At 38.8% G+C, this 134,378-nt stretch overlaps 6 protein-coding genes, 3 long non-coding RNA genes and 7 other non-coding genes across 31 annotated transcripts; 4 read left to right on the top strand and 12 right to left on the bottom strand.

Annotated features, from left to right (window-relative positions):
• The first annotated feature begins 3,366 nt into the window (after nt 1-3,366).
• LOC148869222 (putative sulfate transporter 3.4) lies at nt 3,367-8,946 on the top strand. The gene is made up of 13 exons (XM_088973000.1): nt 3,367-3,749; nt 3,877-3,925; nt 4,019-4,226; nt 4,776-4,947; nt 5,054-5,119; nt 5,261-5,374; nt 5,483-5,599; nt 5,829-5,955; nt 6,087-6,373; nt 7,643-7,833; nt 8,063-8,148; nt 8,340-8,416; nt 8,518-8,946. The coding sequence occupies exons 1-13, from the start codon at nt 3,369-3,371 to the stop codon at nt 8,659-8,661; spliced, it is 2,019 nt and encodes a 672-aa protein (XP_088829126.1). The 5' UTR covers nt 3,367-3,368; the 3' UTR covers nt 8,662-8,946.
• A 944-nt stretch (nt 8,947-9,890) lies between these two features.
• LOC148869221 (uncharacterized) lies at nt 9,891-30,490 on the bottom strand. Of its 2 annotated transcripts, XM_088973005.1 has the most exons (5): nt 30,352-30,490; nt 29,777-30,233; nt 29,248-29,676; nt 23,800-24,026; nt 9,891-10,758 (listed from the first exon to the last, which is right to left on the bottom strand). In XM_088973005.1, the coding sequence occupies exons 3-5, from the start codon at nt 29,469-29,471 to the stop codon at nt 10,751-10,753; spliced, it is 459 nt and encodes a 152-aa protein (XP_088829131.1). In that variant the 5' UTR covers nt 29,472-29,676; nt 29,777-30,233; nt 30,352-30,490; the 3' UTR covers nt 9,891-10,750. The 2 variants fall into 2 exon arrangements, with proteins under 2 accessions (XP_088829131.1, XP_088829130.1); XM_088973004.1 differs by lacking the exon at nt 9,891-10,758 and adding an exon at nt 22,997-23,184 and having other exon boundaries at nt 29,248-30,233.
• A 9,263-nt stretch (nt 30,491-39,753) lies between these two features.
• TRNAN-GUU (transfer RNA asparagine (anticodon GUU)) lies at nt 39,754-39,829 on the bottom strand. Its single transcript has one exon. It is a non-coding gene; the product is annotated as a tRNA-Asn (tRNA).
• A 69-nt stretch (nt 39,830-39,898) lies between these two features.
• TRNAN-GUU (transfer RNA asparagine (anticodon GUU)) lies at nt 39,899-39,972 on the bottom strand. Its single transcript has one exon. It is a non-coding gene; the product is annotated as a tRNA-Asn (tRNA).
• A 70-nt stretch (nt 39,973-40,042) lies between these two features.
• TRNAS-GCU (transfer RNA serine (anticodon GCU)) lies at nt 40,043-40,116 on the bottom strand. Its single transcript has one exon. It is a non-coding gene; the product is annotated as a tRNA-Ser (tRNA).
• Nucleotides 40,117-40,184: 68 nt separating this feature from the next.
• TRNAN-GUU (transfer RNA asparagine (anticodon GUU)) lies at nt 40,185-40,258 on the bottom strand. Its single transcript has one exon. It is a non-coding gene; the product is annotated as a tRNA-Asn (tRNA).
• Nucleotides 40,259-40,327: 69 nt separating this feature from the next.
• Nucleotides 40,328-40,401, bottom strand: TRNAN-GUU (transfer RNA asparagine (anticodon GUU)). The gene has a single exon. It is a non-coding gene; the product is annotated as a tRNA-Asn (tRNA).
• Nucleotides 40,402-40,470: 69 nt separating this feature from the next.
• TRNAN-GUU (transfer RNA asparagine (anticodon GUU)) lies at nt 40,471-40,544 on the bottom strand. The gene has a single exon. It is a non-coding gene; the product is annotated as a tRNA-Asn (tRNA).
• A 69-nt stretch (nt 40,545-40,613) lies between these two features.
• On the bottom strand, nt 40,614-40,687 carry TRNAN-GUU (transfer RNA asparagine (anticodon GUU)). The gene has a single exon. It is a non-coding gene; the product is annotated as a tRNA-Asn (tRNA).
• Nucleotides 40,688-41,942: 1,255 nt separating this feature from the next.
• Nucleotides 41,943-62,700, bottom strand: LOC148869213 (MAR-binding filament-like protein 1-1). 4 transcript variants are annotated; one of them, XM_088973547.1, is made up of 7 exons: nt 60,404-60,906; nt 47,169-60,347; nt 45,953-46,315; nt 45,439-45,512; nt 44,255-44,319; nt 44,012-44,152; nt 41,943-43,839 (listed from the first exon to the last, which is right to left on the bottom strand). In XM_088973547.1, the coding sequence occupies exons 4-7, from the start codon at nt 45,506-45,508 to the stop codon at nt 42,121-42,123; spliced, it is 1,995 nt and encodes a 664-aa protein (XP_088829673.1). In that variant the 5' UTR covers nt 45,509-45,512; nt 45,953-46,315; nt 47,169-60,347; nt 60,404-60,906; the 3' UTR covers nt 41,943-42,120. The 4 variants fall into 4 exon arrangements, with proteins under 4 accessions (XP_088829673.1, XP_088829672.1, XP_088829674.1 ...); XM_088973546.1 differs by having other exon boundaries at nt 47,169-60,906; XM_088973548.1 differs by having other exon boundaries at nt 45,953-46,135; nt 47,169-60,906.
• Nucleotides 62,701-67,299: 4,599 nt separating this feature from the next.
• Nucleotides 67,300-69,699, top strand: LOC148869212 (uncharacterized). The gene is made up of 2 exons (XR_016107360.1): nt 67,300-69,286; nt 69,381-69,699. It is a non-coding gene; the product is annotated as an uncharacterized LOC148869212 (long non-coding RNA).
• Nucleotides 69,032-74,638, bottom strand: LOC148869211 (FCS-Like Zinc finger 10-like). Of its 9 annotated transcripts, none has more exons than XR_016107356.1 (4): nt 74,354-74,638; nt 72,190-73,339; nt 71,866-72,082; nt 69,032-69,433 (listed from the first exon to the last, which is right to left on the bottom strand). XR_016107356.1 is itself a non-coding variant. In XM_088970445.1 (3 exons), exons 2-3 carry the CDS (start codon nt 73,317-73,319, stop codon nt 71,926-71,928), a joined length of 1,287 nt encoding a protein of 428 aa, XP_088826571.1. In that variant the 5' UTR covers nt 73,320-73,339; nt 74,354-74,638; the 3' UTR covers nt 71,525-71,925. The 9 variants fall into 9 exon arrangements, 3 of the variants coding, with proteins under 3 accessions (XP_088826571.1, XP_088826569.1, XP_088826572.1); XR_016107359.1 differs by having other exon boundaries at nt 74,250-74,567; XR_016107354.1 differs by lacking the exon at nt 74,354-74,638 and adding an exon at nt 74,134-74,273.
• A 5,171-nt stretch (nt 74,639-79,809) lies between these two features.
• On the top strand, nt 79,810-80,912 carry LOC148869210 (uncharacterized). Its single transcript, XR_016107938.1, has 2 exons — nt 79,810-80,129; nt 80,245-80,912. It is a non-coding gene; the product is annotated as an uncharacterized LOC148869210 (long non-coding RNA).
• Nucleotides 80,913-90,422: 9,510 nt separating this feature from the next.
• LOC148869209 (uncharacterized) lies at nt 90,423-101,620 on the bottom strand. Of its 2 annotated transcripts, none has more exons than XR_016107004.1 (5): nt 101,488-101,620; nt 98,255-98,430; nt 98,066-98,120; nt 93,248-93,467; nt 90,423-90,687 (listed from the first exon to the last, which is right to left on the bottom strand). It is a non-coding gene; the product is annotated as an uncharacterized LOC148869209 (long non-coding RNA). The 2 variants fall into 2 exon arrangements; XR_016107005.1 differs by having other exon boundaries at nt 98,255-98,354; nt 101,488-101,598.
• Nucleotides 101,621-102,736: 1,116 nt separating this feature from the next.
• On the bottom strand, nt 102,737-103,375 carry LOC148869208 (putative mediator of RNA polymerase II transcription subunit 26a). The gene has a single exon (XM_088969902.1). The coding sequence runs from the start codon at nt 103,373-103,375 to the stop codon at nt 102,737-102,739; it is 639 nt and encodes a 212-aa protein (XP_088826028.1).
• Nucleotides 103,376-121,142: 17,767 nt separating this feature from the next.
• On the top strand, nt 121,143-130,042 carry LOC148869207 (Alcohol dehydrogenase transcription factor Myb/SANT-like family protein). Of its 3 annotated transcripts, none has more exons than XM_088972996.1 (3): nt 121,143-121,529; nt 121,618-123,113; nt 129,675-130,042. In XM_088972996.1, exon 2 carries the CDS (start codon nt 121,928-121,930, stop codon nt 123,110-123,112), a length of 1,185 nt encoding a protein of 394 aa, XP_088829122.1. In that variant the 5' UTR covers nt 121,143-121,529; nt 121,618-121,927; the 3' UTR covers nt 123,113; nt 129,675-130,042. The 3 variants fall into 3 exon arrangements, with proteins under 3 accessions (XP_088829122.1, XP_088829120.1, XP_088829121.1); XM_088972994.1 differs by having other exon boundaries at nt 129,672-130,042; XM_088972995.1 differs by having other exon boundaries at nt 129,623-130,042.
• Nucleotides 130,043-134,378: the final 4,336 nt, after the last annotated feature.

Raw genomic sequence — 134,378 nt, 5'->3', positions numbered from 1 at the left:
AAATAATTACAAAATAAAAAATTACTTTAAATATTAAAAATGTTATTTTATTAATAAAATATTAAAAATTAAAAATTAAAAAATTATTAATTTAAAATATAAAATTTAAAAAGAAAAAAAAAAATATGTAGAAGAAATGTATTGTATCAACCAGTCACATCCACGGGATATATGTGTGTCCGATATTTTAGGATGTGGGCAGGGACAATCCACCATATAGTGTAAACTGGTCCCGTCCACAACCAACTAAATGGGAAATTCACCCCGAGATGTGAACCAAAATGGTTCATCCACGAGATGAACATTTTATCAAACACCGCATAAAGGGATGTTTGGTGGGAGCTCAGAAGTATCTATTTGCTTGTTCTGATTTTTAAATTTATCACATCAGTCATCTGCTGATTCCCCAAATCGTGTGAAAAATCTCATTTGGAAATACCAGTTCCTCAAAAGTCGGTAATAGAATTGATTAGTCCTGATTATTGATTTTGGATCTCATTTCTACCAAACATTTTTTCTTCTTTTCTCTCTTTTTTTTTTTTTAATTCTTTTTAAGAAATCAACTCCCCAAATATCCAAACCCTTCAAAATTCTGGTTTAAGGAAATAATTTGGACCTTCTAAATCAACTATTAGTTTAGGGCCCGTTTCAAAGGGCTGAACTGACGATTCAGCGGCTAAGCTGATTCAGCCTTTGAAGTGCTGCAGATAAGCTATTCAAAGAGGCCGGAGCAGCAGTCCTTTAAATGACTGAGTTTTTAAGACTTTTCAGCAAACATAGCTTATAAATTGCCTGTGTGGGTCCCACCCTGGAAAGCTAGAAGCTGCGCTTGAGCCTCCCAAATGAGCACTTAAAGCTTTCCATTTGTTACTGGCAGCCATTTATGCACAAATCATTTAAAAATAAATTGTAAGTTCTCTTCCAAATATAATTTTTAGTTGTTAGAGAGCTTTAAGGAATGTTTTTTTTTTTGGATTTTGAAGGGGGGGGGGGTGAAGTCGGCCAATGTGATTTTGGTTTTCATTCATTAAGAATTTCATGTTTTTTTTTCATCTTCATATAGGGATCAGGAAAAGTTTATTTTTCCAATTACAGTTATCCAGGAAATTGATGCCCATCTCTTAGATGGGTAAATAACTTTCCCGACAAAAATACTCCTTTTAATAATGAATTTTTATGACTAAAATGGTCATTGCCTTATTTACCCGGGAAATAAAAAAACATGAGTAAATACTTTTTTCAGGTAAGTGTTCTCAGAAAAAGCTTACCCAAATAATTGTATTTACTGAGATAAGTAACTTACCGAAAAATGAATGGAACCTTAATAGTATATCCAATCTCAGATATGATCATAATTGGATGATTCATTTGTGAGAAACTGTGCAGATGCAGGGTTCCGTCTCTGTTACTCCTCTATTAAGTATTAGCCTATTACTAGAGACCTTTAACATGTTTAACCTAAAAGATTAAACTGTTAGATGAGGTTACTGAATAGATTTTTATTCTCTAACATGCCCCTCACGTAAAAGCTCATAAGGTTTGAAGTATGGGAAAAATATTGAACACCGAACCACTTTGATTGAATAGGATCTGATACCATCTCAACGAATTATTTAGCCTAAAAGAGTTAAGTTATTAGGTGAATTCCCTGAATTATTTTTTATTAATTTGGCTCTCTAAAAATTTTGCCAAGCATTGTTATAAGCTTTCCGGATGCACCCCACCTCTCAAAGCCAAAACCCACACAAAATTGCTGCCACAGCTCATGACATGTTGAATATATTGAACCATAACCCATATACCAAACTAAATCCAATTCAGGAGATCTCCTCTCTCTGATCAATAATCTACTTGCATTTAACCATCAATGAAGTAGCCAACTGATTATTTCCAGAGGAACGTAAGGCAACCTTCTAGTGTCATTTTTGGAGCATTTGACCCACCCAAATGTCACCATCTCCAGCATTGCTTGGACGGTCCAAACTGGTTCATTCACTTGCACCAATTCTGAGTCTGAAATTTCATCCTCTTTTTAAAAAGGCTAAAAAGACTTACTTTTTAGTTCTTTTCTGATATCTGATACATATTATTTTATATGAAATGTAAAGAGCATTTCAAACTTGTGCATGAAACTTCCTTGCAGACTATAAATTTAGTGTATAAACTATTGCCGTATACAATCTCTACGCATATTTGTATCCTCCTATCCGGAACAATCTACACCCAAGTCCAACAACTGCCCGATCCAGATGTGGAGGTTGTATATCCACATATATCCAGCCGAGGTTAAAAGTATGGCTTTCAAAATTGGATCGGATTAGACGGTCAGATTAGAAAAATTGGGAATTGGTCACATGATCTGTTCTGTAACATTCCAAAATCATTTTTGTCAAAAACTATTAATTTGTTCAGCAAATTATTGATTCAGATCATCTAACTGTTGATTTAGATAACAGTTTTTTATCATTTTTGTTTTTTATTATTTATTATTTTTCTGTTAGAATGGACTATCCGTTTGGACTGGACAGTCAGACTGTTTGACCCAAGAACTGGTCTCCAAAATAATTCCCTATCCAATCCGATTTTAAAAATCTTGGTTTAAAGTATTAATATAGAGCGTATCTTATGCTATATTTTGTTTAACAAACACACTCCTTCCGGCATATCGAGATATATAACTTGAACCTTTACCCAGGTACCCATCTAAAGGATCCATACCCATGCAGCTCCTATCTGGTTCTAAATATAGACCGGAATAACACCTACTGGATCCAACATGAATCGCAGCAACCCCAACCCGGCCAATTGAACCAAGAGGCCCCACCGAACCCGATCTCCATACCGTCCCACATATAGTAAATCTGTATTCAAATAAGCATATAAACGTGAATATGCAGGGTTGGGTCAGTGCGGAGTTATCTCTTGACCCGATCCATAAAGAATTGGGAAACAAGCTGCTTAAAAATAAAATAGAATTAAAAAAAAAAAGTAGGATGATCAGAGGGTTGTTATCCTTCCATCCAGACAGCTCCAAACAAAAAGAACTTTCAATTCAAAGAATGATTTGCCAAAATGTAGGACCCATTCTACTGGCACGTGCTTCCATCCTGTATATCTATGTCGTTTACAAAAGGTCTAAAAGTATTCACGGGAGGTAGTAGATTATAGAATACTATTATAGTCGAGTAATAGGGAATCACAGAGTGTTTTACCGGGCCCACCCAATTTTTGTGTTGTCGTTCTACACTTCTACCCTGTTATTCCTACATTCTTAACCCCAAACTCAATTTCTCCTTACACGATAAGAAGCCAAACAAATCTTCAAAATCTCTTTCTCCCCTTCTCTATAAATATTGAACCATGCTGTAATGTTTCTTCAACGCTCTGGTGGTGGATTTGCAGCTGCAGAGATGGGAATAAACTCCAACAGAGTGGAAGACTTCTCAGCTGGTGCATGCCATGAAACCACCGTGAAAATCACAGCAGAATCTTTACCACCTCTGGAGATACATGAAGTGTGCTTACCACCCAACAAAACCACTTTCCAGACACTCAAACACAGACTCTCTGAGATTTTCTTCCCAGACGACCCACTTCACAGATTCAAAAACCAGTCACCATCTGTCAAGCTAGTCTTAGGTCTTCAGTATTTCTTCCCCATATTTCAGTGGGGGACTAACTACAGTCTCAGACTTATCAAGTCCGACATTATCTCTGGGCTCACCATTGCAAGTTTGGCAATCCCACAGGTAGACATCTAGCCAATGCTAAATCATTTTCTCACTGGGTTCTCTCATATAATATTTAATGAAATTATTGAGCTTGTCTGAAACCTTACAGATTTAATCTAATATAGTTTTCTTTCTTGTAATGCAGGGAATTAGTTATGCAAAGCTTGCAAATTTGCCACCCATAATTGGACTCTGTGAGTTCTGTTCTTCTTTTCCCTTAGTCAAACTGGTTTTATTGTGGGTAATCACTCTTATTTTCAAATTTTCTGAACTTGGCTTCTTTTCAGATTCAAGCTTTGTGCCACCACTAATATATGCAGTCCTTGGGAGTTCTAGACACCTTGCGGTTGGCCCAGTCTCAATAGCATCCCTGGTCATGGGCTCAATGCTAGGAGAGTCAGTCTCCCACACTGAGGATAAAATTCTCTATCTTAAATTGGCTTTCACTGCAACCTTCTTTGCTGGCCTGTTTCAGGCGTCTCTGGGATTACTAAGGTATGAACTCTGCAAATTTCTAGGAACAAGAAGCCCACAATGTCTGTCTATGCTTGGTCTTCCTTTCAATTTTACCTTCACACAACAATCATGAACCACCTAACCATCAATTATGGTGTCTTCTGTTTTATCAGTACTTTTCTTAGGGACAAATCCATTTCTGATAGTAGTTATTCCATAGCTTTCCAACCTTGTTGACCTTGCCTGCTTATATGTATTCAGTGGACCGGGTTCAGTGGTAAACCCACCTGGGCCGACCTGATTGGATCGGGTTTGGATCAGTCTTAAGTGGGTTTTGGGTTGGGATCATGTTAAGTAGCTAAGCCACACAGAACCCACCTGTTGGCATAGTGACATTGACAAATGTGCCAACTTGGGGGGAGGGGGGTGTTCAGTAACCCTGTTCCAACTGTTGAATACTAAGATCACAGAATGAGATTAAATGACCTTAAGTTCCACTGTTTGTATTTATTCTGCCTCTTGTTTTCGCATAACATATAGAAAAAATAAATGAAATACCAAAGAGTTGACTGGATGGATTGTTTACAGGTTAGGATTCATAATTGATTTTCTCTCAAAGGCAACTCTACTTGGGTTCATGGCTGGAGCAGCAGTTATTGTATCTCTGCAACAGCTGAAAGGGTTGTTTGGGATTGTGCACTTCACCAGCAAGATGCAAATCATTCCTGTCATGTCCTCTGTTTTTTATCACAGAGAAGAGGCAAGAAACTGAACTAAGAAAAAGCTTTATTTGTAAATAATATATATACTTCACAGAAAAAAGACAGGAATTCCTGATGAGATGAATCCACCAATTTTATGTACAGTGGTCCTGGCAAACTATTGTAATGGGCCTGAGTTTCCTGATCTTTCTACTAACAACAAGGCATGTTGTAAGTGGTTACTATATGACATCTGAACCGAGAAAGTTTATTGGATTTCATTTTTTTCCGGATATTTATTCTCACTTGCTTGATTTTCCTCTGTTTTTAACATAGATGTTCTTTTTCTTATACTTTTTGGATTAATTACAGAGCATAAGAAAACCAAAGCTTTTCTGGGTTTCGGCAGCAGCTCCATTAACATCTGTCATTCTATCAACCATTCTAGTCTTTGCTTTCAAAGCTCACGTTCATGGCATCTCAACAGTAAGAAAATTTATACTCCTTGCAGTTTTCCTTTTCTTTATGGCACCATATTATTGCAGAGAAATTATATGGCAGACTCTCAATTCTTTCTCCTTTTTTGTCAAACAGATTGGACACTTGCAGAAGGGTCTAAACCCACCTTCTGCAAATATGTTATATTTGCAGGGTCCTTACTTGGGTCTTGCCATCAAAACAGGCATCATAACTGGGATTTTGTCTCTCACTGTGAGTGATTCTAAACCAGCACTTAAAATACTACCATCATCTACTGATTCAAGCATTGCTAAATTCTCAGATGTTGAGATTGTAATCTTGGGGCCTGATTTTTCTGTTCCATGAAATCCCACTGATTGGGTTGCCTAGATCAATTAGAAAATGCATCATTTCAACTTTATTCCTTCAATTTTTTAAGTCACAGTAGAACTAAACCATTTACCTTTCACTTATTCTATAGGAGGGAATTGCAGTAGGAAGGACATTTGCTTCACTAAGAAATTATCAAGTTGATGGGAACAAAGAAATGATGGCAATTGGGTTGATGAACATAGCTGGTTCTTGCTCTTCCTGCTTTGTTACTTCAGGTGAGATCACATCTCAACTTTCTGTTTCCCTCTTATCTTCTATCAAATCAAACCAAACACAGCCTTAAATGACCCCATTTCTAAGTTCTAATCTACATGATCCGACCCGTTTTTTGTTGCCGGGTTGTTAGGATCCTTTTCTCGATCCGCCGTTAACTACAACGCCGGGGCACAGACGGCAGTTTCGAACATAATAATGGCGGCAACTGTGCTGGTGACGCTTCTGTTTCTCATGCCACTGTTTACATATACTCCCAGCGTGGTGTTGGGGGCGATTATCATAACGGCCGTGATCGGGCTGATCGACTACCGGGCGGCCTACCGGCTGTGGAAGGTGGATCGGCTCGACTTCTTCGCTTGTATGTGTGCCTTTTTTGGTGTTCTCTTCATCTCTGTGCAGATAGGCCTTGCCATCGCTGTAAGCTTCTTTCTCTTCTTTCAGCCACCCTTATCTTCAATATGCACCCGTGAAACTAGCAGGCAATATAGGGTGTCAATAGATTGGGTCGGGTCTATTTAGATGATCCAACCTGTAATATGTGGGAAAGGAACAAACAATAGGGTACTAAAGGCTAGGGGTGGCCACGAGCCGAGTTCTTTAGGAGCTTATTCGAGTTTAGCTCGTGAAAGCTTCGGTTCAGCTCGGTTTCAATTAAGCTTGAATTCAATTTATAAGTTCATTTATTAATCGAGTCGAATTCAAATAACTACATGCATATAATAATAATAATTATTATTATTATTATTACAATAATAATTATTATTATTATCATCATTATTATTATTATATATAATATTTTTATTTTTATATATAATAATTAATTATTATAATTCTTAATTTCTAAATATCAAATAAAAATATTTTTATATATAATTTTTAATTTTTATAAAATATTTTTCTCATGTTGAGCTTGAGTCGAGATAAGCTTGAATTTACGAGCTTTTGACTCGAGTTGAGCTTGAGCTCAAGGTTCTAGCTCGAGCCTCGTACTGCCTTGGCGAGCCGAACTCGGCTCAAATCCACCCCTACTAAAGGCCCCCTTCATATTCACTTACCCAAGCTTGAATAAGTGTTTCCTTGGCAAAAGTTGCCCAAATAAGATCGGTGTCAACGTTCTTATGCAATTTACCCAAATAAAGAAAGAGAAGGGAGGGGATTAGTGTTATGATGTGTACATAAACAATTTATCCACCTTCCAAGAGGATATTAATTACTTGAGAATCATGGTCAATTATTCATTCAACCGACTTGCCCTCACGAGATACCAGCAAATGAACTGAGATTAAGTACTACTATAGTAGCCTAGTAGGGGTACAAGTTGAACAGGCTGTATTAGGGGTGCAAATTGATCAGATCATGATCTGGTCCGATTAGATGTATAGTTGTGGAATTCTGATTGATTGAAATTGAGCCAGACTTATATTGACAAAAAATCCAAGATCAGTCCGTGTAAAATTGCAAGGTTAATCGATTTGGTCTCCCCTTGAAGCACCCCTAACAAGTAGAGTTAGGAATCGGTTACCGGGTGAAGGACATATTTGATCCATGGCCCGTTAAGGACATGATGCCGGATTGATCCAGTAATTTAGAAAGTTATTTTAAAGAATATTTTGGTGTTTATAACTTAGAGAAATAAGATGGTTATAGTACGGAGTTGGATTCCTGATTAATTGGCCGGAATTTCAGGTCGGAGTGTCGATATTCAAGATACTATTACACGTGACGAGGCCGAACACGGTGGTTTTAGGGAATATTCCGGGCACTGAGATTTACCAAAATCTCCGCTGTTACAGGGAGGCTTTGAGGGTTCCCTCGTTTCTTATACTTGGAATTGAGTCCCCCATCTTTTTTGCAAATTCCACCTACCTCCAAGAAAGGTTTGTCTCATTCTCTCATTCTCTGTCTTGTATTCTCCTTTCAGTATATCAACATTACAGACCACAACAACGGTCTGCCAGCGTCTCCCCTATAGTTTGGTTTGGCACATTTAGTTAGTCCATCAGATGATCATTCAATCAGAACAGTTCTCATCCACGTGTCTTTCGGATCCATTACTTGGTGGGTCCATTTTGTTTCTTCATCTTCATGATATCATTGTTGTTGCAGGATATTAAGATGGGTCCGGGAGGAGGAAAACAGGATACAAGAAAACAAAGAGAGTACACTAAAATGCATAATTTTGGATATGACCGGTTAGTTAGTTGAATATATGCAACTCTTGTCCTACCTTGTCTGTAGGGCGAAGAATTCAGGAGTTGCATAGACTCCTTTATTTAACATTCCTCAATTTATTCAATTCTCTGTCTAGTAAAATGAAAAAACTGTAAGAGCTTACAGGTAAACCCAGCTAAACTCAACCATTTTGAATGTTTTCACTTTTCAGCGGTAACAGCCATAGACACCAGCGGCATTGAAGCAATAAATGAACTTCGAAAGACACTGAAGAAACGATCACTTCAAGTAAGCAGGGCCCTACCCATCTCTGGAAAGACTGAATCTCCGGCGAATTTCCGATAGGCGTTTTACTGATTGACATTGTTTTTATTTGATTTCTCTTGCAGCTTGTATTGGCAAATCCTGTTGGAGATGTGATGGAAAAGCTGCACCGCTCAAAAACATTGCAGTCCTTTGAATTGAACGGGCTCTACCTATCAGTTGGAGAAGCCGTTGCCGACATCTCGTCACTGTTTAAGGCTCAGCCATGAGCTTCTTTCTTTAGATTGATCAGTACGATCTCACCATGTTATAACAGAGTAAAATAAAAGAATCCAGTGTACTAAGAGAACACTTGATTCCTCGCCGGTGTAGGTTGAGAATGAGAGCTCTTCTAAGAAGAGTTTTTTTTTTTTTTTTGAAGAGAGAGAGATGTATTTTAGTTAATAAACCAAGATGACTTGTATGTCTGCACGGCGATCTCTTTCAACAAGAGGTTTTGAGGTTAGCTTTGGTACGTTAATTCCCTGATCAAAGCATGTTGATGTTTTGAGATTCATGTTTCTTTGGAGCGGATCAGTCAGATTTAATACCCCTCAAAACATACACTGTTTAATTGGCATGGATCATTTGATTTGATTTCATGGACTCGTCAAATTTGGATTGGAAATGGAGTTCCATCTTTAATTGTAATTTTCTAGAGCTAAATCTTAAGAAAAATAGCAAACAGATTGGATGCACAGTCTTTTCCAACATCCTGACCCGATCTGCAGTTGCTAGAGTTCGAGAGATACAAAGCCATCCAACACTCTCCAATCCATACCCATTGGACAAGCATAGAAGAACCTTAGACATATGTTGGGGGCCAATTCATTTAGTTCAAGGGAATAGGGTCTGGAATCAAAATTGGAAGGGCCCCAACCATTTGACTGGACAGAATAGGATTCCAATTCCAACCTTCCCATTTGAGAGAAAGACCATTCCAGCCAAGTTCAGCTTCGGTCAGTAGAAGCCTGTGCTCACACCATTTGAACAGCCTTGCATCCAGAATATCTCCCTATGAAATAAAGCACACAAGTACAGAGATATTCCCAATGTAGGCTGTTCAAACAGGGGTTGCACTGACGGAAGCCAAACTCATTCCCGCCTCTCCCATTGGAAATGAGAACCTCATTCCAATCGGCCAAAAAGAAAAAAAAAAAAAAACCCTCTTTACCCAACATCAACTTATAGAATCCAATTACAACCCCTATCTTAACCAAACAGGCAGGGGAATAGGCAATTCTGACCATGAACTAAACAGACCTGAGTTTCTTTGTGAAAATGGGATTCCATTTTGTTCTCACTTTGGATTAACAAGAAAAACCGTGATACAGTGAACACCTCAGTTTTCTGTCCAGTCTGGCAACATTGCCGTCCATATACATAAACCACATCATGCGGAGAAACACCAAAACCTTTACCGTGGAAGTTCGGGGTTCACAGATCAATCCAGAAAGCATGAGAAAAAAATGTTCACTCATTATCGTATAAAGCCCATTTTCACCAAGGAATATGAGCGAAAGTCCAATTCTGCATGTAAATGAATATGAGCCAATGCTCTTAACATCAATTCTGCTCTTCCTCCTTCCATCCTTGAGAAAAATAAACTAAATCTGAAACACAGTAAGATGAAGGGGAAAAAAACAATATGCCCTATCAAAAACAGTAACCATTGTACATGAGGGATTTCCCCCAAAAATCAGAAGTAACCAACCTTTTGAGGCAGGACTAGTTTCCAATCTTGAACTCCTCAAATGCGAGCACAGTTAATGTTTCCTCTCACCATTACCACTTTACCAGCAAAGAGAAGTGGAACCTACAGTTGATCCAAAAGGCTTCAAAAAGTTCTTTCTTTAAGGCCCCATTTGCTTTTCGGTAAGTTACTTACCCGGGTAAATGCAGTACCTGGGTAAGTTTTTCTTGGGAAACACTTACCTGTATTTACCCATGTTCTTTTATTTCCCAAGTAAAAAAGGAAATGACCATTTTAGCCATAAAAACCCATTATTAAATGGGGCACTTTTGTCTCATTCAAGTGTTGGAATCTTTCCCCCCAGGTGGGAAAGTTATTTACCTACCTAAGAGATTCCCTGGTCCCCACATTAATCTGAAAAAAGAGCATGGGATTCTTGGTATGCCATTGACCAACTTTCCCCCCTCTCAAAATCCAAAAAAAGAACACACCCTAAGATACATTACGAGTTTGGCATTTCATGAGCCTTATCCAAACACTCCGCCAAAGCAACGAAGAAGCTTTTATCATTCATCCGCAACAGAGTCTGGTACATATCCCCTTGCCTGTGGAGTTTCTCTTGTCAGTCAAACATCTGCATGGAAGAGTTCTCAAATTAATAATGCAGATATTGCAACCACAGAGGTAGTGGTCAAGTAATTGTCAAAGCAACAAAACTTACCAAGCCATGGACACTCGTATACATGTAACATTTTTCTGGTTGAGTTACTTGTGCAATATGCACAACTTTTCCTTTTCACGACCAAGAGAAACACTCTAAAGAGTATGTTTCTTACTTGTCATTTTTAGCAAGCTTTTTACATGCAATACTAGATGGACCTCTGTTTCATATGGAATACAACAGATTGACTAGATAAATCAAGCAACACTGTCAGATCAGCCTATTTTTTGGCTCTTGATTGGTTTTATGTGTCCCTCCCTTGGTTTGTGAGGTTATCCCCTTGTGTCGTGCTAGGGTTGCTAACCAAATGGGCCATGGTTCCTTGTGCTATCCCTAGGGGCATTTGAAAAAGAACCCTAGTGGTGCTAGTGCAGAACCTGAGGCAAGGTCACGACACTGGCACAAACTTCAATGGAATGTTTTTTGGCAACTCCAATGCAATGTTGTAACTCAAGTTGTAGAACTTGCAAAAACTAAATAGTGCTTTAATGGTGGTTTACACAAAAGGAAGGAATGTAACAAGCAAGAAAGATAATGAGAGGGAAGGGATAAGGAGATAACTAACAGAGTAACAGAGCTCTACTTCTAGGTTCCAATCCTCTTATTAGAGTGTCACTAGACAAAAGAAGAGGAAGGTGAAGTCTTGCCACTGGGAGAAAAGTTCACTTTTCAACCAATAACAATGTCCTAGAGCTAAAATCTCAAAATATTCATTTACTAAATAGGAAAAACTAGAGTACAATGCTTTTTATAGAAGGCTAGAGTTGTCTTGCACAGGACCAAAACAATTTATATTCAAGCATCTAGAATATTCGCCCACTGGCATGTGCTTGATACAAGCCATGCAATGGGTATCCAAATGGGACTGAGTAAAATGAACTAGGCTGTGGGTCATAGGCCAAAACTATTGGACTGGTAAACAAAGAGGATTCACTATAATCTTGGGCACAATGTCATTAATAAAACCATGTGGGAATGGGCCTAAGTCCAAATAGGTAAGGCCCACTAGTGCTGCATCATACAGAATCTTCAAAGAAAAAGAAAGAAACTTTCCCCTTTGTGAGCAAGTTAGTAGAGGGTGGTAAACCATAGACGATTGTTTTCTATTGTCTTTAGCAAACAGAGAGGTCTAGCAGAAAAGTGTTCTATGTAACTAGAGTTTCTATAAAAGCAGTCAAATGAACTGCTACGACTGCATCTAAAGAAACAGTGACCCATGGGTTCACTAAAAAGACTGATATCTTTCACAACTTCCATTTAAAACCAAATTTTTACAGACCAATGATTTGAAAAAGTTTTGAAGAACAGTAAAGAAAACCGAGGCTCCTGTTACTCGGTGATTAAAAAACCAGATGAAATTATCCTAACATGCTAGACTGAGAAAGAGACAAGAAATGTGAGAGGGGGAGTTATAACTAAGAGAGTTCCAAGTGGCTTGAGTGAAGAATCTGCAAGGGTTAATAACTGAAACACCTAGTAAATGATAAAAAACTTTTGTCATCGCATTACAGAGGTACTGAACATGACTGACTTATGGGTGGATATCACAAAAAGAATACAGTCATAGAACTTAAGCAGGAATTTTTTTTTTTTGATAAATAACTTAAGCAGGATTTCATGCATTATGGGAACACATTAACATCCTCAAACCAACACACTCCTTCAGGAGAAATCCAAGTCCAGGAATGAAAGAAAGATGAAATGTGATGGAGCGCAATCCGGACGGTCTTAGCTGTCAATGATTTCGCCTCTGACTGGAGCGACGGGGAGCCTGAAAACGGAGAAGATGAGGGAACTCCGGGGGAACCCGGTGAGATAGCTCCGAAGCTCAAGTTAGTATTCTCTCAAAGGCAAAGTAAAGACCACATGGCGCAAAGTTCACATACCTTGTTGGGGGTAGGGGGCCTTCTATAACCACTTCGTGCACTCGCTCCGAAGCCCTTGTCAAGTCGGGTATGATTACCCTTGCTTCTGTCAGTTCGGGTGTCATCCTTTCTGCTGGGGCAGAACCGTCACTGCATTTTGTCAGAACCGTCTCTGTAACTGGAGATGGCGGTGTCAGGAGGCGGTGGCAGGTGGCCGTTTGGAGTGCGGCCATCAAGCGTCAGATCCCAAGTCAGTCAGGTGCGCCGCCCTTGGGTATGGACTTCCTCGGTGTCAGGCATGGTACGGTTTGTTTGGTTTTGGTGTCCTGAGGGCGATGTGGTGGAGTGGTGAGCGAGGCGAAGTCTTGAGTTCAGAGGTATGTCCTGTATTACTATAGGGTAGGCCAGTTCGGCGAGGTGTGTCCCGAATTGCTATAAGGCAGGCCAGTTCGGCGATGTGTGTTCCGAACTGCTATAAGGCAGGCCAGTTCGGCGAGGTGTGTCCCGAACTTCTATAAGGCAGGCCAGTTCGGCGAGGTATGTCCCGAACTGTTACATGCGGGCCAGTTCGGATTACTGTCTGGTTTGGGGCCGAAGGGTGAGTTTGGGCTCCTAGTAGGGAGTTCGGACCGCTGGTAGGGGAGTTCGGTCAGCCGGTTTCTCCCCTTGGTGCTCGCGCCTTAGGCGTGCTTTTGTGTCGAGCTGTTGCTTTTGCCACGTGTTGCATAATTGTGAGGTCGAGCCAAATCTTCCTTCATTTATTGCCCCCCACTCCTCGTGCCAAGGGTCTTGCCCTGGCGCGGGGAGTCTGCGAAGTGGTAGGTGGATTTGTCTCGTTCTTCGAATCTTGACAGCGCAAGATGCTTTTCCAGGGTTCTTCGGTTTTCTGGAGCGTCCGAAAAAAGGTGGGAGACGTGCCTACTGCTTATGAATGTTGACGGGCGTGGCAGCGTGCGTTTATTTTAAATTTCAAAAAATCACGCCGTTGGGACGTGACATCGGGTCTTTTAATTTTGAAAAAGGCACGCCACTGTCGTTTGAGGGGACGTGCGCTGGCAGTTTTGTCAGTTGCAGAGAGACGTGTGCGGCGCAATGTCAGTTTCAGAAAGACGAGCGTCGGCGCGTCGTCGGTTTTCAAAAAGACGTGCACTGATGTTTCGTTCATTTCGAAGAGACGTGCGCCAATCACGTCTCGATCTCAGGGGACGTGCGGTCAGCGTGAATGCGAGCCGTCGGATTGGCTTTGATCTGCACTGTTGGTTCTTGGTTACTGTAGCTATAAATAGTAGGGGACCCCAGTCGATTTGTCACTTTTGCGGTTTGCTTCTTGAGCTCGCGTCTAGGCCTTTCAGTTCACGTCTAGGCTTGTTACTTCGCCTTCAAGGCTTTTGGCTTGTTCCAGTTTCCGGAGCCTTCAAAACTTTCGGGTGAGTACCTTCCTAAATCCACATTTTCTCCTCGATGTCTATCTTTGATAGCTCAGACGATTCTTCAAGTAGGACTGATGTAGGTTCTACGAATCGAGCCGTATCCCCAAATTGTCTTAGTGATCCTGAGGCGGAACTTGAGGATGACCTTGAACCCGTAGGCCGAGCCGCTTCGGGCAGTTTGGCATCTACCTCTCGTCGAGGTCGGATGCTAGACAGGTTTGGTCCTTTGACTATGACGCCCGAGGGGCTCCAATCTCTACTTATCTCTTACAATCTTCCTGGTGGGTATACCTATTTCATTCCTTCGGGTAGCTTTCCTTAGGAACACGGTCCTGATGAGATCGTGATTTTTCGAGAGCAACTCGCTATGGGGCTGCGACTGCCTTTCCACCCCCTTCTCGTCGAGGTCATAAACCACTTCGGCGTTACCATTGGCCAGCTTCATCCGAACTCTATTCGGAATCTGGTGGGGACAGTCTCCCTTTTTTGCGAACAAAACTTCCCTTTAGACTTGGAGATATTCTCCTCTATATTAATGCTCAAAAAACAAGCGGGTTCTCTTCCCGGGGGAAGACAGGCGTATTACCTGTCTCCTCGCCCGGGTTTCAAGCTTCTGCACGGACTTCCTAACAAGGTAACGGCGTGCAAGCGGGATTACTTTGGGGTGCGAAGTGCACAAGGGTGGCCTTTTCAGACTGGGTGGGGGGAGGCCGCTCCTGATTCTGGTGTCACTCTCGATAAAGAGACGGTGAAGGGCCTCCGGCAATGGGCACAGCAAGGTTTAAAGTGCCATCAGTACTTAACAGAGGCCAAGCTTATTGCGGCCGGCCTGAGTTCGGGTAGGTTTCTCAGCTCAGGTTTCTTGTTTGCTTCATTCTTTCGTTTTTTCAGATGCCGAACTCTTTTCTGCAGGTGTGATGGACGCAGAGAGGACTCGTGGGGGGCGCCTGTTCCAAGGCATGAAGAGGAGGAAGCGGGTCGCCAAGCGAACTCGTACCGAGCTGCCCCAGGATGAGGAGCCTCAGGTTCCAGGCCACTCGTCGGAGGATCTGCCCGGGGAGCCCGAGGTGGCTCCTTCGATGCATGAAGCTGTCGGGGCGCCATACGCTGAGACCACTCACACGGGTGCTCCCGCCTACTCTAATGCCCCTGTTTACTCTGAGTCCGCTCATACGCGGGTTGGGCCCTCGGGTTTGGGAGCTCAAGGGGAGTTCAGGAAAGTGTTGTCGAACTATGCTCTTCAGAAGAGTAGGGAGGCTACTTTCCCTGAGGAAATCGCGGCGTGGACCTATCTTCCCTTGAATCAGGTCGCCTGCCGTGCCGTAACTCATGCTATGGTGGTAAGTCAGATTTCGTCTGCCTTCTTTATTTTCTATCCTTCTTGCTGTTGTCGCTCATTTGTTTCTTTTGGTAGGTGAACTCTTCTATTCACGCTTTAGCGGCCCAGGTGGAGAGGAGCTCGCGACAAGCGCGAGCTGCTGAGGCGGTCGTTCATGCTGCCGAAGAGGCTTTTCGTGCGGCCGAGGCGAATACCCAAGCTGCTGAGGCGGCCGCTCATGCTGCCGAAGAGGCTACTTGCGTTGCTATGGCCAGGCAGGCGATGTCTCAGCGAGATGCCGAGGCCATGGGGGTAGTCGTGAAGCATATGGCGGACCTGAGGTTGGAGCTGCAGCATCAGGTCGAATACCTTCAAGAGGACATTAGGGAGAAGACGCAGATTTTTTCCCAAGGTATTGAAGATGCCAAGAAGAAGGCCGTTGAAGACTACATTGCCTCGCCGCGTTTTGACGACCTGATGGTGGATTCTTACAGAAGGGGATTCAAACTGAGCCAATGGATGATCCGGAACACGTATCCCGACCTCGACGTTAGTGCCATACCACTTCGCGTATAACTCAGGAAATGGCCAATGCTGCCGATGGCGAGCCGGGTTCTGAGGGCGAGGCAAGGCCTTCGGGTGTCATTGAAGTGCCTTCTGATGGGGAAGAAGTGGCTCCGGGCTTGTAATTTTTTTTTTGTACTCTTCCTTTTCTTGCAATGAAATAGACAATCTTTTTGGTTAAGTGTTCTTTTTTCCGAACTGATAACATGCCCAATCTGTTTCTTACCCGAGTCATTGTACTCACGCGACCTGTTTCAGTGTTTAATACTTGGTCTCTGCTCCGCTTTATTCTTTTGATTGATATTTTGTCGAGCTGATAATATGCCCGACTTTTCTTTGCTCGCTTATGCCGAGGTTCCTCTTGTTGGCTCTGCATCTTGGCCCTAAGGCTCTTGTAGCGATTTCGTCCACTTCGCTTGGCGGTTTATATGTAGTATCGCCTTAAGTTAACAATGTTCCACGCTCGGGGTACTTGTTTGCCTTCCAAGGTTTCGAGCTCATATGCCCCCCCCCCCCCCGTGTGCTCTCTTTACTTTATAGGGCCCTTCCCAATTTGGTCCAAGTTTGCTCACGCCGGGTTCAGGCACCATAATCTTACGGAGAACCAGGTCACTGACTCGGAAGCTTTGCTGCTTTACTCTGGCGTTGTAGTACCGAGCTACCTGTTGCTGGTAGGCCGATGTCCGGATGTGCGCCAGGTCTCTTACCTCGTCCAGTAGGTCAAGGTTGGTACGTAACTCATCTCCGTTAGTCTGACCGTCATATGTTTCTAGTTGCAATGTTGGTACTTCGATTTCCACCGGGATTACTGCTTCATTGTCGTAGGTGATGTTGAAAGGGGTTTCTCCCATGGCGGTTTTTTCTGTAGTTCGGTGAGCCCATAAAACATTTGGTAGCTCTTCCGCCCACAACCCCTTAGCTCGATCTAGATGTGCTTTCAGTCCACGCAAGATGGCTCTATTCATTACTTCTGTTTGATCGTTTGCCTGCGAGTGCGCGACCGATGTGAAGTTCTGCCGAATCCCCATATTCTGGCACCACTCTTGGAACTTGATATCCTCGAACTGCTTGCCGTTGTCGGAGATCAGTACCCGAGGTAACCCGAAGCGACATATTATGTTCTTCCAAAAGAAGTTCTGTATGTTTCGGGCAGTAACTGTTGCCAGAGGTTCGGCTTCTATCCACTTTGTGAAGTAATCTACTGCCACCACTAGGAATTTTCTCCCACCTGTTGCTGGCGGGAATGGCCCCAATAGGTCGATGCCCCATTGTGCAAAGGGCCATGGGCTGGCGAGGTATTTGAGGTCGGAAGCAGGCTGATGGTGGATGTTGGCGTGCTTCTGACACTTGTTGCATTTTCTGACGAGCTCGACGGCTTCTGCCTTCATCGTTGGCCAGTAGTATCCTTGTCGAAGTGCTTTTTGGGCGAGTGCTCTGCCCCCCAGGTGTCCACAACACAGACCTTCACGAGTGTCGCGGAGTACGAGCTCGGCTTTGACAAGTCGCAGGCAACGCAAGTAGGAGAGCGTGTAGGACCGTCGGTACAACCGTTCGTCAATTATGACATATTTGGCTGCCTGGCGCTGCACCCTCTTGGCCGCATTGCGGTCTGCAGGGAGGGTTCCATCTAGCAAGAAGCTCGCGAGTGGGTCAATCCAACTCGGCTCCGCTTCAAAGACGGGAGCGACCTCCTCTGCCCCACCGAGAATGCTAGGCCGAGGTAAGTCCTATATATACACGGTTCTCATGGTGTTGTGACTCGTGCTGGCTAACCGGGACAAAGCGTCGGCCTCAGTGTTCTCTGACCTCGGGATTTGCCTGATGAAGTGTGACTGGAAGTTGAGCAGGGCCTCTTTTACTTTCGCTAAGTATGCGATCATGGAGAGCTCGCGTGCTTCGTACTCGCCCGTGACCTGGTTGACCACGAGCTGGGAATCGCTGCAGATAACTATGTGCTTTGCTCTTACCTTTTGCGCTAGTTTCAGTCCGGCTATCAGTGCTTCGTATTCTGCCTCGTTGTTAGATGCCGCAAACTCAAAGCGTAGTGCGTATTCCAATTTTGTGCCACCCGGGCCGCATAAGACTATTCCAGCCCTGCTGCCTTGCTGGTTCGAGGAACCATCTACGTGAAGGATCCAAGGCTCCTCATCCCAGTTCGCGCTTGGCCTGACCAAGAGAGATGCCACTGGTTGCTACTTCACGGGGTTCAGACTCTATTGGCTTGGGAGCTTCGGGTTCGCCCGAACTGGGGACCTCGGGCTCAACCTGTTGAGGGGCTTCAAGGCTAAAAGTGCACCCGGCGATAAAATCTGCTAAGGCTTGAGCCTTAATTGCGGTCCGTGGTTTGTACTGGAGATCGTACTCGCTGAGTTCGATGGCCCACTTCGTCAGCCGACCGGAGACCTCGGGCTTCAACAAGACTTGTCTTAGGGGTTTGTCGGTTAAGATGACGACGGTGTGAGCTTGGAAGTACGGGCGGAGTTTTCGAGCTGAAATCACTAGTGCGTACGCTATTTTTTCTATCTACGGGTATCTCGTCTCTGCTCCCTGCAGAATTTTACTAACGTAATAGACGAGCCACTGGACCCGATCTACTTCCTTTATTAGTACCGAACTGACCACCTCGTCGCTCGCTGAGAGGTACAGTTCTAAGACCTCGCCCTCCTCGGGTCTGGCTAAGGTTGGCATAGTGGCGAGGTAGGTTTTTAGCTCGTCGAACGCGAGCTGGAAATCTCGGGTCCATTCGAACCCTTTGCCTTTGATTGCCTTAAAGAAAGGCAGACAGCGGTCAGCCGATTTGGACATGAAGCGGCTCAGAGCGGCTATGCGACCTTTTAGCCTTTGAACTTCTTTTACTTTCCGGGGTGGTCTCATATCAAGGATGGCCTTTATTTTGTCCGGGTTGGCCTCAATACCGAGCCGGTTGACAATGTACCCTATAAACTTACCCGAGGTAACACCGAAGACACACTTGTTTGGGTTTAGTCTCATTCTATATTGACGTAGAATTTGGAAGACAGAATCCAAGTCTTTTATTAGCTCCTGCGAGAACTGTGTTTTGACGACCATGTCATCTACATAACATTCTATTTTCGTGTCGATTAAGGGCCGAAAAAGCTTATTTACAAGTCTTTGGAAGGTCGCCCCAGCATTCTTTAGCCCGAAGGGCATGACTTTGTAACAGTACAGGCCGAACTCGGTAATGAAGCTGGTTTTTTCTTCGTCGGACTGGTCCATCTTGATTTGGTTGTAGCCTGAGTATGCGTCCAGGAAGCTTAGCAGCTCATGTCCTGAGGTCGCGTCCACTAGGCGGTCAATTCGGGGTAGGGGGAAGTAGTCTTTTGGGCAAGCTCAGTTCAGATCGGTGTAGTCGACGCACATGCGCCACTTGCCGTTAGCTTTTTTCACCAGCACTGGGTTGGCTACCCAGCTCGAGTAATGAACTTCCCTTATGAAGTCCGCTGCGAGGAGCTTTTCGACTTCTTCGTTGACCGCCCTCCAGCGCTCCGGGGCTAAGTTGCGTTTCTTCTGTCTAATGGGTCTGACTACAGGGTCAGTGTTAAGTTTGTGAGTTATAAGGCCAGGGTCAATACTGGGCATATCCGTCGCGGACCATGCAAAAATATCTAAATCTTGAAGTAAGAAACTCACCAGTTCGGTTCGCAGAGGCTCCTTAACGGAAGCACCGATCTGTAGCGTTCGCGCCGGATCTGTAGCCGAGGTCGGAACTACGACTGTTTCCTCAGTGGGCGATGCTCGTTCCTCACCCTACTCCGCAGGCCACTCTAGTTCAAGGTTGTCGGCTGCCTTGGTTTTTCCCTTTAGGGCGGCAACAAATCATTTGCGGAACTCAATCTGGTCGCCCCGCGCTACCCCCACACCGAAGTTCGTGGGGAACTTCATTGCAAGATAATAGGTGGAGACCATTGCACGCAGAATGTGCGTAATTGGCCGCCCTACTATGGCGTTGTATGGGGAGGGGGTCGCAACCACCAGAAAATCGTGGTCGAGTCTTACCGCGCACGGCCACGTGCCGACTTCCACAGGTACTGTTATCTTCCCCAGGGGCCTGACTTCCTCTCCGCTGAAGACCACTAGAGGAGTGTGTGTAGGCTTCAACTCGCTTTTCTGCAACTGTAATTGGTCGAACGCCGATTTGAATAGGATGTCCGCCGAACTGCCTGAGTCCATAAGTACGCGTCGGACTTCGAAGTCGCTGATCCTTAGTTTTATGACGAGCGCGTCGTCATGGGGATAGTGAACACCTCGCACGTCGTCTTCTGTAAAAAAGATCGGTTCTTCTGTCTTTGGCCTCTTGGGAGGGTTCTGCTCCTCTTGGGCTGCCTCACGAACTGACGTCCGTGCTGCTGCCGAAGTGCAACCTGCCACCACCGAACCGCCCACTATCAAGTGGATGGTTCCCCGAACTGGCCTCTCTTCTGGGGGAGGTCGCTGCAAGGCTTCGATCGGTCTGCTGCTTGACTCGGGGTCATCTTTCCCGTGTTCCCCTTGCCGACCTGCTTTATTACTATTGTCATTATGTACAAAATTTCTCAAGTACTCGCGACGGATGAGTCCCTCTATCTTGTCGCGGAGATTATTACATTGCTCGGTACTATGACCGTGATCTTTATGAAAACTACAATATAGATTTTTGTTCCTTTCGTTTGGGTTGCTCTTTAGGCGGGGTGGCCACTTTATGTAGGGGGCGTCCTTGATCGTCATCAAGATCTTGGTCCGCCTTGTGTTCAATGGCGTGTAATCCGTCCGAACTGCTAAGGGAGCTCAGGACGGCTAGCTTGGCTTCGCCTCTCGGGTCTAGCTTCTTCTGTCGTCTGGGTTGGAGGGCCCGCCTTCTCCTTTTCTTTTTTCAACCCCGCCTTCGGTTCTTTGGTTGATCTCTTCCTCTGTTCTCATGAACTTGTCTGCAAGCTTGAGGAAGTCGGCCACGGTTGCTGGTTGGCTAGCCACCATGTGCCATTTGAATTCTTTGTGCGTTACCCCTCTTTTGGCCGTTGCGAGCTGAACTGCGGGGTCTAACCGTGGGATCTGCAAGCATGCTTCATTGAACCGCTTGATGTAGCTCCGGATGGGTTCTCCTTCTCTTTGGATTACCCCGAAGATACTTTCCTCGGTTCTGGGGCACCGTTTACTGGTAACAAAGTGTGCGGTGAAGATCTGCACGAACTGGGCCCAGCTTCTTATTGACCCAGAAGCTAGGTTCCGGTACCAGGTGCGGACCACCCCCCTGAAGGTGGTGGTGAAGGCCACGCACATGCATGACTCGCTGGCCCTAGCGAGGTGCATTTGTGACTGTAATGCGTCGATGTGGTCGTTGGGGTCAAAGGACCCATCATACTTGTCCAGAGATGGAAGTTTGAAGTCTCTGGGCAAGGGGACTGCCAGAAGTTCTGTTGAAAGGGGGGAAGGAACTGAGAGAATTGGGACGGTTTTTACCTTGCTCGAGCTCGTCTCTTCCTTGCCTCTGAGCTCGGGTAGGACACGGGTAGCAGTTCGGTGACTTCGTCGACGCCTTCTTTGAGTGGGCCTGGTGTTGGCGCTACTGGCCTCCGTGTTGCCGAACTCGATGGGCCCGGACTGCTGGCTTGCTGCTAGGGCGCTGAACCGGTTCTCCGTGAGTGGGAACTCGAGCTTGGAGCGCCGAGGTGACTTTGTGGGCGAGGTTCCTAACCCACCTGCGAGCTGCGAGGCGGGGGCAATTTTTCTTTGCTTTCGGCCTGGGGACGAGGCCTGGCTATTAGGGGGGGTTCTGGGGTTGGGAAGCTTCTCCTCGGTGAAGTCGTCCACTTTGAGGGGAGGCCTTAACCGGCTTCGAAACAGGGTGCCGGGGGGGAGCAGTGACTGGTTTAAGGGTAGCTGAGGGAACTACTGCTGATAATGGTATTGGGAGAGGTGGTGCAGTACCTGGTGTTGCTGGAGTTGGTGCTGCTGGAATTGTTGCATTTGGACTTGCATTGCCCGCATGCATTGCATTAGATCATCCAGCTGGTTCTGGCGGGTTGCCAGTGGGACAGCAATTGATTCAGCGAAGTTCGTTTCAATAGGGAGTGGAAGAGGGATGTTCAACGAAGGAGGGTTCAGGGGCGCCACTGCTTGTGGTACATTCAAACTGGGGATCCCATCCACTGAAAGAGGGATGGTGAACTGCCCAATGCACACCGCTGGAACATGGAGTTGCTCTCCGGTGGTGGTTGTTTATGTTCCACGTCTGGTACTGTTGGAGGAGGCCATGGGTGTTGGAGTTTTTGAAAGAAGGGTAGGTAAGAGAGATTTAGAGGGAGTGCAATCCGGCCGGTCTTAGCTGTCAATGATTTCGCCTCTGACTAGAGCGACGGGGAGCCTGAAAACGGAGAAGATGAGGGAACTCCGGGTAAACCCGATGAGATAGCTCCGAAGCTCAAGTTAGTATTCTCTCAAAGGCAAAGTAAAGACCACATGGCACAAAGTTCACATACCTTGTTGGGGGTAGGGGGCCTTTTATAACCACTTCACGCACTCGCTCCGAAGCCCTTGTCGGGTCGGGTATGATTACCCTTGCTTCTGTCAATTCGGGTGTCGTCCTTTCTACTGGGTCAGAACCGTCTCTGTAACTGGAGATGGCGGTGTCAGGAGGCGGTGGCAGGTGGTTGTTTGGAGTGCGGCCGTCAAACGTCAGATCCCAAGTTAGTCAGGTGCGCCGCCCTTGGGTACGGGCTTCCTCGGTGTCAGGCATGGTACGGTTTGTTTGGTTTTGGTGTCCTGAGGGCGATGTGGTGGAGTGGTGAGCGAGGCGAAGTCTTGAGTTCGGAGGTATGTCCTGTATTACTATAGGGTAGGCCAGTTCGGCGAGGTGTGTCCCGAACTGCTATAAGGCAGGCCAGTTCGGCGATGTGTGTTCCGAACTGCTATAAGGCAGGCCAATTCGGCGAGGTGTGTCCCGAACTTCTATAAGGCAGGCCAGTTCGGCGAGGTATGTCCCGAACTGTTACATGCGGGCCAGTTCGGATTACTGTCTGGTTTGGGGCCGAAGGGTGAGTTCGAGCTCCTAGTAGGGAGTTCGGACCGCTGGTGGGGGAGTTCGGTTAGCCGGTTTCTCCCCTTGGTGCTCGCGCCTTAGGCGTGCTTTTGTACCAAGCTGTTGCCTTTGCCACGTGTTGCGTAACTGTGAGGTCGGGCCAAATCTTCCTTCATCAAAATGCATGATATACAAATAGAAATAGTGATCCTACCACAAAGGAGAGTTAATGTTCATTCTAACATGCCAAAAGGCATATGAAGTTTGTGACTATTCTAAATGCTATGAGTTCAAGTATAAGCAGCAAAGAGCAAAGTTATCCGTTAATGGGGCACAAAGAAGAAATTAGCACCAGAGCAACGTGAATGTGATAACATTCAAAGGCATATGAAGTTTGTGACTATTCTAAATGCATGATATACAAATAGAAATAGTGATCCTACTGCAAAGGAGAGTTAATGTTCATTCTAACATGCCATAAGGCATATGAAGTTTGTGACTATTCTAAATGCTACGAGTTCAAGTATCAAAGTTATCAGTTAATGGGGCACAAAGAAGAAATTAGCACCTGAGCAATGTGAATGTGATAACATTCAAAGATAAAAAAAGTATCTAAGATGAGTCAGAAAATGTGGTTAGTTTAGTTATTAAATACATGAAAATATTCCTGTTCCTGAACAATAAGAAAAGTGCAGTATGGATCTTCCGGAGACATTCAGTGCATGTACATGGTCAATAAGGAAAAGAAAATCCATGACTTACTTGATCGATATCGTGTAATAGGGATTTCTCGCAGCTCACGTCTTATGCACAACCACTCACCAAGCAAAGCCATCACTGCAAGACCAGTACCATTAACAACCCACCATGTAATTGAGGATGGCCACCCTCCATAAATGATGCACATAAAGAGATGTATAATGTAGATAGTGGCTGAAAAATCTAAGCACTTTTTAGCTCTCTCAATCAGATAAAGGATATAACAAGCCCTGCTCAGACAACCAAACATGCAAGTTTAGCAATTAGGCAGTCTTAATACAGGAAAAGAACATTAACAAACAATGACAACTAAGAAACAAAAGACAGAGGCAGAGTTCCCTACAACATAATGTCATGGAAAAGAAATTTCTATTTCTAATAAGATAGCTAGCTTCACAAGAAGAGATATTGTATGTTTCAATTTTTAGTGACAAATCTGAGCAGGACTTTGTGTCACCATGCCAAGCAACAAGTAGATTTTAATTAACCTTTTACTAAAAAGCATGATAACTTGAACTTGAGTTCAAAAACTAGGTGAACCTTAGTGCCAAGTTGTGCAAGTAAAACATAGAAAACAATGACGACCATAACAGAGCTTTGTAAAAAGAAAGCATTGACCAAGGTTAGCTGCTTTATAGTTATCACCAATTAACTTGGACATGAAGTTCTTCAATAACAAAGTAACAGATTTCTCTGATTGATAAAGGTCATACAATATAAGAAGAAAATAACAACTGTTTAATTTCCAAGACTTGGTTTTTTCTTCATTTCTTAGAGGAGGTTTTTTTTTTTTTTGTAAACTGAACAGAGGCATATTAGAAGTACTATAATTTAACCCTAAAATTAAAGCGCACCAAATATAGCTTAGTTTCTTTTCTTATTGATAGTAAAGAAAACATTTTATAAAGAAAAAAAAAACAAAGAAGGATACAACAAAGAAGAGATAAGCAGCTTATTTTCTGCAATGGCAAGCATTTTTTTCTTATCTGGGATATCTAGCAATGAAATCCCATAAATATGGGCCCAGATACATGGTTGACTCAAAGCATTAAGCAATTCAACCCCCCCCCCCTTCTGTCTATCTCTCTATGCAAAAGTTGGGATCTTGTCTTGTATTTCCATCCCTTATTAATAAAATCTCCTTGATCATCATTAATGCTATGCCAAAATGAATTAGAAACTTCAGTGCATACTTCCCTTTCTAACTTCTTTTGAAATTTCTTCAATATCCATCCTTAATTTAGGTTCTTCTAAAGATCATGCAATTCTTTCTAACTGAATTATTTGTTAGAACGATATGAGCAATTTAGAAAGGGAAGCTATAATTCTGAATATGTTAGCAAATGGAATTTTTTTTAGCAAATAAGCTCCTAGGGATTCTCAGATGGAAGTATCTCTGGATAACTCTTGGATACCTCCTTGCATAGAAAGAGAAATTGGGATAAAAATGGTGGGATAAATTTGATCTTTCGGAAGTTTTCTACAAAGTGTGTGTGTGTGTGTGTGTGTGCATACGATTTGTTCCTAACCAAATGTTACGAACCCAAAATTGAACTTTTTCTCTGATCTGCATGAATTAAGAATACAATATCCATGTGTATGCATATTATGTTATAATTTATAAATCCTGTACAAGCAGTGTCACAATATTCTGTTCTACTCTCAAGGCATTTCCCCCAATTGGTACCTTCTAAAAGAGAGAAGACCCACAAATTGTAGTACCTTTCTCCTATGCGTTACACAAACTGAATGTGCTCATAGATTTCCATGATACGTCAGTCTGGAAGGACTTCTCTTCAATCATGACTAGTGAAGTTAAAGATCTCTAGTTTTGTAATCCTTTTTATATGACCTCCATAAAAAAGAAAATCCCTTTTAACCATTTTATGGACTATGAGTAACTGCAATGTCCTTTGTTTTAACTGAGTCCTGGGGCTTTCTACTTGTTTCTTTTTCATACTTATACTTAATATTATTGTAGAGAGCACTGATGTGGGCCCCACTCTGTCCGTAGGGTAGAATGTGCCCTAGACATCCTAGGGTTAGCTGATGGTCAATCTGTTATTCCAGTTATTTATATTTCAGTTTTATATTGTTTTGTGTTATGTAAATACCAAGGGCAGATTTGTCCTTTCATGTAACTAGCATAACCTATAAATACTAAATAGAAGTGGCGGCGGTAGAACATTCAGATTCTGTCATTCCTTTCAATTCTTGTGTTCTACTGCTCTCTCTCTACTCTTTCTCCTCTCTCCTCTATACCTTTTTTCTCCTTTTTCGAACATGAAATCTATTAGGGTGCAAGATTGATAGCAGTCTTGAACTTCTACTTGGTATCAGAGCAAGGTTAGGGTTTCTCATGTGAGTCTAGTCCAGCCGACCACATGAGAATTCCCTAGGGCTGGAAGCTGAGAAAGTGGAGTTCGTGGACTGGTTCTTGGAGATCGCCAGAGGGTTTAGCAGCTGTTGAAGACGTGTCACGGTTGCAGAGTGTTGGTGATCAGGAAGAATCAGAGAAGACTAGGGTTCGGGTAACCTTGGAAGGCAGCGAACAGTTTTTCCTTGTAAATTATCTATTTTCTAAGAGAAGTACTATAGAGAGGATAGGTTGGACCTATCTGGAAAGGGCGGCCGAACCATTCTAGGGTTTTCTCCCTTCTATTCTCTAGAGTTTTACAGCAAACCCTACTGTTGGGCCAAACTGCCTTAGGGTTCTTTTCTCCTACTCTAGGGTTTGAAAGTGATCTTGTGGCAAGCCCTAATGTTAGACTGAACCTTGCGATTTACTTGGAGTTGTCCTCAAGTTTTGTTAGCATTGATCAGCTTTTAGGGTTTCATATTAACCCTACTACAAGTCTATCTGTACAGTACTGATTGGAATGTGCAACTGAAATGTTTTCTTTAAGGACTGATTAAAACCCTAATTCTGCCAAGCATATCAGACCTGCTTCTAAACTGATCGCCTATCTCCTACCTACAGGTCCTACCTTAGTTCCGTTGCCAATGTCCCTATTCCAAGAACAGTGCAAGAAGCCCTATCCGTCCCGGAATGGAAAGATGCAATGCAGGTTGAAATGGATGCCCTGTTGAAAAACAACACCTGGGAGCTAGTTCATCTGCCCAAAGAAAAAAAACCAATTGGTTGCAGATGGGTATTTACCGTGAAGCACAATGCAGATGGATCCATTGAGAGGTATAAAACTCGATTAGTTGCAAAAGAGTTCACCCAGACTTATGGTATAGATTACTTGGAGACCTTTGCCCCGGTAGCCAAGATGACCACCATTCGAGTTCTATTATCCCTTGCAGCAAGTCACACTTGGCCTTTATACCAAATGGATGTGAAAAATGCTTTTCTGAATGGAGACCTACAGGAAGAGGTTTACATGCATTTGTCTCCTGGATTCTATGATGCAGAAACAGGTAAGAAGGTCTACCGGCTCAACAAGGCTTTGTATGGTTTGAAGCAGTCACCTAGGGCTTGGTTCGATAGATTCAGACTAGCCCTTGTGAAGTACGGTCATGTACAGGCCCAGTCAGATCATAATCTATTCATCAAGAGGGTAGAGTCCTCCTGAAAACTACTTGCAGTATATGTTGATGATATTGTAGTGACAGGGAATGATAGCCATGAGGTTGAGTCCCTTAAACAGCTCCTTCATCAAGAATTTGAGGTAAAAGACCGTTGTGTACTTCGGTATTTATTGGGTATTGAGGTTGCTAGATCCAAACAGGGGATCTTTATCTCTCAGAGGAAATATGTCCTAGATCTGCTGGCAGAAACTGGAAAGTTAGGTGTCAAGCCTGCAGATACACCCATTGAACAGAACCACAGGATTAGTGCAGAGAGTGGGGAGCCTCTTGAAGACAAGGTTATGTTCCGGTGATTGGTAGGAAAGCTCCTATATCTCTGCCTCACTCGGCCAGATATTACTTATGTTGTTAGTGTTGTCAGCCAGTACATGCATTCTCCTAGAACTACACATCTTCTTGTGGCAGAAAGGATATTAGCATACTTGAAGAGATGCCCGGGTAGGGGTATACTGTTCAAGAACAATAACCACATGAAGGTGGAAGCCTATATGGATGCCGATTGGGCTGGGAGTGTTGATGACAGAAGGTCTACCTCAAAATATTGTGCTCTTGTGGGAGGTAATCTTGTCTCTTGGAGAAATAAGAAACAAAGTGTTGTCTCCTGATCTAGTGCTGAAGCAGAATACAGGTCAATGGCTAACGGAGTGGCTGAAATCCTATGGCTGAGATCTCTACTTGAGGAGTTGGGTATTGAGTATGAGAAGCCTCTGATGTTGTATTGTGCTAATCAAGCAGCTATTAATATAGCACATAATCCAGTGCAGGATAACAGAACCAAACACATTGAAGTTGACCGACATTTTGTACGAGAGAGGGTCTCATCTCAAGAAGTATGCCTCCCTTACATCACATCCAGTATGCAACTAGCAGATATCCTCACTAAAGCCGTATCAAGAAAGAAGCTAGAGGCGGATCTATCCAAGTTGGGAATGATAAACATTTATTCCCAACTTGAGGGGGAGTGTAGAGAACACTGATGTGGGCCCCACAGCTGTGGTCCCACTCTGTCTGTGGGGTAGAATGTGCCCTAGACATCCTAGGGTTAGCTGATGGTCAATCTGTTATTCCAGTTGTTATTTATATTTCAGTTTTATATTGTTTTATGTGTTATGTAAATACCAAGGGAAGATTTGTCCTTTCATGTAACTAGCATAACCTATAAATACTAAATAGAAGTGGCGGCGGCAGAACATTCAGATTTTGTCATTCCTTTCAATTCTTGTGTTCTACTGCTCTCTCTCTACTCTTTCTCCTCTCTCCTCTATACCTTTTTTCTCCTTTTTCGAACCTGAAATCTATTAGGGTTCAAGACTGATAGCAGTCTTGAACTTCTACTATTATCAATAGGAGAAATGAACTTAGTTTTAAACAATTAATTAATTATTTCATTTTATCATGCAAGCTTCACCAGTAAACAACTCCACATTGTCACAAGTAGAGTCATAGTCAAGAACTCTTCTAACAACATCCAGTTTCCCATTTTTATACCAAAATCAGAAAAAATTCAATACAAGAATGAGACATAAATGAGTTCTGCAGTTCTTGCACTCCAAATCTATAAAGTTAATGTCTTAATGAATAAACCTAGCTAATTCAAAAACCATTTATCAAAAAAAAAAAAAAAACTAGCTAATTCAAAAACATTCCATGCATGCATTTTCCATTAAGAAAAACGCATAAATTTTGAAGTCTTATGATAAACAAGCCAAAAGAGAACAGTAAAATCAAATGGCAGGTATTATTCAAATATTCTGACAGACAATGCATCAAGATAATATGAAGAAGACATGTGCCCACTAAAATAAGGAAATAAAATTTAATTGAAAACTAAAAAGGACAAAAAAATGAAATCCTTACCCTGCAAGTGCGCTGAGTAAAAATGAAGTAATGACACACCAGCCAGTGACTGTAGAAGCAGTCAGAGTAGCATAATCGAAGAAATAGACAAGGCTCATTCGAGATACACGGGTCCCAACAAGAATGAACATGGATAGTCCAAGAGTAAGATAGTATAAACATTGAAGGCACAAAATCTGTGAGACAATGAGCAAAGGATCCCACACAATCGCCCCATAGAACATGACGTTTATATCTTTTTAAATTCCAAAGTTCTTTTTTTTTTTTGATCAATTTTTAAATTCCAAAGTTCTTCAATCCCTCACAAAACTCAGCCTCCTTGGAGTTCTCAAGCACTCTCAATCTACTTCTCCGATGTCAAAATTCCAATTTCTTTATTGCTTAAAGCTCATGGAAAATCCTTCAAGTTATATCCAATATCCGATGCCCCTGCACGATTCAAAATGCTTTTCAAAGTGAAACTTTTGGAATTTCAAACAACTTTGCCAATTCTTGAAACTTTAACTTCAAATCCGAACTTTTCTGTTACCCTCGGTTTTGAATTTCCTGAGTCAAACTAAAGCCAATAAATTTTCCCAATTCCAGAAGACAATTCTTAATCTCTTCACCTTTTCGCAATCAAATACTCTAAATTCACAAGATCCAATCTTCACAAACTTATATCTGAATCAATGAATGTCCCGAAGCCACAGTAACAGTGAATTGGACAAGTAAGCATAACTTCCCAAAAAGAAAAGAACCCAAATCTAGATAACCCATCAGCAGAAGTGGCAATGAAATCTCCATATTAGAAGAGTATATTCAAATCAACAATAAAAACCAAAAGAGAATAGTTGCTTCCGCTTTGTGATCAAACAATAACTCTAGTTTCCCCAATGAAGCTCTCTACATTGCATCCATTTTTGTCACTGACGCTGACGAACTGCTCAATTTGGACCCTCGCAACTTCAGATTCAATTAGGGTTTATCTGATCGAAATAATATTACTGTGATTCCAGAAAAAGAAATCAGAACAACACACATAAGAGATGGAGAAAGAGAGAGAGAGAGAGAGAGAGAGAGAGAGAGAGAGAGGGGGGGAGGGGGGGGGGGGGGGGAACTAACCACGAAAGAGTGAAGGCGAGAACGATCGACCGATCTGCGGAAAAGAAAAGCTTAGTCTCGTCCTCACTAGACGCACTCATGTTCTTTTTCTGATAGGGAATATTTCTGATCAGTACCTGTAATTTGGCTCTAGTGACAATTTAGTCCCCCAATTTAAAAATGTGATAATAATACCTGAATTTTTAAAACGTAACAGTCTATTACTTATATGAACCGTCACCCCATATTCTTCTTCAAGAAAATAAAACAAAGCGTAAATTCTGTCACAAACAAACACCACAAATGCGATCTTTGGATGGTTGGAATTGCTCCAGATAATTCTTGTTTTTTTTTATATTCTAATGAGAACTATGTTGAGTAAATCCCCAGTATAGATACAGGAGTTACATAATCCGATCTACTTGCATTGATAATGAAAATTTCTTCATTCCCAGGTGTAAAAGAATTAGTACAGAGAGTTTGCGAAGTGTAGGCAGGCGGCGTGCCCAAGGCTTTAGTTCCTAGTCGGGCATAATTCTTGTGTGTCCTAGCTTTTCGTCCCATTTTAATGTTTCATTTGAATCCCCATCACATGAAACTTCAACTGATTTAGTAAAGGAGCTCGAAAGATCAACATGGAGATTTATCTAGGACCTTCGACTCATGGTTCTGATTTATCTCGTTGATGAGCAACCTGTTATGATCTAGGATGTTCTGAACTTGAACAAAGCTCTTTGGAACGTTTGCAACACCTAGTTATCTACTTGCATATCGTTGCCAATGCCTATAAATGCATCCCCATCCATTTTCAGTCAAAATTCAATCCAATTAAAGCCCCTTCTTGAAAATCTGGAACATTTTCCCGAGTAAAGAAGGTAGCAAAGAGCAATCAAGAATTCCAAAGAGTGGTTAACACAGAGAGGGGGGGGAGGGGTAGCGATTAAGGAGAGAGATGGATAAAAAAATACTTATATACAATAGATTTGAGAGTCACGCTCCGGCCCCTCCCCTCTATAATGATTTCTCTCTCCTCCTCTTTACTCTCTCTCCCCCCTCTCAATAGATTATTCTTGTTCGATTTGATGTTTGGTTGATTATCTTTAAGAGAGAAATTAAAATGGATGAAACATTTGATGGTTTTGATTTTAGTAGATGGTTGATAAAGAATATTAGATGACATTTGAAGGGTATTTTTGTCTTTTCATATCATTTAGTGGCTAGTTAACGAAAAGTACTAGATTGTCACGTTTCGAAAGTTCAGGTATTGGAATGTCGTATTTTAAAGTTCAGGGACCAAATTGTCACTCAAGCCAAAGTACAAGGTACTAATTGGGAATTTTCCCTTTTTAATATAGTTGTAATCCTGTAACGTGGGCCGTGCTGGGCCAACACGGATTTTGTTTTTTTAAGAAAATTTGAAAACAAAATAAGATGGTTAATAAATTGGAAAAAATCTAAAAACTTTATTTTTATATGAATTTTAATGTTATAATAAAATGAAATTGAAAAAAAATATAACGAAATTTAAATAAAATAGTACACGTACCCTTATGGGCCACAGGTGTGCTAGCCTATGGGCCAGGCACGACCCGATACTATAGTAAGTAGTATGCAGGTCATGTCATAGTCGTGCAGGGCATAAAATTACAACTTGGGCAGGCCCAATCTGAGCTTAAACCTAGGGGTGTTAATTAGACTGGGTTTGGACCATTTTCGACCAATCCAATTCAATGTCTAGATGATTCAACCTGTTCAATTTTGTTTTAGTTTAGATTGGTTTTAACCCAAACCTGGTCCATTGACATCTATATTCTTATCTTCTATCAATGGACCAAATATTGTCTCAATCTAACCCAATCCAATATAATAGGGGTGCAACTTGGGCAGGCCTAGTCCAAGCCCGAACCGGCCCAACCTGAAATTTTACATGGGCTGGGCTTGGATTTTTTATCCTCGAGCTGGGCTTGGGCACAAGAAGTTGGGTTTTTTTATTTTTCGGGCTAAGCCCATGTTTAGCCCTTAGGTAGCCCAAACCCAGCCCAAGCCCGACCAACTATACACAATCATATATATATGTATGTATGTATGTAAATTTTACATACATATTTACATATATACATAAATATATGTATACATGTTTGCATAAATACATATATATATGTATAATTTTATAGTGGGTTCATTGACCAATTTGAGCCCGACCTGGGCTCGAGCCCAATCGAAGTGCATCAAATTATAGTGTGGGTTGGGCTCAGGTTGAGAAGATTAAGCTTGACCTTAGGCTTGGTCCGAGCTCAGCCCTTAAGCCCAAATTTTAGGGTCAGGCTTGGGTTGATCATAAACCTAGCCCAACCCGCCTGACTTGCACCCGTACAATATAAAGTCATTACGGATGGACCAGGTCCAATCCAATCCAATAAATACTTTGGACCACTAAGTCTGGACTGGTCCAATTCAATATGTCTTGTTGGTTCGTCCAATCTATCCAATTTGATTTTGGTTTGGATCGGGTTTCAGTCCAAAATGAATCCATTGACACCCCTACTTGAACCGACCCAACCCACAATTTTACATGAATTGAGCTTGGACTTTTTGGTCTTGGGCTAGGCCTAAACCCAAAAGTTATGGCTTTTTAATTTTTCAGGTTAGGCTAGGCCTGGGATTGACCTGTCCTTATTCCAACCCAACCCTAGACGGATCATATACATGTACTAGCGGGGGACCCTTGCGATGCATGGAATTTGTTAAGCGAAAGTTAAATAATAGAAATGGTCATTTACTAAAACACCCCTTATAGTTTCATGTATTTACTAAAATTTACCCTATAGTTTGTATTTTACTAAAAGACCACTTATAATTTACTATGGATTTGATCAATCTTCCATTAGATGAGAGTGGAAAATGATAGTGCCGATCCTAATGTTCATTTAAATAAATTTAATCAAAAGAAAATAAAAATAAAAATATCATTTTTGTCCCTAGCAAGACACAAGCAACCACTCTATTGGTTATATTTAATCAAAATTGTTTTCTGTACAAAAAAGTGATAAGGGTATTTTTGGAATAAAAAATCATGGCCCTAATGGCAAAGCAAACACTCCTTAATGAAAGGTTGATTAAGTAAATAAGCTGTAAAATATATGAGATATTTTATTAAAATGAAAATTATAAAGTAGGTTTAAGTAAATATATAAAACTTTAAGGTGTGTTCTACTAAATGACCCTAATAGAAACACATAAAAGTAGGAGTGTCAATGGATCGGTTTTGGGTTGGACTCCGTCCAAATCAAAATCCATCTGGATAGATTGGACATACCAATAAGACATATTGAATTTGGACAGACTAGACAGACCAGACAGACCAATATGACATATTGGATTGGACCTAGTCCATCCATAATGAATTTGTATTAGATTGAGCCAATATCTGGTCCATTGATAGAAAATAAGAACATAGGTGTCAATGGATTAGGTTTGAGAAAGAGTTTAAAATTATTATTAATAAATATTAAATTTTTATAAAAGTTATTTTCTCGAATTATTAATTGATGTAAGTGAAATTAGTTGCTTACAATATTATGTAAAAATATTAAATTATTATTAAAGTTATTTCATTATTAATTTTGTAAAATATTAAATTATTATTATTTTCAATATTATGTTATAATTATTTTTTCTACTTTTCATATTATTTTAAATTGATTATATAACTTCTTTATTTTGACTAATTTAAAATCTAGTTATGTTAAATATTTTGTTATTTAAAATATTTAGTTACTTAACTACTAAAATAATATGTAAAATATTAAAATTTTAAAATATTAATTATTTATTGTATTTAATAATCCATTAAATTATAATTTATACTATTATTACATAATTTTATTATTAATTTTGTAAGATATTGAATTATTATTAATTTCAATATTATGCTATAATTATCTTTCTACTTTTAAGAAAATTTTCAAATTTATTATGTAATTTCGTTATTTTAACTATTTAGCTATTTAAATATTTAAAATTTAACTATTCAATATCATGTTAAATATTTAGATATTTAAATATTTAAAATTTTTAGTTATTTACTGAATTTAATAATGCATTAAATTATAATTTATGCTATTAATACATAATTTCATTGTTAATTTTGTAAGCTATTAAATTGTTATTAATTTCAATATTATGCTATAATTATTTTTCTACTTTTATGAAATCTTTTTAAATTTATTACATATTTTTATTATTTTAACTATTTAAAATCTAGTTGTGTTAAATATTTAAATAATATGTAAATTATTTAATTTTTTTGTTATTGAATCTTATTTATTTAAAGCTATTACATATTACTAAATATTTTTTATATAGTTATTTATATATTTATAATATTTGTTATTTATGATATTTATTTATTGAAATATTTAAATAAGATTTTTTTTAATGTTAAGTTTTTTTTTATTTGAATAAAATTTAAATTGATAATCTGGAAAAACAGAATTTAAATTGTTAGTACATAATTTTGTGATATATTTTGTAAAAATATAAAGTTATTCTTTTGTGTTTTTAATAAATATTTTAAAGTTATTATATAATTCTGCTATAATATTTAAATAATTCTTAAATTTTTTAATCCAAATTTTCTTTAGATAGATATAGATAAAAAGTTGGGGAGAGGATAAATAAGAAGTAGAGTTAATTTAGGAGAGAAACTTTGTAAAGATAATATATATATATATATATATATATATATATATATATATATATATATAGACACATATTTGCATGGTTTTATATATAGTTTTATATTTTTTCCGTTAAGGATAAAGACCTATAACAACCTATAACAGATGATGGTTTCACCATGATCAATAATTCAAATGGCTTTATATCTAGTTTGAATATAAAAATATCCTCTTAAATCTTAAAACAATGAGGTGTAACAAATGGATCGATTGAAACAGATATAGATAGATTCAACTTTGATCCGTCTGTATTTGAATTTGAAGCAAATTTATATTGTAATCAGATATTAAATAGTATAAATAAAATAAACTAAAAATGATCAAAATGTCGTATGTTTTCATTTAAAATGAACTAGAAATGACTTCGATGTTGTAGTTCTTGAACAAAATGAATTGAAAATTTGTTGTGATATTAAAAATTATGACATTTTAGTAAAAACATAACATTCAAATCAACTTTACTAATAGATACAATATAAATTTTAAGTATATATGAGCATATATATTTAAATCAAATCAGCTTGGATTATATCCAATAGATTGGATGCTGATGGGTCCATACTCGATGGTCATTAATTCTTAATGAGATCAAATTTAAATTCAAATTTAAATTTGAACAATATGATACTATTGTAACTCTAGGTTTTCTTTTCTTTTATTTCTTTCCTTTTTTCTTTTTGTTTTTTCCACTGTTGATGGCGTTGGCATATGAAAACACAAACACACATTTCCCACCAAAGAGGATTCTAAGTATAAAGGTCACTAACCTATGGTTCTGTTTCAAGTGTAAATGATGTTTCAATACAAAACACTTTATTGAAAACGCCAACAGTACCAAATACGACCCTTGTATCTAGAGAACTGGCCAAGTTCATTTATGAAAATCAAAACATCAAAAAGAGCAACTCTTTTCTCTTTTATACATGTTAGAGAATAAAAACATATTCAGGGACCTAACAGCTTAAACTTTTGGGTCGAACCATTCCTCGAGAATACCAGTTTTTACATTTTTTGTTATTATTTGAACCATCTAAATACAAAAAGAAAAGAGTTTTTCTAACTTTTATGTAGTTGTGAAATCGTGTATTTTCGCCAAGGTAGTACGAGGCTCGAGCTCGAGCTCGGCTTGAGTCAAAATCTCGTAAGCTCTCGGCTCGGCTCAAGTTCGACTTGAGAAAAATGTTTTATAAAAATAATATATATATAATATTTTTATTTGACATTTAAAAACTCAAGAATTATAATAATTAGTTATTATTATATGTATGTATGTATGTATATAGCTATTAAAGCTCAGCTCATGGCCACCCCTACCCAAAACAGCCCCTTTTGTTGGCTGCCTTTTGTTGAGTATTCTTTTATTTGGCTTGCCCTTGGTTGATTGGTTCCTTTTCCTATTTTGAATCTTCCTCTTCTTCCCCCTTTCCTTGCATTTTAGTTTGCATATGGATGACTTTGTTCTTTTAGTGAGCTAATTATTTAGGTTGTGTTTGGTTTGAAGGAAAAAGTAGGGAAAGGAAAAAAAAGGCGAGTAAACTTTTAAAACCTTGTATAGCTTTTCATATCTTTCTCTTGCTTTCCCTACCTCTTCCTTCAAACTAAACATAGCCTTAGAATCTAAAGCAAGGTTCAAAGTATTGATAGTATAATATTATACACTGTTTATATGTTTTTGGGAACCCCTTTTTTTATTATTTAACATATGTAATATTATACTTAAAACTGAAATTTGAAAAAAGAAAAACTAAAAATATAAAAGATGTATCAATTAAAATACCAATATAACTCTATCGATACACAGGTGTATCTTTACTTTGGTCTAAAGGGGTCTACGCTTGAGAGACGGTTTGGATTTGCCACAAGAGATGAAAATATAGAGGGAGCTTCCTCTTTATCCAATATATTAATATAAAAGTTGAGAGTCTGGTCTTAGCGACCGCATAGCTCGTTTGACTTCGGATCAAAAGGTTGTGGGTTCGACTCCCACTGTGGTCGTTTGATAGTGTACTTTTGTTACTTATTTTTTTTTTTTCATTTTGAATTAAGAAGCTAAAAAATAAATAAATAATTTAAACTTATACTGAGCTATTTCAGAAATTATTTATTGTTTTCGTGATAAATGTATTTCCAACGATTATATATAAATTTATTTTGTTTTGTTATTAAATAGAAATCTTTCAATAATTATTGGAGATTAAACTACTATTAGTGAAATTTTCAAATTTAATTTATTGTATTTTTGTTATAACTTGTTGATTAATGTTTACTAGAGATTTTAAACTATTATTTGAAATTATACTAATTATTGACTAAGTTAATATATTTTTAGTATTTATTATATTTTTGTAATTATTGTATTTTTTCATTATCAATACATTATCAATAATTGTGTATTTTTCTATAAATTGTTAATAATTATTGGAGATTAAATTATTGTTATTTATCAGATATGAGACTATTAATTTAGTTGAAATTATGAGTGTTCATGAGTTGGTTTGGTTCGGTCATAGGCTATTTGGGCAACCAAATTGACCTGGTTAAGTTGGGGAGTTGGTCAGTTGAAACCAACTAACCTTTTGTGAAAACCGACTCACTCAAGTTGTATCAGTTTGTGTTGGTTTTTTCGTTTGGTCAGTCGATTCAAAAGATTTAAACTTAAAATTTTAATTTAATTTTAAAAAGTATAGTGCAATTATTAAAAAATAAATTTAAAAATTATATTTATGATATAAAATATTTTAGACTAAGAAATATGAAAAATTTCTCACTTTTCTATATTAAAATTTATATTTAAAATATAAAATATTAATATATATCCATGGTTAGGTCATTCGATTTTGGTTGGTTTACAAGTGGCCAAAGTGAAACCGATCCAATTTGTTCGAATTGGAAAATTTTTTAACCAAAGCTAACCTAAAATACTAGAAAACTGATCAACTCGGCCCAAGTTGATTGGGTTGGTTGGTTTCATCAGTTTGATGAATAAACTTAACTGAAAATAATTATTATTATTTTTGTATTATAAAAAATTATTAAAAGTAGTATATAAAATATGAATAATTATTAATTATTTAAAAAGTTGAAAACATAAAACAATTGTATATTTTTATAGTTTTCCTTTTATTAAAACATCCCATATATTTTACAACTTATTTACTTAATCAACCTTTCATCAAGGAGTGTTTCTTTTGCCATTAGGCCTATGATTTTTTATTATAAAAATACCCTTAACACTTTTTTGTATTGAAAACAAATTAACCAAATATTGCCAATAGAATGGTTGCCTATGTCTTATAAAGGGAAAAATGGTATTTTAATTTTTATTTTCTTTTAATTGAATTTATTTAAATGAACATTAGGTCAACACTTTCATCTAATGGAATATTGATTAAATCCATTACAAATTATAAGTGGTGTTTTAGTAAAATTTTAACTATATGGTAGATTTTAGTAAATCCATGAAACTATAGGGGTATTTTAGTAAATGACCCTTTCTATTAATAAATCTCGTGCATCACACAAGTCCCACTAATATTATATTTAAAACTGAAATTAAAAAAAAAAACTAAAAATATAAAATATGTATCACTTAAAATACCAATACAACTCTATCAATACACAAAGGTGTATTTCTACTTTAATCTAAATGGGTATATGCTTGATAGACGGTTTGGATTTGCCACATGCAGCAGTGATGAAAATATGGAGGGAGCTTCCGATATATTAATATAAATGTCGAGAGGAAGGTGTTAGCGACTGTATAGCGCAGTGGATTGACTGTAGAGCCAATGATTTCATGCCAATAATAAAATATATGGAGCCCATAAAATAATAACTTCTCGACCGCATAGCGCAGTGGATTACCGCATAGCGTGGGTTCGACTCCCACTGTGGTCGTTGATAGTATATTTTTGTTACTTCTTTTTTTTTTTTCATTTTGAATTAAGAAGCCAAAAAAAAAAAAACCTAAACTTAGCTAATTCAGCAATTGTAATTTTTTTTCTTCTTTATTTTTCATTTTAATTAAGAAACTATAAAAATTAAACGTAGAAAAAATCAAATTTGCGCTAGAAGAGTTTGATGCTCCGTGGAATAAGGTTTGACTGCTCGATTGACTGTAGAACCAATGATTTCATGCCAATAATAAAACACATGGAGCCCATGAAATTATTACTGGCGTGGAACCTCGTCATTGGTTCCACAGTCAGCCGAACAGCCATTGTTTTCAGCTCATATTTATGTATATTTATACATAAATATTATGCTTCTTTTTTTTCATTTGAATTAAAAAGCTAAAAAAATTAAAACTTTTAAACCGACAAAAATCAAATTTATGCTACAAGGAGGGCTTAGACCTCAGGCTTTGTGGTTAGCATTCACGCTCTAACCAACTGAGCCATTCCAGCAATTATTAATTTTTTCTTTCTTTTTTCGTTGCTCATTCAATTAAGAATCATGAATTAAGAATCTAAAAAAGTTTAAAACTACAAAAAATCAAATTTACGCTAAAAAGAGGGCTTGAACCTCCAATCTTGCGATTAACAACCACACGGATTAACGAACTGAAGTATTCCAACAATTATTAATTAATTTATTTTTTTCGTTCTTAATTGAAGTAAGAATATAAAAAGTTTTTGAAGGAGATTGCAATCCAAAAATAATTTAAACCTACAAAAATCAATTTTGCGGTAGAAGAAGGGCTTGAACCTCCGACCTTGTGGTTAACAGCCACACGCTCTAACTAACTGAGCTATTCCAGCAATCATTAAATCTTTCTCTTTCCTCACTATTCATTGAATTAAGAATGTAACCTACAAAAAACAATTTTACGCTAGAAGGAGGGCTTGAACCTCCGACCTTGTGGTTAACAGCCACACGCTCTAACCAACTGAGCTATTCCAGCAATCATTAAACGTTTCTTTTTCTTTATTATTCATTGAATTAAAAATCTAAACCTACAAAAGACAATTTTACACTAAAAGGAGAACTTGAACCTCCGACCTTGTAGTTAGCAGCCACACGCTCCAACCAACTGAGCTATTCCAGCAATCATTAAATTTTTCTTTTTCTTTATTATTCATTGAATTAAGAATGTAACCTACAAAAACAATTTTGCGCTAGAAGGAGGGCTTGAACCTCCGACCTTGTGGTTAACAGCCACACGCTCTAACCAACTGAGCTATTCCAGCAATCATTAAATTTTTCTCTTTCCTCACTATTCAATGAATTAAGAATGTAACCTACAAAAAACAATTTTACGCTAGAAGGAGGGTTTGAACCTCCGACCTTGTGGTTAACAGCCACACGCTCTAACCAACTGAGCTATTCCAGCAATCATTTAACCTTTCTTTTTTTTATTTATTCATCGAAATAAGAATCTAACCTACAAAAAACAATTTTACGCTAGAAGGAGGGCTTGAACCTCCGACCTTGTGGTTAACAGCCACACGCTCTAACCAACTGAGCTATTCCAGCAATCATTTAACTTTTCTTTTTTTTATTTATTCATCGAATTAAGAATCTAACCTACATAAAACAATTTTACGCTAGAAGGAGGGCTTGAACCTCCGACCTTGTGGTTAACAGCCACACGCTCTAACCAACTGAGCTATTCCAGCAATCATTTAACTTTTCTTTTTTTTTATTTATTCATCGAATTAAGAATCTAACCTACAAACATCAGATTTTCGCTAGAAGGCTTGAGCCTCCGACCTTATGATTAACAGTTACACGCTCTAACACTATTCCAGCAATTATTAATTTGTTTCTTTCTTTCATTCTTCATGAATTAAGAATCAATAAATTTAAACCTACAAAAATAAAATTTACACTAGAAGGAGGGCTTGAACCTCCGACCTTGTGTTAACAACCACACGCTCTAAACTAACTGAGTTATTCCAGCAATTATTAATTATTTTTTATATATATTTAATTGTTGTATTCCATTCCATTTACTTCCAAATAGAACGGGCCTCGCTACATTCTGAAATGGGCCTCGCACGAGAACGTTAAAAAAACCGTGGGATTATCAAACGCCCAAACTACTGCTATTTTGATTTTTTTCCAGAATACCATAGCTCAATTAACCCAACGCACCCCACCATTGCAGAAATGCTCGCAAACGGGGTCTAAAAATAAAAGTTCGTGCGCAGTGAACATCCAAGAGCTGTTTTATGGTTCAAAAACATAGAAAAAAAGGCAAAAAAAAAACTAGGAATGAACAGTGAACACCACCTAGGTGTTTGCCTGTCTGGGTTCTTTACCTCTAAAAAATCATTTTGCTAGTGAGCCAAAAATGACGCACCCAACCAAGAGCCAAGTGTGAATTCAACTAGAAGTACTACTTCACACAAGTTCTACTCAAATTTTTGAATCAGAAAAACGGAAGTAGGTTTTCTCAACATTCAATAATCACAATGAACGTGGCAAGATTGAGGGGGAATTAACCAGGAAACCTGCATCCAACCTAATCATTTTCTAATTTTTAGCATTCTGATAAGGATGCACAAAATACCAAGTTGAAATGTATTCATCTTATGACTCCCACACAGCCGTTAAATGTTTAGAAACTAATATGCAATTTCACCCCATCCCAAACCCCCACCAAAGAAGCCCAATATAACTGCTTAAAAAAAGTAAATGAGGAAATTAAGAAAAAAATAATTGGTTGTGACTTGACTTCACATATAAACTTACTACAAAATCCAACAAACATGCAATACATTTAGATTGAAGTACACCCATTTTGTTCATGATCTTAGCATCTTAGTTTATAAAAAAAATACTATCATCTTTATAGGGAAAAAAGAAATTAGTCATTCAAACAATAGAAATCAACAAATGCATAAATATATTCCTCAATGGCATAGTCCATATTAAGAATATCCTTGTAGAAAATAATGACTTATTCAATTTGTATGGTTTAATTTCATATTTGTATGATACAGGACAGGAATATGCTAAAAAATTTGCAAAATCAAAATGGATGAAAACCTGAGATACAACTCTGAAGAAATTGGAGACAAATAAGAAGAATATTGGAATCACTAGTTTATTGAGACGCCTCTAACTGGGATTCAGCCCTTCTACCATTTTTCTTTACGACTACCACAACATCATCCTCAACTATGCTCTTGTTCTGTGTATGGTCATTTTCAGTACTTCTCGATGAGTTTATCTGACTCCTCAAGCGCAATATCTCACCCTTTGCAGAAGCAAGATCTTCTTCAAGCTTTTTTGTTGTTTTCTCCAAGTTCTCCCTCTCCTTCCCGAGCATCATAATGAGTTTATGGGCATCTTCTAGATTTTCTCGAGTTTCTTTTGAGATATTCTTTTGTTCAAGAAGAGACTTGTAAAGCACATCTTTTTCATCTTCAAGGCTAGAAATTCTGGAACCGGCCATCTTTATTTCCCTTGAAAGCAATAATGCATTTTTGTTCATCTTATCAAGTGCCTTAGCAGCCTCTTCCAAGTCTCTTTTGAGAGTCTTACTTGCTTCCTTATCTTTCAAGATTTGATTCTCTGATGCCTCCAGATCTTTATTTAAAGAAGCAACTATCTTCTTTTCTTCCTTCAGATCATAGGTTGCAGTTTCTGCTTTCTTATATATAACAAGAAGCTCCTCCTTCAAGTTCTCACGAACTTCTGTTGTGGCTGCCAATTCATTAGACACATTTTGGAGCTCTTCTTTGGTTTCCTTCAATGTTGCCCTGACTGACGTGAGCTCAGCCGAAAGTACTTCCAAGTTCAACACTGCCTCATTCAGGCTTCTCTTTGATGACTCCTGCTCTTCAACAAGCTCAGTCTGAACTCTAGAGATCTCAGACTTGAGTTCTTCACAGAACTTTCTTGATTGTTTTAATTGTTTTGAGAGATCTGAAGCTTCAAGTTTTAATGTTCCAAGAGTTTCCTGTGTGATTTGGAGATCATGTGTCAGGTCTTTCACATGGATTACTTCTATTTCCAGCTTTTTTTTCAAATCATCCCTTTCTTGAATCAAATTACCAATCAATTCCTGGTTGTTGCTAGCTTCATCCAAAGAAAGACCAAGCTTTTCTTCAAGCTGATGAACTTCATGCTCTCTTTTTGCCAATAGCTCAGCATCCAAAGCAGCTTTCTTTTCAGAAGATAACTTCATATCATTGTAACCCTCCTGAAGGACATCCAGCTTTCTGTTAGTATCAACTCTTTCGGCAATTAATGAACTTATCCTCACATTTAGATCATCCAGTGTAGAGTGTTTCAAATTTAGTTCCTTCTGAGTTCTAAAAACTTCCTCTTCCAATCCTTTAATTTTTGTATTTGCCTCTGCAATATCAGCCTTGGCTTGCTTAGAAACACAATCCAATTCATTACACTCTAAAACCTTCTCAGAAAGTGTGGAACTAAGGTTTTGAATATTTTCTTCCTTATCCTTGACTTCTAGGCTGAGCAACTTTGTCTTTTCCTGCAAGGATTCAATAGAGTTGACCTTTGCCTTCAAGTTGGCCTCAAGCTTCTTTTTATCATCCCTAACCTTTGTGAGGTCATTTTGAAGTCCATTTATTTGGGATTGAAGCTCTTCAATTGTCCTTTTTCCACTCTGTACTTCTTGTTGTAAGCTTGTTATTGTACTGCTTGCAGAAGTAACTTGGTTTAACAAAGATTGCTGTTCTTCTTTTGTCCTTCTGATTTGCTTCTTTGTTTCTTCCTGTTCTTTCAAAAGCATTGTTTCTGTGTTCTTCTCCAGTAAAGTCATAGAGGATTCCCTTTTACTAAGTTTGTTCTTCATCTGCATATCAAAAAAGTTGATAAGTATTTAGAAAAACTACCAACCTGTCTCAAAATAGCTTCCATTACTGAGAACAAATAACACATTTTAAAATCCATACTATTTACAAGTGTATTAGTTGAAACATAAAAAAATAAAATAACCCAATTACGAAAGTATGGAGCTGCTATACAGATTCAATTGTTGCTTCAGTCACTGACTTTTCCTTCTGCGCCAGTGCATATAATGCACCAAGAACACCAGAACCAATAATTCCAACTGCATTCAATAAAGCAAGTAATGGATTTGATTGGACTTTTCTCTCCTTCAGTTGCTGCAAAGAAAAGCTATCCATTTTGGTTTCAAGCTCAACTAAATTTCAGCATAAGATCTCTTTAATTATTCCAGAAACAGAAAAGTAGACGAAGGTCCAAACCTCATTTGGAAGATTTTCAGGTCTTTGAAGACCTTTACCCTTGGGTGTTTTCACAATTTGCTCTCCTGATTTTGGAAAAACAAAGAGATGAGAATCAACAATAGGAGCCACAGATTAACAACAGGGAGGAGTCAATTAGTCTGTTCAATGAAAATGAAGTTGAAGATGCACAGCTCAATCATGATCTTTCTGGATTATGCTATAACATTTTCAAGTAATTAGGAATTGCTTTTGATTTTCAATTTTTAACCTCTCCCAGCTTATATGCCAAAGGCATTGATGAAAGTCTTATAAATCAAAATCAAAATTGATAACTTCCTTCATAACTGTCAAGGATCCCTTTGGAAGATAACTTCATAACTTTTTAAAGTCTTATAAATAGTTTTCGAAAGTTTGTCCTTTTGTGAGCCGTGAAGGCCCCTGATATAGAACATAAATTTTCCCTTTCAGGGTAAAGTTTTAATTCTAAGGGTCCGTTTGGTTCGCAGCTGGAATTGGAATCGGAATCGGAATCAGAATTGGAATGGTCCATTCCTGGCATCTGTTTGGTTCAGTTTCCTGCTGTTTGGTTCAACTAGAAGCTGGAATCGGAATCAGCCAAAGTTTCAATTCTGCTCCTGTCAACTACAATAACAGAAAATTGGACCCTATGACTTTTTCCATTTGGTGGAAACTTTTTCATCAGTAATCAGTAATCAATTCATTAACTTAATCAAGAAAACATTCACTTGATGGGAACGTTAACAAACAGAAGCAAATTTATGAAATTAAACCTTCCCATTAGGATTATCAATGTTTCTAACAGGACCGTTGAACCATTTCCTTGCATCCAGAAACCACCAAAGCATTATTAAACCCAAACTTACACCCAAAGCCACAGGTGCATAGTTGAACGTGTTCCAGGTGATGGGATAGAAAGTTGGCAATAGGAAGACTGAACAGGTATAACAGATCCACAAGAAGGCTATCAAGCAAATTGGCCTTCTTGCTTTGCCCAGATAAAATGGCCCTGGCTTGAAGTTCTTCTCAGCCATGACCATCCTTGCAAAAATTGGAACAGCATATCCACCAACCCATCCTATTGTGCATATGGAAGTTATTGCAGTGACCACATTAACTTTCAATATAGGTAGTCCAAGAAGAATGCAGATGGTTGCACACAGCCACACTGCATTCGCTGGAACCTTGTGTTTTGGATGCACTCTTCTCCAGATGCAGATGAAAATGGAACTCCCTGATCTCTTGATAGAGCATATACCTGAAACATGCAATTGTGAAATGTTGGTGAGATGACAAGTTCATTCAATAAGTAGTATTAGATTAAAAGTCATTCAGACATGACACAAGCATCATGGTCTTCTAACAGGAGAAATAGTTTACATCTCTCCAAAATAAGAATACTCAAAATGATGTAGAAGTACATATAAAGAAAATAATGTCAGACAATCAATTGATTGAATTGAAAAGCCCATGACCATCATTTTTTTACTTCCTTTTTTTCTGCTTAAACTAAAGTACTTTGCAGCAAAAGTTTAAGGTCAACATCAAGGCCAACAAAAATAAGATGTGCATTATGGAGAAATTGGTTTTCAGATCAGGATCTAATATTCAGGCTTGGACTACTATGGTTTTTTATAGGAATAGTTCCAAAAGTAAAGGTATAAACAACCTAGTAACGTAAAGAGATAATTTACTTACCACTCTGGCTGCACTAGTAGTAATTGAAAGGCCACCAAAGAAGAAGGATCCCCAGATAACAAAGAGTAAAACTATTGCTCCTGTGGCATTATGATACCTCCCATGAAATGCGTCATAAAGTATTTGGGCTGGTACAAATGCTCCAGCAGTTTTGTTGTTTACATCATATAAGTAGCTTGGATCCTGGATTGAAAATAGCAATCTTGTATCAGATATGGAAAATAACAGTTGGATATTAGTTCAGAAATAATACCTGAATGCTGAAAGTAAGAGCCAATATGTATGCCCATCCAAATAATGAAATGATCCCTATACTAGAAAGGATTGCAATTGGACCATTCTTGTCTGCACCCTTTGTTGTAGCTGTATACTAGAAATGATCCCCATGAAACCAAAACATAATTAGTAGTTGTAGCTGGTTTAATCATTACTCAACCCCATGAATTGGCCAAAACAATCCCAACAAGTGTACTAACAAATCGAGAGAAATAATGGCATCTGTTGTTATTACAACAAATCGAGAGAGGGTGTTTGGGTGTATTATTATTATTGTTATTATTATTATTATTTTATTTATTTATTTTTTTGTGAGCAGATGTTTGGGTGTATCAGGAGCCAAGGTTTGATGGAAGCTGTATACACAGAAAGCTACTTTTTATCTATTATGGATTTCTTCTCCTCTGTCACTGGTGGATGTATGCTATAAGTCAAATCACATAAATCTCTAGGTATGATACTGAGTTGATTTATTTTATATTTTCCTTTTATTTTCACCATTTACCCATTGATTTAGATCTTGAATTTATCCTTGGGCAACAGAAAACAACTGAGATACAAGATCAAAGATAAAACAACAGAAGAGTACTGATCACTCTTATGTGGCCAATGAGGATCCACAATTGGTTGTTATAGAAGTGTTGTTTATGGATAAATTTTAGAACAACTCAGAGGTAATATTCCCCGTTGGTGGGATCAAACTGATAATGAGTATTAGTGTATTACTTAAACTGGACGATTGATTAAATTAACATTTCATGAAACAAATAAAATGTATGGAGTAGCCAAGGCAATTCATTGATGATTAAAAAATAAGGGGGTAAGGGATGAGAAGGGAACAAGGGTTCCAAAGAATTAGAATCTGCTTTAGCATATTGAACAAGGGTTCCAAAGAATGAATCACAGAAAAAAAATAGGAGCAAATCCCAACTATACTCACTGATTGCCTAGATCTGGTGTAAAAAACCGCTAATGGTAACAGTGAAGAAGTAGATCGATCCCAAAAAAGGGTAGGAGCAGATCTGTAAAAGATAAAACCAGTCAGTTAGTGAAAAAAAAAAGAAGGAAGAATGAGGAAGAGGAGGAGAGGAAGAAGAATATGGCGATGGAGTTTGGTTCAGCTCGCCGTTGATTTCGAAGAAGAAGAAGGAGGAGGAGGGTAATGGTTTAACAGTGGTCTTACCTTGCCGGAGGTTGGTTCGGCTCTCTGTTCAGCGATGGAAGATGGCAATGGAGTTCTCCCTGTTCATCTCTCCCAATCTCTTCGATTGGATTGAAAATGAGGGTATTTTTGTCAAAAGAATAAAAAAAGATATTCATATCCGGAATGGGAATCGCATTCCTTGGGGAGGGATCGGGAATGGCCATTCCCCCATACGAGGGATTCCCATTCCACCTAGAATGGGAATGGGAATGGGATTCCGATTCCGCTAAACCAAACATTTAGTCCATTCCGATTCCGATTCCAGACCCTTATTCCTGCGAACCAAACACATCCTAAATTCTAATCTGTCACAGTTGACTACAAAAGGTTCCCACAGTCCAGCAGGTTTTCCAAATGAAAGCATGGACAATGAGATTGCTGTGCCAAACATTAGCAATTTGTATTGTTTTTTTTTTTTTTTTGATAAACTAGTGGGGTGTACATGCGTTGCACATGTAATGTTTAAGTAATAACTCAGGTAAAGATGTAATGTTTAAGTAATAACTCAGGTAAAGATGTAATGTTTAAATTCAACATTTTTGGAGTACCTAGGAAAGAAATTTCAAAACTCAGCATATGAAACTCCACTAGTATAACATGCAATTCAATTTGTTAGGAGCTATGGAAAATGCTCTCAACACCTAGTTGCTAATGTTAAACTGCAAGTTCCTTAAAGTTCCTATATTTTAACCAAGTCAAAAATTAGTGTTCAAGAAATTTTACATAGAATGTTATTTGATTTGGTAATTGGCATTACTTCTCCAAAATCTTCAAATGGTTTGAATTCAAGTTTTCCATTATGGAACAAATGAGAAAACCACATACTTGACTTTCACAATGAACAATGTAATCAACAGACCTTAAAGATTCAAAGTGCATGCCTAGGAATTTCATACATTTTCTTTAAGCATCTGATGGTAGATGTTTTATTACACATTGATCTAACATGTTAAAAGTAAATAGGATATTATAAAACATAACATATACCAAAGTATTGGGGTTTGCTAGTGGCTAACAATCAATTTTTTTTTAATTGCCTCTTAGCACTTGGTTCCTATGGTTTTTTCTTTTTTTTTTTTTTTGTTCTTTGGGTGGCTGGGAGGAGCAAGTCAACAATCAATCATTATAATGTTGATACTGGATTCAACTATCAAGTATAAAACCCCCCAATTCACCAGTATATTTGAATGATTATTTTACAAATCATTGAATACACAAATACTAATGATTATTTATATATAATGAATATATATTTATATAAAATACATAGAGAATATGTGACATATATTAAAAATATACATATAAATATATACCGGTCGGTTTGGTTAACCGTCGGTTTTTTTATAAGTTAACCGAAAACCGAATCGGTCCTTCGGTTTTTAAAAAATTCCGAACCAAAACCAAACCGACTGGTTCGATTAACCGCATTTTATGGCTCAGTTTTCTTGGTTCGCTTTGGTTTTTCAGCCCTATTTATATATAATCTATCTTATAAATCATTGGATACATAGAAACTATATATGGGCACCAATGCTAAAGCATGGTTGGTAATTAGTTAGGCTCATGAAATGATACAAACCTAGACTTTTATTTGTTTATATATTCACTTGTTTGACCCCAAAACCTTTTATAATACTTGTGCAGAGTGTGCCGGTTTTCTTCAGTGAGAAACCTTTATAATACCAATTACCATTTTCTACTAATAAATATATTTTTGTCAAGTGAAATATTTGCAATATGGAAAATGAAATAGAACCTAACAATAAAAGTACTTAAAAATAAGAATGTTGGCATTCTTTTAAATGGTATTTTCTTTTTCAAAGGAAAAATTTTATCCATCTTGCTCTACTTACTGGTTTAATGAACATTATATGAACAAAATATCTTATAATACACTAAAACATTCATTTCATTGATTATTTTAGTGACTATATATAAGCTAAGTTGCATATAATACTTGATTTTAAAGGGAAAACACCATAACAAAGAAAAATGAAGGAAAATGTGGTAGTTGTTTTTTTTTTCACCAGCTAGCACCTCCTTGGATGGTTTTATAAGGAGAACAAAAGGGGTTAATTAGGTGGTGAAACCAGTCCAACATGTGGGACAATTCCCCAGTTAATTATAAAGTAAATCATAAAGAATGTTGAATTGAATCACACACCATATTATTGTATATCATAAAATTAGTTATTTGTTTGTAAAAACAAATAACAAATGGCATTATATGAACAAATGGAATAGAATTAGTTATTTGTTTGTAAAAACAGGTGTCAAAAAAGACACTGGATTTTTTTTTGCATAGTGACTGTTAAGGGCCCAGGAATAGGATCTCGTCACGGGTCGGTCCACGGGAAAAGCCTCCTATTTTCCCTTGTCCCTTCCTTTTCTTGAGGTACCTATCTTGGCACCTTGGTGATTTGTTCAAGAGATCACCAACTATCCTTACTCTCTTCTTGACTGAATATTCGATGCCTTTATTCACTAATAGAGGCTCCTTAAATAGGAGATTACAAGAGTCCTGTTCTAAGGGAGACTCCTTGCTGAATAGGGAGACCTCCAGCTTTATCTTGATAAGATAAGACTGATAAGATAAAATAAGTCTCTCTTAATCCTAATCTAATAAGATAAGTCTCTCTTAATCATAATCTGATAAGATAAGGCAACCTAATAAGATAAGATAAGGTAAGGTAATCTAATCCAATCTGCCGAACTGATAAGAATATTGTTGCTGCCAAATTGGATAGGATGAGAACATTGGATCATTGCTGCTACCGGCGACGATGATATTTCTTCCTGAGGAACGCATCCATATCACTACTCCCCTCCTGGACCAAGAGCTTGTCCTCAAGCTCGAACTCAGGATATGTGGCTTGGAACTCGGTCAAGGGGATCCAGGTGGCTTCGGCTGTCAGTAGGCTGTCCCATTCCACCAAAACTTCAAGAATACCTCGATTGATACTGGAGCGGACGAGAGCCCTAGGTTGGGGAATAAGTTTGCCCTCCTTCAAGGGTGGCAGGGAAGGGACTTGGTCCCAAGTGTAGAGAACATTGATGTGGGCCCCACAGTTGTGGTACCACTCTGTCCGTAGGGTAGAATGTATCTAGTCACAGCTGTGGTTATTTTGTTGTTTTGTTATTTCTAGTTTCAGTTTTATATTGGTTGTTATCTAGTCACAGTTATGATGTAAACACCAAGGGCAGATATGTCCTTTCATGTAACTAGCATAACCTATATATATTAACTTAAAGTGGCGGCGGCAGAATGATTGACATTCTGTTCTTCTCCTCAAAATCTGTGTTCTATTGCTCTTCCATCACTCTTTCTTCTACATCTTCTTCACTTTCTCTTCTCATTGAACCTAAAATCTCTTAGTGATCAAGACTGAATAGCAGTCTTGAAAACTTACATGGTATCAGAGCCAAGTTAGGGTTTTTCATGTGAGTCTAATACCAGCCGACCACATGAGAATCTCCTAGGACTGAAAGCTGAAAAGGAGGAGTTCGCAGACTGATTCTTGGAGATCGCTAGAGGTACTAGCAGCTGTTAGAAACTTGCTAGGGTTGCAGAGTGTTGGTGGTTAGGAAGGATCAGAGAAGACTAGGGTTCAGGTAACCCTAGAAGGCAACGAACTATTTTTTCCTTGTAAGTTGTTACTTTTTAATAGAAGTTCTTTCAGAGAAGATAGGTTGGACCTATCTGGAGGGGAAGGCCGAACCATTCTAGCTCTTTCTCTCTTCGATTTCCTAGGGTTTTACATCAAACCCTAGATCGAACTGTGTTTCTTTCTACTCTAGGGTTTGAAAGTGATCTGCGGCAAGCTCTAGTGGTTGACTGAACTCTGTGATCTACCTAAAGCTACTCTTAAGTTGATTGGTAGATCCGATCAGATTCTAGGGTTTCTTATTAACCCTACTGCAAGCTCATCTATACAATTTGGACTGTGCGACTAAATTGCTTCCTCTCAGGACTGATTAAAACCCTACTGAAAGCTCATCTATATAGTTTGGACTGTGCGACTGAATTGCTTCCTTTCAGGACTGATTAAAACCCTAACTTTCCCTAGCATATCAGTTTTGTTTTAAAGCTGTTCTCAGAGTTCTAAGGGGGTTAGAGATCTACAGACAGCTACTGCTGTGTTGGCTAGTTGGTTTCAGATCAGAATTACTTTGGTTTTGTGCACATACACTGAGAATACAGATCAGGCCTATATTGTTTTGATTGTGATTGGTGATTCAAGTACTGTTTTGAGACTTGACAGAAATGGAGTCTAAAATTCAGGCAGAAGGCAGTCTTGGGAACATCAGTTATGGTGGTATTTCTGAGATGGGTGGTCAGATTACGACCGTAAAGTTTGATGGATCAAACTATTTGGAATGGGCCCAATCAGCCATGATGGCTATTGGTGGAAGAGGTAAATTAGGGTACCTCCTGGGAGATATGAAAGAACCTTCCAAGGGAGACCCGACATATACCAAGTGGATGCAAGAAAACTACTTGGTTATGACATGGCTGTGTAATTCTATGCAGCCTCATATTAGCCGGAATTATTTGTGGGCAAAAACAGCTAAGGAGATATGGGATGTTATGAAAGAAACTTACTCCCAACCCCTTTAATGTTGCCAGAGCATATGAATTGAAATGTGAAGTGAACACCCTTAAACAATGAGAGAAACCGGTATCGGTCTACTTCTCTACCTTGAAGTCCCTGTGGCATGAGATTGATCACTTAGAGACTCTTGAGTGGGAGAGTCCCAAAGATGCTCAGACCCATAGAAAGCACATCGAGACAAACAGAGTGTTTGAGTTCCTGGCGGGACTGAACTCCGAATATGATATTGTGAGGCAGCAGATTTTGACTAGAGATAATGTGACTCTCTCTCAGGCTTACTCATTTGTACATAGTGAAGAAACCAGAAGGAAGATTATGATGCAACCCATATCAGCCTTTGTAGCGGCTACACCCAAATCAGGGGGTGATTCAGAGAAGGACAGGAGGAAGGAAGACAAGAAGGATGTAGTATGTGAACATTGTAAGAAACCCAAACATACAAAAGAGAAATGTTGGAAACTGCATCCCCACTTGGTTCCTGCGAAGTTAAGAAACAAGAAGGGCACTACTCATGTAGCCATGAACACTGATTCAACATCCTCATCTGGCACAAAAGGAACATCTTTGGAGACCTTAGCTGCAGTTCGAGCTGCCCTAATACAACTAGAAAAGGAGGTTGAAAATTCAGCTCAGCCACCGCAGCCTCCATCAGCCCCTGTCACATCTGCCTTCACCCATTCAGGTACTCGAGCTTCAGCCTATCATGCCTCAGCTCCAGGTACTACTGAACCTTTTTGGGTAATAGACTCAAGTGCATCTGATCACATGACTAGCTTGCCTTCACTGTTTACTACTTACCATTTGTCTTTTGGTAGGGATAAGGTATCTATTGCTGATGGCTCCCTGGTTCCTATTTCTGGGAAGGGTGACATCAAGTTTTCAGATACTATCTCCCTATCACCTGTTTTGCATGTTCCTAAGCTTGATACTAACCTTCTTTCAGTCAGTAGTATTACCAAGCATATGAACTGCTCAGTAACCTTCTTCCCTGACCGATGTGTTTTTCAGGACTTGGTGACGCAGAAGGTGATTGGGACTGGCCGTGAGACGAATGGGATCTATCTGCTCGGGGAGCGGTTTTGTCAGGGAGAGTCAGTAGAGAAGTTGTCTTTTGTTTCTAAGAGTGTGAGTCCGGTTATGCTTTGGCACAACCGATTAGGTCATTTGTCTTTTCGATCTTTACAGAGTTTGTTTCCTACTTTATTTGAGTCTATTGAGTTGTCTCAGCTACAGTGTGAAAGTTGTGAGTTTGCTATAAGCATTGTAGAAAGCCTTATTTATTGAGTAATAAAAGGAGTGATAATTTTTTTGATATTGTGCATATTGACGTTTGGGGGCCTTATCATATCCCTTCCATGGGTGGGTACAGATACTTTTTGTTATTTGTTGATGACCATACCCGCTTTTCTTGGGTTTATCTCATGCGTTCACGAGATGAGGTACCTTCCCTGACCCAAAATTTTCACCAAATGATCCTAACCCAGTTTGATGCCAAGATCAAAGTTCTCCGATCTGATAACGCAAAGGAATACTTTGCTAAATCATTGACATCTTATCTTCTTCATCATGGGGTTATCCACCAGAGCTCTTGCCCTCATACACCTCAGCAGAATGGAGTTGCCGAGAGGAAGAATAGGCACATTTTGGAAGTGGCTAGAAGCCTCATGTTTACTTCTAATGTCCCTATTCGCTTTTGGGGGGACGCTATCCTCACGGCGGTATACCTTATTAATCGGGTCCCTTCCAGGGTCCTTGATATGCGATCTCCTTTTTCGCTTCTACACCCACGTGAGGACTTGTTTTCTATTCCCCTTAAGACATTCGGTTGCACTTGCTTTGTTCAGCTTCTCGGACTCCATCCCTCCAAGTTCGAACCCAAAGCCTCCAAATGCATCTTCCTTGGTTATGCACAAACTCAAAAGGGTTATTGCTGTTATGATACTGTCTCCGAGAGGAAGTTTGTCTCCATGGATGTCACTTTCTTTGAGGGGACACCCTATTATCCTCGGGTTGCCCCTCAGGGGGAGAGTAGTGAGAGTGGGGGTTTGAGTTCTTGTCTTCAGGGGGAGAGCAGTGAGAGTGGGGCAGTTCCTTTACCTATTCCATTGGGTGATGAGAATTGCAATGGTGAGGGTGGTCAGAGGGATCAGGAGTTGAGGGAAAGCTACAATGGTGAGGGTGGTCAGAGGGATCAGGAGTTGAGGGAAAGCTACAATGGTGAGGGTGGTCAGAGGGATCAGGAGTTGAGGGTTTATCACAGGCGGTGCAGGCAGGTTGATCCTGATCATCAGCAATTAAGACCAGCTCCAATCTCATCTGCAGCTCCAGGTCCAGATACTTCAGTCCCAGAGCCCACAGAGACTTCCCCTACAGATGATCTTGACCTTCCAATTGCAGTTCGTAAAGGGAAACGACATTGTACCACATCCACAGCCCACTGTATTTCCCATTTTTTATCCTATGATCGCCTATCTCCTACCTACAGGTCCTACCTTAGCTCCATTTCCAATGTCCCTATTCCAAGAACAGTGCAAGAAGCCCTATCCGTCCCTAAATGGAAAGATGCAATACAAGTTGAGATGGATGCTCTGTTGAAGAACAACACCTGGGAGGTAGTTGATTTGCCAAAAGGAAAGAAACCAGTTGGGTGCATATGGGTATTTACGGTGAAGCATAATGCAGATGGATCTATTGAGAGGTATAAAGCTCGATTAGTTGCAAGAGGGTTTACACAGACTTATGGCATAGATTACTTGGAGACATTTGCACCGGTAGCCAAGATGACTACTATTCGAGTTCTCTTGTCCCTTGCAACAAGTCACACTTGGCCTTTATACCAAATGGATGTGAAAAATGCCTTCCTGAATGGAGATCTGCGAGAAGAAGTTTACATGCGTTTGCCTCCTGGCTTCTATGATGCAGAAGTAGGTAAGAAAGTCTGCCGGCTCAACAAGGCTTTGTATGGTTTGAAACAGTCACCTAGGGCTTGGTTCGATAGATTCAGAGTAGCACTTGTGAAGTTTGGATATGTACAGGCCCAGTCAGATCATACCCTATTCATCAAGAGGGTGGAGTCCTCTTTGACACTGTTGGCAGTATATGTTGATGATATTATGGTCACAGGGAATGATACCCATGAGATTGAGTCTCTTAAACAGCTTATTCACCAAGAATTTGAGGTGAAGGACCTTGGTGTACTCCGGTATTTTTTTGGGTATTGAGGTTACTAGGTCCAAACAGGGGATCTTTATATCCCAGAGGAAATATGTCCTAGACCTGTTGGCAGAAACTGGAAAGCTAGGTGTCAAGCCTGCAGTTACACCAATTGAATAGAATCACAGGATTAGTGCCGAGAGTGGGGAGCTTCTTGAAGACAAAGTTATGTTCCAACAACTAGTAGGAAAGCTCCTATATCTCTGCCTCACTCGGCCAGATATTACTTATGCTGTTAGTGTTGTCAGCCAGTACATGCATTCTCCTAGAACCACACATCTTCTTGCGGCAGAAAGAATCTTAGCCTACTTGAAGAGATGCCCAAGTAGGGGTATACTTTTCAAGAACAACAATCACATGAAGGTGGAGGTTTATACTGATGCAGATTGGGCTGGGAGTGTTGATGACAGAAGGTCTACCTCGGGATATTGTGCCCTTGTGGGAGGAAACCTTGTCTCCTGGAGAAGTAAGAAATAAAGTGTGGTCTCCCGGTCAAGTGCTGAAGCAGAATACAGGTCCATGGCCAATGAAGTGGCTGAAATCCTATGGCTAAGATCTCTACTTGAGGAGTTGGGTATTGAGTATGAGAAACCCCTGATGCTGTACTGTGATAATCAAGCCGCCATTAATATAGCACATAATCCAATACAGCATGACAGAACCAAACACATTGAAGTTGACCGCCATTTTGTGCGAGAGAGGGTCTCATCTCAAGAAGTATGCCTCCCTTACATCACATGCAGTATGCAACTAGCCGACATTCTTACTAAAGCCGTATCAAGAAAGAAGCTAGAGGCGGATCTATCCAAGTTGGGAATGATGAACATATACTCCCAACTTGAGGGGGAGTGTAGAGAACATTGATGTGGGCCCCACAGCTGTGGTACCACTCTGTCCGTAGGGTAGAATATATCTAGTCACAGCTGTGGTTATTTTGTTGTTTTGTTATTTCTAGTTTCAGTTTTATATTGGTTGTTATCTAGTCACAGTTATGATGTAAACACCAAGGGCAGATATGTCCTTTCATGTAACTAGCATAACCTATATATATTAACTTAAAGTGGCGGCGGCAGAATGATTGACATTCTGTTCTTCTCCTCAAAATCTGTGTTCTATTGCTCTTCCATCACTCTTTCTTCTACATCTTCTTCACTTTCTCTTCTCATTGAACCTAAAATCTCTTAGTGATCAAGACTGAATAGCAGTCTTGAAAACCTACACTAAGGAACACCCGTAAATGGTTTTAGCAAGGAGATGTGAAAAAAATCATGAATCCGACTGCTCTCCGGTAATTCCAGTTGGTATGCAACTGCGCCAATCTGCCATAGAACCTTGAAGGGGCCAATTTAGGGGCAGCCCTGTGGCGCAAGAAGCGTTGCCGGTAGGGCTAAAGTTTCAACCAAACAAATTGTCCCGGTTCGAACGACAATTCCCGATGGTGCTGGTTATAGGTGAGCTTCATGCGGAGCTGGGCCTGCTATAAGTGAAGGTGTACGTCGGCTAGAAGGGCATCGCGTTCTTGTAAGGAGCGATCAATTTCCTCCAAATGAGTAGAACTGGGTTCATAGGATAACAAGCGAGGAGCGTCCCAGCCATAGACGACGCGAAAAGGGGTCATGCCGAGGGAAGAATGGTAGGAAGTGTTGTAACAGTACTTGACCCAAGGAAGCCAATCCACCCACCGTCGCGGTTGGTCCCCCACGAAGCAACGGAGATACATCTCGATCGTGCGGTTTACTACCTCCGTTTGCCCGTCGGTCTGTGGATGATATGCGGAGGAGAAGGCTAAGGTGGTGCCATGTAGTCGAAACAGTTCATTCCAGAAGGCACTAGTGAAAACCGGGTCCCTATCGTTGGCGATGACTCTAGTAACCCATGTAAGCGGAAAACATGCGTAAAGAAGGCGAGGGCAACTGAAGTGGCGTTGTACGGGTGTGATAGAGGAATGAAGTGGGCATATTTAGAGAAGCGATCCACCACCACGAACAAAACTGATTTGCCGCCTACCTTGGGTAGTCCCTCGATGAAATCCATGGAGATGTCGGCCCAGATCTGTGTTAGGATCTAAAGGGGCTGAAGGAGGCCTACCGGGAGCAGGTTTTTCCATTTATGTTGTTGGCACATGGAGCAATTTTGGACAAAATCCCGAATAGAAGCCTTCATACCTTGCCAATGGAAATCAGCCCAAAAGCGGTGTAGCATTTTCTGAATGCCCTCATGGGTGGAGTTATGGATGCTGGAGATGATGGAGGGAATCAAAGGGGAGTCTTGTGGGAGATGTACCCGGCCCTTATACAGTACCAACCCGTCATGAAGGGACCAATTGGAGTCGGTGGCCCCGGACTGAACTTTCTGTACAAGGAGCGACCATTCAGGTGATTGTGGTATTGCCTTCTTGATGTCATCTAATAGAGAGATCCGGGGTTGGGAAATTCCACATAGAAACATCGCGTCCTCATCACGTCTAGACAAAGCATCAGCTGCGCGATTCGAGGAATCCCCCTTGTATTCCACCCGAAAATCGAACCCAAGCAGTTTGCTAACCCAATGCTACTGAGGAGAAGTGGTGATTCGTTGCTCCAACAAGTATTTGAGGCTGTAGTGATTAGTTTTGACGATGAATGACCGCCCCCACAAGTACGATCTCCAGTGCTGGACGGCTGTGGCTAGCCCGATTAGTTCGCGCTCATAGGCTGGAAGTTTTAAATGTCGGTCGGCCAGCTTGCGGCTGAAGAAGGCAATCGGGTGCCCTTGCTGCTGTAATACAACCCCGATACCCATTTCGGATGCATCGCACTCGACTGTAAACTCAAGAGCAAAATTCGGTAGTTGCAGAACTAGGGTGGAGGACAGGGCATCTCTTAATGTCGCAAAAGTTGTATCGGCTGCGTCGTCCCACCGGAAGAAATTTTTCTTTAGTAGGTTGGTTAACAAGGCAACCAACAGACCATAATTCTGCACAAATTTGCGGTAATAACTTGTTAAACCTAGGAACCCGCGTAGGGCCTTGGCGGATTGAGGCTTGGGCCATTCCTTGATAGCTTGAATTTTGGAACTGTCGACCATCATGCCTTGCCCGAGGATGACGTGACCTAAATAAAGAACCTGCCGCTCCCCGAAGGAGCACTTGGACCGTTTAAGGAAGAGTTTGTGTTGGCGCAGGAACTCGAAAACGATCCGCAGATGGTCCACATGCTCTACCCATGATTTACTGTAAACGAGAATGTCGTCAAAGAATACTAAAACAAATTTGCGCAGATGGGAATGAAATACCTCGTTCATCAAGGACTGGAATGTGGATGGGGCGTTGGTGAGACCGAACGGCATGACTAAAAATTCAAAGTGACCGTGGTGGGTTCGAAAGGCAGTTTTCTCCACGTCTTCGGGAGCCATTCGGACCTGGAAATACCCGGACTTGAGGTCTAACTTGGAGAAGTACTGGGCACCATGTAGCTTGTCCAACAGTTCGTCCACAATGGGAATAGGAAACTTATCCTTGACCGTCCGACTATTGAGCTCTTTGTAGTCAACACAGAACCTCTAAGTTCCATCCCGTTTTGCTACCAACAGGGCCGCCAAAGAGAAGGGGGAGTGGCTATTGCGTATGATCCCCTGCTTCAGCATCTCAGCACATTGTTTTTCTATTTCGTCCTTCTGTAGATGAGGGTAGCGATAAGGCCGGACAACGACTGGTTCTGAACCCGCCACCAGGGAGACTCGATGATCGCATGCTCGGGGAGGAGGGAGTCCCTTGGGTTCCTGGAACACATCTGAAAATTCGGCTAGGAGTCTTTCCATGGCTATCGTATGCGTTGTTTCTGTCTGAAGCGCATGAACCTGTGGTGTTCTCGCCTTTACCCTGCAACCTTGCCAAGAGACTTGCTTACCATTTAAGTGGAATGTCATTGTTAGGGCGCTGAAGTCCCATAAAATAGGACCTAGGGTGATCAACCATTTGACCCCAAGAACAATATCGAAACCATCCAAGGAAAGTACGAATAAATCAGCAGAGAATAGTTCAGAGTCGACCTGTAACTAGATGTCCTTACAGATTCCCGGACTGTGAACCCTTTCATCGTTTGCGATGACTACCTATAGCCGTGGCCGGAATTCCATTGGTAGTTTTAACTGAAGGGCAGCTTGTTCACTTACGAAGTTGTGTGTGCTCCCTGAATCGACGAGTATGCGCACCAGATTACCTGTTATCTGTGCCTGCAACTACATGGTCTGAGAGATTTGTATTCCGATGATTGCGTGGAGAGAGATCTCCGGCTCAAATACGGCGAGTTCTTCTTCGTCCTCCTCTTGTTCATCCACTAGGAGGCAGAAAAGCCTCTTGTACCTATGTCCCGCCGAGTAGAGATCGTTGCAGTTGAAACATTGGCCCCTCACTCGGCGTTCTGCCATCTCGGCCCTGGTCAAACGCTTAATGGGGGGAGCCACTACGTTGCTCCCTACACTTGCCATCGACCTGGAGATGTTGTTCATGTGAGACCTTTGTTCCCGGCTGGTTGTAGAAGAAGGGGTCGTTGTCGCTAATTTCGGGGGTGCCCATGAAGTCGGCGGACGTCCCATACTGAAGGTCCCGCGACTGAGTTGTAGCTTGCGCTCGAACGCGTGGGCTAGGTTCATGGCTGTAACTAGGTTGGGGGGATTATGCATTTCCACATCCACCCTCAAAGGTTCTGCTAACCCGGCGGTGAACATGTCTACCTGCTGGTCCGGTCGCACTGAAGATGCCCTGGCGAGGAGGGTCTGTAACTGGCGTTGGTATTCTGCCACCGTGCCGGTTTGTTTAAGGTTGATCAGCTCGCCTAAGGGGTTGCTTGTCAGTGGGGGCCCAAACCTAAGAAGGCAGTAGGATTTGAACTGGGGTCCAACTGAGCCCGAGTTCTTCCTGTTCCAATCAATAGAACCAGAGTTGTGCTTCCTCCGTTAGGTGAAAGGCGGCTAGGCTTACCTTGTCTTGGTCGTCTATCCGTTGATTTTGAAAAAATTGCTTGCACCGGTACAACCAGCCCAAGGGATCTCCGTTGCCGTTGTACGATGGGAATTCCAACCTGCTGTACTTGGGAATGACTGTGGCCCCCTGGTTGACTATCTGCTGCTCACCAGAAGACTCCGGCAGATCTGGTCGGCGACCACCAGTGGCTGTCGCCCCTTCTGTGTTCCTCTCCTTGCTAGAAAGGAATAACTCCATCAGACACCATAGCTCCCTAACTTCGTCCTTGATTTCACGTACTTCCGAACTGGTCTCCACGAGTCGGTGCTCGAGTTTGTGGACCCTGGACGGCAGCTGCTCCAGATCACCCATGACGCCTTGCTCTGATACCAAGTTGTTAAGGGGCCGGGAATAGGATCTCGTCACGGGTCGGTCCACGAGAAAAACCTCTTGTTTTCCCTTGTCCCTTCCTTTTCTTGAGGTACCTATCTTGGCGCCTTGGTGATTTGTTCAAGAGATCACCATCTCTTCTTGACTGAATATTCAATGCCTTTATTCACTAATAGTGGCTCCTTAAATAGGAGATTACAAGAGTCTTGTTCTTAGGGAGACTCCTTGCTGAATAGGGAGACCTCCAGCTTTATCTTGATAAGATAAGACTGATAAGATAAGATAAGTCTCTCTTAATCCTAATCTGATAAGATAAGGCAACCTAATAAGATAAGATAAGAAAAGGTAATCTATCCAATCTGCCGAACTGATAAGAATATTGTTGCTGCCGAATTGGATAGGATGAGAACATCGGATCACTGCTGCTGCCGGCGGCGATGATATTTCTTCCTGAGGAACACGTCCATATCAGTGACATACAAAGGTTAAACTGTCAGATAGAATTGGCATGGGTTGGAATAACAAATAGGAGGGGTAGAATTAGTATGAAAAATCAAGGTCTATCAACCAAACTAATTGAACCTTTCTCATTTTTATATATGGTTAATAGAAATAGATTAGCAATTTGTATTGTTATGGGTCTAATAGATTTGAACTTTGAACTTCTCCGGTGAAGACATTCCATTGAAAAAAGTTTAGGTGGCTTAGCTCTCCCACTACTACAGAGATATCACTTTGCATAATGGAAAATTTATGATGCACAATCAAGACTTTAGTTCTATAAATGAGGGGCCTTCACATTTCTGAGTTTTTTGTTCCCATTAAAAGGGCAAGTTTTAGTAAATCTATTCGATTAAATCTCACTATCTTATTTTTGTCTCTATAGCACTGCTTCCAGTTTGCAATTCTAATTTGTAAAATCATATTCTGACTCTAAAAACCACAAACAGGAACTGTCTACTTTCTTCTGGATAGCTATTATATTAAATTATGCTCAGTTACAATGTTGCAGAATTTCGAGCAAACTCATGCAAAATAGACAACTAATACAAAAGCAATAAAATCAACTCCAATGAGAACAAATTCTGTTTATCATCTGATCACCTTTATATTTTAAATTCAACACCCAATCTTTCACTATAGGAAAAGTGACTATACAGCAAATCCGACATCACAATATATACAAACCAAGTATATAATTTACTGATCTTAAAAAAAAAAGCAAAAAGAAAAGAAAAACAGAAGATAGGATCGAACTTGCTTATAATGCAGAACTAGCCTCCCACAAGACCCTTCCCCTCAAGAGAGAAATTTAGTGAAAGCGAAACAAGCAATCAAAGTCAGGATCTAATCACCTCAAATGCAACGAAACAAACAAGTATTCTTCTGAAAATCATGCACCCAGTACACAGAATACCGAACCTATCTTATAGACTTCATCAATTTCAGAACCAAGACTATTACTCAACCTATCATCTTCCGTACACATAAAAAGACATGAAAAGAGAAACCAGCAAAGGGTTCATCTAAATCCAGATAAATTTCCAACCCACCGGTCACTAAACTTTCCACAGCTCCAGCCCTGCATTGAATGAATGGAAGAGCAGATATACCCACAAGAAGAATCACTCTCCTTTGGTAGATATTGTGCTCACTTGCATTTTTGTACCGTAGAGAAGCCACGACACCTGCATTCTCCTTTTTCTTACTCTTCTTGTTGTTCTCTGCATTTCTTATGTTAGAATACAAGAAAAAAGACGGAGAATAAGAAGAGAACGCAAGAGATTGATAAAGGGGAGATAGTAAAAAGTAAGAGCTCCCCATCACGATGCTCATTGCTTCTGCTTTCTTGCAGAGATGATGAAATGAAACAGGCTCTGCGATCGAAGCTGTTGGAGTTGGTGTCTCTCTGACTCTCTATCTCCTCACATCACCTGTTTCTGGGGCGGTGGGGCGTGGGCTTCATTTAGGCTTTGGTTTGAAGATAAGAAAATGTAAGGTTTTTTTACATTTCCGTTCCTTTCTCTACCTTTTCCTTTAAATCAAACACAGGTTAAATAATTTATTAACTAAAATAACAAAGCCATCCATATGCAAGCTAAAATGCAAAGAAACGGAGAAGAAGAAGAAGATTCAAAATAGGAAAAGGAACCAATCAATCAAGGGCAAGCCAAATAGAAGAGTATTGTCTTAAATTAACTATACTCCTACTGTACAGTATTGTCTTAAATTATTCTTATTACTTTTAACAATTTACTAACTCTACAGTATTGTCTTAAAATAATATTCTATCAAATTTGATATATACAGTTACACAAGGTGTATAATTTTTTAAAATCCAATTTTACCCTTTACGCACTCTCTCTCCTTCTTCCTTCTTTTTTGCTTGTTTCATCATCTCCACCTCTGACAAGTGAAAACAAGAGCTGATTACTTCTTACTATCTACAGATATGGCCAGTGGCAGCCCGAATATGCACGTAAGACGTGCTCTCTTGTCCTACAAACGCAGCAACATAGAGAATTGTGAAATAAAAGCAAACTAATATGATGTGGACCTTGAACTCAGAACCCAACATTGACACAGGTGGTGCCAATTCTGAAGTCCATTGCACACTCTCACCCATCTCGGACTCCTAAGACGTGCTTTTGTGTCCTACAAACGCAGCAACATAGAGAATTGTGAAATAAAAACAAACTAATATGATGTGGACCTTCAACTCAGAACCCAACATTGACGCCGGTGGTGCCAATTCTGAAGTCCATTTCACATTCTCACCCATCTCGGACTCCTAATTACCTCTCTCGTTAGGCTCTCAAATAGGAAACAAAACGATAACTGCTCTTCAATTTGAGAAAAAAATGATGATACAATTTGAAGAAAAATTGATATAAGCTTGTAGACACAAAAACACATGCAATAACTTAATGCAAAACAAATTGGTTCAAGATAATTTCCAAAGCATTTGGTGATCTAATTCACCATCAATTCATGTAGAGGAACGAAGATTAAGTCTGAACTCTTATTTCAAACAAAAATTGGACAACAAACATATTTCAGCATCACCTTAGGACACTGGTTTGGTTTTGGAGAGATTGAACCAACTGTGGAAACATAATACAAATTGATTGATTAAGGATAAAGTAATATTAAGTGAATCTCTTTAGCAAAAGGCGAATGTGCTTGGAAGATGATGGATTGGATCCCTTGTGCCAACACTTCTCAAGTGTCTTTTTCTAGGTATCTTGTAGAGAGGAGACAACGATAGGAGTCAAAATACAAAATACAAGTCAATTGGCCATCGGAAATGGTGTGAAGGTTCCTTAACAACAGTTTTGATTGATGGAGTGTAGTGAACTAATTGTTGCTTCATAGTTCTTTACTCAATCATCGAAATGGAGAAGCCTGTAGTGGGTTTGGCTAATAAATAGGCGGTGATGCTATAGCTATGGGGGGTGATTTGAGAGTGTGTGGAGAATGGGGTGTGGTCATGGAGGGGGAGATGCGTTCTCTCTCTCAATTCAAGGCCGATTGATCCTCAGCATCCATTGGAACCAAAGAGCTTGAAATGACTGCCATTAAACAAGGCTTCTCAGCAAAGAATTTGGTAGCTACCAAATTTGAAACGAAGAAAATTTAGGGTTTTTAGAGGTGGGGATACTCTTTCATCATAAATGCTAAAATCCATGAAAAAAAATTTGCATTTCGGCTCTTTTTATTTTCGTTGATTCTTTCTTTGAGAGTGGGGATGGAGACACTCTTTGCTCTCTGGTCTCTACCATTCAACACAAAGGAGGCTAGAGGCTTATCCCGCTTATGAGTATGAGAGAGAGCGAGAAAGATCTAAACAATTATGTTGATCCCTATGATTCGACCGAATCTCTTGCTGCTTCATGGCCTTTAGAAAAAAACCTAGCTCTGTTATAGAACTGTGCAAAGGACGATGAACACTATGAAGGTGAAGGTAACGAAGGAATAGTGTGACAACGATTCTTAACCGGCAAAAGTGGGATGAAGGGTAATATTGAGTTTTAAAAAATTTAGTAACTAGGTTTTATTTTGAAAATTTGAGAAACAGTGGAGGTTAAATTCAACATTTTATTTTATATGTTACCATTTAACATTGGCAAATTCGAATTTGCCCTCCACTATTTCTCAAATTTTCAAAATAAAATCCAGCTACTGAATTTTTTAAAACCCAATATCACCCTTCATCCCTCTTCTGCTAAGTAAGAATCGCCGCACAGTATTCTTTTGCTACCTTTACCTTCACAATGCTCACCGTCCTTTGCACAGTTCTATATCGGGGATAGGTTTTTTCTCTAAAGGCCATGAAGCAACAGGAGAAAGTGGGCTGAATCAGAAGAATCAACAAAACTGTTGAGTTTAGATCCTAATTGCTCTCTCACACTCATAAGCGGGATAAGTCTCTAGCCTCCTTTGTGTTGAGAGGTGGAGACCAGAGGGCATGCCTCCATCCCCACTCTCAAAGAAAGAAACAACGAAAATAAAAAGAGCCGAAATGTGATTTTTTTCATGGATTTTAGCATTCATGATGAAAGAGCATCCCCACCTCTGAAAGCCCTAAATTTTTTCCATTTCAAATTTGGTAACTAGCTACCAAATTCTTTGCTGAGAAATCTTGTTTAATGGCAATCATTTCAAGCTCTTTGGTTCCAACGGATGTTGAGGATCGACCGACCTTGAATTGAGAGAGAGAGAACACATCGCTCCCTCCACGACTGCACCCCATTCTCCACACTCACAAATCACCCCATAGTTATAGCATCACCGTGTATTTATTAGTCAGTCCCACTATGGGATTCTCCATTTCGATGATCTAGTAAAGAAGAACTATAAGCAACAATTAGTTCACTACATTCCATCAACCAAAACTGTTGTTAAGGAACCTTCACACCATTTCTGATGACCAATTGACTTGTATTTTGTATTTTGACTCCTATCGTTGTCTCCTCTCTACAAGATACCTAGAGAAAGACACTTGAGAAACGTTGGCACAAGGGATCCAATCCATCATCTTCCAAGCACATTCGCCTTTTGCTAAAGAGATTCACATAATATTACTTTATCCTTAACCAATCAATCTGTATTATGCTTCCACAGTTGGTTCAATCTCTCCAAAGCAAAACCAGTGTCCTAAGGTGATGCTGAAATATGTTCGTTGTCCTTCATTTTTTTTTGGGAATATGAGTTCAGACTTAATCTTCATTCCTATGCATGAATTGATGGTGAATTGGATCACCAAAAGCTCTGGAAATTATTCTGAACCAATTTGTTTTGTATTAAGTTCTTGCATGTGTTTTTGTGTCTACAAGATATCAGGTTATTTTATTGATTTTTCTTCAAGTTGTGTCATCATTTTTTCTCAAGGTGAAGAGCAGTTGTCATTTTGTTTCCAATTTGAGAGCCTAGTGAGAGAGGTAATTAGAAGACCGAGATGGGTGAAAGTGTGAAACGGACTTCAGTATTGGCACCACCTCCGTCTATGCTACTATCTTTGTAGGACCCGAGAGCACGCATCCTGCATGCATATTCGGGCTGCCACTGGCCATATCTGTAGATAGCAAGAAACAATCAACTCTTGTTTTCACTTGCCAGAGGTGGAGAGAAACCAGAGGTGGAGAGGTCAGCGTCAATGATGAAATAGGGGAGAGAATGAAAGGAAAGAAGAATGAGAGAGAGTGTGTGAAAGGTAAAATTGGGTTTTAAAAAAATTATACATCATGTGGTGTGACGGAATTTGATGGAATATTAACAGATGATAACAATAAGTGTAGAGTTAGTCAATTGTTAAAAATAGTAGGGAGATACTTTTAAGACAATACTGAAACAATAGATATATAGTTGGCCAATTTCTTAAATCTTAGGAATAGTTTAAAAAATTTGTCCAAAACTAAATGACCATGTTTCTTCAATTAATTACACTTAAAACGATCCAATCCACTTTAGTTTGATCCGAATAAGGATGTATTACCTAGGGTCCATTTGATTTGCAGTTATGGGTTGGGGCTTGTCCTTTTTTTTTACAATTGGATTAAGATTCTTGTTCCTAAGGGGAAGTTGGAGCTCAAATGGGGGTCAACTGCCAAAAATGGGAACCGGAATCGTATTCTGTCCAACCTAACGGTTTAACTCCAAATCCTCCGATGGACCAGACGGACCCTTAACATTTTAAAAACCCAAATTATGGTGTTTCAGGCAATTGAGAACCCGAAGCTGAACCTGAAACTTGTAGAGGCAATGTGATTTTCGTTTCAGACGAGACCAATGTTTACTCCAAGTGCAGAGTATAAAAGTAAAAACAGGCTCCAACTTACGTGGGTTAACCCGGCTCTATAATTTCCACTAAGGCCACAAATAAAGCAAATAACATCAGAAACCACTTAACCAAATGGTGGGAGTACTGGAACCATGGTTTTCAAAACCGGACCGGACCGAAAAAAGCGGTAACCGGTCAGGCCCCCGGGTCCGGTTATACTATAAATGGGCAATTCTTAAAAAACCGTTGAAAAGGTCAGCAAACCGCTGACCCGGGCGGTCAAACCGATAAACCGTTAGACCCGGACAGCGATTTGCGGATTATATTTTTTATTTTCGTTGATTTAAATAAAATAAAAAATAAAAAATAAAATGACTCCTATATCCCAGACCCCAAATATTACGAATGCTTAGGGTTAGAACGACCCCCATCTTCGTTCTAACCTTCCCTCCTCTCAGCCCTCACACGCAACCGACTACAACCTACGGCGTTCGACGGTGACACACAGCGACGACGACGATTCACAGAGACCGGCGACCGGCGACGGCGGTCAGCTTCATCTACGGCGGCCAGCGTTGATTTTGCAGCAGATCCAGCCGTCCAGCAGTAACAGTTACGGTAGTAACAGGTCCGGCGATTTTGCAGCGGCGGGAGGGGGTTTCTAGCAGCAATAACAGTTGCAGGCTTGCAGCAGCACTTGCAACGGCAATCACCTGCAACCAAGCCCAAGCCCACCGACACAGTCACACCACCATTATCGGCGGTGACCATCTTTGTTGCTGGTGCCATGGCGGGGGCAATGATAGCCAAGCTTGAGCATGTCAAGGAATTCATAGCTCAAAAACGCAGAAAATTTGCAGCCCCAATTAGCCCAGAAGCTGCTGCAATGCGAACCATCAGAAACTTGCGTAGTTTCCAGTATATTATTTCATTTAGCCTGCCTCTCCCATGACTTTCCGGACCAACCAACCCGGATCTGCCCTCGCAAGTCTCTCTGCATTTTGGGAGCAGAGCATGCAAAATCGAGCAATGGATCTTAGAAGCTTTGAACGGCACGACTCTTTCTGCACTGGCATTTGAGTTGTCTCCCCTCCTCTTTCAATCGACACACTCGACGTAGATAGCTCCGGTGGCCCTGGCTTCTGCCTCTATCAAGCGGTGACAGCCCTACCCTCCCCTACCACGCTTCCCCAAGAACCCATTTTTCAGGATTCAGCGGGATTATCTTACGCTCTCACTGTCTGGGCCATGATCTTTTCTGAGCCTCTTGCAAAGACCTTTGGTGTTTGGGACCTTATTGACAATGGTGGCAATTTCAAAACTAGATATATTTTGGTTCTTCCGATGATACAAATTACAAGCTTGACTGATTTTCTGATGCTTCCTAACTTCCTGTCACTGCCCCGTTGGTTGCCATTGCCGATTTAATTGAGCGCTATTAACCTTCTTTTGTCACTTGGCATTGGATTACCTCTACTTCTTTTTCATGCAGTCTTTGGAGTTAGAGATGACGATGAGGCTTTCCAGAGTAAAACTAATTGAATTCAGTTGGTTTTAAATTTTACTAAGGCCCTCCAACAATGTCATGGTCATCTAATAATCTGTTGGTTATAAATTTTATTCATGTTGGTTTCCTTAATTGTTAATTATTTAGATAGTTTTATTTTTCTATATTTTTTTATTTTTTATTTTTGTGTTTTTTCTGTACTTTTAGAATTTTTCTGTATTTTATTTTTATATTTTTATGTATTTTGTACTGTATAACTTTTGTATTTATATAGTTTTAATTTCTATATTTTTTTCTGTTTTTATTTAATTTAATGTTTTTTTATTATTTATAAAAATATTTTTATTTTAATTTATTTATGATATCACGAGTCGAACCGTTCAACTCGGACGGTTGAACCGCTTAACCGGAAGATCGGTTCGTTTTTAAAAACCTTGTCTGGGACCCACCCAAACATAAATTGCTCTCAGGTTTCAGTTGTATTATTACCAACCTTATCTGGACAGCGGACACAATCATGCAATGGTCCACCTATCTGGATTGTCCAATCAACTTCTGACGGGGACACCCGATGGGATGATCAGAGAAGTCCATTGATCCGTTGATCGGATCGGATTGCCCGAATCGCTCTTAAATTTGAATTAATATTGTTGGTTTACGCCAAACAAGTCCTAAACTTTTATTTATTAATTACTTATTGTCTTTATACATAATTTGTCTTTTTTGTTTCAAAATACATGGAAGGGCAGCTTTGTACTTGAAGAAACGATCAAAGACAGAACAGAATGTGCTCTCGTTTCAAAAAAGTGATAGATTGCTGCCGCGTTGGAAGTTGGAACTTGGATGAGAATCAGATAGATATCGAACGAATGCTGGCTTCCCAATTCATTCATGCAGTTGGAAGATCTGGTGAGCTCACAGAAACCCAGAAAACCAATTCTAATTCTTCTTTGAATCTTTTAAATTTCACTTCTGGAAACTACCACCACTTGTTTTGTTTCAGTGCGTGTCTTTGCTCAGGAGCCTACCATGGCTGAAACTACACCATCAAGCTTCCTGGAAGAGAAATACACATGAAGCCGAGGGAGATATACCAAAAGGAAGTGGAGAAAGTAGAGGAGATAAGTGAGATTCGTGACATGGAATTGAAAAACAAATGGGAAATCTTTAGGCCCTGTTTGTTTATGTTTATTCGGACAAGTGCTTTTCCAGTAAAATTTGTCTGGATAAATAAAATTCCAACATTCTTGTGTAATACAAGTTATTCAAGTAAAGAGAGAAATGAGAAGAAGAGAATTATAAATATGCAGGTAAATTGCTTATCCACCTTGCAGGAGGGTATATACTCTTCCATATCTTTGATTACAACCTAATATAGCAGCAAATAAACACAGGAATGGTGATCAATTTGCCAGTTGACCAACTCCGCCCCCCCCCCCCTAAATACCGGGTGTCTGGGTGACTGTCCCTATCTTGTTGAAGTACACTCCTCCATACTTTTTCTAGAACCCCCCCCCCCCCCCCTTCCACTTTCCTCCTTTTGAAAACTACTCGGTTGAAAATTGAAATCTTTGCTACCAAAATTTGCAACTCAAAACAGAGCCATTAACAAATGAAGAGGGAGTAGAGAGAAACTGGGAGAAAATTAAACTAGAGGAAAGAAAAACTTGTTAAGTAAATATCTGTACCATGTAGGAGTGACTTTTTAAAATGCTACTGGCATCTGACTTCTATGATTGCTGGACTTTCATTTATAAACCTTGCCTTTTTCATGGCTTTCATCGAAGATGTCGTGCTTCTGTGGTAATGGAATTTGAAATTCTTCAAAGAGTTGCAGCTTGCAATCTTGAAGAGAGGCATAATTCAAGATAGCTTGAATGGTCTGTCTGGGGCATTGAAATCAAAATCTGATGAAATAAACCATGACAGAAATTGGGTTTTGGACTTTTGGTTAGTTGGTTCTGCTTATTGGCTTGGTGTGGACTTCTTGTTAGTCGACTCTGTTTTTGGGTATCGTTTCCAAGGAGTCCGGATATGGTGGATGATACATTGGCCCATGTTTGTATCAAAAGGAACTGCACTGAAGTGGATATGATGTGCACTGCTGCTGGGCATGTTAAGCCTAGAAGTATTATAACAAGGCTTTCAAAGTTCAGAAAGTATCACTGAGATGAATGGATTCTTCTGGACGTCAATGATAGCAATGGATTTGTACTTGAACACGGCAGAAATAGGATTACAACTTAATAAAATAACTCCCAATATCTGTCTCATCGGATGCGTCAAGGAGGCTCGACAGAAGGTGGTGCAACATTTTCCATCAAATGAAATACCCTATATAGCTATACAAAATCAGTCCTACAGCATTAAATGTGCATATTTGATCTCCTTTGGTCGATTAGGGCAGTTCATAAATTCCATATCTCTATGCAGACTGCCTTGATTGGATTGGGAACGTACTGAACCTACCACAATATTGACTAAGAAGACAATGCACATGCAAATCCTCTAGAATTAAAACAATTTAATGCTTCTGAAGTGATTCCTGCAAAAATTTGTGGAAACAAACAGCAGGGAGGTTTAGCAATTGGGGTGTTAAAAAAGCTGAAAAAAGTGGAACCCTTCAAGCAACCAGAGTGCAGTGTGATAAAAGAACATGAGGTTACTGTGTGTATACAGCTGGAGAACTCACAAGCTCATGTTACCATACCTGTTTCATGCTCAATAAGATTAAAGGAAGATTCAACCCATCAGCTGCCACATCGGGCGGCTTAGCAATTGTATTTATTCACATGGATGAAGAGAAACAGATATGCATTTTTTACAGTATAGTGCAAGGCAAAGGTTATGTCTTGATGGTTGTTTCTCAGGTTATGAATCAACTCATATCTCAGGCCTATATGAGAGACATAATCATCAGGGGTAACTACAAATTCCACCACCTGCCTAGATGGGTCTTGTTCTTAGTTCTTACAGAGTACTGGTGAAACAATGTTTTTCTGTGCTCTAGGGTCCCTTGTGGGGACAATGAATAAGATCAGCCATTGCTTCAACTGCCAAATTTACCTCCACAATGAAATGCAACACATTAATAGTGTCCAGCTTCAGGGAAAAACAAACAGAATTGAAATAGAAACAAGTGCAACATTTGTATGTAAAGGTAGCTTATATTCAATCATGAGCCTATCCAGTTAAAATGACTCTACCAAAGGGTGATGGAAAACAAAAAGCGGGGAGCCAGAACATCAGCTTCTACCCTTCCAAAACAAAATTATGTCACCTTAAAACCTAGGCTTCAAATTCTGGTAATGGCCCAATTATGGAAAAGGAAAGAAAACAAAAACTAGCAGACTGCCACCCATAACCAACCAATGCCATGAACACTGAAACACAATCAGCAAACGGTGAATGTACATATTGATCATCCATGGCTGCTAAACAGATTCACATAGACAGCTCTTTGTCAACAGATGATCTGGGGTGCTTACCTCTGGCAATTTCATCAATCATGGAAAGGTGGCATGGGACAAGTAACAGTACTAGCACTTTTATTGTATAGCTACCACCATGCCTGATAGGAAGATTTCCTCAGGACTAGTGGACTCGGGAGAGCATTCAGAGCAATTATTGATGTTTTTCTCCATTTCCTCCTCAATTAAAATCTCCTGAGAGCGGCAGATGAAGCTGCAAAATGCTTTCTCACCTCTGGAATTGATAAAAGAAAGTAAGTTAATTTCAAAATGCAACAATTACTCATGCTATATCCAGACAGGGAGCATAACAGAGGTAAAAGAAGTTTGGGTAAGGCTAACCTGTACATGTAAATGTCCTTCTTCTCATCCAATTTCTTCTTGCAAGAGTAACAGAAGCTCAAAAAATCATTGGAAGGGTACATTACAGGACCATCCAAGCACTTATCCACGCAAGGCGATTCAATCTCCAGCTTTTCCTTCTTACAACTGGTTGACTCCTTGGTATGACATTCCAAAATGCAGTCACCAAAAATGTGAGTTGTCCGGGGGTTTGGGCCATGAGAAATTACACAAGTATAATCCTCAGAAAGCTCTATCTCACTTGCAGAAAGAGATGCCATAAATTCATGGCCAGAGCCAATAGATATTGGAAGTGAACTTGGTTTCATACCCAAAGAATTGCCTAAACTTGGTTCCTTACTCAAACAATTGTCTAAATTTTTCTCTCCACTAATAACTGAAGGTGAACCCAATTGTGTGGATTTCTGATCTGAACAAAAATCTTCGGCATTTGTTAAGCTGGTTTGCGGTGATGGGGACATGCTGAAGTCGTAGGATGGTGACGACCTGCCAGAATCTGATAGACAAGATCGGTTTTTTCCAACTGTCTCAACCCCAAATTGCATTTCTCCATCTCCAAAAACAATTTCAGAGTTATACATTTGAAAATGGGGTGATTTGGCCTCAGGATGTGGCAATGTTAGTAAGCTTTTGGGCAGGGATCTAGGTGACGCAAAAGAATCAGGTGAGCCATTCAGATGGCTCTGGGGAGAAGGGATGCTCACCTTCAGTTGAGACCCAAATAGAATATTCCTACTCTCTGATGATTGGAAAACTTTCCCGGATGGTTTGGATTCATCATTGAGTGAATCCACAATGCTAAGGCCCACTTTACTGCAACCCCAGCTCTTTTGACGGCCATCAAGGCATGATCTTGGGGACCTGAAGGGGTTGCCTATATTTGAGAAAACCCTATAATCCAGAGGAGATGTAGGGCTCCTAGCTGACTCAGAATCTGATAAACCCTTGGAACAGAACCCTACAAACAGATCAGGAACTCTGAAAAAAGAACTGCCTTTATGCTTCTGCTCTGAAACATCAGATTGAAAACCCGATTCTGAAGCACAATCAGGCATTAGATGGCCCTTATATTGATCTTTCTGAAGTGATCTGCTCCTCTTCCTCAGCATTATTTCAAGACCTCCGCTCCCTGAAGAAACCATAAATTCTTTCTCAGCATTAAGATCAACAAATGGAAAAGCCACATTGATACAATTTATGTATCAATAAAAATCAACAAAGATTTCTAAATTTTCTCAACATGGATTACCATAATATGACAATAATGAGCCACAGGTGGCGCAGAAATGAGAACCATGGTAATAGATTTATGAAACCAAAATTATAATTCATAAACGAAGACTATGATATCTCATGCATCCAGAAAAGATAAAAAAGCAGAAAGAGATAGTGATATTATGGAGTTTACATGGACTAAGAATTCAAAGAAGCTTGCATGGAGGACTTGTTAGAGGAATATTATGTAAAATAATTACAAAATTCAAAATTTTCAAAACACCTGAATAGTAAAAATCAGCTATACAGACAGTAAGATCATTGAAGAAATTTCAAAATCTCACAAAGCCTCTGAAACCACATGGGAAAATATGGATCAAATATTAAACAAACACTATAGGGAAATGCTTCCTCCGATACACACTAAGATATAAGCTCAAGATCACTGAAGAAATGCATGAGGACCATCCCATCTAATTTCCGCAAAGTAATTGTAAGACCCAGAAGAAATATTCCGTGAAGACATCAGAAACTCTGTGAGAAGTAAGAACCAGAGAATCATGCATGCAGGTGAAAAAAATCTTAAACTCATCTGGCCATCTGTTGGACCCAACAACTAAAACCCCGTGAAGAAAATACAAAAAAAAAAAGGAACTCCAAGAAGAATGTATCAATAAGGGCCTAGCAAATCATCAAAATAGAAAATACCCAGACTGGGAAGCTCCGTGAATGCATCAAACAAGTTCATGGACCATACACTGATACAGACCAGGCACAGGGGAGGTGAAAGAAAAATCAACAGCGAAGCGACTCAAAAGTTTAACCTGGTTTTTCATACTCCAAACTCCAAAATGCATCAAACGGGAGTCTAAAGAATCACCCGAATAAGGAATACAACAGAGGATCGGGAAAGAAATGGAAAACCCACCTGGTTTTCTCCTCTGAGAACTTTACAGATGGGGCTGAGGAGTCACACAGATGCACTAAAAATATATGTTGACAAAGGTATGAATCTTGCGCAGTACTCCTCTCCACCCCTGTTCTCTACCCTTTTTTCTGCCTTTTCAAGTTTTTTCCTTCCCTTCCTGCCTTGCATGCATCAAAATCAGCGAAACAGTGAGGCTTCTGATATACTTCTCTCCTCTCTCTCACTGCCATGATTGACAAGATATACGTATACTCCTAAATACGTACTCGTATTATTCTCCACTCTAGAGCTAAACTCTGCTAAAGAAAAGTTCTTATTTTCTTTCTTTTTCCCTTTTCTGGAGAGTCATCAGAAAAAAAGACAAAGCTGACTGCTGGGGTTCAATTAACCACGGTTCACCTGTTTGTCTTAACGTCGCTGACTCGCTTCTTGCTTGATTTTGATCGGCCCTATATGCTCAAATACTCGCGCTTCCGAAAAGCGTATGTATAAAATGACTTAGATACCCTCATCATTTGTCACAAGTGGCCAAATATCTACAAGCATTCTTGTCATTTCACAATAGACAATACGTTATCAGCCTTCCCGTGAGGGACTCTGATTTCTTCCACATCGCCGAGTTCGCTCAACGGTTGTCCGGAGTTACGAAACACCTACTGACGGTTTTAACAGCAATTAAACCGCCAAACGCGTCTCCGTTCGTTCGCCTCACTGCGCGCCACGAAACGTCAGTTGACGCCGTCGATAAACCGTTAGTTTATGATTTGGTGGGTCCCTTCCGTATGCCACGTGGAAACTCGAGTTAGATTAACCCAAGTGAAAGCTGACTCGAGTTATCATTCCCTTCTCGCTTTCTCTTTATTTTTTTCTCTTTCAAGTACAGTCCTTTCTGTCGTTTTCGGTGACTCAGCTTTTCATGATTTCCTGTTGCAGATCTGGAGCGACACGTATCCGCCCGCGACGCGCATCCCCGTGCAATCCGACAGTCCGAGACCAAAGATTCCCTGTGCATGGCTGGGTCATCGAACGGTGGGTCTGCTTTCTCGTACTACCAGTGGTCAGTGTATGGTGTCCTTCCGTGGGACCCACCGTACCTGCAGGCACCACGTACCCACCATCCAAGAGAGATCAGAGAACGATCGAAAAGTAAAATTCAAACAAGAGTCGTCCTACCGTGAGGGCACTCCCACCATAACAATGGCATTTCCTCTTGTGCTGCAACGTGGCTATCATGATGATATAGCGGGAGTGCCGTCGTGATGTTGCTCATCTTTAGGACAAAGAGAAGATGACATATTTTAGTGGATTTACAGATAATTTATAGATTTCATTTTTCTGAAAAGGGTTTTTTTAGTTTGCAACTGCAATTATTTATCAGGCTAACCATGGTCACAAATAACGAAAAATTCCAACAGATACGGAATAAAATAAAGAATTGAATTTTCTTTTATGAAAACTGTAAATCTTTTTCTGGGAAGTATCAGGCTTTGTTTAAATAAAAATAAAATATATGGTCTCTAGATACCATAGGGTTCTTGTAATTAAATATGACTAGCCTTTCTTATAAAATAAAAATAAAGTACTTTAGCAAAATTACATGTTAGTCCCTGTGATATGGTACAAGCGGGTACTAAATTAATATGATGTGTATTGGAGGTTGTAGTATGATCTTGTGAATTGTGATTCTTGGTTTAATGAATATTCCATTAGAAGAACTTTTGGGTATTGTTTATAGGGGGTGTTTTTGATACCCTTATCTCATAAACTTTTATTGGTTGTACAATGTAAAGGAGAATTTATCAAATAAAAAGGGAATTGTATCATAGTTCATAGGTAGAGGTTTTGATAAATAAATTAGAAAATCAATAAAAATATATTAGATGGAAACCATGATTTTTTATGGATTGCTTATAATCTCATTGGGTCGAGGACATTTGGTGATTAGAGTATCACAATGTTTTATTTCTTTGCATTTTGATTGTTGATACCACCTCTCATATTACCATATCCATGGTATATATTGGTAGCCCATTGTCCTCGTCTATGATGGATCGAGTAGTTGAGTATTTGAGTGCCTTTACACTTTTTATTGTTTAGGCTCGGGCTAGAAAGAGTGCAATAAAAACCTTGTATATATTTGTATTTGTATGGTACATATTTGTATTTTCACTCTTCTCAAATTGAGTCTTAGGCACTATTCATTTATTGGTATTTAGTGGGAGATAAGTTTATTAGCTAGGTGACCACAATCCTTACATTCATTCGTTTCTATATTGGGTCCCATGGTAAGCAATGATTCGAGGGAGTATCAATTACCAGTACCCTCCTAAAGGATTAGTAAGTTTTACTTGGGAAACATTTGTCCGAATAAAGTCACATACCTAGGTAAGTCAAAATGAATGAGGTCTCAATAGTTTTATTATTTTTTAAGCTTAAAGGTAAAATTCATTCAATAAATAATCTCTTATCATCAAATAATGTTTTATGATTTTAAACCCAATTATTTTATTTCTTTGTTACTTTTATAAAACCCGTGTGATGCACGAAATTTATTAAGAAAAAGCTAAATAATAAAAAGGGTCATACACTAAAATGCCCCTTATAGTTTCATGGATTTACTAAAATCTACCCTATAATCGGCATTTTACTAAAACACCACTTAGAATTTGCAATGGATTTAATCAATCTTCCATTAGATGACAATGGAAAATGAAAGTGTTGACCCTAATGTTCATTTAAATAAATTTAATCAAAAGAAAACAAAAAGAAAAATGCCACTTTGCCCTTAATAAGACATAGACAACCACTCTATTGGCTACATTTGTTTAATTTTGTTTTTTTATACAAAAAAAGTGTTAGGGGTATTTTTGGAATAAAAAATCATGGGCCTAAGGGCAAAACAAACACTCCTTAATAAAATCGTGGGTCTAAGGCCCCGACCTCGATTATGAAATTAACCCCCATCCTCAATCCCTGATGGGGATGGGCTCCCCGTGGGAACCCGAATCCCCAAAATGTTTTCAAATAATAGTATTTTTTAAAATAAATAAAAAATTTAATTATAAATAATGTTTTAAATATATTTTGATATATAATATAAATAATAGAATAGTATATTTAATATATATATATATATATATATATATATATATATACATACATATATATACAACCCCATTGGGTTGGGGAAGTTAGGTCCCCGTCGGTGATGGGGAAAATTGCCATCCCTAAAAGTGTGTTTTAATAAATGACCCTAATAGAAACACATAAGAGTATACAATTGTTTTATATTTTTAACTTTTTAAATAATTAATAATTATTCATATTTTATATACTATTTTTAATAAAATTTTTATAATACAAAAATAACAATAATTAATTTCAGTTAGGTTTATTTATCAAACTGATGAAACCAACCAGCCCAATTAACTCGACCCAAGTTAGTCGGTTTTCTAGTATTTTAGGTTGACTTTGGTTAAAAAATTTCCCAATTTGACCAAATTGGATCAGTTCCACTTTGGCCATTTGTAAACCCACCAAAATTGAACGACCTAACCATGGATATATATTAATATTTTATATTTAAATATGAAAAAGTGGTAATTTTCCCATATTTCTTAGTCTAAAATGTTTTATATCATAAATCTAATTTTTAAATTTATTATTTAATAATCGCACTATCTTTTTTAAAATTAAATTAAAATTTTAAGTTTAAATATTTTGAACAGACTGACCAAACAAAAAAAATCAATCCAAACCAATACAACTTTAGTGGATCGGTTTTCACAAAAAGTTAGTCGATTTCAGCTAACCAACTCCCTAACCTAACTAGGTCAATTTGGTTGGCCAAATACCCTATGATCGCACCGAAGCAACTCATTAACACTCATAATTTCATCTAAATTAATAGTCTTATCTCTAATAAATAACAATAGTCTAATCTCCCATAATTATTGAAAATTTATAGAAAAATACACAATTGTTGAAAATATATTGATAATGAAAACTACAATAATTACAGAAATTACAAAAATACAATAAGTACTAAAAATATATTAACATAGTCAATAAATAGTATAATCTCAAATAATAGTTTAATCTCTACTAAATATTAATCAATAACTTATAACAAAACACAATAAATACAATAAGTACAATAAATTAAATTTAAAAATTTCAATAATAGTAATTTAATCTTCAATAATTATTGAAAGTTTTCTATTAAATAACTTAACAAAATAAATTTATATATATTATTGAAAATACATTTATCACAAAAGATAATAAATATTAATTTTAGTATATATAATTATATAATAAATATAGATTAAGAGTTTAAAATTATTATTAATAAATATTATTTTTTATGAAAGTTATTTTCTGAAATTATTACTTGATATAAGTGAATTTAATTATTTATAATATTATGTAAAAATATTAAATTATTATTAATTTCAATATTATGTTATAATTATTTTCCACCTTTTAGAATTTTTTTTTAAATTGATTACCTAATTTATTTATTTTAACTATTTTAAATCTAGTTATGTTAAATATTTTGTTATTTAAAACATTTAGTTATTTAAATACCTAAATAATATGTAAAATATTTAAATTTTAAAATATTAATTATTTATTGAATTTAATTTTCCATAAAATCATAATTTATACTATGATTGCATAATTTCATTATTGAATTTGTAATATATTAAAATATTATTAATTTAAATATTATGTTATAATTATTTTTCTACTTTGAAGAATTTTTTAAAATTTATTACATAATTTTGTTATTTTAACTATTGAAAATCTAGTTATGATAAATATTTAGTTATTTAAATATTTAAATAATCTATAAAATATTTACAATTTTTTGTTATTTAAATTTTATATATTTAAAGCTATTACATATTATTAAATATTTAAAAAAATTAAATTGATAATCCAGAAAAACATAATTTAAATTGTTAGTACGTGATATATTTTATAATTTTGTTAGAATATTTAAATAATTCTTAAATTTTTTAATCCAAACTTTCTTAGATAGATATAGATGAAAAGTATGGGAGTGGATAAATAGGAATTAGAGATAATTTAGGAGAGAAACTCTCAATTAAATTGGAGATAATTTTAGAGATAATTTAGAAGATAAATAGGAATTAGAGATAATTTTGAAGAAAGTGTGGGAGGTAGTTTAGGAGAAGAGATTATTTACCATATTGGGAAAATGAATCTTTGGTTGTTTCAAACATGACATGAAATTAAAAAATAAAAAATTCAAAAAAAAAAAAGAAAATAGATAAGTTGCTTGTCTCAACTTATTCAAATATAAAACAAGAAACTTAAACAATCGAAATTAAACCATGTGAATTAAATTCTTATTCTCGGACTGATAAACCATTGGAATTAAATACGTGAACGCTGAGACAATTCTCCGACTGATAAACCAACTGGGTTCAACAATCAAACAATGGAGAATAAGAGTTCCTTCCGATTTCCAGAAATTAAACGCGTGAACACTGAGACGATTCTCCGACTGATAAACCATCGGGAACGATGAAACGATTCTCTGACTGATATACCATCGGAATTAAACGCATGAATGCTCCCTCTTTCCTTCTCCCCTTCTTATTCTTCTTCTTCTTCTTCTTCTTCCATTACCGGATCGGATCGAAGGAACTCTTCACCGTCTTTCTTCCTCACAAAAGTTAAGCAGCGGCGGTGGGGAGATTTCATAGCAACGGCTATATCCCCCATGTTTTCATCTGGATTTCTGGTGATTTCTCACCATTTTTTCTAGATCTTTCTTATCCCCTATCATCTGCATCATTTTTGGTCATTATTTTAGCTTCTCTGTCCCATCCTCCTCTAACCTATGTTTCGCACACCAGCTGGGGGAAGGCGACGGTAGCAGCGGTCCAAGTCTTCATTCCTCACTTGGACGTTATCCACTGAAACATTGTCTTCACTGACGAATCTCTTGATTATAGGCCCGATTCATCATTGCACTTTGAAGAAACGATCTAGAACGAAGTAGCTTGGCCTCCCCTGTTGCATTGTGCAATCTCAGGCTAAATACGATTTAGTAACCTCTTCTGTCACTGTAATCCACTCCCCTTCCTTCACCATATTTTTAATACGTGGATGGTGGTTGGAGTTGGCAATGAGACCACCGTCGAACCAGCTCCTGGTAAGACCTTGAAGCCTAACTGAATTCGTCATAGTTATCTCCTTGGTTTTCAATAGTATGAATTCGCTTATCTATTAAGACGGAATATCAGTTTATTCTTTGCGCTTTTACCTATTCTTGTGTTTCTCTGATGATGCCATTTTATAGCGTTTTCTCCCTGTCTCCTTGAAGATCAGATCTGGTTCAAATAAGGAAATGAATTCATTATAAATTTCATTCTTATTTTCCTCCCCACTATTTCATTAAAACGGTCCTAATAGACATTGTGTTAGAATTTAGTCGAGTATAAGTATATTCAAGTTGATAATCTGATTAGTCACACTGTCTTATGGATATTTTAATTGAATGATTGGACATGTTTGCATTGAAGGATTTGCTTGTTTATGTCTCGGAAGCTCCGGATCTGTTGGTTGTTCTGTCACCAGAGTTGGGAGAGGTTAATGTTTTCGGGTCAATAAGAGATAAAATAAAAGAAAAGGTATAAAAAAAGGCAAAATTTCTGATAGGTACCCTATACTGGGGAAGGGCTATCACATCTTTGCAAGCTCACCGCTTGTGATAGTGTCAGTGACAGTGTTCTCTGTGGACAAACCACATGTGTGGTTTTTACAGCTGGGTTGTGTTCTCATTAGGAAGACGATGAACACTGAGAAAGTACCACTGCTGTGGGTTTAGTGTTCTCATTAGGAAGACAATGAAGAGTGATTAAACAAAGGGGGGAAAGAAGAATAGAGGGTAAATGGAAGAGAAAGAATGGCAAAGAAGATGATAAAATAGAGAGAAAACAGATGGAAGGGAAGAGAGTTCTAGTGCCGCCACTATGCTTGTATTTAATATTGAAGATGATGAACAGTAACTTCAGCCCATTAGATCTGACCATGAGAATGAATACCGGCACTAGAGAAGGAGATGGATTCCGAACTTGTTCTGGATTCTTGGACTAGAGATGGAAACGGAATGAGAGTGATGTTTTGTAATTTGCTGTTCTGGATTCTGGATTCTCCCAAATCTGGCATGGACCTTGATTCTTTGCTGTTTTTGTTTTTGTTTTGAAAGAAATTGCCTCTAGGCTTCAAAAAAATTAAACAAAGTTTTAATATACTAAAAATAAGGAAGACTTTGAAACGTCTGTTACTTTAACAAGTACATGTGAAATTTTAACACAAGAGAGTGTTTACATGGCACTTTTTTATTGGGTGTACAAGAAGGTTTTAAGAACCATTGTGCAGAAAATCCAGATCTCATTTAGTTGTCTAAGAAGGACCTCAAAAATACATGAAAAGGGTATTTTTGGCATTACATAATGTTTAACTAACAGAATACTAGTTGCAATTGAAAGTTTAGAATACTTATTTGTCACTACCCAAAGTAGATAGTATCTATTTATAATTTACACTAAAAATAAATAACCACGTATATGAGAAATGAGAGAATAAGGTTCATGTGAGCAATGGGGTAAAGGACTCTTGGTGTTTACTTCTATATAATATGGACATAGATTTCCTCCATATCATTAGTGAGAAAATCAAACGAACGGTGGTTTGTAATTATTCAGGCCATATAGAACTTTCATGGATATCACGATGAAGAAAAAATAAATAAATAATCAGGTTAGGCAAATAAAGGTAATGCAAGATTAAAAATAATTTCAGACAAAGGTAACCCCACAAATGGATTAACCCAATCCATTTTAAGTCAGTGTTGGATATCCATTTAGCCATTATCAAATCTAAAAATGTATGATCCATTTATAAATCAGATGGGGTTCAAATATTGCTTGCTTTGATCCACTAAGATCTTGTTTGATCTAATTATATGTATGCATATGAAAAATATCATTTTTTTTTTGTATTAAATTCTTTAGAATTAAGTGGGAATTGGGGTTTAGATAAATTTATTTTTAATTTGGTACATTTTTTTTTTTCTGTTTTGTATTTATTTTTTTAGATTTACATTAATTTTATATGAATTTACTACTATCTTAATAGAATTGAATATCTAGGTATGTAGATGAAACAAATTTATATCTATATTTTATATATCCATTGATATTGAATCAAATTCAAATAACACCCCTATCCAAGTTCGATTTGAACCATTTGTAAATTTGGACAAGTGTTCGGCATCCATGTCACAAGTAGGGGTGTTAAAATTCAGTTATCAAACTGAAAACTAAATCAAACCGAACCGAAAAAGCTAATTCAGCTGTTTGGTTACTTTGGTTTTCGGTTTAGAAACTTCGATTTTTGGTTTTCAATTCAGTTTGAGAAAAAAATTCAACCAAACTGAAACAAAAACTGAACAAACCAAAATAATACATATATTTATATTTTAATTATAAATATTAATATTAATATTAACAATTCTATTTACATTATTAATAATATACTATATGTATTTTAGTTATAAATGTTCATATATATTTTAATAATTGTTATTAATATAAATATAAAATATATTTATACTTTAACTAACCAAATTAATCGATTTAAAACCAAACTGAATGTTCAGTTTATGAAAATGGCCTAACCAAAATATCGGTTAGGTTCTATTTCCAAACCAAACTGAATGAACACCTCTAGTCACAACATGTATTACATACTACAGTCAAATTCAAACCAAACCGGTTGGTCTCACATAAGGGTGTAACTTAGGTGGGTCCAAGTTAACATTTTACGTTACTTCACTCAAGCGTCAAGTCAGGTCCATTCAAAATTTGACAAAAAAACCCACCTAAGTTGCACCCCTAGTCTCACTAGGGACTAGGAACAAGCAAATGAAAATATGTTTTATAAGTAACTAGCTTTCTAAATGTTGATTTGGTTATAGTGACTCCTAATGGTGCCAACTGGCTAGTTATAGCATCGTTTAATGTGGGATCATATTTCCTGACCCTGACCCCAATTTATCCCTAATTCCCACTGGGGATAAAAATTGTCCTCTATCCTCAATCCCCAATGGAGATGGATTCCTCATGTGGACTTGGAAACCCCAAAATTTTTAATTAATAGTATTTAAAAAATAAATTTACTTAAAATAAAAGAAATTTTCAAAATATAAATAATATTTTAAATAAATAAAAGAAAATTTATTTATTTAAATACATTTTGATATATATATAATATAAATAATATCATATATGTATATACAATATATTTAATATATATAATCAAGATCGGGGCGGGTGGTGACTTTCTCTTTATTGATTATTTTCTGTATTTCGGATGGAGGGAACTGATCTACATGCGATCCAAATACAATTGATTAAGGTGGCAATTTTTGTTCTCATGTCGTGTTGACATATTCAAATATATGGGTTGACACGAATATGACACGATTAATTAATCATGTCAAAATTCTAAACACGAACATGACCTATTTATTACAGGTGTAATATGACACAACCCACGTAACATGAGTTATTATAATCAACGTATTTATTTCTTTACTAAATGACACGTATAACTCGAATTAATACGAAATCATAAATAGATTTAAATAATAGAATAAACATCTAATAATTCATTACCTAAATAAATTCATAAAATTCATTCAATGTAATACTTAATATCATAATAGTATTTCATCCAAATATACATACATGATCTACTACTAGTGGGTTAATTCAAAATTGACACATTTATTAATTATATAAAAGGGATTGAAACAATTTTGACATGAAAATGATTAAGGGAAACTCAAACCCACTAACTTTTGAAATATTGCTAGCCCTACAATTGATCCCTTTTAGACCCAATTTCAAGGGAGTTTATATATATGAATTTAATAATAATTGGAATGAACTTGAATGTTATTAAATCTGATCTTAATCCAACCCAATTACAGCATTAAATGGGTGGTTGGGTCAGCAATTGCCAAACTAAAAAAAAAAAAAATAGAAACATTTTAGATAAATAAATTGTCATTAGCATTTGACCCCTTTTCTTTTATGCATTTTGTGTACCAAATACAGCATAAAAGGCTAATTTATAAATAAATTAAGCTATAAGTAGGTCTAAGACAATCTACTCTATTTTTTTAGGTATTGCAGATTTAGGGTTTAAGATTCCAACCCAAAATAACTGCTTATTGGAATAAGAAATTATTTTTAAATACCCCCAAACTTAGCCGAAGTCTTATAATATTGGCTCCAATTGTTGTCATACTTGGTTGACTTGTGGTTAACCTCACATTGAGTAGTTGTAGTAATAGTAGAGAGTTTTAAGATTTGGTTTTTAGATATATAATTATCTTTTTCAAAGGTTTGGCCATCTGACTTTGTTTAAATCTATAAATAAGCAATTTAATATGATTTAAATTATACCATCAATGCTTTTTATTTCTCAACTAGTTTGAGCGTAATTAATTACATCATCAACCAGTTGCTTTAATAATCTAAAACATTTAATAATTTCATTTCTTGGGATTTGTGCCCTAATTAACAGCCATCGATCTGTTTGTTTACCAGAAAAAGAAATATATTAAAATAAAAAAAAGTTGTGATCAGGAGGTATGCGAGGTTGCAAATGAAATGTTTTCTTTTTATGGATAAATGTGTTGCTTGCATAAAAAGTTACGGAAAATTTATTGCTAATAAAACAGATTAGTGAAATTTAAATAATATAGTTTCTTGATCTACTGAGTTTCAAGGATTAGCTACATTTTGCATGGAAGCTTTGAGAAGGAATAATTCTTTAGGCCGCGTTTGTTTGAGGTGTAAATAGAGAATTGAGGTAAATTTTATACTCTACTTAGATTTTGCTAGCATTTGGATGTGATGTTATTTTAAATCGAAAACGAGTCTAAAACTCCACTCTGGGCAAGTTTTATATTGAAATTCGGTGGAAAGTTACCATTGATAAAATTGATGTAAAACTCCTCCTTCTCCAAATTCCATAAAAAGTTGTATTTACTCTTACACTGTGATGACTATCAACCAACAATGAATTTCAAAAAATCAACAGTTTCCATTTGCACTATTCAATGAACCCAAAGCCTCTTAATCAACAGTGTAAATATGTATTAACACCTCAAACAAACAGAACCTTATTATGCTCAGTTTGGAAGGAGTGTATAAATCAAAATATGTAGAGTGCAAAAATCTTATATTTTCTATTATTTTGTATATATTTATACTGCATTTTTATTTGTATTTGTACTCCTTCCGAACTGAGACATAGCAATTTTTAGGCTGCATTTGGAAACAATGCAAATAAATATGGTTTTGAAGTGACAAATTTATCTTCTTAGCAAACATACTTTAGCTGCAATGGATGCAAACATGATTGCCTTTTTTATTAAAAACCCACTTGAATGCAAATTTACTTCTTTTTTATTGATGTATTTTTATATCTTATTATTAATGTAAATATACATTAAAAAATATATTTTCTGTCAGTTGTCAATACATAAATGTAATGTTGCCAAACACAAACAAAAGTAAATCAAAATGCAAATTTACCTTAAATCCAGATTTACACTTCATTTACATCTTTTCAAACGCAAAATAGTTTTAACTTTAGCTACATTTTGTCCAACACCCCCTTAATAATGGTCCGTCTGACCACAAAACACCGCTACATCCTGGTCAAAAGATGCTACAACCGTACATTAGGACTGACAAAATAAAGTAGGAGATAAGTTCCTGATGTGCGGTTATAGATCTTGTGGTCTGCAGATCCGAATTTATTTTTACTACCTGGAGAATAAAACCAAGCTGGGAATGTGTGGTGGTAAGGCTGCAAATAAGTTGGGTCTGATCGGAATCGAATTCAAATTCGATCAAGTAAGAGTTGGATTTGAATATCTTTCTAATACTAATAAATCGAATCAAATTCGAAAATCAGATTCTTTAAGTTATCAGATCAAATTGAATAAAACTTGCACCTGTCTCATGAATGGTTGCAACTATCAAGTTACATGAGATGAGACTAGTTAATGAGCACCCCTGCGACAATCACATCTATTATTTTGTTTGGGTTAATTGCTAATGTGGAAATTTGGATTGAATTTTTGTTTAATTTAGAAGATCAAATTAGGTTTAAGTTGTAATTAATGACCCATTTTATTTAATTATTTTGATGATTTCTATTTTACTTATGTGAGCATCTTTAATTTTTTATAGTGAGATTCGTTTCAGTGCTCACAATAAGACTGTATTCACACTGTTGCACAGCCTTTTATACTGTGCATTGGAACTATCTTTGTATGTTATTTTTCATGAGGAGATATTTCTAATACAAGACTGCTATGTAAACAATGTAAACACGAGAAATTGGTTCTAAATTTTTATTTGAATTACAAAATTAAATTAAAAAGATAGGTCATTAATTATTATTAATATGGATCCCATCTCATTTCAAGTGAATGTTTAAGTAGAGATAACTACTAAGTTGATTTACATGAGCCCGGGCCATATCAGGACTATATATATATATATATATTATTTGTCTGGATTATTTATTCATCCCTCCCAGGTCTCAACCACTTAAACAAACGTGGTAATGCTTTAGGCGCTATATTCTTTATGCTTTTTCTTAGGGGTGCTTTTCAACAGCTTCAATCAAAACCCCATAATCTAACCAACAAAACAAATAGGGTTTTTGTGAGGGAGTGTTTGTATTTTATTGGATTAGGGGCAAGGCGGGCTATGTCCTCCCTTATTCTTGTTTACCTTCCTTTTGATAATGGATAATAAAGTGTAAGGTGCTGCCCCTCCACCTGGTAAATTTTGGGGCTAAAAAAAGTTTAATGGTTCATTTTTATTTACATTTGATTCACATTTCACAATTTATGATTCATAGGTTGGCCGGTGAATCCCGGTGCAAGAACCAAGATGAAGCTCAATCAAATCCATTCAATTCAGCAAATTGAAATGCAAAATTGCTAAATTTGCTAGACCAACCTGAACTAACTTATAATGTTACAAAAAAAGGGTAAATTACTGAAACCTCCCCTAAAGTTTGGTAATTGCAATTACGTTTCCTGAACTTTCTAACACAGTTTCAAGTAGACCCACTTTGTTAGAATCCTCTAACAAGAGACACAAAAATGTCCAAAATATTTATGCAATTTCTATTGAGGTTGGTTTCTATAGAAAAATAATAATATAAACTTTATAAACAATAAAAAATAAAGAAGTTAAATTAAGTTGCAGCTTTACTTTTGAGCGATTGATATGAAGACAAATTTGGAAAAAAAAATCAATTTTAGAAAAGAGATTGGAAGGATTTAGCTTAGCGATTCATATGAAGAGAAAATTTGGAAAAGAAACATATTGATCAAAAGTAACTGCATGAGTATTTTGGACATCTGTATACCTCTTTTTACAGGTTTCTAACAAAAGGGGTTTATTCGCAATTATGTTAGAAAGTTTAGGAGAGGTGATTGCAACTATCAAACTTCAGGGAAAGTTTGAACAATAATCAGAAATTTCAGGGGAAGTTTCAGCAATTTAATAAAAAAACACTTGTACAACAGAAGCGGGTGTTCAACAATGTGAATGATTTTATTGTCTGAAAAGAATAACCCCATCAATGACAATATAAAAGTATGTTTTTTTGATATTCAACATGATTAATAACTTCCCCTGACCCCTTTTTCCCCAAAGTATTGATTGGAGGATTTGATTCCACATCAGCACTGGAACAAACCAACTAACACAACAACAAGTCAGCCCTCAGTTGGTAACAACATACAAGTATGAATCATATTTGAGATGTGCAGCTATGGATCATATTGGAATCTGTATTTATAACATCTTATGGCAGTAGATCTGGCCTCAATTTTTACAGTCCGAATGAATTACCTAGCTCATTTAAACAGTAAGACTATGGCCAAGTGAATGGATTTCTGCCTGGTTGGAGTCTGATTACATTGTTAATGACACACGAAAATACCTAGGCCCAGGTTAAAGCATGTATCACATGGTAGAGAACACTTTTTCTTTTCTTTTTCTTTTCCTTTGGGCTTCATGAGATTATACAATAAGAGTAGTCCATCCGCCAAACCTCTTACCCCACCAATCTTGGTGCAGGAGAGATTTGATCCATCTCCCCTACAACCAGCAGGAGACGGCTTGCATCCACACTCAAACTTGTGATTTACCTAATTAGCTAGACACTTTTAAAACATTTTTCCCGTTTTTTCCCCTTTTTAATTATTGTCACAGAGAGAGAAAACAGAAAAAAAAAGGTGGAATTCTTTGCTTTCTTTTTTCAGGTAAACGAATTTAAGCATCAGTTGTAGACTAGGTACATGCATCTCCATTCACTGTATCCTGGTGAATTAAATTGAGGGAAGGACAACTCCTCGCCATCATAGAAGGGGACCATGGACATGGGCAGAGATGACCATACTGACCGTGTTCTCCTTTTTACCCCTAAAGTTGCTGAACATTTAATAAGATTTTTCTTTTTTCAGAATTTAAGTACCTGCCCAATGTCCTTAGCCTCCAAAAAAATACAAATCATGATGGGGGACCGGTTTAGAGAATTCAGCAATTGAAAAGCAAGGAATCTGCAGTCTATTTAGCTGACATTGGTATTTCAATTGTTGAACCCTAAAAGCGATTGGAAATGTAACCATGCTTCAACTTTTTGGACTGAATGGGTCAATGTGGATGTCATAACTTATATAATAAAAATATAAAAATGTAAAATTGTAGTAAAAATTTAGATAAATTTAATATTAATATATTTTTATTAAATACAAAAATAAGTATGGAAAATAAGAATTAGGGTAAATTGCTAAAACCTCTCCTAAAGTTTGATAATTTTTTTGACATAGTTGCAAGTAGACTTCCTTTGTTAGAATCCTCTAAACAGAGTTATGAAAATGTCGAAAATATCTATATGGTTACTTTTAACCAAAATGTTTATTTTTCAAAATTTTTCTTCGTACGAATCACTAGCCCAAACCTTTCAATCTCTTTTCTGAAATTTATTTATTTTCTAAATTTGCCTTCAAATCAATCGCTCAAAGGTAAAACTGCAACTTTAAATACTCTATTTTTTGTTGTTTATATAGTTTGTACTGTTTTTTTTTTCCTGTAGAAATCAGCCTTAATGGTAATTGCATAGGCAAAGTTCTAAGGTATATCGGTACTTTATTTATTTTTTTTTTTTGTAATCAGTTCAGAGGGGTTGGTTTAAGGCCCGACTACCCTCTGAACCAGTGTCTGACCCGATACAATCCCTGGAGGGGAATATCGGGAAGCCATTGGCACGATACGTATTGACTGATACCGGCCAATACGTATTGATCCTTTGAACCTTATGCATGAGTATTTTGAATATTTTTCATGCATCTTGTTAGAGGATTTTAATAAAGGGCGTCCACTTATTGCAACTGTGTCAAAAAGTTCAGGGGAGACTTTATTGATGGTCAAAAACTTCAAGATTGAGTTATTGAGTTGGGTTAAATGTTTAACCCAGATCTACTGATCAGATCAAATAGTTCAATCAGATTGAATCAACTAACGACTCAAATGGACCTGAAAATATGGTTGGGTATGGATTAACCAGTTTGAGCATGGGTTAAAAACACCGGAGAGAATAAACCCAAGTAATAGGAATGGCAACATGGCAGGGCAGGGTTGGTTTCGCATACCCTATCCCATACCCCAAACCCATGTACCATACCTTGTTCCCATCACGTATATAATGGCAGATATAACCATCGCTATAGATGTGTGTTGTAGTATATATTGATAGATATCCACCACTAAAAGAAAATTTGCATAAATTAGCGGCGATTATATCTATTGCTATAAACCTGCTTTTAATATAAAGGAACGAATATATCCATTTATCCAACCTATGTAACATAATTACATAAAAAAACCTGTTCAATTTTAACATTACACCAAGATTGCAAATAAAATTAAAAAAAATTAATATTATTAATTAAAGATAAAAGTATATATCTAAATGTGACTTCCATACATTAATGTTATAAAAAAATATCAAATTCTTATAGCATATAGCAATTTTTTTTTTTGAAAAGAGGTAAGGTAAAGTTTATTTATGATGAAAAGATAATCATACAAGAATGGGAAAAGTATAATAAAAAGCTACAAAAAATATAAAATATTGATTTCCAATATCTTCGACCATGCCTTTTATCACTCTTGTATTAGTTCAACCTGAAAACAAAGAAAATAAGTATAAAAATTAAATTTTGCACCATACACATCAAATTATACATTAAGGCTTAGTTTGGAAGGAGTACAAATGCAAATATATAGAGTGTAAAACCTTAGATTTTGTATTATTTTGTATGTATTTACACTGTACATATTTGCATTTGCACTCTTTCCAAACTGAACCTAAATTGGAAAAGGGACAAAAATAGACAATACTCAATTAATTCCAGTTCTAAAGTTTGTTGCTTTAAATTAGACATATAGCATGCATATACACATATGCATGGTGTTTATTTATTTTTAAGTTAAATTTTAAAAGAAAAGAAAAACCAAATAAGAGCACTTTAAGTAAAGATGATCATAACAGGATAGACTGGGCCCAAGGGATTGAGGTGGGCATGGTCAGCCTTGGGTGAGTTAGTGGGCATTGTAATCTATAAGAGAAAGAGAAAGAGACTTTTATTACAATTTTGAGAAACAAAACTATATTTGGAAAAGAGTATCTTTACTCTTTTTTTCATCGGCTTTCTATCTATTTTATGATCAAATATTTATTAGTATTTCACTTTTATAGCCTTTCAATGCTTTGTTATTACTGTACTTGAGTTGTGTTGGGATTGCCTTGAAAGGCGTGGCACAAAGATGGCTCATTGAATCAGGAATATAATATGTTTTACATAACACTAGCTATTTTAACTAATGCAATTGAGGAAAAAAAGATATTGTGGGTTTTATATGTTTGAAAATGTTTTATATGTTTGATTTTATTTTTAAATTCACATTTGAATATGCTTTACATGTTATGTTTATGTATTTTAATTTTAGATAATAGGTGTTTTTAAAGCACTTATTTTAAAAATTAAAGTTTATATTTTTATTAATGTTATGTTTAATATATATTTTTTTAATTTTTTATGCTTTGCTTTAAAAAGGTGTGTGCCTCTAGTGCAAATTCACCCCTACGCCTTTTTTGCGCCTTGCGCTTTTAAAACACTGGTCCTAAGCTATATTCTATAGCTCAGGAAAGCACTTCTTCAAAGCCCTATACCATACACCAGTCCAATTTCTGAATTTGTTGCCCTCTCCAATGCTATATTTAATTCCTTTCTTAAATACAGCTAGGGTTTCCCAATTCCCTTCCACGCAGCACAACCATAAGAGGAAGTCATTTAATTTCCCTAGAATCCCATCCCAGATGACAAGTATTCATTTTAAAATTGTAGATGGCAAGTACTCATTGTCAATGAATAAATTGTAGATATTCAGATGGCAAAAGGAGGCGACTAGAAATTATTCATCCTCCTTAAAACCTACCAAAAAATATCCTTCAACTTTTTATATACATGCATAGACACAAAGATAGGAAAAAGAAATGAGGGAAAACATAGTAATGCTTTCTTACCAAATAGTCATCTAGGGATATAATCTGATTCATAATGGAGATTGAAGAGGTGTGGAAATGATTAAATGAGGCCTCTTTGGGCTTTGGGTTAAAATATGCTGGCAGTAGTCTTCTTCTGTAAACTTTGGCTAATCGGTTTTTTTTTTTTTTCGAGATGATAATAAATAAGTAAAAAAATAAGAAGAAATTCAAATTATATGGTTACATTCATCCAAACACAATTATATACGGATCAAGCCAATATCTAGAACATCTTTCCAACAATTATATAGAAAAAAAGATTGCTGGAGATCAAGCCAATATCTAGAACATCTCTATCTGCGATGATATCTGGCTGCCCACAGTGGAAGGGTGTAGAGTTATGGGATCAAGACCCGGTCCATCAGAGTTGAAGGCTCAGAACCAATGCAGCTCAGACATGGTTACTTTTTCTTTTCGTTTTTTCAGTTTAGTTGAATATGTGTGACTTTTGGTACTCAAATCTTCTGGTCCTAGAGATGGTGATGGTTGTTGGTTTCTTTATTTATTAGGACCCATGCCAATGCGGGTTGGATTACGAGGAAGTCCTAATTTGCCCAACACTTCCACCCAAATAAAGATTGATATGGGCGCATATGGCAAGGCCTGGGATGGTGCTAAGTAGCACCCGCCGGATGCAATCCTGGCCGCCCACTGCCAACCACCTCCAACCACTTCCAAGGTAAGGAACGTGATTTCTTACTCTCAGGTTGGACACATTGGCCTCGGCTAAGGAAGTATATTTACCCTGTTGCCCTCGACCCCATTCTTGACAGCAACAAAGATCAACTTTGATAACTTAGGACCCATTTGGCGTGTCTTTCCACGTGGTCTTTTGACTATTTATAAGCTGAGAAGACAAAAAATCGGTCTATTTCCGTTTGGCACACAGAAGATCTAACCGCCAAAAGACGGGATGCCGAAAAGACGTGAAAAGCCCATTTTGAGCTGATTTTGGAAAGCTCCAAATGAAGCTTGTTGTGTTTTTCACATTTTAATCTCGCGCAGAAAGACCCAAAACAATGCACGAAAAGATGCGCATCTGCTAAACGGTCTTCGAGCTGCCTAGATTTTATGTCAAAAACTCAATGCATCTTTTGACTGTTAAAGCTATAAGAAGATCTTCTAAAAAAGACTTACCAAACAGGCCCTTAATCAAAAAGTCAGGACTAACAGCTAACTGCAGTGTCAAATGAAGTCTTCTATATGAATGAAGTACCCATATCTGAAATGTATCGGGTTTCGACACTATTGATCCTCTAGGTGTATTTCCACGTAGCACTTTACTTTGTGACATTGATCCTATCTTGATCCAAGATGATACGAGAATCCTCTGTCTTGACTGTCTCATTAGGGATATCTGCATTGAATCATCCAAGTATCTTTAAAACATTAACCATCTAGTTGTCTAAAATAAAAAAGAATTTATAAGTAATAAAACCCACTTAATCAATTTGGAATAAATTGATCCACTTGGGATCTATCAGATATCTAGCTGGATCAGACCTTACCGACAATAAATTAGACTATAAACAACAAACCCCGCACAATATTTAAAGGTTATTTTTTTTAAGTATCTAGTTATTTTGGCATAATATTTAAAGGTTATTTTTTTACTCTGTTATTTTTTTAATATTTATTACTTTTACATAGATTTGCAATTATAACTTGACAGATTTTCTGATCCAGTTTAGTTTGTTAAACTGAACCCATAGTTAAATTATTCACATTGGCAATAGCTACATAGATACTTAGGGCCCATTTGGCATGTCTTTTTGAGCAGTCTTTCAGTTGCTTACAAATTAGGAAGACTGAAAATCAGTCTGTTTCCATTTGCACATGGAAGATCTAGCGGCCAAAAGATGGGACACCAAAAAGATGAGAGAAGCTTATTTTGGATTGATTTCGAGAAGCTCCAAATGAAGCTTCTTGCGTCTTTTGCGTTTTAATCTCGTGTAGAAAGACCTGAAATGACACACGGAAAAACATGTATCTACCTAACGGTCTTTGGGCTGCCCAAATCTTATGTCAAAAGCTCAATACGTCTTTTGACTATCAGAATTGCCAAATGGGCCCTATACTTTATTGGGTTATATATTTAATATTACTTCTAATTGCGGGACTTATCACTGAACCTACTACTAGAGATTAGAGGGCTAGTCATAAGACATGCTTGACATCAATTGCTACCTTCAAAAGAAAAATAATAAAAAGATTTGCCTTAGATAATCTAAACATCCAATATGTCATTTTGACAAGATAAGTGCATATGCAACCATGCATACTTCTTTGAGGATGGAGGTACTTGAGTTTCTTCAAAGGGAACATTTAAGGACCATTATGTATGTGAAGATGTTGAAGGTTATGTTGGGCAGTTATGTTTGGGCTGTCTAAAGCCAAAGACCCGTTTAGAAGCTTCCGCTTGTATGTTGTATTTATTTATTTTTTAAAGTGGAACCAATAAGCTTCCACTTAAAAGCCAAAGACCCCAATGGAGTTTGATGATTTTTCTAGAAAAGATCTCAGATCTCGTTTATGGGAGTCCTATCAGTCCTAGCTTGTATGCTGTATATATATATATATATATATATATATATATATATATATATATATATATATATATATATTTTTTTTTTTTCAATGAATAGTTGCAAGTGACAGTATTTCTCCCTTGTAGGGGTGGCATGAGCCGACCTCTTTACGAGCTATTTGTATATTCAATTTCAGCTTGTAAAAAGTTCGGTTTCAATCGAGTTTCGAGTTAAGTTCGAGTTCAATTTATAGGCTTATTTATTAATCGAGTTGAACTCGAATAGATACATGATTTTTAAAACCGACCTGGTGGCTGAACCGGTCAGGGGTCCGATTATTGGGTCGAATAGTCCAACCGTTTGAACCGAACATTCGACCCGTTTTGATAAGAAAATAAAAATATTAAAAAAATAAAAAGCAGTCAAAACCATCTGAAAGGTTAGCCGCTTGGTTTAGCGGTTCGATGACCAAAATCAACGGTTTTGGGGGGAAATCCGATTTTTGGGGAAAACGAAACCGGCCACCTGACCGGTTCCCAATTTTTCTGGTCCGACCGTTCGGTCTAGTCTGGTTTTGAAAATCATAAATATATATAATTATAGAAAATAATATATATATATATATATATATATATATATATAATAAAAATATTATAATTCTTAATTTTTTGAATATCAAATAAAAAGTATTTTTTATATATAATTTTTTATTTTTATAAAACATTTTTCTCAAATTGAGCTCGAGCTCAAGGTTCAAGCTTGAGCCAAGCTCGAGCCTTGTACTACCTTGGTGAGTCGAGCTCAAGCCTCGTACTATTTGTTTCAGCTCGGCTCGAATCCACTCCTATTCCCTTGTATATATGTTTTTGATGTTTTGTTGGTGAAATCTCTTCACCCTCTCTTGTAGCCTTTTTAATTTTTTATAAATTTTTTAGAGTAAATTAAAGATAGCCACCCTGTGTATGGGGGTGGTAACCCTTGAACTTTGTTTTGCAATAAAAGGCCCCTTGAACTTCTAGATTCCAGAATTATGCCCCCTGACCCACTAACCGGCTATGTGGGATGGCAGTAGAGCTGCAAATCAGATTGAAGAAATCAAAGTGTCTTATTCCCACACTATGCAACTTAGTTCCATAATGTAGTCACAAAGAGAGTACATAGAGGGTGACTCCAAGAATAGAAAGACTTAGTAAGGGCACTTTCTTGTTTCCTCTCTTTTCTCTTAGTGGCTCCTTTGTTTACTTACCAAAAGTGAAATACTGATAACTGTTAGATATTCGATTAGACCTGATTTCCTTTCTGAAATAAAGGGAAAATAGAGAAGAAAAAGATGAGAGAGAGAGAAGAAGATGATGAGGAGATGGTTCGGCTGCTCTCTCTAATTGAGAGAAAAAAATCAAATAGCCCAGCCGACCATAATAATATATATATATATATATATATATATATATATATATATATATATATATATATATATATATATATATATATATATATATATATATATATTTCCACACACAAAGTACAATGACCTTTGTGCCCTTCTTTAAGTATGGGACACTATGCAATCTCAAACCTAAAAAACAAAACACACTATAATAAACTATTCTGAAATGACTCAAATACCCTTGGGATGTCGACTCTAACAATAACAAAGTATCAAAGACTATATCTTTAACATTCCAAATCCCTATGACCCCTCTTGGAACTCTAACCAGCCTTTTGTTCCGTTTATCGTATATTTCAAACCACTTTTACCAACTTATCACTTCTATTTTCACTTGTTTATGGATTATTAAAACTCTTCCAAGTTCCATCTAGACTATTTTGTTTGGTAACTAAATCTCAAAATAACAAGCTAACAGCTTTACAGTCTGGTTCCAGTTTGCTTAGGCCCATTCCAGCCACCTATCCAAAATTGTTCCTGCAATTAGCCCAATTCGACAAAGCTTCCACCCAACTCCATGACAAATTGATCACCCAGCCGCGTCCACCTAAAATATAACTTATCTTCAATATAAACTCCCATTACTGATCTACTCACCTAAAATATAACAAATTTTATTAATCATTCAGCAGCTTTAGTAGCAAGAGATCAAGGGAGTGGTAGTCTGTTTAGTTGCAGCGGAAAACAGGGGACGAAGGAAAAAAAAAAAGAAGAGTGAGAGAGAGAGGAGAGAAAGAAGAAGGGGTGCCACGAGATCAAGGGAGGGAAGGCTGGAGACTTGGAATCGGGTATAGAGAAGGGTTGGGGGCAAGGTTCAAAGTATCAATATGTACGGGCCACATATCATATATTCGTATCGATGGCCTCCCAATACGCCCCTAAAGTGGGTGTTTTGGGGTCGGACCTGGTTCAGGGGGTAGACAGGCCTTAAACTGACCCTTCTAGGCCAGTTCGAAAAAAAAACTAAAAAAATAAAAAAATAAAAGCACTGCATGGTACAGGCCAATACACCCCAACCGGCGGCATAATCGGCCTGTTGAACCTTGATTGGGGGTTTAGTCATATGCCTTTTTTTAACCAACTGGAATGGGATTCCCATTCACAGGGGGATAGTAATGGCCATTCAGAATGCCATTCTGCCCAGAATGGTAATCAAATTTTGATTCCACCCAACCATATGACAAGAAATTCCAATTCTGATTCAGACCCCTATTCCTATGAACCAAATGGACCCTTGATCACCAATAACGAGATTAATGGCACTGAAGCCTATTTTGGTTTGTAGATCTAATGCAACCTTCGACTAGGATTGCTTATTATTTTTTCAAAACCAAGTGAAGGAGTGAAGGTTTAAGTTTCTTTTTGATCAATAAGGTTTAATTTTCTTTAGTACTTTATCTTGTCTAGATGACAGCGAAAACCTCGCTTAAAAGAGCATGGAAGATATCTCTCTCTACAAGGGCCTATAAGACCCCCCCCCCCTCTCTTTCAACTAGTGCTATGCATCTTTATTCTTCTTAATATAAAGGATTTTTATTAAAAATAAAGAAAAAATAAGATCCCCCTTCCTCTTCTTTCTTCCTCTTGGCCCTCCTCCACTTAAGAAGGCTTATACCTCTTACGTTCTAAACCACGCCTTGCACCTCTAGGTAGTGGAACACCTCGCATCATGCCTCTGCATTTTCAAAAATTGCCTAAGACATATAAAAGTATCAATAATGGGAACTGCTAATACTTTAAAATATTCTTTAGGACATACATGAAAGAGAAAATAACAAAATCATGATTTTTAATTTTTAATGAAGCAAATAGTAGCTGTGGAAATAATCCAGCGACAGGTTCCAAAATATATGGGGCAGGCTTGTCAAGATAGAAAGTTGTGAGCTCCAAGAAAAAAACTACTAATTAGCACATCATAAAACCTCCAAACCTGAAGAGGCAATATTCTCACAAGACAAAAAGAATAAATAGATAACTTACCAGGCTTGCCTCCAGAAAGAACCACACTTTCAGCTGGTTCATTCTACACATAAATCTAAAAAGGAACAAAAATACATTTCACAAAAAGGAAGTAAACATGTTTGCTCAGAGAAAAATAAACAGGTAAGCAATTTCATTAGATATGATCTGTTTTCAGAAAATTCATTCAAAATTAACTGAAATACTAACCTTAATCTCAGGGTTTTGCTTGTTGAGAAATTTCCGTCCTTGTTATTGTACCCCCAGTCCCTATTCCAGGAACAAAGGCATCAACCTTCCCAGCTGTGCCCTGCCAGATCTCAGGTTCAGTGCCCTTAGCTAGCTAATATAGTCCCACTTCAATGAAGGTAAAGAAGACTTGATTTCTGAGAGATACAAGTAAAAAAAGTAACTTCAAACTGGATTAACAACAAAAAGTTGACAATCATCTCCTCACAGTTCCGTAATGATCCAACATGAGGGGGTTGCACCATAAAAATGATAGGGATCACCAGGGGCAATACCCTGGTTAATGAGACAAGTGATAACAGACCATTCAATTTAATAAATGTAAAGATAAAATATTGAAAACATAGTATTGTAGGATGGTTGTAAAACTGTTGGCAATGTCAAATATTGATGAAAGCACTTCTCTTCTAAACACATCTACCTACTTTCTCACAAGAGAATATAAATTCAGTATTTGTGAGAATCCTACAAATGCTGCTAAGTTCCTAATGAATAATTTTCAGCTTATATGCTCTTGTGCACATATAAGCACCTTTGTATATGCTACTCGCTCTCTTATACCTATTTAAATACAACCATTTTGACCATTTTTCAAAAAAAAAAAAAAAAATCAGTTTATGTTTTTTGAGATTCAGGTTATAGCAGTCTTTTGGAATTATCCTTCTTCCATGGTCTCTTTTTCCTTGCAGTCTCTGCTCTCCCTCCACATTATCATCCTTTTTTTTTTCTAAAATCTACAAACTTGCAAACTTTTGGCTGAAAAAAGAAGAGGGAAAAAGGTTTGGGTATAGGGCTGCATGGGCAGCTACTGTATAATCCCTGGGTGCAGCAACTTGTTGTACATGCCTTTTGGCTTTCACTCAATGATACTATACTTTATCTTCTCACTCTCTCTCAAAAAAAAAAAAAATCAAATGCTATGTTAGATTAACTGCTTAAAATAATTTGGACCTGATTCTGCACTTGAACCATCAAGTGACCTCAAAATACAATTCAGTATAACAGGGACCATAAGCTTCAGTTGATCCAATACTGCCTGCAGTAAATAGACCACAAGAGGTATGTATATTTATGAAAAAAAATACACTGTCATGGGTTGCACCCAGCCACCCATTGCAAGTATGGTCCAGAAACCATAGATTAAAATGTGGGATTATAAAAAAAAAAGCATAAGAATAAATTAGTATGCATCTTTCTATGGTGCTTTGTAATGTAAATTAGGGAGAACAATGGCATCCAGGAAAAAATGTCTTCCTGGAAATTAACCATGTAATGTATATTTGGTGTATGCCATGTAAATTCCAACAAAACAATGCTAGTCATGAATGAATTTCTTTCTGGCAATTAACAGCAATAAAAAGGGGTTATGATTTATAGCTCTCTAGGGAGATAATATGATCCATTTTGAAATAGACAGGTGCCCAAAATGGATAAATTAACCTGAGGATATGAATATGGTGCTTAACTGTCATTGTACCATGGGCCTTGACCAAGTATCAACCCTTACCCTGTATTTGTTTGTAATAGTCATGGATGAACTGACAAAGCATGTATAGGAGGGTATTCAATGATGTATGGTTTTTGCTGATGACATAGTATTGATCATTTGATTGGCAAGTCTAGGATTGAATGCAAAATTAGAAACATAGAGAGATGCTCTAAAATCAAGATGTTTTAAAATAAGGAGTACATCTGGAGGATCTGGAGTCTGTATGTATCTTGGTGCTAGTGATACAATTAAGAAATACAAATGGTTGACAAAGAATATGACTGTGAACATTCATTGGGTTGAGAGGTCAGCTAATGCATTGGCTGATATATTATCTAAGAAAGGGGTCTCAAGGGAACACTTATTTTGGGCTCAGTTGTAATCTGCACTTTTTTTATATTTTAGAAGAGGTTGCATCTCATGCTTCTTTCTAAGGGATGCTTGTACCATATGCAACTTTTGAATTATATTAATAAATCTTTTTACTTATCAAAAAAATAAGCAGGAGTAAAGCAAAGAAAATTGAAGGAATACCAAGAGAGAGAATCAGGAAACAATTATACATGAGATGTATATACATGTATTAATGGAAAAAAGGGTAAAAGATGAGATGTAAGAACTTTGAGGTTCAAGCAAGAATAAATCAAAAGCAACATATACAAATATACATCATCTCCTGGATTGCCAACCAGTGCAATAATAAAACAACTGCAGCTGCTAAGGTAGAGTCTGTTTTGTTTCTGTATCTCAAGTTTTCAAAGATGATACTCTGGAAGGTTATTTTTTGAAAGTGGACCTTTTTTGAGGTACTCTTCACATACCTGAACAGACTCTCTTCGTACAAGGGTGAAGGGACCTTACTTACATCAATACAATTATACTTTACCTTTTTCTCAAAAAGTTACTAACACGACAACCATCTAGATGCCACTTCACACAGAAACAAAACAAGATCCATAATCTGATCCTTGCTAACGAGTTCTCAATCACTCAACTGCCTGGATCTATAATAAGTCTGGCACAAAAACCAGCATCAGTAGTGTACTTGGTGAAAAAGATATTATGTCTCAATGTTCATAGTAACCATTAATTGGAGCATAAAGCAGTTGTGTGTTCATCAAATTAGAACCAAATTCTGCATCCTCTGCTTCTACATCTTTTCTACTGATTGAGCTTTTACTTTGGCTTCTGAAACAGAGGCAGAATTTTTCATCCACAAGACATCATGATTGGAGATCCTCAACCTGCTAAGTACCTTGCAATCAGTTTCTCTTGGATCTCCCCCAATCTATTTATACCAAGCAATCGGTAGAACTCCAGTACATTATGGTTACAAGGTACAAACTTGTTCTCCCATTGTTTTCACTGTTTCTTTCATATATATGTTTGAAGGTTATTTTGGTTTTGTTTTCTTCTTTGTAATCAACATTAGCTTATGCTGTTTTTCGAAGTGGTTCACCCTGTTCCCCTGTCTAGCTAAAAGGTAGAGGATGTAACTTCATGAACCATTGATATTCAGTAAAGTAACAGAGATAGTTATAAACTAGAAGATGGAATCAGATAACATTAAATAGCAAAGCAATCCTGATTATAAGCTGTGGATCATCTAAATTTGCACCAGAAGCCTTCTTTCTTACATGATCCTCACCTCTCTTAACTATTGCCTCTAGACTTGAACAAATCAGCAACAAAAGAAAGCATTTACCTATCTGACCAAGCAACCACATAGAGAGGATACACAAGTTCTGGAGCCAGCTCCATGGCCTCAATCACATTCGAAATCCCTAACTGTAGACAAGAAATTGCAGAAAATAAAGTCCGCTAACAATAAATTCTGGATATAAAAACGTGTTCTAGAGATTGAAAGAGCAGCCCTCTATTACCCCAGTACTGATTTCACCTTTCTTACCCCAGTACTGATTTCACCTTTCTCAGTAATAGAGCTTTGCCTTTTAACTGTCGTTTCCCAGTAATACAATCTGACTCAGCAATTGATATCCCCGCTAGACTCCCAGTGTTGGCATATTCTCTATGACCAAGGCAGAGACTTAAAATTGGTAGCCCTGCTGGGTGACAGATAAGATCGATTGAAGAGTGACTGAAACTGAGAGATAGAAAGAGACGACTGAGAAAGGAGAGAGACAGAGAGGGTGGGAAGAGGAAGAGGCGAGGGGGAGGAAAAGCCTAGTTAATTTGCACCTCTTCTATAACGGCAAACTGAAAAGTTAATTCGAACTACTGGGAAAAAAGTCTCAAGAGAAATGGTCACTCTTTGAAGTTCAAGAAATGACCCTGATTCACCACTGAGATTAAGCTGAACTATTACCAAAAAGTTACAATTCCCCTGAAAAGTGGAGTTCTTACACAACTATGGCAGAGTATCTTAATGTTGCATGAAGAGAACTACACAATTCAACTTATCATCAGTTCCAAGTTTGACAAGCAACAACTGTACAACTTAGCCATCTCACTCAATTGATAAGCCAACTTGACTTCTCTATATATACATACGGGCATGTAAAAGAGTACAATTAGTTATTGGATTAAATGATTCAATTTCCAAAAAAGAAGGTTAAAATTAAAAACAATTCAAGCCAAAGATAAGGAGATGACAAAAGTTAGAGTGTGATAAAAGAATTATCTGCATAAATTTTGCAAGGTGTTTGACAAAAACATGTTCTTCAACTTTGTTTTATTTACAAGAGTAAAAATGAAGAAATAACAAACTATATGGCCCCACGAGGCAGGGGCTTCTTGGGAAGTTTCTGCAACTCCAAAAACTTCATGCAGCGCTGCTTCTTGGCATTCTCAGATCGTTGGTATGCATCCTGAAGGTTTCTCTTGGTGGTTTCACTTTTCTCACAGACAGTGTAAGTAGTAATCGTCGATCCCTGCTGCATCTTTGTACGTTCATCGCTTTGAGTAGCCTCAAATTCAATTGAGGACATAGTATCCTAGGTAGAAACTGACGATAAAGCTTTGTTCTCTTTCTCCAGCCATTGATCAACTGTTGCTCTCCACCTTTCGATGATAGCCCGTGCCACTTTACGTACTTTCTTGGATTTGGTCTGCTTCCTGATTTCATTCACAGCCTTTCCAATCTCCGTTGCCTTGAGAGTCTGGAAAGATAACTCCATTCCTTGAAGTCTTCCTAGCGTCTCCAACAGCGACTTCTCATCCGGGTGACCATTGTAATTAACAGCCACTTTAATCCTCAAAACTTCTTCAATCTCATCTGTCTTTTCATCTCCTTCGATCTTCTTCGGTTTAACCACTTCTTCCGTTTGATCGTTGCTGCCATTGTTGGTACTACAACTTACGTTGCTTTCTATGATCTTCTTTTCATTACAATCTCGCTCTGCTACCACTTCAGACTGCATGCTATCAGACCCGATGCACCTACCGCTGCTGCCATTCTTCATTCCATACGAGAAGAGTGCCTCTATGATTCTTAACTTGTTTCTCTTGAACTCATCTGGACGATCCAAAGAGGCAACCGTGATTGCCTTCTCGATAACAGTGAAAATATCTCTGTGTGCACCCTGAAAGAACTTCCTCCAGAAATCGACCAAGCTAGCATCCGACGCAGCCATGATCGACTCAACCCGCAAGATCACAAACAAACTACCACTACAAACAGTTTCCCAAACCAAACAAACCCAAATATCTACCGCAAATGTAGAATGAAGATACCGATGATATTCAATTCTGAGTTATAAATAGAACTATGGAAGTCTCCATTTTAGAAATGGAACTCCATTTGTATTTCGGAAAGGAAAGCTGAATTTGGAAGCTTCTTACATTGTTTGGGACTCTAAGTTACAAATTTCGCGTATCTTCACTTGTATTTCGGAATGGAAAGCGGAATTTGGAAACTTCTTACATTGTTTAGGACTCTCTAAATTACAATTTTCGCGTATCTTCACTTGTATTTCGGAAAGGAAAGCGGAATTTGGAAACTTCTTACATTGTTTAGGACTCTCTAACTTACAAATTAAGCGTACATTCAAACGGCTATATATATGTGTAAACCGTTTATGGGGAAAGGCATTCTCCAATTTATAACGGTTTAGGACTCTCCTCTGTTTCATGTTTCGACTTTCAACCACTGGGGTCTGGGGTGATTTTGGATCAGGCTGGCCCATGTCCATTTCCGGTTATAACCCAGGCCTTCGTCTGGCCTAATCCATCCCGGGCCTCAAATTTAAGTCTGGACCTGTGTCTGTACAGGTTTGGGCTGGGCCAAGTCATTGTTAGGTCGAGACCCGGTTCAGAAATTCATAGTCCTGATGTGGGCCTGAACACAAAATTTGGGCCCAAGGTTGGAATTTCCGAGCTTTGCTGAAAATGATCACCCAACACATCAACTTCAAAATAAACAATATTCTCCATTAAATTAAAAAATATATTTTCTTTTAAATTGTTAATAGCCTAAACAATATCCTCCATTAATAATTATATTTACTTCAAAATAAACATTATCCTCCATTAATTATATACATTATATATATTACTTTTTATAATATAAATATAAAAATAATTAATTTTAGACAAATTAATAGCCTAATCTCTAATAAATAGCAATAGTTTAATCTTCAATAATTATTGAAAATTAATAGAAAAATACATAATTATTGAAATAAGTTTATAAAAAATACAATAAATAACTAATAACAAATGCAATAGTTACAATAATTGTGAAACTACAATTAATACGGATTTTTTAATAATTATTTTCAGTGGTTTTGAATTTTCAGTAATTATTTTGAATTAGTTAATAAAAAATTGTTTTTAGTTTTTTTAATATTTTCATTATTTTATTTAATTCTCAATATTTGTTCAATGATTTTCTCTAATTATTTTGGTAATACTGATAACTAAATAATATTATAATTCTGATAATATTATTTTCAGTAATTATTTAATTACTGATAATATTATAATTCCGAAAATTCAAAATAATTACAGAAAATATCACACTTAGTGAAAAATATTAATCAAATATAATTACTGAAATAACTAAATAATATTAAAATTACTATAAGGGTAAATTACAAACACCCCCCATACTATGGAGTCTGTGACAAAGACCCCTCCTGTACTTTGTTTTGCGACAAAGACCCCCTGTACTATGACCGTGAGACAATGACCCTCTTCTGTTAGTTTTTCGTTGAAATTCACCATTTTAATCCCCATACTACCCTTGTAATAAATATTCAAGCAATTGGGAGAAAAGCACTGTTCATCTTTTCCGACCTTGTGATACAAGAACAGCAGCAGCGACACAGGAGGGGCATTGTCGGCTTTGGTCACCATCACATCTGGGAATTTCTTCCAGGCTGATGTAGATTGTATTTTTGTTTTATGTTTAGAAAAAAAATCCTGTAAACTTCGACCTCCATGTATATATATTTCTAGACAATTGGCTCTTCTTCCCTTGGTCCTTAGCCCTTACCATTCTTTGTAAACGTTTACCTCACAGCATTCTTCTATAAAATTCCATTTTTTTTCAAAAATTTTCTCCTTGCAATATCCTTTCTTGAATCCAAATTTGTTTGTGAAAAATAGAGCTAAAAATTTTCTCCTTGCAATAATATCCTTTCTTGAATCCAAATTTATTTGTGAAAAAGCAGAGCTATTCATGAATTATAGCAAAAAAAAGACTGTAGATTGTCTCCTTAAATCCCCCTCTAGTCATCGTCTGCTTTTTATTTCTCTCTGCAGAAACTGAAGTTCTTATTGTATTTTATGAGAACTAGGCATTGACCGTCTGTGAAGAGATAAAGAGAGACCAACTGCTCAGAAACCCACTTGCTGCAATCTCCGTGATCTCATAGATTTACGAGATACAATGCCCCTTCTTTGTCGCATCCAGATTCCCCCTTTTGGTTAGTCTATTTAAGGTGGTATTCCTGGGCCTTTCATTGCGTGCGTTGATCTTGATCAGACTCGGCTCTTCGTTTTCTGTCTATATATACATATTTCATCTCTTCATTCTTTTTTGTGCGCGTGTTGTATTAACTTGTATCTCTACATCCTGATGAATCAATTTTTTGGCTAAGTACCTCGTCATTTGGTCTATTTCCAAGTGGCCGATGATTCAGAGGCCGAAGTGGAGAACTTTTGCTGGATGAGGACCTAGATGCCGAGCTGACTAGGCCGAGCTGGGGGCAGATTAGGTGTCGAGTTGACTGAGCCGAGCTGGGTAGGTTAGGTGCCGAACTGACTGGGTCGAGCTGGGTAGGTTAGGTTCCGAACTAACTAGGCTGAGCTGGGCAGGTTAGGTGCCGAACTGACTGGGTCGAGCTGGGTAGGTTAGGTGCTGAACTAACTAGGCTGAGCTGGGCAGGTTAGGTGCCGAACTGACTAGACTGAGCTGGGAAGGTTAGGTGCCGAACTGACTGGGGGCCGAGCTGGATTAATTGTTGACCTTCGTAGTTCTTTAGAGACCTGCAAGGAATTAATGTCAGAGGACCCGGGGTGGCTAACCCAGCGAGGTTGCTCCGATGCTTAAGTCTGTACTCTCATAATAGGCTGCGAGCTAAAAATCACAAAGTATGAGATCTAGAATATGTTTACTTGCCCCCCCCCCCATGCCATTGGGGTTGGTATCTTTATATAGGCATTGTTTGGCATGGGCTTCACGCACCGTATCCGAGATTTTTGAGAGGTCGTCTAAGTGGTCCGAGATTCCCAGAGGCAACCTCCATGCACATTGACCACCCTCCGGATCATTCGGTACGTGGGCCAACTTCCAAGGATCGTGGGAGTGTTGGGATATGCAAGTCGAATTTGTTGGCGAGCACGTCTCGCAAATCACTAGTTCGGCACCTGTGCCAGCCCGCCAAGTCGGCGCCTTTGCCAGGTTGCCAGTTCGGTGCCTGTGCCAGGTCGACAGTTTGGGACACCATCATCTTGGATAAGTTGCCTAAGTGGTTTCGGGTGTCACCTAGTTGTTCTGAGATGCCACGTGTCACAATGTCATTGGAGGGCCAAATCCGCCCTCATCAATTGCCCCCCACTCCCTAGCTGAAAGCAACTCAATGAAGGGAGTAGATTGCTCCTTTTGGCCTAGATTGACTAATTCGAAGAGCTCGTAAGTGTCAATCCAATTTGCTTCTCAAGTCGGAAGAGTCCAAGTGTGTGCGGCCTTGGGCTCTAGGAGTGACTCGCAGTTCACTCTCCTTACCCTTGATTTTGCCCATGCCGAAGAGGCGACTGGGTCTTATGTGGCGCCGAGGTCTTTTGTTAGCTTGGTACCTTAGCCCTTAGGTTTTGGGAGCGACTCGCAGTCCACTCTCCTTACCCTTGATTTTGCCCATGCCGAAGAGGTGACTGGGTCTTATGTAGTGCCAAGGTCTTTTGTTAGTTCGACACTTTAGAATTGCGGCTGCGCTGCATCAGCCTCGTTAGTGATGCCGGTCACCCACTCCTACAAAAAGCTACTGGGAGCTCGACCTACGGGGGCAACACTACTGACTTTAGGTCACCAACTCATGCGGGAGCCCTTGAAGGCTTGACTGGAAAGGGTGTCCATGCAGTCTGTTGCCTGACAACTCCCGCGGAAGCCACGAAGAGCTCATCTTGTAGAGGGTACCTTACGAAGATGACTGATGAGGCTTTATCCGAGTTGAAATAAAGTCGACAGAGCTGCTTAATCTATTGGCCATCAACTTCCTGCTTAGTCTTTGAGTTCATAAAAAATGTAAATTAGAAAGTGAGAGCTTTAGTTTCTAAAATGTGAGAACTTAGTTTTCTAGAAGAAGAGGACCTAGCCTTTCAAAAGATGAGAACTTAGTTTTTTGTAGCATTTCCCATAGACAGCGCCAATTGATGAATCAATTTTTTGGCTAAGTACCTCGTCATTTGGTCTGCATCCAAATGGCCGATGACTCAAAGGCCGAAGTGGAGAACTTTTGTTGGATGAGGACCTGGATGCCGAGCTGACTGAGTTGAGCTGGGCAAGTTGGGTGCCGAACTAACTAGGCTGAGCTGGGCAGGTTAGGTGCCCAACTGATTGGGCCGACCTGGGCAGGCTAGGTGCCGAATTGACTGGGGGGCCGAGCTGGATTGATTGTTGAGATTTGTAGTTCTTTAGAGACCTGCAAGGAATCAATGTTAGATGACCCAGGGTGGTTAACCCGGTGAGGTCGCTCCAATGCTTAAGTCAGTACTCTCATAATAGACTACGAGCTAAAAATCACAAAGTATGAGAGCTATAATATGTTTATTTTCCCCCTATGCCATTGGGGTTGGTGCCTTTATATAGGTGTTGTTTGGCATGGGCTTCACGCACCGCATCCGAGATTTCTAAGAGGTCGTCTAAGTGGTCCGAGATTCCCAGAGGCAATCGCCATGCACATTGACCACCCTCCGGATCGTTCGGTGCGTGGGCGAACTTCCAAGGATCGTTCAAGTGTTAGGATATGCATGTCGAATTTGTCGGCGAGCACGTCTCGCAGGTCGCCAAGTCGGCGCCTGTGCCAGGCCGCCAGGTCAGCGCCTATGCCAGGTTGCTAGGTCGGTGCCTGTGCCTGGTCACCAATTCCGGACACCATCATCTTGGCTAAGTTGCCTAAGTGGTTCCGGGTGTCACCCAGTTGTTCCGAGATGCCACATGTCACAATGTCATTGGAGGGCCAAATCTGCCCTCATCAATTGCCCCCCACTTCCTAGCTGAAAGTAACTCAGTGAAGGGAGTAGATTGCTCCTTTTGGTCTAGATTGACTAATTCGAAGATCTCGTAAGTGTCAATCCAATTTGCTTCTCAAGTCATAAGAGTCCAAGTGTTTGCGGCCATGGGCTTTGGGAGCGACTCACAGTCCACACTCCTTACCGTTGATTTTGCCCATGCCAAAGAGGCGACTGGGTCTTATGTGGTGCCGAGGTCTTTTGTCAGCTCGGTACCTTAGCCCTTAGGCTCTAGGAGCGACTCGCAGTCCACTCTTCTTACCCTTGATTTTTCCCATGCCAAAGAGGTGACTGGGTCTTATGTGGTGCCAAGGTCTTTTGTTAGTTTGGCACTTTAGAGTTGTGGCTGCGCTGCATCAACCTCGTTAGTGACGCCGGTCACCCACTCCTACAAAAAGCTACTGGGAGCTCGACCTACGGGGGCAACACTACTGACTTTAGGTCACCAACTCGTGCAAGAGCCCTTAATGGCTTGACCAGCAAGGGTGTCCATGCAGTCTGTTGGCTGCCAACTCCCACAGAAGCCATGAAGAGCTCATCTTGTAGAGGGTACCTCGCGAAGAGGACTGATGAGGCTTTATCCAAATTGAAATAAAGTCGACAAAGCCGCTTAGTCTGTTGGCCATCAACTTCCTGCTTAGTCTTTGAGTTCATAAAAAATGGAAATTAGAAAGTGATAGCTTTAGTTTCTAAAAGGTGAGAACTTAGCTTTCTAGAAGAAGAGGACTTAGCCTTTCAAAAGATGAGAACTTAACTTTTTGTAGCGTTTCCCACAGACGGTACCAATTGATGAATCAATTTTTTGGCTATGTACCTCGTCATTTGGTCTGCTTCCAAGTGGCCGATGACTCAGAGGCTGAAGTGGAGAACTTTTGCTGGATGAGGACCTGGATGCCGAGCTGACCAGGCCGAGCTGACTAAGCCGTGCTGGGTAGGTTAGGTACCGAACTGAATGGGGGGCCGAGCTAGATTGATTGTTGAGCTTTATTGTTCTTTAGAGACCTGCAAGGAATCAATGTCAGAGGACCCGAGGTGGCTAACCCGGCGAGGGCGCTCCGATGCTTAAGTCAATACTCTCATAATAGATTGCGAGCTAAAAATCACAAAATATGAGAGCTAGAATATGTTTATTTGCCCCCCTATGCCATTGGGGTTAGTGCCTTTATATAGGCATTGTTTGGCGTGGGCTTTACGCACAACATCCAAGATTTCTGAGAGGTCATCAAAGTGGTCCGAGATTCCCGGAGGCAACCACCATGCACGTTGACCACCCTCTGGATCGTTTGGTACGTGGGCCAACTTCCAAGGATCGTGGGAGTATTTGGATAAGCATGCCGAATTTGTTGGCGAGCACGTCTCGCAGGTTGCCAGTTCGGCGCCTGTGCTAGGTCACCTGATCAGCGCATGTGCCAGGTCGCCAGGTCGGTGCCTGTGCCAGGTCGCCATTTCGGGACACCATCTTGGCTAAATTGCCTAAATGGTTTCGGGTGTCACCCAGTTGTTCCAAGATGCCACATGTTACAATATCGTTGGAGGGCCAAATCCCCCCTCATCACATCCCATGGCCCCTACTTTGATCAAAGGATCCACACACCTTATTGGGGTCACCGACGATGGCCGGCCATCGTTGGTTACTCTCAATGGTTCGAATTTCATTGCCAACGGGCACCCCATCCTCACCGGTGTCCCTTTGGATATTGTAGCGGCTCCATCTACTGACAAGGAAACAAACACGGTCGGTTGTTATGTGGGTTTTGATGCCTAAGAATCGAAGAGTAGGAACGTCGTCTCTCTAGGCAAGCTCAGGGGAATTAAGTCCTGAGCATCTTTAAATTCAAAGTTGGTGGACAACGCATTGGGTGGGAGACAAAGGCAGCGACGTCGAACACGAGACCCAGACCATGATTCTGGAGAAGTCGGACTTCGGCCGTCCTTATGTTCTGCTGCTTCCCCTCATTGAAGTGTCATTCCATGCTTCTCTCCACCCAGGCGACGACGACAACTTGGGCATTTGTGTAGAGAGCGGGTCGACACACACAAGTGACAAGCTCAAGCTTCAGGAGCTCACTGTACATGCATGTCGGAGATGATCCATATAGTCTTGTTAAAGACGCAATGAAGGAGGTGAGGGTTCACCTAGGAACCTTCGAACTCCTGGACGAGAAGGCTCCTCCAGGAATAGTAGACAAGTTTGGTTGGTGCACCTGGGATGCCTTTTATCTTAACGTACATCCTGATGGAGTGTGAGAGTGGGTGAAGGGTCTGGTGGAGGGCGGTTGCCCGCTGGGGCTGGTGCTCATCGACGACGGATGGCAATCCATTTGCCACGATGATGACCCATCTTTGTCGCCGCTGCTGTTCCTATATCGCGAGGTTAGAGAAGATAAACAGTACTTTTCTCCCTTCCAATATATATTAAAAGGGTATTAGGGGGATTGAAACGGTAAATTTAAACGAAAAATTAACGGAAGGGGATATTTGTCTCACGGTCAAAGTACAAGGGGTTTTATCGCAAATCAAAGTACAGCGGGTTCTTTATCACAGACCCCATAGTAGAGGGGTGTCTTTGTAATTTACCCTTACTATAAATATTATTTACTGAAAATAACTAATTACTGCTTTCAGTATTTAATATTATTTAATTATATTATTAAAATATCAATTACTGAATGTAATAATTAATAACTGATAATATTATAAAACATTTGAAAATAAAAGTAAATAAAATAACTAAAATTATTAGAAATACTGAATTTTTTAATTACTAAGTATACTAATTACCAAAAATATCAATTAATTAAAAAAATAAAAAATACTAAAATTACTGAAAATAATTTAATTAGTGAACATAACTAAAATACGATAGTTAGTTAAAATATATAATTATTATAAATATTAATTACTGAAATCTATAGTTTCGGTGGAAATTTACTGATTTAATTAATTTTCTGGATTTTTATGACTTGACCCATTAACCGAAATGTGGCCATCATCTTCACCCCGTTACAAAGAAATGGAGAGCCACGACAGTATAACTATTAGAGGAGTTGATGGTCAAAGAAGACGTGAGAAAATAGACATGAGTTTTCAAATCATGAAAAGTCTGTTTTCATTTACCAATACTCAAACACACATATGCCATATTCTCTCAATGAGCACGAAACTTGGGAGACTTATTCATAGATATACCTGTTCATGGGTCGGGTCAGGCCGGGTTTTGTATATGTATCATAGAATACACTCAGGCCTGAGCTTAAGCCCGGTCTGACCGTCGGGCCTAGGTCTTGAGTTCAAGTCTGGGCCTAAGCCCAAACCTGGCCAGAAATTTGAAAACAGAATTTTTTTCTTTTTTTTTATTCAATAAAAAAGTATTTTATTTATATTAAAAATCTTCAAAACTAAAAACTAATAAACATCTCACTATTACTTGGAAAAAAAGAGAAGAACAACAAAAAAATATTGTATATATATATTTATTTATTAAATAAAATATATTTTTATTATTTAATATAAAGTATCAAGTTTGGCTCGGGCTGAGCTTTTTTGAGAAAGCTCAAGCCCAGCCCGGAAAAGTCAAGCCTGGTGCTTTAGGCCGGAGCCTGAACCCGCAGGCCTAAAATTATGATTAAGCCTGACTTATAACAGGCTGGGCCAGACCAGCCCGTCGAGCTTATCCGGTCCATGAACAGGTCTATTCACAAATAAACCTGTTCACGGGTTGGGCCAGGATGGGTTTGGGCTGGGCTTTGCCTCTTTATCAACAGACAATGTCCAGACCTGAACTCGAGCTTGGCCTGACTTTCGGGCCTAGATCATGAGCCCAAACTCAATATATAAAGCCCAAAGCCCTATCTGCACACAAAATGTCCTATTTTTGGTATAATTAATTCATATTTCCTGAATAGAAAATTAATATTTGATAATAATTTTATATATAAATAATGCATATTTCTATTATATATAATAGTATCAGATCGGGCTAGACTTACTTGAAAAAGCCCGAGCCCGAGTTCATGGGCCTAAAATTTTGTCTAAACCCAAAAAATATCAGCCGGGCCATGGGGGGCTATCTAGACCATGAATCGGTCTATTCACAAAGAGGTCTTCACAGTGCGTCCAAAAAACTGAATGGAGGTCTTTACAGGTCTACATAGTGCATCCAAAAAAGACTAATGTAATCTCCATCCAAGAACGATCGGACTGTGTCAATAGACTGGGTAATGTACCCCCTGTTAGTAGAGAAGAAAAAGATGGTTAAAAGCGATGCTAAGAAGGCTAATAGACTCCATCGTCTCTTGAACTGTGGCAGAAAACAAAGGTAAAGTACCGCCGGTTTCTGGGAATGGAAGAGTGTCGATTTCTAGGAATGCAAGAACGGGTAGTGTTTTATGGGAAGAAGAATGTGACAATGGCAAGATTATTGAATCCTACCGACCTACGCTACTTACTAAACATCGATTTCTTTTTATCATTACATTGATTTTGGATTTATATAAATCAGGATCTTTATTCCCTTTTCCATATATATTACGATTCTTAAAGATGCCTTTCTCTGGAACGTGAAACGTGAAGTTAGATATCTTAATAACTTGGAACGTGAAACGTGAATATAAGTTGAAATGTATAATGGGGTTGCTGATTTGGCGGTTTGAGAGTGATGGAAAAAGGGGAGGAGAGAGAGCCAAAGAAAATGCATAATAACGTGGACCGTCTTACAATATATATAGATAAATAGATAAGATAATCTAGGCCCAGCCCCGTAGATGTTTAGGTTGGAGCGTATTTGTGTGGACTGGCCCATGGGTCCGAGAGTTTGATCTAACCCCAAACCAGTTTCTTTCTCCTTTGTTTAAGCAAGATTGCAACTATAATGCATAGGCCACGAGTTTAATATATGGAATGGGGCTGCAAATAGATTGACTTGAATTCGGATAGGTATATCCAAATTCGGTGTTCTACCAAAAGAGAATATGGAAACTCGATCTACAAAATTTGATTCATTAATTTATGTATTCAATTATAATTTAACAATAATTAACAATTCTCGAAATTTACAAATACTTGAGTAAAATTTATTTACCAAAAAATAATAATTTGTTTTGGTAACTTTGCACATATAATTTTGGTAATATCGGTAATTTTGATACTTAAGTGTGGTACATAGTACATCATATTTTTTTTTGTAAGTTTTGTCATTAATTTTGAAACTATTGTAATTTATTTTTATTTAATTAATTATTGACAATTACAAAAAAATTATCAATAAATTCTCATTATTCAATTTTAGAAATTAAAAAATTACTGCAGTTTACTATTAATTGATATTGTTGTTGTTTAACCTTTTATTTTTATTTACTGTTATTTTTTTATTTATAATCACTAATTTTTGAAAATCATCAGAAATTAGTGAAATTTATTGTTATTTAATTAACATATATTGTTTTCTTCTTCTTTTTTTCAATTAACAGAATTTATTGTTATTTTCATTTACTATAATTATTTATTTATAATTTTGTTAAATGATCTATTTATCAAAAGTTAATAATTACCAAAAATTAGTTTAAGTAAAATTTTTACCTATAAATAATAATTTGCTTTGACAATTTTGCAAAGATATTTTTGGTAATATTGGTAATGAATTTTGGTAATTTTTCATTAATTGTGCTAAATTATTTTTGGTAAATTGCATAACTTTTATTTAGAAATGTCATAAACCTTTTGTATAATTTGTTTATTTAAAAATATTAATGTAGTGAAAATTCAACCAATAACTAAATATGCAAGTTTATTGAAAATTAATAGTTTGTTTTGATAATTTTGCAAATCATTTGTGGTAAATTATTTTTTCTAAATCTTGTAATTAATTTTGAAACTATTGTAATTTATTGTTATTCAATTAATATTGAAAATGTCATAAAATATCAATAAATTATTGTTATTTAATTTTCTAAAATTAACAAAATTTACAATAATGAATTTTTATATGTTATTGCATAACAAAATCTGTGTATCTTATGGGCTCCACTAATTTTTAGGAAATTTTTTGTTTTAATAATTAAATAACACAAAGATGGTCATACAGTAAAATTTTGAGAAAAAAAACCTAAAACAATAAAAGTGTGAAATTTAGTATAAGTACACCTGTTCCGATGTATCGAAACTAGACCTGGCAATTGGGTTGAGTGGGTTAGGTTCGGGTTGGGTCAAGACACTTCGGGTTGATTTCGGGTTGGATTATCAAATGCTAGACCCTAACCCTAAATGTTCGAGTTATGGTTGATCCATGGGTCAATTTGGGTCATCCCAAAAAATAACTGAAATTTAAAAAATAAAGAAAAACTACATGAAAATTGCCAAAATTAAAGAAATTAACCTTAAAATTCCAAATATAAAATAAATAAAAAAAGTTGAACATTTAACAAGTTAAAGAGTAAACAATAAAAAGTAAAGACTAAATTGAAAAAATTAAAGAGTTGAAACTTCTAACAATGCATAAATAGTCTCAATTAGACTTGACAATCGGATCAACAGGTTGAACCATGACCCAACCTAGTTTTTTTCGAATTGGATTGGCTCAGGTCATTCTCACATTCAAATAGCTAAACATGAGACCCTAACCCTATTTTTTGGGGTTGGGTCAACTTTTTGTCACGTCTAATCGAAACGCAACAATCAAAAGATAACCGTTTGAGAATAATTGCCATTGATTATTGAAATGAGATGGCTTACAAGAATGATAAAAGTGTACAAACAATTTAGAATGAACCAACCAAAGATAACATTTTCACACAGTGCTTTACAAACAACTTTGGTGTTTAGAAAGGTACAAAGGGCACAAATAGAGAGATTACATAAGTTAACGTGGATTTAATGCATTTGATGAATGAAAGAAAAGCAAATCCAAGAAGATGTTTGTTACTTCATGACTATTACTAGCATTGCAAGTCTTAAGGTTTCTTGGTCTCTCCACTCAAGATTGCTCCACTCGTTCCACCGCCGCTGCCGCCACTGCCACTGCCACTACCTCCACTTCCACCAGTTTCAACACCTACACTAATTCCTCCACCTCTTGGACCACCTACTCCCACTCCTCCACCAATGCCTCCACCACCTCCTGCACCTCCTCTTCCGATGCCACCACCTGCTCCTCCTCCACCACCTCCACCACTGCCTCCAATGCCAATACCAATTCCACCACCAACACCAATCCCAACACCAATTCCTCCACCAGCACCTATTCCCCCACCAATTCCTTTGCCAATACCTCCCCCGATTCCTCCACCTCCACCAATTCCTCCGCCAATACCTCCTCCAGCGCCACCAACTCCACCTATTCCTCCGCCAATACCCCCTCCAGCACCACCACCTCCACCAATTCCTCCGAAACCCCCTCCGGCGCCACCACCTCCACCAATTCCTCCGCCAATACTCCCTCCAGCACCACCACCCCCACCAATGCCACCACCGCCACTACCACCAAAACCAATTCCCACCCCACCACCACCAGTATACTTTCTTCCTTTTTTCTCGTGACCTTTTCCGCCATTACCACCACCACCTTTTCCTATGCAGTCAGGTTTTCTTAAAATGGTCCCAAGTTTTCTAGCGCCAAAGGTTGAATCCCTACCCTTACCGGCGGCACTGAGCAAATGTTCGAAATTCAACCCATTCCACCCACCACCACCCACTCCACTACCTTCAACCCAATTCATAGTTCCTTCAAATGGCAACCCCGCTGGTTTCTTGATTTTAGCGTCGATTTTCTCCTCCAAACTTTTACATTGAGTACCGCCGAGTATACACTGCAGAACCACCCACAATACCAGCCAAAACCGCTTACCCTCTACAATTAACTCCATCGTTACCGAAAAGATGTCAGATGAGACCCTGATAGACTCCCCTATTGATTTATATAGAACAGCTAGCTACCGCCCTATTTTACTATTTTATCTTTATATTTTCGTCTGCAATTACCCCACCTTTCCAACAAGTTCGGATATGCAGACCACAATACGTTGCTGGCCACGCTCATCCAACCGTGCATTGAAAATATCAGTGACCACAACACAACTGATGTTCCATATATGTGGCTGAGTGAACGTAATCAGCAATGTGTTGTCATCAACAGATCCCGACTCCTTTCCAACATTCTTCCAGCCTGATCACCTGCATGCTCATGTTCTACGTGACAGTTCACCTGCATTCATAGCCGCCGTGATTGGCTTTCTCTTTATTAAATTTGGGAAGAGTCAGAGAATTCATGGACATGAATGAGAATTGATGAACTAAAGGGTCATTCAATCAATAAAATTTGGATCTGGGCATGAATGGATGGATTATTAGGTATTATCATCACTAGAATAATTAATCCTGAACCAATTTTTTGGTTGATTAATTGGCTGTTTGAAACATTTATATGAATGGATCAATTAGATGGATCCCTCATGAGGCCACGAGTTATTGAACCCTCGGATTAGCAGTCTTTTGCTAGTCAACCACTTATGCCAATCCAAGATCGCAGCTGATCCCCAAGACAACATTCATTGAATGTTCCAATAACTGTATAACCCGTGAAGTTGGGCACTTTCAGTTGAAGGGATTTATGTTTTTTTTTCCTTTTACACTTAACCAATGAATAATAATGCAAGAATATTGTTAAGGGGGTTCGACTGCGAGTGGGTTAGGCTTTTGAGTTTCGAGAACAAACAGTTGCAAGAGAAGGAGGTTAGCTCACGGGCTGTATTCAAAGGCTCCAAGTATCACGAGCTCTCCCAAATGACCTTCATGTTTTGAGTTCACATCAGCCCCCACAAGGGGGCGCCCCACACTGTCCCACGGTACATCTCAGTCTTGTATTGGGAACATTTCCCGAGATGTGTTGTGAGACATTGTGGGGAGCCAGGGCTGATGTGAACTCTCATATTTTACAGTTGAGATGAGCTTGCCACATTTTCCACTCGCAGCTTCTCTGCTTCTGTGGCAGTGGCAGCCCAAAAGTGTTGTCTGTGTATTTTATTCATCATCTATCTAGCGAGTTACGGACTTACACCCTAATATATACAAGATGGGGACATTTGGGATTTTGATCAAACGTGTGGACGCCATTGGCATTTCAGCTGCCTTCTCAGGTTTTTTTTTTAGGCAAAAGCATAACAATTCAATTATCTCGAATCAGTAATATCAGAGGATACAAAAGGGGTAGCCACTTCAGGACAGAGACCAAGTACGTGGCCTATTACAAGATAAAGCCCAACGTGCTAAGCAATGGGCCACTTTGTTAGCAGTCCTCCTAACTAAAGATACCGAGATAGTTGGAAGGCGTGAAACATAGCTTCTGCAGTCAGCAATTATAGAGCTGATTTGCCACAGTGGTTGTACTGATTCCACCAACAGAAGCTAAACTATAACTGAAGCATCGCCTTCTATAACCACATGGTGAAGATTTAATTCCATTGCGAATTCCAGTCCATGGAGGAAAGCCAAAGCTTCCGCTTCAAGTGATGTGCATGGCTGCAAGGGAATTGCTCGTGAAAACAAGTGAGAACCATTGTGGTCACGGAGCACAATACCAACACCAGCAGCCTTAGTGCTCGTAGCTCCATTTACATTAATTTTTATGCAGTTCTGGGGAGGTTTAATCCATCGACTTGAGACATTATCAGTCAGCTGCCTCTCATTCAATGGGGAGGTGATCTTCTACTTGACTGAAGAATGGAGATGGTATAGGCTTGCGCTCTGATGAGAACCGACTGGGGATTGAAATGTTGATGTTCAAACACCTTCTTATTTTGATGCCACCATATAAACCACATCAACACAACAGCATTCAAAAGGACATGTCGTCCTTGTTGAGTTCGATCCAATTTCCACCAATCAGATAACCTCTGCGCTATACTTTTGCTCGAGTTACAGTCCATACGCAAACTTATGGTGGAGCCAAACCAGATTGGCAAGACAGCTGGGCAGGAGATCAGAACATGTTCCAAGCTCTCCTCATAATCACCACAAAGAGGGCACTCTATCTCATTTACAACCCGATGCTTAGCTAAGCTGATGAAGGCAGATTTGACCCTCCAGTGAAATTGTGACACGTGGCACCTCGGGACAAGTAGGTAAACATCCAGCCAACAAACTTACGAAGTTGGTGACCCACCCGGGCACCAGTCTGGCCGGCCTGGCGCGACCTATGCACGGCCTGACGCGCGCCTGCGCGACCTGCGCGCGGCCTGCGCGAACTACGCACGGCCTGCCCGAACTGCGCGCTGCCTGGCACGCAGCCTGCACGACCTGGCCGACATGGACCAACCTAGCACATGATCTGGCCAAGCCGCTCATAAGGCGCCCGCCGACAAACCTGGCCTAGACACTGACCCGCCGACTGACACATGCGCCAACCTGACGACCTCGAGGAGTTCACCACCGTACCCCGGTTCTGACAGGACGCGACGAGTCTTACCGTTTGGAGGCTTTTCACCCACCTAACCCGCGAGAACTCCGGTATATAAAGACCTCACCCCCAAAGGGGAGGAGGATGAAAAAAGGGAAGTAACCCCTGCTCTCTAGTTCTCTCATATTATCTTCAAAGCTCTCTACAATAAGAGTGCTAACTTAAGCGTCGGAGAGCCCCCGTCGGGAAAATACCCTCAGGACCTCTGATTCAGTTCTCGTAGGTCCCTCAGCTCCCGTCGCCTACAAAGAGGAGGAAAAGATGGAGTTCTCGCAGGTCCCTCAGCTCCCGCCACCTACAAAGAGGAGGAAAAGATGGAGTTCTCGCAGGTCCCTCAGCTCCCACTGCCTACAAAGGAAAGAAGACCACCTCATGCTGAGGGCAGTCGGATTGTGCCGCACCAGGGAGCTCCACCATTCTCTAAGTCATCGGCCGCCTAGTAGGGAGTTCGCCACTAGGTAGCTCTCCGCCAGGCAGTTTGCCACCGAGCAGCTCGCCACTAGGCAGTTTGCCACTGAGCAGTTCCCCACCAGGCAGTTCACCACCGAGCAGTTCGCCACCGGGCAGTTCACCACCAGGCAGTTCGCCACCAGGCAGTTCACCACCAAGCAATTCGCCACCAGGCAGTTCGCCACCAGGGAGCTCGCCACCAAACAGTTCGCCACCGGGCAGTTTGCCCCCAGGCAATTCTCCACCAAGCAGTTCGCCAGTAGGTAGTTCACCACCAAGTAGCTCATCACTAAGGCACGCCACCACCGGATCAAATAACAAGGTACTAAACCAAAAAATTTTATCACAAAACATTAGTACGTGACCGAAAGCGGTTACATCATAAACTAACCTTAATGGGTAATGAATCATGTAACACCCTCCAAATAAAGAGCTTCACATGGGGAGGAGTAGTATTCTGTTTCCACCGGTGCTTCCAATACAATTCTCCATCTTTCACACCTATGTTATGTTAGATGCATCCAAAAGCGGTTACATCATAAACTAACCTTAATGGGTAATGAATCATGTAACACCCTATTTATAGCCGCTATGTCTGAGAACTAACGATCGAGATCGAAGCGATCCAACGACTCCTAGGAAAATCGGCTGCATGACCCCCGAGGATAAAATCAATTTAGTGCATTTTTTTACGTCCTCGGAGTTTATACATCGTGTGACGTCTACGCATAGGCCAGATGCGACCTGGGTTTTCCTGGTTGAGCTGGGTGGTCGAACAAGTCCGACTCGTGAATCATCTGACTAGCTGCCCAGACCTCGGACTAAATCCACTTGGCTTGTCATTAACTCCCCGCACCGGGTTAGGACCCTTGGCTCGGGGAGGGGGGGGGCAATTGATGAAGGGTAATTTGTCCCGACCTAGTAATAGGGGACAACTCACTCTGACATGCCAAGTTCGCAACGGATCGAACTCGGATAACCAGACCACCTCGGGACAAGTCCACCTCAGGACAAGTCTACCTCAGGACGGGTATGCCTCGGTGCAAGGTTACATCAGGACCACCTCGGTCCCAAGGCACTTCGACATTCATATCAGGCCGGATCTATTGAGCACGAACTCAAGCAATGCTGACCAACCACCGCATGGCAACCCCGGAGATCTCTTCACCGTACTCCGTGTCTTATGGGATTGTGCCTTGTAACAGCTATATTAGCTCACCCACTCCCCGATTCAAGCGGAAATGGGCAACCTTAACGGTTGGTGGCGTTATCCCCACCTAACACGGAAACGGATCATATCACAATGGAGATCCAAGAACTACTCCACCAAACCCGTGAGGACTCCAATATATAAAGACCTCACCCCCTAGGGGCGAAAAAAGGAGTAATCTATGTTCTCTAGCTCTCTCACAATCTATTATCATCTTCAAGCTCACTACTAAGTGCTAACTTAACCATCGGAGTGACCTCACCGGGTAAGCTACCCCAAGTTCTTTGATTCATCTCTTGTAGGTTCCTCAGTTCCCGTCGTTGCTGATAGCCAAATCAAGTCCAGTTGGAAGCAGTCGGATTGCACTATATCACTAAAGGGGTGACTCACGAAAATTCATGACATAGTGAGTTTTATTTTATATCACTAAAGGGGTGACTCACGAAAATTCATGTCATAGTGAGTTTTAAACATTTTAAAAAGTTGTGATGAATTTAAGAGAAATTCTGAAAATTCATCATAAGTTTTAGACAATTTCCCATAATCTTTTCCAACAAAAGGGGTGACTCACGAATTGAAAGAATTTCCAAATCAGCAAGTTGAGTGGAAGAGTCCAAGAGTTAAGGCATCTCCCAACTCCCATTAAGTTAGAATAAAATTCCCCAATTTTCTGTTTTGGTGCGTCCTCCACCAAGCCGACACCGTGTCCCACATACGAATAGCATTGGCGGAGCCAAACTGGGCATCGATCGTGATCGGACAAGAACATCAAGCTTTCTAATTACGTACGCTGCGTATTTTAGCACATGACCCTTCTTTTTCATCTCGACTCATCTTCTCCCCAGATGAGCCAAGCTAGCGGCTCTCCTATTCTCTCTTATTGCCATCACCAAAACCCTAGAAGTAGTCCAAATGAGTGCCCTGTTACAAATAACAAGCAACCGAACAGGTTAGGGTTTCTCTAAACGATTTCTTTTTCCTCTTTTTTTTTTTTTTATTTCTTCCAATTCTTATTGATATTATCTTTAACCCTGCAGATAATAAATAAATTAGGGTTCTTCAAAAGTCAAAACTAGAAATTTGACTTCTTGAAAGCAAAAGGCAACGATCTTTGGGTTGGTTTCTGTGTTTGGTTTGCATTTACGGAGAGTTAGGGTTCTGGAAGGCCAGAAAGATGGGATCTTTAGGATAAAGAATTAGGGCCCTCTGATAGTTTGTTTCTTCTTTTTTGACTCAGCAGAAAGGAGCAATAAGTTCTTGAAGACAATAAATTATGGTTGCTGAGAGCGGAAAATAATTTGTTTTGGGCTTTCTTGGTTGTTGTTATTGGTCCTCAATTTTGTGGAAATGGACGACACAGAGGACGATGCGAGGTATCCTCCAAATCCTTATCCTGGAAATCATCATCAGAGCTACGGTTCTTCGCACCGCCCGAAACTCCCGGTGCGAAACGCCTCTTATCCACAGACTGTTGGTAATGAATATGGTGATGAAGACGAGGAGGAAGAAGAAGAGGAGGAAGAGGAAGAAGAGGAGGAAGAGGAGGAAGAGGAAGAAGCAGGTGTGCAGCGGGTTACGGAAGAGGCAGAAGAAGATGAAGATGAAGAGGAGGAAGATGACGATGACGAGGACGATGATGATGGTGGCAGTTATCGTAGGAGGATTGAGGTCGACGAAGAATCTGAGAGGCACAGAAAGAAGCGAAAACTTAAGAATTTGGGTTATGAGTTTGCCCCCAGGATAGCAGCGCCATCTGCTGCTGCTGCTGCTCCAAAACCATCCTTTGGTGGCCGGAATTCCCCAGCTGATTGGACAGAACATGCGACCTTTGTTTTACTAGATGCTTGGGGTGATCGATTTCTTCAGCTTGGAAGAAAGAGTCTTCGATCTGATGAATGGCATGAAGTTGCAAATAAGGTCTCTGAAGAGTCAAATACAATTAGGACAGATACTCAATGTCGCAATCGTTTGGATACATTGAAGAAGAAATACAAAAAGGAGAAGATGAAGTTAGCTGAGACCGGTAATACAACCAGTAAATGGGTTTATTTTAAGAAAATGGATATGCTCATGACATCATCAGCACGTCAACCTGGATTGTCATGTGGACTGGATTCAGGTGAGTATGTCTTTATGAACCCCAGAGTTTATCTGAATCGTGCCAATGGGTTGGATGAGATGAGGGACAGCCCTGGGAATTCAGAATCATCAGAGGGTGACGAGGATGATTCAGATGGCCTTCCACCTAATAGACCAAGATTTGGAGATGATACTGGAGGAAGTTCTTCCTTTAGGTTGCTTGCTGATTCTATTCAGAAATTTGGGGAGATTTATGAGAAGATTGAGAATAGTAAGAGGCAGCAGATGCTAGAATTGGAAAAAATGAGGATGGAATTCCATAGAGATTTGGAATTGCAGAAGAGGCAGATCTTAGAGAGGGCACAGGCTGAGATTGCAAAAATACGGCAGGGTGATCGTGATGATGACGATGAAGATGACATTGATGTCTCTACTGAGAACATTAGTGGGTGATGTATGTTCTTTTCAACTGTTTGTTTTCTTTCCTCTCAATTTTTAATCTCAATGATCTTGTTTCACATGTTGAATTGCTTGCATTGTTGTATATTAGCAACTCTATTGTTCTCCTTTGGTTCTTCATAATGGATCCAGATCTGTTTGAAATTACAATATCTAAAAATGTTATTAGGTATCCTAGGAAATAGAAGAAAAATTCCCTTACTTTGAGTGCTTGTCTTCTTCCTCATCATTTATAATACAAATCTATCCACCATTTGTTTGGTGGTACCTTTCCTTGTGTAGTTCTTTCTATGCATTTGGCCCTTGTTTGGGGAATAATTTCTTTTACACAACTATGGACTATTTATGCTGCAGACTCTAAATGTAGCGGTGGCAGTTTTTGTCCAAGTATTTTCAGGGATCAATATCTATGTACAATGGACAAGGTCCTCTATGTCTTATTCCTATCTCTGTGAACCATCTGAACACTCCTGATCAAAACTCGTAAATTGAACATTGGTTCATTTCTTTTCCTACTTATTTCCCCTCCATCTATTAGATACATGGGATGAAGAGTCTGGTTCACTTTGGAATGGCAGAGAATGAATAAGTTGCATCAAACAGATATGATAACAGAGACTTATAATGCCCCAAGCATGAACCTTTCTTCATCCATTAACCTACTAAAGGATGTAACATTTTTCCTCAAAGCATGTTAGAGGCTAATCTTTATATTAACAAAGATAAATATTGTTACTGGGAGTTTGATGGAATGTCAATTTGGTACAAAAACAACTCTTGGCTCAAGCATATCGAGGTGGATTGGCACAAAAAAAGAGATGTGCTATATTTGTATTTGTGTTATGGGAGACTGGTCTATTCTGTTCTTCTGGAACTTGCCTTTGTTCATTTGCTCTGTGATATTCTATGCTTGAACTCCATTTTTTGTTTACCTTGGTGTTTGGTTACCATATCTTTGATCAAGAGTATGCTGTGCTTCTATTTGTAGTAGATGTGTCCGGTTGCACCTTTCCTTTTTAACTCTGCTGTTGGCTTCTCTTGGATATATGGTGATTAGTTTTACCAGGACACATCAAAACTAGTGGGTGGAACAATGTTTGCACTTGTGGATACTGTGCCAAACTTGACACTTGGCATGACACTTTTTGTAAACATGCTGATGAAGCTCAATTCAAGTTAGTAGGAAATTTGGCACTTAGCAAGTCTTAGTTAGACAAGGTTTTATAGGAAAGAATAGATCCAATAAGGTTTCATTGCAGAATTTTTAGGAATATATAATATAATATTTACTTATGGCAATGGGTGGAACAATGTTTACACTTGTGGATATTATGCCAAACTTGACACTTCTTGTAAATATGCTGATGAAGCTCAATTCAAGTTAGTAGGAAATTTGGCACTTAGCAAGTCTTAGTTAGACAAGGTTTTATAGGAAAGAATAGATCTATTAAGGTTTCATTGCAGTATTTTTAGGCAATATATAATATAGTATTTACTTATGGCAATGTTCCATTGCTTTGATTTCTAGAGGTTGACATGCTGGACACTTGAGTTCTTGGCTCATGTGCCTCATACTAAGAAGCATACCATACTTCAAATTAAGCTTCTTTTTGTGATATTATTACTTGATTCTCCCATTATAGCCGCTTGTCTTTTTTTTTTTTTTTCTTTTCTTTTGTTTTCTCTGTAGGGGGATATTACATTGTATTTTAGATTAAACGGAAGGAGGTCAGCAATTATGAGTATTTACACAATGTTATTCTCCTAATGCTCTCATGTTTGGAAATGGCTCTGAACCAATGTTTAGAAAACCAGTTGGACTAGATGGTCAGACCAGTTGAACCGTGGCTTGGGACCTTGGTCGGTTTGGTTTTGCCCCAATAACTGCTTTTACCAAAAAACTGGTGAACCAGAAAACCAGAAAACTAGTGAACCAGAAAACTAGTCCCAATTTCATGGAACCACCTAGGTCTTTAACCATTTGAAATTTTAAAATGTGTTTAATGAGATTTGAACCCACGACCTCTTATTTTTATATATTGCTTAATTATCATTTAATCCACGGAAATTTTTATATTTTGCCAGCCTGATTTGGCGGATTTGACCCTCCAATGACATTGTGATACGTGGCATCTCGGAACAATTGGGTGATACCCGGAACCATTTAGGCAACAACTTAGCCAAGATGATGGTGCCCCGAACTGGTGACCTGGCACAGGCGCTGACCTAGCGACCTGGCACAGGCGCCGACCTGGCGACCTAGTATAGGTGCCGACCTGGCGACCTGGCATAGGGGCCGAACTGGCGACCTCGACCACAATTCAGGTCGGCTAGAAGCACCTCGTTCAGGGTCGGCCTACAACACCTCATCACTAGCCAAAGTGACATCGACGCAATGAGCAACCTCCCTTGAGGGTGTGCCGGCCTGATTGAGGTCCAGGTGGCAACCCGCAAGACGTCCTCGCTAACAAATTCGACATGCATATCCCAACACTCCCACGATCCTTGGAAGGTGGCCCACGTACCGAACATTTTGGAGGGTGGTCAACGTGCATGGCGGTTGCCTCCAGGAATCTCGAACCACTTATACGACCTTGCAGAAATCTTGGATGCGGTGCGTGAAGCCCATGCCAAACAATGTCTATATAAAGGCACCAACCCCAATGGCATAGGGGGGGTAAGTAAGCACATTCTAGCTCTCATACTTTGTGATTTTTCAGCTTGCAATCTACTATGAGAGTACTAACTTAATCATCGGAGCGACATCGCCGGGTTAGTCACCCCGGGTCCTCTAACATTGATTCCTTGCAGGTCTCTAAAGAACTACGAAGCTCAACAATCAATGCAGCTCGGCCCTCTGGTCAGCTTGGCACCTAATATGCATCGCGACACCTAATCTGTAGCTCTACCTAGTAAGCTCGACACCTATCTTGCCCCCAGTTCGGCACCTAGTCCACTCCCAGCTTGGCCTGGTCAACTCGGCATCCAGGTCCTCACCCAACAAAATTCTCCACTTCGGCCTCTGAGTCATCGACCACTTGGAAGTAGACCAAATGGCGAGGTACTTAGCCCAAAAAATTGATCTATCAATTGGCGCCGTCTGTGGGAAACACTACAAGAAGCTAAGTTCTCATCTTTTGAAAGGCTAAGTCCTCTTCTTCCAGAAAGCTAAGTTCTCACCTTTTAGAAACTAAAGCTCTCACTTTCTAGTTTCCATTTTTTATGAACTCAAAGACTAAGCAGGAAGTTGATGGCCAACAGACTTAGCAGCTTTGTCGACTTTATTTCAACTCAAATAAAGCCTCACCAGTCCTCTTTGCGAAGTACCCTCCACAAGATGAGCTCTTTGTGGCTTCCGTGGGAGTTGGCGGCCAGCGGACTGCACGGACGCCCCTACCGGTCAAGCCTTCCAAGGCTCCTGTGCGAGCTGGTGACCTAAAGTCAGTAGTGCTGCCCTCATAGGTCGAGCTCCCCGTAGCCTCTTGTAGGAATGAGTGACTGACGTCACTAACAAAGCTGATGCAGCGTAGTCGTAGCTCTAAAGTGTCGAACTGATAAAAGACTTCGGCACCACATAAGACCCAGTTGCCTCTTCGGCATGGGCAAAATCAAGGAGAGTGGACTACGAGTCGCTCCCAGAACCTAAGGGCTAAAGTGCCGAATTGATAAAAGACCTTGGCACCGCATAAGACCCAGTCGCCTCTTCGCATGGGCAAACTCAAGGAGAGTGGACTGCGAATCGCTCCCAAAGCCTAAGGGTTAAAGTATTGAACTGATAAAAGACCTCGGCACCACGTGGGATCCAGTCGCCTCTTTTGCATGGGCGAAATATAAAGCAATTCGCATTCAACACGAGAAAACAAAGGCTCTGCATCAAACTCACTAGCTAGGGCCAGTTCGAAGGACACTGCGTCGAAGTCTACCTAGGTGGAGTGACCTGATAGAGCAGTCACACAAAACCCCCTTAAGGACAGTATGATGAGCTTCACTCTTGAGATACTTAGTCGAATCGCAAAACCTCTTGATGGTAACATCCCTAATAAGGTAGATGTCCTCGGGGTACCTGCTCCACCTCTCCTCAAGCAGATGAATTTGCTCTCGTGCCCCGAAAATAAAGATGGCGAGGTCTTGCACAAGGCTACAAATACTTGGACTCTTCCGACCTGAGAAGCAAATTGGATCGACGCTTACGAGCTCATCGAATTAGTCATTTCAGGCCAAAAGAAGCAATCTACTCCCTTTGCCGAGTTACTTTCAGCTCGGGAGTGGGGGGCAATTGATGAGGGCGGATTTGGCCCTCCAATGACATTGTGACATGTGGCATCTCGAAACAACTGGGTGATACTCGAAACCACTTAGGCAACAACTTAGCCAAGATGATGGTGTCCCGAACTGGCGACCTGGCATAGGCGCCGAACTGGCGGCATCGACCACAATTCAGGTCGGCTAGAAGCACCTCGTCTAGGGCCGGCCTGCAACACCTCATCACTAGCCGAAGTGACCTCGATGCAAGGAGCGACCTCCCTTGAAGGTGTGTCGGCCTGATTGATGCCCAGGTGGCGACTTGCGAGACGTGCTTGTTGACAAATTCGGCATGCATATCCCAATACTCCCATGATCCTTGGATGTTGGCCCACGTACTGAACGTTTCGGAGGGTGGTCAACGTGCATGGTGGTTGCCTCCGGGAATCTCGAACCACTTAGACGACCTTGCGGAAATCTCGGATGCGGTGCGTGAAGCACAGGCCAAACAATGCCCTATATAAAGGCACCAACCCCAATGGCATAGGGGGGGGGGGCAAGTGAGCACATTCTAGCTCTCATACTTTGTGATTTTTCAACTCGCAATCTACTATGAGAGTACTAACTTAATCGTCGGAGCGACCTTGCTGGGTTAGTCACCCCGGGTCCTCTGACATTGATTCCTTGCAGGTCTCTAAAGAACCACGAAGCTCAATAATCAATGCAGCTTGGCCCTCTGGTCAGCTCGACACCTAATCTGCACCTCTACCCAGTCAACTCGACATCTAGCCTACCCTCAGCTCGGCCTGGTCAGCTCGACATCCAGGTCCTCACCCAGCAAAGTTCTCCACTTCTGCCTCTGAGTCATCGACCACTTGGAAGCAGACCGAATGACGAGGTACTTAGCCCAAAAAATTGATCCATCAGTCAAACCAATTGAACCGTGGCCTAAGACCTTGGCTGGTTTGGTTTTGCCCCAATAATTGCTTTTACCAAAAAATTGGTGAACCAGAAAAACCAGTCCCAATTTCATGTTACCACCTGGGTCTTTAACCAATTGAAAATTTAAAATGTTTTTAATAAGATTTGAACCCACGATCTCTTATTTTTATATATTGCTTAATTATCATTTGATCCACCCACCTTTTAACTTGTGTTAATTAATGAATCTTTATTGTATATATTACTTTATTATGCATGTAGTTTGAAGAAAATGTAAGTTAAGAGACTTGAACCTTAGTTATTTGCTTTAAAAATTAAGGAACTTGCCATCCATACACCATATTTAAGATTATATACTGCTTAATTACCATTAGTCCACTCACCTCTTGTGTTAATTAATGATTCTTTATTGTATATAACTATATATTGCTTTATTATGTATGTAGTTTGAAGAAGATGTAAGTTAGGAGACTTAAACTCTAGTTATTTGCTTTAAAAATTAAGGAACTTGCCATCCATACATTATATTTAATTATATTAAAAGTTGTAACATATATTATTATATAGTATTTATATGACTTGTAATATATATGCATATGGCATGTCATCACAGTTCGACCCTGGTTCCCGTGAACTTCTCCCTTTTCTGGTTCTATGCTCGGTTCGGTTTCTTGTTTCTTTCTCATATCTCTTTTGAAAATTTGACTGAATTTAGTTTTTTTTATTATTGTTTTATCTGCATATCCTTTTTGGGAGCTCGTCAGTGAGAAATGCCTGACATGTCAAAGTTTTGTGTTAGTATAGAGGCTTTGGTCCCAGACCATATCTTTATGGGTGGATTGCATTTTTTAGAGCCATATTATGAAGTAATTTTTTCGAGCCATAGCTTTGATTTGACATCGTATTCTGGAGTTGAGGTTACTTCTTTCATTAGACTTAATGCCCAAGGGTTAGTTACAACTGCTACCCTGATTAAATGGTGAGTGATTGGGTTCCAAGTCTTAGACAGCTTTATTCTAGGTTCCACCAAGAATGCTGTAATGCTTCATTTTTTTGTGATAAATTTATCTATAGAACCAAGACATGCGAGTGATAGAAGACATTTGTGGCTGCCTTTTCACCGGCATAGGGTGCTTGGGTTTAAGGTCCTTCCTGGATACATGTTACACACCACATATTCATCTTGTCATTTAATCCCTTGGTGCTGATTATTTTTATTTTACTAAATTTACCAAGGTAGTGCTGATTGTAATCATTATTGCGACTGATCATTTCTGTTGGACGGATATGATTTTGGTTGTTTCTAATAACCCTTTGCAGAAGTACATTTGCTCGCATGCTAAACAGAATGTCATGTGAATTTGTTTAGTAGATACTGGTTGAAACGAGAGAGATGATGCCTGAACCAGAGCCAATTCTGCAAAAGAAAAATCTTTGGACTCAACACGCCGAAATGGATAGAATATCAACTTTAAGCAGGCAGTGGGAGCACCGAAGCAGTTCCAGTGCAGATGCTTTGAGCAGTTTTATGTAATGTAATCGGCTTTGAAGCCTTGTACTAAACAAATTTGTATGCTTTGGGCAATTTTATGCTTTGGAATGATGGATGGTCCATGAACCTACATTGTTATTTATGTTGGCTGTTCACATTTGTATACTCTTCACTTATCTTGGCTTGTTCCAATGTAAGTGATGTTTTTGCTATTCATGGTTGAGTTGCTGTCTTGCTGATGCGATTAACTCAAGAGTCTGCGGAATTGGACGGGGCATTGACCCGGAAAAGGGAGGGTTTATTGGTCTCAGGTTCAATTGATGGTGTAATATATAGGGTAAATTAGGGATGAGCAAATGGGTAGGTTCTACCCAGAGTCGAGTAGAACCGATTTTGAACTGGTCTTGAACCAACCTTGCCTGATCTGTTACAAGATAGGGTCTAGATTGAAATTATTGAAACCAACCCCCACCTAGGTTGGTTCTAGGGGCTAGGGATTTACACCCTACTCAAACCGATCTAATGAATCAGCCTTGGTGGAATTAGCCTTCTTGAAATAAACCCCTAAAAAATTTTAAGGATATGAAGATTTAAACCCAATCATGGTTACAAACAAGGTTCAAAATATTGGTAGGGGCGTGTTGGGTGAATTGATATCGTTTTTTGTTATGTTTTTTTTTTTCTTTTTCGCAACTGGTTCAGGGGGTTGGTTTAGGGCTCCACCTCTGGAACAATACGTATCGGCCAATATGGGCCAATACTTTGAACCTTGGTTACAAATGTTATGGTATTACTTGACCATTGATATCATTTGTTTTCATTCTAATTAAATGTGTATAATAAATATTGTAAAAAGTAATATTTGGTAAACTTATAATGACAAATCTTAAACTATATATTAATATATTATGATAATCTTTATATTAAATTACTCAATTTAACCAATAAAGATAATATAAGTTTTAAACTATACAAATTAAGTTTTTAAAGGACATGTTTTATTTTTATTTTTTAAGGGGGAGAGTACAAAAAGAACATGTTCCATGGGTAGACCCTGGAACTGACCTTAGAACCACCAAAGCCAAAACTGACCTTCATAAGGTAGGTTCCGGTTCCAAAAACATGGAACCGACACCTATAGGAGATCAACTTCCATTAGGACAAACTTGTGCCCACACCGATCTAATAGCCTTTCACAACCTTGCATTGGGAATATCTCCCCTTGAAATGAAGCACATCAGTATGGAGATATTCTCAATGCAAGGCAGTAAAGGCTGTTCGAATGGACTTTGCCCTAACTGAAACTGAACTTCCCCTATAGGGTAGGTTCTAGGTTTTGCCATGGAACCGAACCAAACCAATCCATACTCACTCCTAAGGTAAATTGTTGAAACCTCTTCTATGTCTGACCATTATTGAAACCCCTAAAGTTTGGTACTTGCAATCGCCTCCCCTGAACTTTCTGACATAGTTGTAAATAGACCTTGTTAGAATCCTCTAACAAAGAGACACAAAAATGTTTGAAATACCCATGCGGTTAGTATTGAGGTTGGCTTTTACAAAATAAAACAATACAAACTCCTTTTTTTTTTTTTGATTCATGGGGCTACACAATGGGGGTAGCCCGTCCCCCTCCCTTAAACAAGTCAAAGAACCTACAAAGAGAGAGAGAGAGAGAGGGAGGGGGGGATTTAAAGTTTGGGAAATAAATCAATTTCAGAAAAGAGATTGGAAAGGATTTGGGCTAACAATAGGAGAAAATTTGGAAAATAAACATTTTGTTCAAAAATAATTGCATGTGTATTTTAATCTACATGCAATTATGTCAAGAAGTTCATGGGAGATGAACTTTAATTTTTTACTATAATGTATTATATTATTTTAGTTTTAATTTTTTAATATAAAAAAGTAGGATTTGAGTGCAAAAAAGATTTTTTAATAAAAATATCAGAGAAAATATCATAAATCATGAAAGCTTACCAAAATAAAAAAAAATTGCCCCAATTGAACAAAATTATGGTCACTAGAAGTTTGCATTATATTTAAAAAATTTAGAAAACTTGGTTTTCTGAAATTAGGGTTGGTTCATTGATTTTTTCTTTTTGGTTGGACCTATTGAGTCAATGGTTTCGGCTGGTTTTTTAACATAATAGTTTTGGAGTATTGTTAAAGCCAGCCAATGTCCACGTCTTGGTTAAGCATTTTGACTGGCTAATCACGGGGAACATCTACCAATGACAAGTATGGGAGATGTTCCCAATGTATGCTGAGATGTGCATGTGGGGTGCCTGTCGGGCACTAATGTGAGCTCCTTTGAGCTATAAGAGATCCGTGTAATGATGATTACAGTACAAAAATTTCAACTTCGTTCTAGAGGGATAGTTAGAACCATGGTTTTTAAAATCAAACCAGTGATCGAACGGGTCAGGGGTCCGGTTACCGGTTCGAATGGTCGAATCGTTCGACCCAAACGACTGGCCTATTCTGACAAAAAATAAGAAAACTTAAAAAAATTAAAAAATTGGAAAACGGTCAAAATCGTTCAAACGGTTCAAATGGTTAACCGGTTGGTTCAGCGGTTTGCTGACCAAAATCAATGGTTTTGAGAGAAAAAGCGGTTTTGGAGGAAAACGGAACCGGTCAGGTGATCGGTTCCCAGTTTTTCTAGTCCGACCATCCGGTCTGGTCCGATCCAATTTTGAAAACAGTGGTTGGAACGTTTGTACATGTACCGTCTACATATCTTTGAATGATACAACTATAAAAGTCTATACATGTTACAATTGCACATCAGGAACATCTCCATATTTGTATGTTATTGTTCATGAGAGGTGTTTCCAATACACGGTGGAATATTGCTGTGAATTTGGTATGAGGAGCATTCTAAGAGGAACAGATCCCAATTCTTTCTTTCGTGGATAGTGCCCCTAGAGTCCTAGTCCTCCTTTATATCTCTTTTTGGTGTTGACGTAGCAGTGACTTCTTATGTCAATGTGCTAAGTCCGGATCTACTTCTCATAGAAGGCACCTTACATGGACCTCACAGCCCCATCTCACCCTGTATTGAGAAACATCTCCTGTACTTTGTGTTATTATTGATGGGGAGATGTTCCCAATTCAGGATGGGATAGAGTTGTGAGGTGCACCCTGTGAGGAGCATATCCCGAATCCAATGTGCTTAGGCCAGAAAGCTTGGGTTTGCTCCTCACAAGGGCCTCACACCATCCTCACAATGGTTGGTTGCACCACACATCTCTGGGTTCATGTGGCCATGTGGGAACAAAACACAAGCGGAGGGGGCTGCAAACGTTGTTAGCATGGATATTACTCTCCCAACCTAAGTTTGATAGTTTTGCATTTGGTGCTCAAAACCTCTCATCCCTGTTTCTTTTCCTGCCCAAACCACTCATCCCTGTTTCTTCTCTCTTCATGAAGGACCCAAACCCTCTTTTTTTTTTTCAGGTCAGGACCCAAACCTCTCATCTCTCCGACGGGAATTAATCTCACCAGTGAGAATAAACACCAACAAATTGATTACGACGATTCAAACCCAAGTAAATTTCTCCAAAAATCCCAAAAACAAAAAGCTGTTGAGAAATCTGTCTCTCCTGTTGGGGATTTTTGTTTCTCTTTTTCAACTGTAGAATACTCCCACTGGCGACCATTTCCAAAGTCTCATCTCGCAGGTGACCATCGGAGATTGCAACCGGTAGAGGGAGGGCTTCAGTCCTGACCTAAAGAGAGCAGACACAGAGGTGAATGTTTTGGGCACCAAATGCAAAACCATCGAACTTAGGTTGGAGGAGTAAGGGCTTGTCCATGCTAACAAAGTTTGTTCCTCCTCTGCTCGTATTTTACTCCCATGCGAACCTGGAAACGCGTGACACAATCAGCCGTTATAAGGACAGTGTGAGGCGCCCGCTTGTGAGGAATAGATCTGGACTCTTTAGTTGAGATGGTGGGTAATCAGAGTCCGGCCCAATTATTCGACCTTTTAATTAAGGTGGCGTTATAAATATGAAAAGTTAAAAAGATATTAAAATTGTTTAAAATCTAAAAAATGTATAGATGCTTTTCTACTTTGTATAGGATAAAAATCCATAAGTTTGTTTGTGTTAGATCAACCCTTTACGGTTTTACCATCTGAAATTTATTGATTTTACTATTTTACCCTTAGAACATACTATTTATAAATGTTGAGTTCAATTTACACTATCTCATAAAAAATAATTTTTAACCTCATAATAATATTGAAACAATACAAATAAAAAATATTAGATTAATAATTACTAATTAATAAATGAAATGATTAAAATTAAAAAAATTAATTAATGACTATAAAAATATTAAAATAATTTATAATTTACATAAATAAAAAATTAAAAAAATTTAAAAAAATTAATGAAATAATTAAAAATTACTAGTTAATAAAAATAATTAATAATTAATAAATAACACAAGTAAATTTAATAAAAATTAATTAATGTTTAATAAAAATAATTAATAATTAATAAAAATAATTTATATTAAATATTTTTACTCACTGAACCACCGCTACTGCATGTTGTAGCGGCGGTGGTAGTG

This window comes from Nelumbo lutea, chromosome 2 (genome assembly GCF_056320005.1).
Source record: "Nelumbo lutea isolate HS-2025 chromosome 2, American lotus-T2T, whole genome shotgun sequence".
In the NCBI taxonomy this organism is placed as follows: Eukaryota; Viridiplantae; Streptophyta; class Magnoliopsida; order Proteales; family Nelumbonaceae; genus Nelumbo; species Nelumbo lutea.
This window is presented reverse-complemented; position numbering and strand designations above follow the sequence as displayed.

Excerpts from the sequence above, each read along its gene's own strand:
- LOC148869222 (XM_088973000.1), top strand. The coding sequence starts at position 3,369 with ATGTTTCTTCAACGCTCTGGTGGTGGATTTGCAGCTGCAGAGATGGGA. Across the intron at positions 5,600-5,828 it reads CTGGGATTTTGTCTCTCACT|GAGGGAATTGCAGTAGGAAG; the intron begins GTGAGTGATTCT and ends CTTATTCTATAG. Across the intron at positions 8,417-8,517 it reads TGAAGAAACGATCACTTCAA|CTTGTATTGGCAAATCCTGT; the intron begins GTAAGCAGGGCC and ends TTTCTCTTGCAG.
- LOC148869221 (XM_088973004.1), bottom strand. The coding sequence starts at position 29,471 with ATGTTCTATGGGGCGATTGTGTGGGATCCTTTGCTCATTGTCTCACAG. Across the intron at positions 24,027-29,247 it reads TTACTCAGCGCACTTGCAGG|GGCTTGTTATATCCTTTATC; the intron begins GTAAGGATTTCA and ends TTGTCTGAGCAG. Across the intron at positions 23,185-23,799 it reads TATTACACGATATCGATCAA|TTACGCAACACGTGGCAAAG; the intron begins GTAAGTCATGGA and ends CCGACCTCACAG.
- LOC148869213 (XM_088973545.1), bottom strand. The coding sequence starts at position 62,426 with ATGAGCATCGTGATGGGGAGCTCTTACTTTTTACTATCTCCCCTTTAT. Across the intron at positions 44,320-62,143 it reads TGTGGAAAGTTTAGTGACCG|GAGAGCAAATTGTGAAAACA; the intron begins GTGGGTTGGAAA and ends TTCCAAAATCAG. Across the intron at positions 43,840-44,011 it reads CTGAAGCAACAATTGAATCT|ATGAAGAACAAACTTAGTAA; the intron begins GTATAGCAGCTC and ends TTTGATATGCAG.
- LOC148869211 (XM_088970443.1), bottom strand. The coding sequence starts at position 74,173 with ATGAACTTGTTTGATGCATTCACGGAGCTTCCCAGTCTGG. Across the intron at positions 73,340-74,133 it reads CACGGAGCTTCCCAGTCTGG|GGAGCGGAGGTCTTGAAATA; the intron begins GTATTTTCTATT and ends TGGTTTCTTCAG. Across the intron at positions 72,083-72,189 it reads AAGGACATTTACATGTACAG|AGGTGAGAAAGCATTTTGCA; the intron begins GTTAGCCTTACC and ends TATCAATTCCAG.
- LOC148869208 (XM_088969902.1), bottom strand. The coding sequence starts at position 103,375 with ATGGCTGCGTCGGATGCTAGCTTGGTCGATTTCTGGAGGAAGTTCTTT.
- LOC148869207 (XM_088972996.1), top strand. The coding sequence starts at position 121,928 with ATGGACGACACAGAGGACGATGCGAGGTATCCTCCAAATCCTTATCCT.